Below are 144,179 nucleotides of genomic sequence, written 5' to 3'. Positions count from 1 at the left end.
AGGGTCTGCACTGCGTCCTGCTTCCCTTTCACACTCTGCCATTGTATCCCTCACTTTCTTTCTGATTATTTCATTACACTGACAAAGCATGTTACCTGCCATGGCCTGAAATCCAGAAATCTCTCACTGTCTCCTCGCGACACAGCGTTGCTTCCAGAGCCGGACATGACCCTGTCATGCAGTGCGTGTGCCAGGGCGTACACCGCATTGTATACGCTATAGCTGCTCCCAAGGTATTTCCTGTTACAATGCATGTGTGCGAATGGTGTCGTATTAGTGCTGCAAGATCTTCGGATGCTCTTGGGGCATCGGCTGTCACATAGAACTTTCCACCACCCATCAGGCTTCATATCACGTGGAAACAAGGTAAAATTCACCTCACGGATAAATTTAGAAAAGCTTGGAATATTCTTTTTTGCCACTATGAATGCCAGGATGTTGTTACCTTTGTCCCAGGTTTCGTTCAGCGCCTGGAGGTTTATGAAATAGGAGTTGTAAATGTCCAGTTCAGCTGTGGTGATCCAGACCCTGCCAGGTACAATAACATTGTTTATGATCGTATATATGCTCCTTCCATATTCTGTAGGACAGTAGAGAATGAACACTTTAGTCACCAGCATGCGCCTGATCATTTTACCCATCTGCTCTTGGGTTATGGGCTTGTTATGACTGAAGGTTTCTGTGACTGCGACGCAGCCTCCATTCTGCTCAATCCCTTCTTTTAGGATCTGGACTGCCCTCGTGCTGCTTTCATCATCAGATGCCATGATACTAACCCAGGTCCAGTCCAAATGTTTCAGTAGCTTGAGTATCCCAGCGCAGAGGGACAAATCGCTGGCAACAGTGCGGTAGAAATAAGGGAACTTAACAGCGTCACTCATAAGAAGATTCTGGGAGGCGTAGCTGATCTGTTGAAATAAACGTATTGAATTCCTCACATTTTATGTCATTGTGAGATTACATTTTCATTCACATATTGCTTATTCAAAACATAATTATACCTGGAAAAGTAAAAGACGGAAAATGGAAGATAAAGCCAACTTGCACGCAGCGGCAGGGCAGCTATGCTGAGCTCTGAGTGAGAGGTAGCATCGTACACCAGTGTGGAATAGCCACTCAGGTTAGGTGAGGGAGGTGCATGCAAAGACAATGTGCTTTCTTTCATTTCTCAGTTTATTTCCTCATTCATTTTGTTTGTTTGATATCTTTTTATTTGTATTAATTTCCTTTCATTTCTCATGTAGAGACCCCAGGTCTCCACTATCCAGTTGGTCCCTAGCTTAAGGATTTTAGGAAGGGAGAGTAGTTTGGAGACCATCCTGCAGGCACCTTCACAGAGCTTTGCCTGGATTAGTCAGCAGGATGTGTATGAGGAGCAGTGGTGTTTGCTGTAGGTTTGGATTTGGTGTTGAGCTGCTGCAGTTTTGGAGTTCTCCCTGGTTTGGGGTCCCAGGGCCTGATGCAGGGGAAGTGGCTTCTGTTTCTGCATTTTGCAGTGCTGAGTTGGAGAAGTAGTATGGTGGCTGATCTCTATTTTAGGTTTCACAGCCTGACTCAAGGGAAGAGACTCTGCCCTGTGCCAGTACCCACAATATGGAAGGGATTGTGCTGGAGGAGGGAAGGAGATTTTGAGAGAAGTTTTGAGAAGAGCTGTTTTGTTTCTCGCTAGGTTTTGTTTTTTGGGATCCTGTGCCTGCCTAAGGAGGATTTTTTCCCCTATCTTGGGAGGTCAGGAAGGTGCTTCCATCACCCAACTAAGAATGGACAGCAGTGACCTGACTGAGTACTGACAGGAAAGAAGAAAGAAGCATTTTTGCATTGCTTTGTTCTTGTTATTTTGGATTTCTGGCATCAGTACCGTAAAGAGAGTACCTGGAAAGCTATGACTACAAATGCTCATAGTTTGGGAAATAAAATCCCAGATATGCAGGCCCTAATGACAGAGGCAGAACTGGACATCGTTGCTATCACAGAGACATGGTTCACAGAATCTCATGATTGGGATACGGTAATACCAGGCTATAACTTGTTAAGGAAGGACAGAGTGGATAGAAAAGGGGGAGGTGTGGCTCTTTATGTCAGAAATAATATCCAAGCATCTGAGCTGCAAGGAAGTTGGGGCAAGAAAGAAGCACTATGGGTCGACCTAAAAACAGATGATGGAGCATCCATTTATATTGGAGTGGTTTACAGGCCTCCAAACCAAAAGGAAGAGCTGGACAGAGATCTGGTTGAAGACATCCATAAGATAGGTAAGAAAGGGGAAGTGGTGATCGTTGGTGACTTTAATATGCCAGATGTAGACTGGAAAATCCCATCTGCAGAATCTAAAAACAGAAGAGCAATAGTGGATGCCATGCAAGTATCTTTGTTCAAACAAATGGTATTGGAACCCACAAGAGAAAGAACTATTCTCGACTTAGTGCTCAATAATGGAGGTATCGTCTCTGATGTCAAGGTGGGCGCCCACCTCAGCACCAGTGATCATCAAACGGTATGGTTTAATATCACTAAAAGAATATGGAAAAGAAGCACAAAGACCAGAGTTTTACAGTTCAAAAACACAGACTTTGAGGAAATGGGGAAGTACCTAGAGGAAGAACTAAATGGATGGGAAAATGAGAGAGATGTGGATCAGCAGTGGACCAATCTAAAAGGAGCAATCGCCAAGGCAACTGCTCTATATGTTAGAAATGTAAAGAAAAGCAAAAGAAAAATGAAACCTATCTGGTTCTCAAAGGAGGTGGCTGACAAAATTAAAGCTAAAAGAACTGCATACAAGAAATACAAAAGATCCCAAAGGGAGGAGCACAAAGAAGAATATCTGATTCAACTGAGGGAGACTAAGAAATTAATCAAGTTGGCAAAAAGTCAAGCGGAAGAGAGGATTGCCAAGGAGATAAAATATGGTGACAAAACATTTTTCAGATACATCAGCGAAAAGAGAAAAGTCCAAAGTGGTATAGTGAAATTGAAAGGTGGAAATGATCAATGTGTGGAGAGAGACGAAGAAATGGCAGAAATATTAAACAAATACTTCAGCTCTGTGTTCACTAAAGAAGACCCTGGAGAAGGACCATCTCTACACAACAAGAAACTGGAGGGAAGCGGAACAGAGGAAAATCCATTTACAGTAGATAATGTATGGGAAGAGCTAAAGAATCTGAAAGTGGACAAAGCCATGGGGCCTGATGGGATTCATCCAAGGATACTGAGGGAGCTCAGGGATGTGCTGGCGGGACCGCTGTGCGACCTGTTCAATAGATCCCTGGAAACAGGAGTGGTGCTGAGTGATTGGAGAAGAGCGGTGGTGGTCCCGCTTCACAAGAGTGGGAACAGAGAGGAGGCTGGTAACTACAGACCGGTTAGCCTCACTTCGGTGGTGGGAAAAGTAATGGAGTCACTGTTGAAAGAGAGAATAGTGAACTATCTACAGTCGGGAGAATTGACGGACCAGAGGCAGCATGGATTCACCAGAGGAAGATCCTGTCAGACAAATCTGATTGACTTTTTTGACTGGGTAACCAAGGAATTGGATCAAGGAGGAGCGCTCGATATCATATACTTGGATTTCAGCAAAGCTTTTGATACGGTTCCACACAGGAGACTGATGAATAAAACGAGAAGCTTAGGAGTGAGTGCCGAGGTGGTGACCTGGATTGCAAATTGGTTAACGGACAGAAGACAATGTGTGATGGTAAATGGAACCTTCTCTGAAGAGAGAGCGGTTTTAAGTGGTGTACCGCAAGGATCGGTCCTGGGACCGGTCCTGTTCAATATCTTTGTGAGCGACATTGTGGACGGGATAGAAGGTAAGGTTTGTCTTTTTGTGGATGACACTAAGATCTGCAACAGAGTGGACACGCCGGAAGGAGTGGAGAGAATGAGACGAGATCTAAGGAAACTGGAAGAGTGGTCGAAGATATGGCAGCTGAGATTCAATGCCAAGAAGTGCAAAGTCATGCATATGGGGAGTGGAAATCCGAATGAACTGTATTTGATGGGGGGGGAAAGGCTGTTGTGCACGGAGCAGGAGAGGGACCTTGGGGTGATAGTGTCTAATGATCTGAAGTAGGCGAAACAATGTGACAAGGCGATAGCTAAAGCCAGAAGAATGCTGGGCTGCATAGAGAGAGGAATATCGAGTAAGAAAAGGGAAGTGATTATTCCCTTGTACAGGTCCTTGGTGAGGCCTCACCTGGAGTACTGTGTTCAGTTCTGGAGACCGTATCTTCAAAAAGACAAAGACAAGATGGAGGCGATACAGAGAAGGGCGACCAAGAAGGTGGAGGATCTTCATCGGATGACATACGAGGAGAGATTGAAGAATCTAAATATGTACACCCTGGAGGAAAGGAGGAGCAGGGGTGATATGATTCAGACTTTCAGATACTTGAAAAACTTTAATGATCCAAAGACAACGACAAACCTTTCCAGTCGGAAAAAAATCAGCAGAACCAGAGGTCACGAGCTGAGGCTCCAAGGAGGAAGACTAAGAACCAATGTCAGGAAGTATTTCTTCACGGAAAGGGTGGTGGATGCCTGGAATGCCCTTCCGGAGGAAGTGGTGAAGTCTAAAACTGTGAAAGACTTCAAAGGGGCGTGGGATAAACACTGTGGATCCATCAAGTCTAGTGGGCGTAAATATAGAGGAGGCGGTAAAACACTGCATGGAGCTGCAGTAGCCACAGAGGCTATCACGGAGCGGGATGCCAGTGGCCAGTAGTTGGTGTTCCACCTTCAGGCAGCAAAAACACTGCACGGAGCGGCAGTAGCCACAGAGGCATTCACGGAGCGGGATGCCAGTGGCCAGTAGTTGGTGTTCCACCTTCAGGCAGCAAAACACTGCACGGAGCGGCAGTAGCCACAGAGGCATTCACGGAGCGGGATGCCAGTGGCCAGTGGTTTGTGTTCCACCTTCACGGAGCGGAAGGATGGAGGGCTGCCATCTCCAAAAAAAAACCCAAACAAACAAACAAAACAGAGGTGGGTAAGAGTATGGGGCAGGGGTGTGGCCGCTTGTTGCGGCGGTTGCTACCCCTGATTGAGCTGGATGTTCACTGGGATGCGGATACGGCGCTGCTCTCTGCATTGGTGGAGGGGTGGAAGGGTATTGGGGCCGGAGGGTGCTGGAAGCCAATAGTGACGGGTGGAAGGGAGAAAAAAGGGGGGGGGGCAGGGGGGGAAGATTAAAAAAAAAATGGATAAACTGCGTAGCTTGCTGGGCAGACTGGATGGGCCGTTTGGTCTTCTTCTGCCGTCATTTCTATGTTTCTATGTTTCTATAAGTTCCTGCCCACTGAGAATGAAAGAGATCATTTTGAATTCTGTTCACATTTCAGGACTTTCTACCCCGAAAAGAGACAGGAGATCCCAGCCCCATTAGGAGTCCCTTCTCCCTCGACCAGGAGTGCTGGGTCTTTCCTGCTAATTGCAGAGGTACCGAAATTCTCCGGTGCCTGGGGATCAATGCATTTGTGCACCTCCTCCCCCCGCACCCCCATCCTCTTGTAGTAATGCTTAAGGTCACAGAAGTCAGTGGCGTCTCTAGACAGAATTGGGGGGAGGGCAACGGGGATCAAGGTAAGTATGAAGGGGGGCAAGCCAAAGTGACATTTCCACACATGACACCCACCTCCGCTGCGTAGTCCCTGCCTTTAAATTGGCTATAAGAAAAGAGACAATAAGGAAACGTTGTCAGGGCCTGCTGCACAATTTAAAAAACACTGTCCAGTTTCAAACTTCTAATAAAACTGCTATTATAATTATTTCATTGCCTCATTCAACCAATTCTACATGGACATGAGGGTGAAGTCTGGAATCTATGCAGGAAGGGACAGACTCTAAATGTAAATCCTGCACCTCCAGTTCTGTAACATCGGGCACAATCACAGAAATTCCCCCAGCAATGAAGCATGACTGCTTCCCCACTATACATGCATTCTCCCTTATTCTTCGGAAGCCCATTTGATCCGCAAATCTATTTTGAAGAATTGGCATGTTTTACAGATGCATTGTATTTTTCAGTCACCTCCACGAATCTTACTTTCTCGAGCCACCAATTTGAGAAACATCTTGGTTCATTCTGATTTTTCAGGTTCTTCCTCTGCAGATGAAATGATTGTGGGATCGCATCAGCCCTGCAATAATTGTTCAGTATGTTCAGTCTCTATGTCTGTCACAAGTACGATCATCTTAAGTGCGGGTTATGAGACCTACCTGAAATACATTACTTCTTGTATATCGACAATGGTAATCTACATGATTAGATGCCCTTGTGATCTCTTATACATTGGAAAGACCACGCGTCTTTTAAAGACCCATATGATTGAACATCGATCTAATATTAAACATGCTCAGGTGGACGAACCTTTAGTGTCACATTGTATACAGTTTGGGCATCGGTTTGAAGACCTTTCTTTTTGTGCCATTGATCATATACCAGAACATTGGCGAAGGGGCAACCGGGAACTCCTGCTGTTAAAATCTGAACAACGTGGATTTATAGACTAAAAACTATCATCCCGAATGGGCTCAACACTGAGTTGGACTTACATGTATTTTTGGGATAATTGTTTTTTCTTTTTGGTTGACGGTTTTATGGATCGCCTTTTCTTTTCTCTTCTTTTTTCAAAATGTCATTCTTGATAACAGCGCTAAGGAAGCTGGTTCATCATATATGATTTGCATTTCAGTGACATCAAAGATTTACACCATTTGAGACTTGGGTATTTAATGAGACGCGGACGTCGGCTTCGTTTCCTCTGTTCCTGTGAAGAGACGGTTGAGACGCCGAGTCCATTTTGAGATGGTAGCCTTGGTAGTGAGATAAGTACTTTTTTGCTTTCACTATTAACTATTACTACATTGAAAGTATGTTTTTGATATCATTTTTAGGCAAAGACTCTTTTGATAATGATTTTCGCATGCCCCTGATGAAGCATTATTGTGAAACACTGGCCATGTAGGCAGGTTTTATAGTATATGCTGCGCATCCCACTCGCACCCAACCCGCTCCCGGGTCCGCTTACCCTTCCTCCACGCCAGCCAATCCCGGGTCGGCCTCCCTCGCATCTGCCGCCAGCTCCACTTGGCCATGGTGCTCCACGGCGGCATTCCCTGACGCTTCACCTCCCAGCTCCAGCCAGGCAGGGCTCAGTGTCCTCCGTGGCGTCGGCCCCGTTCCTAGGCATGCGTGTGCAGACTGACCTGGCTCTTAAAGGGCCAAGGACGGGTCCCAGCTCCGCGGCGCACCCAGATTGATCCCTGTACAAAGGGAAGTGCCTCACATCACTTCCTTGCCTTGGCAATCAGGTCGATTACCTAATCATAGTAAGTTTGCCTTCCTGCGTTCCTGTGTCCTTGCTCCTGTGTCTTGTTCCAGCCTCTTGTTCTAGTGTTTCATTCCAGCCTCCTGTTCCAGCGACCTCCTGTTCCAGTATCCTCCCGTTCCTTCGACTCCCCAGGTAGTACCATTCGGACTGTCTTCTCGGTATTGACCTCTGCTTGTTCCTTGACTACGTTTGATCGCCGCCTGGATTTGTCCTTTGCCTGTTTCTTTGATCATGTCTGACTGCCGCCTGGAACTGACCTCTGCCTGTCCACTGACCACATCTGCATGCTGCCTGGAACCGACCTCTGCCTGACTACTGACTACGTCTGAATGCCGACTGGAACTTGACCTTTGCCTGATCTGACTGTCCATGGACTGAGCACTGGTACTGACCCCTGCTTTGGCTGACTAAGCTATCCTTGACTCTGCCCTTGATCCTCGCTTTACATTCAGAGACTCTGTTCTGGCCTTCTCTGGCTCCCGGACTATTGAACCTGAACATCGACCGCACACCCTTGTTCATAGTGGGCACACACTTGAACTTTATCTCTCGGAGATCCTGCAAGGCCACCTAAGATCAGGCGGCCTGGGTAATCAAGGGCTCAACCTGAGGGAACCCCAGGTTGCTACTGGTGAAGCTTCAGCTAGCCTCTGTCTCCTCCTGCGCGCCGCTTCTTGGTGGCAGGCGCTCTCTGGGTCTGACCAGGGAGCCTTCCAATCCTGCACCAGGCCAAGGGTCCACCTCCCAGCACAACAGTATACATCAAAAGAGACTGCTGTTCACATATACTCTGTAGATCGGGGATAAAGATATAGGGGCAGATTTTAAAAGCCCCTACGCACGTAAATCCAGCTGGATTTATGAGTGCAGGGGGGTTATGTGCGCCAAGCCTATTTTGCATAGGCCCGGCGATGCGCGCATGTCCAGGGGCTTGAAAAAAGGGGTGGGGGCATGGACAGAGGCCTTCATACGGCCGCTAGGCCAGGGGATCACGCGCCGGCACGAGCAACATATGCCTGCCCGAAGGCAGGCACAACTTATAAAATAAAGGTTGGGGGGGAGGTTTAGGTAGGGCTGGGGGGCGGGCTACGGAGGGGAAGGGAGGGGAAGGTGGGGAGGGAACGGAGAAAGCCATAGGGGCTCCCCTAGGGCTCAGCGTGCGCAAGGTGCACTCTTGTGCACCCCCTTGCACGCGCCGACCCCTGATTTTATAAAATACACGCGGCTGCGCACGCATGCTATAAAATCGGGCATAGATTTGTGTGCGCCGGGTTGCGCGCACAAATCTAGGCCCATGCTTAGGTATTAAAATCCAGCCCATAGTTTTTACAAAAATGAACAAAAAGACAAAAAAGAGATAATACATCGTTTACATACAGATTTTTTTGGATGAGATTAAAAAAATAATTTTTGTGAAGGTGAATGATTAGAAGACCGGTTGGTTTCTAATGAAACTTACAATATTGTTGACACCTTCACCTATGCTTTTGCAAAAATAGACTGTGTGGTTCCCATGTTTTTGCTACAGTTTACTAGAGTGGGTAACTGTTTGGACTCTCCTTGAATTTCAAGCTGTGTATCGGTAATTGAAATCTCCCATTATTACTACACTCTGTTGCGTCCGGTCTCAGACGGCTTCAACCTTTGTGCCTCACCTTTTACTCCGCTCTCCCCGACAGCCTTGGGAAGATGGCTACCACCGCGTCTGCTTGCCGCTCTCTCCGGCGTCCCCGGAATGGCTATGGCGTAGCTTCACGCCATGTTTCTCCTAAGGCCCTCCTAGGGTGCGCACGCGCATGCCACCCACGTCTTTATCCACGTCATGGAGGGAACCTCGGGGGCAACCCCCTTGAGTGATGTCACGCCATCCAGGTATTTAGCCTGCCCATGACTGCTAGCTATTAGAGATAGCAAAGACCAGTAAGACTTCGATCGTGATCGGTCTGAGCTACTCTGCCGCTGGAAGCACTCTGCCTTTCGGGGTAATTCTCTACCAATACAGCTACCAACACTGTGAGTAATCTAACTTTCTCAGTCTGTCTCATCTACAGCTGTGCTCCGCTGGGAACCTGCATCTATATCTCACGATACCATCTCAGCGAGACGGGTCTCCTCTGCCGAGGGCCTCTGGACAGCTACCTCCGGATTACCTCATTACTACCACCTCTGGTAGTATACAATAGCTGTACAATAAAAGAAAAATCTCTGTATTTGTGCATCCTAAGTCTAGCCCAGTACTGTGGCTCCTCACAGGGCTCCTCCCCGTGGGCATGGTCATCCCCACAGTACCCAAGAATCCACTCAAACACCTCAAAACCATAACAGATTGCTAACTCTATGGATTCGGCTCAGCTCACTGTATTGCAGGCCATCCCAGGCCTGGCCCAGTGAATCTCCGAACAGCAGAACACGCTGGAAAACTTGACTGCTGCATTCAATCATCTACACGCACATATGAACTCACCGATCACCACAGGTAAAGAAGTTACACCGCCAGAAGTGACGGTCAAGACAATTGAACCTCTATCTGCTCCAACTCACTTCTCACTTCTCAGGGGAAGTTTGGAGATGTAGAGGATTTATCAACCAATGTTGCATGCACTTTTCCCTGCAACGTAATCATTTTCCTACAGCCTATGCCAAGACCACCTACATCTTGTCTTATTTGGACGGAAGAGCGTTGGCTTGGGAGCTTCGCTGTGGGAGTTTCACTGTGGGAGCGCGATGACCCTATCCTGCATGATCTGAAGCAAAGTAACAAACCTTTATCAGACTTCGCCATAGAATTCAAGACACTGGCGTCAGAATTACATTGGGACCCTAAATGCCTGAGGACCCTCTTCTTTGAAGGACTGAACTCCTATTTGAAAGACGAGCTGGCAGCTCGCGAGATGCCGGAGACCTTGGCTGAACTGTTGAAGTTGGCAACAAGGATTGATCACCAACTTCGTGACAAAGTTCAAGAGACCAAGACTCCCAGAAGACCCCTTCAGGCTGAAACTCGAGTTAAGTCAACTCCCAGGCCTGCTCCTTTGGGCCCAGTTGCTGGCAAAGAAGAACCAATGCAATTAGGCTGCAGTCACCTGACTTCAAAAGAGAGGAGAACATGAAAGAGGTTGGGACTATGCATGTATTGTGGACAAGCTGGTCATGCTGTACAAACACGCCCTATATATCCGGGAAACTGGCAGACCTAAGTCCTGTGGGAGGACTCTTCTTAGGTCTAACTGCACCCTCTCCTCCACTCTCTCTTCCTGTATCCATAATCTGCAGATCTTTAGAATACCAGACTCTCGCCCTTGTGGACTCTGGGGCAGGAGGCAACTTTATCTTGAAGCGACTAGTGGAACACTTGCGGATCCCCACCACTACCATGAAGTCTCTACTACTCTTATCTTCAATTCATAGGGAGCCCTTACCGGGCAAAGTAACCTTGCTCACCGAACCAGTGCAACTACGGACCGGTGCTCTCCATACAGAGACTATTTCCTTCTTTGTGCTAGAGAAGGCCAGGCACCCTTTAGTACTGGGCTACCGTGGCTGCAGCAGCATATGCCTCAATTCAACTGGGCCACTCTGGAACTTTCACGTTGGGGTCCAGATTGCCATGGTAAATGTCTGATGGAGGTCTCTCCAATACCCTGCATGCCAACTACCCCTTGATGCCTGGGTTTCCGCCTCAGTATGCATCTTTTCAAGATGTGTTTTCCAAGGAAGCTGCATACGTACTACCTCCACACAGATCCTACGACTGTGCCAACAGCCTAAAACTGAACCACCCAGAGGAAGGGTCTATCCTCTCTCCGTAACAGAAAATAAAGCTATGTCTGAGTACATACAGGAGAATCTTCAGAAAGGCTTCATAAGACCCTCCAAGTCTCCTGCCGGTGCAGGCTTTTTCTTTGTGGGAAAGAAGGACGGAACATTGCGTCCATGCATTGACTACAGAGGTCTAAACGAGATCACTGTGAAATACTGCTATCCAATCAGTCATCTCAGAGCTATTCGATAGACTACAGGGAGCCAAGATATTCTCCAAGCTTGATCTCAAAGGAGCCTATAACCTAGTTCGCATCCACTCTGGTGATGAATGGAAGACAGCATTCAATACCCGAGATGGGCACTTTGAATATCTAATGATGCCCTTCGGCCTGTGCAACGCATGTGCAAAACATGATGAACGACATTCTGCGTGATCTACTCTACAAATGTGTCGATGTTACTTAGACGACATCTTGATATTTTCCCAGGACATGAACACCCATCTGGAAGATGTCAAAAGAGTGTGCAAAGACTCCGCGAGAACCGCTTATATGTCAAGCTGTCTAAATGCGAATTCCACAAAGAATCTGTGCCTTTCTTAGGGTACATTGTTTCAAATAAAGGTTTCCAGATGGATACACAGAAGCTGGAGAGCATTCAAAAATCCCTAAGAGCCTTTAGACCCACAGGTCTAAAGGCTCTTAGATGATTTCTGGGATTCACCAATTACTACAGAACATTCATCAAGAATTACTCCTCTCTAACTGTTCCGCTAACAGCAATGACTAAAACGGGTGCCAACATTGCCAATTTGTCTACGGAAGCTGTGACAGCATTTCAGAAATGCCTTCTCCAGTAAGACATGCCTCCGACATCCATATCCGATCCAGCCCTTTATCGTAGAGGTCGATGCCTCAGACGTGGGCGTAGGGGCCGTACTAAGCCAGTCCAGTGATTCTAAGATCTTGCTTCCATGTTCCTTTTTCTCCCGACGCTTCTCGCCAGCGGAGAAGAACTACGGCATTGGGGATAAAGAACTACTGGTGATAAAGATGAAGTTCGAAGAGTGGAGCCCCTGGCTTGAAGGTGCACAACATCAGATCACTGTTTTCACTGATCACAAAAATCTGGAGTACTTCCGTCATGCTCAGCGCCTAAACCATAGGCAGGCGAGATGGTCCCTTTTCTTCAACAGATTTGACTTTGTGCTGAAGTATTGCCCTGGAGATAAGAATGTCAGAACAGATGCCCTATCTCACTCATTCCTCTCTGAGGATGTACCTGATGAACCTCAGCATATCATTGACCCGAAAAGAGTTAACTTTTCTGCTACACATCCGGTACCTGTGGGCAAGACCATTCTACCCAGGAAACTCTGCAAAAAGCTGTTAGCATGGGCTCATGATTCTAAACTGGCTGGACACCCTGGTCAATGCAGAACTCTGGCTAAACTTCAGAAGTAATACTGGTGGCCCACTATGAGGGAAGGTCCAAGAAAACAAAGAGGTAGGCGATCTATGATACCGTCAGGTGAACACAAAAGGAATAGATGCCGTTATCTTTTCCAAATACTTTATTGATGCAGAGACGTTCCAGATAAATTGCCCGACTCTGGCCGAGTTTCGCGGCCTTCTAGCCGCTGCCTCAGGGTTTACAAATAAACAATCAGTATTGAGCAAATAAATATCTCACAATAGATATATTATTAAGATCTTATAAATATTAAAAAGAAATTTATATAAATCAATAAACATCTTTTTTAAACATTATAAAGATCTAAATTTAAAATCAGACTAATGAATTTCAATAAAAAAGTTAAAATAAATAAATACACATAGAAATAAATACATAAATAAATAACAGTGACGTTAGACAATAACCTTTAGACAATACTTTACCTCCAAAATTCAAATCATTAATAATGTTTGATCCACTCAAATCAGATAATGTGCCAACGATGATAAAACAACTAGAAGAGAAATAACCACCATTGCAATATCTGTCAGTTTCACAAAAAACTTAATATATTTCAAACAACAACTTACCACATATGCATATCTGAAAATATGATATTCAAATAAACCAGCACACCAAATAGTAAAACTATTGTAAAAAATTAATTAATTATATAAAAAACTGTCATACAAAAATCTATTATATAAAAATTATTATATAAAAATACAATAAAAATTCAGCTAGAGAGTGTTTCTAACATCAGAGGATGTTCTGACTAAAAACAGAATATATAACAGCGAACTGCTAATGATGTATAAGATACTCACTTAATGATAAGCTACCGCTAAAAATAAAAAACGTAATATGCTATTAATTATAATAGAGGCTAACTATCAATGATACAAAAATGTGTCTAAGCTCAATTTTGCATATGAACCACAATCTTCGCTATTTGACTAGTATAAACCGCGCTTTGGTAGCCATTTTCAAATGCTAATTTTGGCGCCAAAAATTCTTAACATTCTTGACAAACCAAAGCTAAGTAAGTTCTCAATTATATGGAAAAAACTGTATAAATAGTATGAATTTGAATTTAAAATAGCAAAGGAATAGTTAAAATCGATATATTATCATTGATAGTTAGCCTCTATTATAATTAATAGCATATTACGTTTTTTATTTTTAGCGGTAGCTTATCATTAAGTGAGTATCTTATACATCATTAGCAGTTCGCTGTTATATATTCTGTTTTTAGTCAGAACATCCTCTGATGTTAGAAACACTCTCTAGCTGAATTTTTATTGTATTTTTATATAATAATTTTTATATAATAGATTTTTGTATGACAGTTTTTTATATAATTAATTAATTTTTTACAATAGTTTTACTATTTGGTGTGCTGGTTTATTTGAATATCATATTTTCAGATATGCATATGTGGTAAGTTGTTGTTTGAAATATATTAAGTTTTTTGTGAAACTGACAGATATTGCAATGGTGGTTATTTCTCTTCTAGTTGTTTTATCATCGTTGGCACATTATCTGATTTGAGTGGATCAAACATTATTAATGATTTGAATTTTGGAGGTAAAGTATTGTCTAAAGGTTATTGTCTAACGTCACTGTTATTTATTTATGTATTTATTTCTATGTGTATTTATTTATTTTAACTTTTTTATTGAAATTCATTAGTCTGATTTTAAATTTAGATCTTTATAATGTTTAAAAAAGATGTTTATTGATTTATATAAATTTCTTTTTAATATTTATAAGATCTTAATAATATATCTATTGTGAGATATTTATTTGCTCAATACTGATTGTTTATTTGTAGCCCCTGAGGCAGCGGCTAGAAGGCCGCGAAACTCGGCCAGAGTCGGGCAATTTATCTGGAACGTCTCTGCATCAATAAAGTATTTGGAAAAGATAACGGCATCTATTCCTTTTGTGTTCACCACTATGAGGGAAGACACCTTCTCCTATGTTGCTTCTTGTTCCAATTGTGCCAGACAGAAAACGCCACCTGGACGTCCTTGGGGCCTGCTTCATCCCTTACCAGTACCAGACGAGCCCTGGACTCACATTGCTACAGACTTTGTGGTGGATTTACCACTCTCGGGAGGTAACAATACCATCTGGGTAACAGTGGACCAGTGGCTCTCCCTGGCTTGCCCTCAGCCATGGAGCTTGCAAAACTTTTCATCACCAACATCTTTCGCCTACACGGCATGCCAAAGCACATCTTCTCTGACAGAGAAGCTCAATTTACAGCAAAGTTCTGGAACGCGTTGTGCAAGAAGTTTGATTTCTCTCTCGACTTCACCTCTGCATACCACCCTTAGTCGAACGGGCAAACTGAGAGAATGAATATGACACTCAAGCAGTTCATTCGTGCCTACGTTGGATCACATCAAAATGACTGGGCTGAACTGTTGCCCTGGGCTGAATTCCCCATCAACTCTCATCCAGCAACTTCAACTGACTCAACACCTTTTGAAGTGGTCTTTGTACCACCTTTACCACTTCCACTTTACCACTTCCACTTTCAGTGTCGTCCCTGGCAGCTCAATCTACTACCAAAGATATCTTACAACTTTGGACTAAGACTAAAGAGATGCTCCAGAAAGTAGGACTAAGAGCAAAGAAAGACTATGATGCCCACCACTGCAAGGCTCCTGAATTCCAGCCTGGTGACAAAGTTTGGCTGTCTACTAAACATCTAAGACTCAAGCTACCATCAGCTAGTTTTGCTCCTCGCTTTGTCGGACCTTTTTCCATTCTCCGATGACTGGGTACTCTTATGTACACTCTGAAACTTCCACCAGCGATGAAGATTAATAATGCGTTCCATGTCTCACTACTGAAACCGCTAGTCCTTAGCGAGTTTTCTAACAAGATACCGGAACCTACACCTTCTGATGCAGAAGAAGACATCGAATACAAGGTAGACGCTATCCTTGATGTGAGAAAGAAAGGCAGAGTATGGGAATACCTCCTGTCATGGGAGGGTTTTGGACCTGAAGAAAATTCTTGGGAACCTTTGGCTAATATCATGGATAAAGAGATGCTTCAGCAATACCACAGAATGCATCCTCAGAAACCAAGACCAGGTAGGAGGTCTGGAGGCGGCCCTTTGAAGGGGGGTACTGTTGCGTTCGTTGGTCTCAGATGGCTTCGACCTTTGTGCCTCACCTTTTTCTCTGCTCTCCCCGACAGCCTTGGGAAGATGGCTACCGCCGCTTCTGTTTGCCGCTCTCTCTGGCGTCCCCGGAATGGTTATGGCGTAGCCTCATGCCATGTTTCTCCTAAGGGCCTCCTAGGGTGCGCACATGCACACCACCCACGTCTTTATCCACGTCATGGTGGGAACCTCGGAGGCATCCCTCTCGAGTGATGTCACACCATCTGGGTATTTAGCCTGCCCACGATTGCTAGCTAATTGAGTTAGCAAAGACCAGTAAGACTTTGATCATGATTGGTCTGAGCTACTCTGCTGTAGAGATGTGAATCGTGTCCTCGATCGTCTTAACGATCGATTTCGGCTGGGAGGGGGAGGGAATCGTATTGTTGCCGTTTGGGTGTGTAAAGTATCGTGAAAATCGTTAAAATCGTGAACCGGCACACTAAAACCCCCTAAAACCCACCCCCGACCCTTAAAATTAAATCCCCCACCCTCCCGAACCCCCCCCCAAATGCCTTAAATTACCTGGGGGTCTAGCAGCACACTAAAACCCCCTAAATCCCACCCCGACCCTTTAAATTAAATCCCCCACCCCAAATGCCTTAAATTACCTGGGGGTCCATAGCCTTAAATTACCTCCGTAGCGGCGGTCCGTAGCTAAATCGGGGGAAGGGGGAGAGCAGGAAAAGTGGCACACTAAATCCTGTGGTCTTCAGCCGGCGCCATTTTGCAAAATGGCCGCCGCAAAATGGCGGCGGCCATAGACCAAAACGATTCGACGCAGGAGGTCGTTCTGGACCCCCGCTGGACTTTTGGCAAGTCTTGTGGGGGTCAGGAGGCCCCCCCAAGCTGGCCAAAAGTTCCTGGGGTTCCAGCGGGCGTCCGGGAGCGATTTCCTGCCGCGAATCGTTTTCCGTACGGAAAATGGCGCCGGCAGGAAATGGTGAGCGACGACCCTCTGGCACCTGACCTAGGACTCCTTACAGACCTCCATTTCCAAGGGCCCTCCTAAGTCCCAGCGGTCTGGGTCCCTACGGGCTCCTCCCGGGGGGACCACAGGCTTCCAGGGTGAAGCTCCAGTCTGCCCTTGCACCGACTCTCTGACCTCTCAAAGGTCCACCTAAGCCCCAGCGGTCTGGGTCCCTACGGGCTCCTCCTGGGGGGACCACAGACTTCCAGTGGTGAAGACACAGCGCCTCATCTCGTCTCTTCATCGCCTCCGTGCCCACCTTCAGCTCCAGTGCCAAGGGTCAGCTGGTCCTGCCTCCTGTTCTGCCTCGCCACCCGACGAGAGAACCTACGGAGCCTCCGAAAGGTATACTATCCTCCCATCGGCCACGAGTCCACAAGTCTGAGCATAACATCAGGCATTGATACTGTCAAGTTTAGATTACTGTAATGCTCTATATTTGGGACTCCCCAATTCCACCATTCAACCACTACAACTTATCCAAAATTCAACAGCCTATATCCTATACAACTTAACCTGTAGAGATCATATATCACCAATTTTACAGCAACTTCATTGGCTTCTGATATCTTACCGCATTTCTTACAAACATCTATCAATAATTGATGGTTTATTATACAATGCAAATTCCTTATGGCTTTGTTCTCTAGTTAGGATATATAAGCCTTCAAGACAATTACGTTCCATGGATAAGTGCATTTTAGAAGTACCTTCGGTAAAAAATGCAAGACTGGACATGACTCAAGAAAGGGCCTTTTCAGTTGCAGTCCCTCATCTCTGGAACTCTATACCAGAAAATATTAGATTAATTCAAAATACAGGAGAATTAAAAAAACACTTAAAAACATATCTATTTAAGTGTGCTTACAACCCCAGCTAAATGAATTAACTCTGTTTACATAACCCCAATTAATATCTTATATTAATTGTCAATACCGCTTTTGTTTTTATCGATAACCATATGTCAACTTCTGATCGTAAATATTCTACTACAATACTGATGTTAAATTTGTCTTATACTATATTCTTGTTACAATTTTAATAGTTGTTAGAATTTTATTAATTTTATCATTTTTATATAGAACTAGCTGTACCCGGCCACGCATTGCTGTGGCTCAGTCTGGTTAAATGGAAAAGAAAGAAAAGAGAAAGCGCACGTTTCTAATATGTTTAGTTTCACAATGCTTGTGGGTATATAATATTTTTTGTTGTTCCATTGTCTGCGCAGATATAGAGATTGTCTGGTTTGCCGACTCTAGAACACACAACATATAATTGTCCATGTGAGAAGCAATCCGTGTCTAGATGTAAACCGCATAATTCTAGAAATGAAAAAGAATGAAAAAAGAAAAAAAATAAACTATACTCAGTAAATGAACGGTATGGTAAACGACACAGCTCAATTCCAGTGCAATGTCACACGAAATAATTAAATCAAAATAAAAATAAATCGAAATCTATGAAAATTCAATTTAACAATGCAATCGGAAACATTGAAATGAAATCGTAAAATATTTAGTACAAGCCGTTAAGCCCGTTAAAACGGGCGAGATTTTTGTCCCCTCTCCTCCTACATATTTTCTCTGCTCCATTCCTCCCCACCCCCCCAGCACCACGAAGGGCCAGAGGCGGCGGCGGTGGTAGGAGCTGCAGTGGTGGCCGAGGGGGATCTCGCGAGGCGTAATGGTCCTGCCATCCCAGCTCCCCCCCTTCCCCCGTGGTGGAGGGATAGGCTCAGACCCCTTTCACTCTATCCTTACAGGCCCCAACTCCTTTGTTCTCCCATTCCCCTCTACACTCAACCCCTTCCACTCTAAGTGGAGAGCTGGGGGGGGGGGGTAGAGACTCTCTCTCTCATACAGCCCCCTACATAGACTTCCTCTCTCTCTCTCTCTTGCACATACACTCTCCCTCTATCCCTCACACACGCACACCCAAACCCTGTCACACACATACACAATCCCTCACGTAGTCTCCCTCTCTCTCTGGCACTCACACTCGCCTTCAGCGCACATTAACACACTTCTCTCTCACACAGTTAAAACGGGTGATATGTTTTGTCCCCTCTCCACCTAAGTCTTTGCTCTGCACTCGCAAGAGCTTGCAAAGTTCCCATGCCTGTTGTGTCTGGGAGAGTGAGGAAAACACTCCGTACCCCCCCTCGCAAAGGGCAGGTGGCAGGCACTGCAACAGATTTGGGACACGTTGCCTAGCTTACTTTGCTCTTTCTGGGAGACCTGTGCCTTTAAGAAATCTGATTGGGGGCTTGAGAGGGAGGAGGGAGCAGGGCTCTGGATTTCACTTTCATGATGGTGTTTTGCTGGGAGTGGGGGTGGAGCGATGCCCATGTAAACTCTTCCCATGGTGGCTGAGACCCACGGGTGGCTTGACAGCACTGCCTTTCCCCTCTCCCCCCCCCCCCCCCCGCAGTTGCAAGATATTCACTTGGCTTCTCTTTATCTGTGGGATTCAGGGGGGGGGGGGGGAGGAGGGCCAGCTGTTCTCTGTTCAGCTCTTTGCGCTTTGGCTCCTGCAGGCTGCAGCTGCTTGTGATCTCTTCACAGCCACTTTCTACTGCATTTGCTCTGCTCTGGCCATCCCAACTGCCTCCCCGCCTTCCCTGGCGGTGGACGGACTGGCTCGGCGACTCTTCTACCCTCTCCTCCTCCTGTGTGTAACTGTCTGGCAGTCCCTACTCCCTCCCCCCTTCCCCAGCGGCGGAGGAACAGGCTGAGCTGTTTCTCGGAGCGGCGACTCGTCTGCCCTTTCCTCCTCCCCTCTGTGACACCCAGCACGTAGCGCAGAGCTCTATGGTCCGCACATGCACGGTAGAGCTGCTCTCTACTGCACATTTGCGGTCCGTCGGTCAGAGCCCATTTATATTATAGATAGCCACCGCCATTAGCAACGGTAACATGGAATAGACTTAGTTTTGGGGTACTTGCCAGGTTCTTATGGCCTGGATTGGCCACTGTTGGAAACAGGATGCTGGGCTTGATGGACCCTTGGTCTGACCCAGTATAGCATATTCTTATGTTCTTATGTTCTTATAGCGTGTGTTGCTTTTACGTCCAACAGATGGTGCTGTTTTTCCAAAAAAGCATGTTTTTACCTGACACAGGTGTGATATCTATATAATATAGGTATATAAAAACTCGAGCGTATTCGAATGCAACGTTGTGTCAAAATTTCAAAGCAATCGGTGAAGAACTTTCGGAGATTTAAGATTTTGAACAAACGAACATTTACATTTTTATTTATATAGAAGATGTACACCATTTGAAATTTTTAATTATGTATGTTTTATTGTAAACCACCTAGACAGCCAGATCCTGACCATTTCGCGGTATATAAAAACTTTTAAAATAAATAAAAATAAATAAATACATTATTGGATCTTCGCTGTTGGGATGCCCTAACTGTAATGTGTCATTAATATCCTTCAAGGATACATTCCTCCGAACCATGCACTGTTGAGTGGCTATCAGCTTTCCCCCTTGTTCTAGTTTAAAAGCTCCTCTATCTCCTTTTTAAAAGTTAGTGCAAGCAGCCTAAGGTGGAGTCCATCCTTTAGGAAAAGTCTCCCCCTTTCCTACAAAACTGAATTCCTCTTCCCTGCACCATCGTCTCATCCACGCATTGAGACTCTGGAGCTCTGCCTGCCTCTGGGGACTTGCACGTGGAACAGGGAACATTTCAGAGAATGTCACCCTGGAGGTTTTGGATTTCAGCTTTCTACCTAAAATCCTAAATTTTCCTTCCAGAACATCTCTCCCACATTTTCCTACATCGTTGGTACCCACATGTACCAGCCCACATGTACCAGCACTGTCTATAATCCTATCTAGTGATGCATGAAGTCTGCTAGCTTCGCACCAGGCAAGCAAGTTACCTTTGACTTCTCTTTCCTTTGACTGTTTATGCTTCCTTTTCTGCATCCTCTGGTGTATGTTCTCTCAGACTTTGTGATGGTCCACCAAACTCTTCCTTTCTTAGTCTTATTGGTTGACCTAAAGGCTTTCTCATGGTTGTCAACTCCATTCTTCCTACTACTCCAACATATGGATCCTGCCTATTCAAGCTGCTATAGTTTCATGAAGCCTCCTGCTTCATCACAGTTTGTAAAATTTTGTGGCCCAAAGAAAATTCCAGTGGGGATGTGGCAGAGCCCATTCCACTGTAGCCAGAAATGAGGTCCAGCAGGTCTGTGTCAGAATCTATCTCACTGTGGCCAATGAGAGGTAAAGGATCTGAGTTTATGTGTGTGTGAGAGATAGGGGTAGATTTTTTTTAAAAGCACGTTCGCATACTTTTGTTTGCGCACCAGGCACAAACAAAAGTACGCTGGATTTTATAAGATACGCTCGTAGCCGCGCGTATCTTCTAAAATCCTGGATCGGCGTGCGCAAGGCTGCCGATTTTGGGCAGCCGGCGTGCGCCGAGCCGCGCAGCCTGTCTCCGTTCCCTCCGAGGCCGCTCCGAAATCGGAGCGGCCTCGGAGGGAACTTTCTTTCGCCCTCCCCATACCTTCCCCCTCCCTTCCCCTACCTAACCAACCCCCCAGCCCTATCTAAACCCCCCCCTACCTTTATCCACGGATTTACACCTCCCGGAGGGAGACGTAAATCCACGCGTGCCAGCGGGCTGCTGGCGCGCCAAGACTCGACCCAGGGGCGGTTCCGGAGGGCACGGCCACGCCCCCGAAATGCCCCGGGCCGAAACCACGCCCCCGGTCCCGCCCCGAAACGCTGCACCCCACCCCGAAACGCCGCGTCATTGGGTCCCGCCCCCGACACACCCCCTTCCAAAGACCCCGGGACCTACGCCCGTCCCGGGGCTCTGCGCGCGCCGGCGGCCTATGGAAAATAGGCGCGCAAGGCCCTGCTCGCGTAAATCCGCCAGGATTTACGCGAGCAGGGCTTTTAAAATTCGCCCGATAGAGAGTGAGAGCCGATGTGCATGTGTGAGTATTGTGTGAAAGCCTGCAGGTGTGTATGAGAACATGTGTTTGTGTGTGTATGTGCAAGTATGTGTGGAATTATGGGTATGTATTGAAAGATGGAATGTATGTGTGTTTGTGTGTGTGTGTGTGTGTGTGTGTGTGTGTGTGAGCGTGAGGGCCTATGTGAGAGCGTATATACATATATACTGCATGTGTGTCTGAGAGAGAGCATGTGTGCATGACTGTGTATGTGAGAGATGCAGGGTGTATGTGTGTGAGTGAAAGAGACAGCATGCATGTTTTTATGTGTGAGGAAGAGAGAAATATGTCTCTCTCACACACACACACACATACACCATGTATATCTCACATATATACATACAGGCACACAGGCTCACATACACATATACACAAAATGTGTGTGTGAGAAAGAGAGGGCGTGTGTGTATGAGAGAGAGCCTGTATATGTGAGAGAGAGGGAGAATGTATGAGAGCATGGCCATGTTTATGAGGAGGTGTGTGAAAAATGTACATATTGGGTGTTTGGGTGTGTGTATAAGATAGAAGGGGCATGTGAGAATCTGTGTGTGTGCGTGTGCATGCATGTGTGTGCATGTTGAAAGAGACAGCCTGTGTATGTGTGTGCATGTATGAAGGAGAAAGAGCCTGTGTAAGTGAGAGAAAGTGAATATGTGTGAGAGCATGGACATTAATATGAGAAAGACAGTGTGTAAGAGAATAAATGTGTAAGTGTGTATGTTTGTTAGAGAGAGAGAGAGAAGATAAAGAGTTATGACTAACTTCCTCCAGTCCACGACAGTCTTAGGGTGACTGGAAATCAAAAGATCCCAAGTAGGAAAAGCTTGAGATTTTTAAATCCTTATTAGTTTTAATTTTTAGATGTTATTTGATATTTCTGCTGTTTTGAAATTGTTGTGGGTTTTTTTTAGAAATTTATAACGCTGTTTAACTGTGCAATTCTGGAAGATGGATCCCTTGTCTGAGGTGGAGTTGGCGCCTCCTGTGGATGAACCCCCCACAGGTCCCCACTGTCGGAAGGTGAGGCTGGGATGAAGCAGAGACCCCACAGGAGCTTCACCACTACCTGCCCACGTTCCCCTTGGGTTGAGCCCTTGGGTGCTAGGGCCTGCTGGACTTACATAGGGTCTCTGAATGCGGGTAAAGAGCTGGAAAGAATACTCTGATCTGGGACCAGAAGAGGGTGGCTGTCTTCGTAGTTGAGTTCCAGGCGAAAGGTCAGGACAGACAGCAATCTTCATAGTCGAGTTCCAGGCAAAAGGTCAGGGCAGGCGGCGATACTCAGAGTCGGTTCCATGCGGAAAGTCGGGTCAGGTGGCAATCTTCGTAGTCGAGTTCCAGGTGAAGGGTCAGAAGCCAGAAGAGTCAAGGAATGTGAGGAATCCAGGAGCAATCCTCCAAGGAGAAACAGGCAACACGGACCAAGAGCCAAGAAACTAAGGCAAGGTCTGAAGGGCAGACCTTGCCTTAAATGGAGCAAAGCCAGGCGGAGCCGAGGGAGGGACCGCGACAATTTCCTGTCATGGTCCCTTTAAATGTAGAGAAAGGCTATGCGCATGGCTCTAGGGAAGCCCGGCAAGGGAGGAGCCAGCATGGGAAGGGTAGGCAGGCCAGAGACGCGGCTTGGCCCTACGGCAGCCAGAACGGTGAGAGGAACGACGCCGGAGATGGCAGCCCGTCCCAATCAGCACATCTGGAGCAGCAGGCCCACACCGGTAAGTGGCAGGCGCCAGTTGTGGGTGCCCCGCAGCCAGTGGCCATACCAGTACCCCCTTCTTTAGGCCTCCCCCTAGAAGCCTTGGGTTTTCCTGGGTGATCGGTGTGGAATCTCTTCATAAGGTCCTTGTCTAGGATGTTAGTAGCTGGTTCCCAAGGGTTATCTTCTAGCCTGAATCCCTCCCAGGCTAGGAGGTACTCTCACTTGCGGCCTCGCCTCCGGACATCGAGGATCTCATGGACTTGGTATATGGTCTCCTCCTCCACCCTGGGCAGTAGAACTTCAGGGACCTTCCGAGTAGACCAGGTGAGGACTAGAAGTTTCAAAAGAGACACGTGGAAGGAATTATGGATCTTTAGAGTGGTTGGTAGATGAAGTTGATAGGTCACGGGACCTAGTTGCTGAATCACCAGGAAGGGACCAATGTAGCGAGGAGCCAGTCGCATCGATGGGACCCTTAGGCAGATGTGCCTGGTACTAAGCCACACCTTTTCTCCATGACGGAATCGGGGAGCCGGTATTCAGTGCTGATCAGCAAATGTTTTTGATATGCGAGCCACCTTTAGAAGCATCTGCTGAGTGTGGATCCAGAGCCTCTTTAGTTGTATAGCTGTTAATTGAGCTGCCAGCGAAGGGACGGGCAGAGGCATGGGTAAGGGCAGCCTGGGTTGTCATTCAAAAGCAATTTGAAAGGGTGAGGACCCAGTGGAGGTATAGGGGTGCGAGTTGTGGGAGAACTCGGCCCAGGGAAGAAGTGCTGCCCAGTCGTCCTGGCGGGTGTTTACATACAATCATAGAAATTGTTTTAAAGTATGATTAGTTCGTTCCACTTGGCCACTGGCTTAGGGGTGAAATGCGGTGGTAAAATCCAAGGAAATGTGGAAAGTTTTGCAGAGGTTGTGCCAGTATCTGGCTCTGAATTGAGGACTGCGATCGGATGCAATGGCTGTGGTATTCCGTGGAGGTGGAAGCTATGAAGCTTGAACAGTTGGGCCAGATGGGGAGCAGAAGGGAGGGTGGGAAGGGGCATAAAGTGGGCTATTTTTGAAAACTGGTCCACTACTACCCATATCACTGTGTTGTCCGCAGAGGGAGGGAGGTCCACACTGAAATCCGTGAATATGTGTGTCCATGGCTTCATGGGGATCAGAAGAGGTTGTAATAGCCCCCAAGATTTTCCTATTGGGACCTTGTGCTGAGCACAGACTGGGCATGAGTCGACATATGTCCGAATATCCTTGCGCATCTTGGGCCACCAGTAATATTACTGGAGAAGGGTTTGGGTCCGCGCTCGTCCTGGAAGTCCGGCTAGCTGGGAGTCATGTGCCCAGGCTAGGAGTTGTTATGACGCCTCTTTGGGATCATAGTTTTACCAGGCGGGACTGTTAGCGTGGTGGAGAGGACGATACAAACCAGGTCATTGAGGTGCTGGATAGGTTCTTCCGTGTCATCAGCAGAGAATGAACGGGATAAGGCGTCTGCTTTAATGTTTTTACTAGCTGGTCGGTAGCGGAGTTCAAAGTTAAAATGTGTGAAGAAGAGTGCCCAACGGGCTTGGCATGGGTTCAGACGCTGGCCTTGTTGGAGATACACCAAGTTCTTATGGTCTGTATAGACCGAAATACGGTGTTGTGCCCCGTCCAGTCATTGTTGCCATTCCTCGATTGCGAGCTTAATGGCTAGGAGCTCCTTGTCACCGATGGAATAATTGCGCTCTGCCAGAGTGAACTTCTTCGAGAAGAAGGAGCAGGGATGAGAGGTATCCGAGACATCGTTCTGGCTGAGGACAGCTCCTACTCCCTCAGCGGAGGCGTCCACCTCCACTGTAAATGGACGTCTGGAGTCTGGGTGCCGGAGGCAAGGCCTCTGCAGGAAGGACCTCTTGAGAGCCTGGAAGGCGTCTTCAGCCTCAGAAGCAGCAGTCAGTTTGGAGAAGTTCCGAATAAAACTACGAAAGTAGTTAGCGAAACTGAGGAAATGCTGGAGAGCTCGCAATCTACTGGGTTGGGGCCATTCTTGGATACATCTCAGCTTGGTGGGATCCATCTGGAAGCTCTGATTCGAGACGATGTACCCCAGGAAGGGTAAGGACTCTTTTTCAAAAATACACTTCTCTAATTTGGCATAAAGTTGATTCTCTCTCAGACATTGCAGAACTTGGACAACATGCTGTCGATGCGTTGTAGGTCACGGGAAAATATCAGGATATCATTTAAGTAAAACACTATGCATTCATAGAGCAGATCTTAGAATATTTAATTTATTAGGTGTTGGCAGACGGCGGGAGCATTGGTAAGTTCAAACGGCATGACGAGGTACTCATAATGGCCATCCCGGGTGTAAGAACATAAGAACATGCCATACTGGGTCAGACCAAGGGTCCATCAAGCCCAGCATCCTGTTTCCAACAGTGGCCAATCCAGGCCATAAGAAGTACCCAAAAACTATTCCATGCTACTGTTGCTAGTAATAGCAGTGGCTTTTTTCTAAGTCAACTCAATTAATAGCAGGTAATGAACTTCTCCTCCAAGAACTTATCCAATCCTTTTTTAAACACAGCTATACTAACTGCACTAACCACATCCTCTGGCAACAAATTCCAGAGTTTAACTGTGCGTTGAGTGAAAAAGAACTTTCTCCAATTAGTTTTAAATGTGCCGCACGCTAATTTCATGGAATGCCCCCTAGTCTTTCTATTATCCGAAAGAGTAACTAACCGATTCACATCTACCCGTTCTAGACCTCTCATGATTTTAAACACCTCTATCATATCCCCCCTCAGCCGTCTCTTCTCAAAGCTGAAAAGTCCTAACCTCTTTAGTCTTTCCTCATAGGGGAGCTGTTCCATGCCCCTTATCATTCGGTAGCCCTTCTCTGTACCTTCTGTACCAGAATTGTACACAGTATTCAAGGTGCGGTCTCACCATGGAGCGATACAGAGGCATTATGACATTTTCCGTTTTATTCACCATTCCCTTTCTAATAATTCCCAACATTCTGTTTGCTTTTTTGACTGCCGCACCACACTAAACCGATTATTTCAATGTGTTATCCACTATGACGTCTAGATCTCTTTCTTGGGTTGTAGCACCTAATATGGGACCTAACATTGTGTAATTATAGCATGGGTTTGTTTCCCTATATGCATCACCTTGCACTTATCCACATTAAATTTCATCTGCCATTTTGATGCCCAATTTTCCAGTCTCACAAGGTCTTCCTGCAATTTATCACAATCTGCTTGTGATTTAACTACTCTGAATAATTTTGTATCATCTGCAAATTTGATTATCTCACTCGTCGTATTTCTTTCCAGATCATTTATAAATATATTGAAAAATAAGGGTCCCAATACAGATCCCTGAGGCACACCACTGCCCACTCCCTTCCACTGAGAAAATTGTCCATTTAATCCTACTCTCTGTTTCCTGTCTTTTAGCCAGTTTGTAATCCACGAAAGGACATCGCCACCTATCCCATGACTTTTTACTTTTCCTAGAAGCCTCTCATGAGGAACTTTGTCAAACGCCTTCTGAAAATCCAAGTACACTACATCTACCGGTTCACCTTTATCCACATGTTTATTAACTCCTTCAAAAAAGTGAAGCAGATTTGTGAGGCAAGACTTGCCCTGGGTAAAGCCTTGCTGACTTTGTTCCAGTAAACCATGACTTTCTATATGTTCTGTGATTTTGATGTTTAGAACATTTTCCACTATTTTTCCTGGCACTGAAGTCAGACTAACCGGTTTGTAGTTTCCCGGATCACCCCTGGAGCCCTTTTTAAATATTGGGGTTACATTTGCTATCCTCCAGTCTTCAGGTATAATGGATGATTTTAATGATAGGTTACACATTTTTAATATTAGGTCTGAAATTTCATTTTCTAGTTCCTTCAGAACTCTGGGGTGTATACCATCCGGTCCAGGTGATTTACTACTCTTCAGTTTGTCAATCAGGTCTACCACATCTTCTAGGTTCACTTTGATTTGGTTCAGTCCATCTGAATCATTACCCATGAAAACCTTCTCCAGTACTGGTACCTCCCCAACATCCTCTTCAGTAAAACTGAAGCAAAAAAATCATTTAATCTTTCCGCGATGGCCTTATCGTCTCTAAGTGCCCCTTTAACTCCTCGATCATCTATCGGTCCAACTGACTCCCTCACAGGCTTTCTGCTTCGGATATATTTTAAAAAGTTTTTACTGTGAGTTTTTGCCTCTATGGCCAACTTCTTTTCAAATTCTCTCTTAGCCTGTCTTATCAATGTCTTACATTTAATTTGCCAACGTTTATGCATTATCCTATTTTCTTCTGTTGGATCCTTCTTCCAATTTTTGAATGAAGATCTTTTGGCTAAAATAGCTTCTTTCACCTCCCCTTTTAACCATGCCGGTAATCATTTTGCCTTCTTTTCACCTTTCTTAATGTGTGGAATACATCTGGACTGTGCTTCTAGGATGGTATTTTTTTAACAATGACCATGCCTCTTGCACGCTTTTTACTTTTGTAGCTGCTCCTTTCAGTTTTTTTCTAACAATTTTTCTCATTTTCTCAAAGTTTCCTTTTTGAAAGTTTAGCATGAGAGCCGTAGATTTGCTTACTGTTCCCCTTCCAGTCATTAATTCAAATTTGATCATATTATGATCACTATTGCCAAGCGGCCCCACCACCGTTACTTCTCTCACCAAATCCTGTGCTCCACTGAGAATTACATCTAAAATTGCTCCCTCTCTCGTTGGTTCCTGAACCAATTGCTCCATAAAGCTATCATTTATTCCATCCAGGAACGTTATCTCTCTTGCATGTCCCGATGATAGATTTACCCAGTCAATATTGGGGTAATTGAAGTCTGCAAAGTCACTGGTGCAAGTAGAAGAATAAGGTTCCATTCAATAGTATAAGAATCTTTATTAAACCAAAGTTTATAAATCATTCATTTAACACGGCAACTCCATACGGGTAGCAGCAAGAAGAGTAAAAGTCCCCCTCTTCTTGCTGCTACCCGTATGGAGTTGCCGTGTTAAATGAATGATTTATAAACTTTGGTTTAATAAAGATTCTTATACTATTGAATGGAACCTTATTCTTCTACTTGCACCAGTGACTTTGCGGATTTGTTTACGTGCAAGATTGCTTCTGTATATTTCTGGTAATTGAAGTCTCCCATTATTACCGCACTACCAATTTGGTTAGCTTCCCTACTTTCTCTTAGCATTTCACTGTCAGTCTCACCATCTTGACCAGGTGGATGGTAGTATACTCCTATCACTATAGTCTTCCCCGACACACAAGGGATTTCTACCCATAAAGATTCAATTGTGCATTTAGTCTCGTGCAAGATGTTTATCCTGTTGGACTCTATTCCATCCCGGACATAAAGCGCCACACCGCCTCCTGGGTGCTCCTCTCTGTCATTGTGATATAATTTGTACCCCGGTACAGCACTGTCCCATTGGTTGTCCTCCTTCCACCATGTCTTTGAAATGCCAATTAAAAGTCATCATTCACTGTTATACATTCTAATTCTTCTATCTTAGTTCTTAGACTTCTGGCATTAGCATACAAACATTTCAAAGTTTGTTTTTTGTTTGTATTTTCATTCTGCTTTTTAATTGATAGGGATAAGTTAGAATTTTTTAGCTCAGGTGAGTTTTTAGTTATAGGCGCTTGGACTACTTTTCTTATTATTGGAACCTCACTGTCGGAATGCCCTAATTCTAATGCATTATTAGTATCCTTTGAAGATACCTCTCTGTGAACCATGCGCTGCTGAGCGACTGTCGGTTTTCCCCTTTGTTCTAGTTTAAAAGTTGCTCTATCTCCTTTTTAAAGGTTAGCGCCAGCAGTCTGGTTCCACCCTGGTTAAGGTGGAGCCCATCCCTTCGGAAGAGACTCCCCCTTCCCCAAAAGGTTCCCCAGTTCCTAACAAAACTGAATCCCTCTTCCTTGCACCTCATCTCATCCACGCATTGAGACTCCAGAGCTCTGCCTGCCTCTGGTGACCTGCGTGTGGAACAGGGATCATTTCAGAGAATGCTACCCTGGAGGTTCTGGATTTAAGCTTTCTAGCTAACAGCCTAAATTTGGCTTCCAGAACCTCCCTCCCACATTTTCCTATGTCATTGGTGCCCACATGTACCATGACAGTTGGCTCCTCCCCAGCACTGTCTAAAATCCTATCTAGGTGATGTGTGAGGTCCTCCACCTTCGCACCAGGTAGGCATGTTACCAGGCGATCCTTATGCCCACCAGCCACCCAGCTATATACATTCCTAATAATCGAATCACCAACTATGACAGCTGACCTAACCCTTCCCTCCTGGGCAGTAGGCCTTGGGGAGATATCCTCCTCGGTACGAAAGGACAATGCATCACCTGCAGAGCAGGTCCTTGCTACAGGATACTTTCCTGCTGCACCAGGTTGATGTTCTCCAATCATGAGACCTTCTTCCTCCGAGGCAGCACCAGGGCTGCCAGTCTGAAGTTGGGACTTGGCTACTATGTCCCTGAAGGTCTCATCTATATACCTCTCTGTCTGCCTCAGCTCCTCCAGGTCTGCCACTCTAGCTTCCAGAGATCGGACTCATTCTCTGAGAGCTAGAAGCTCTTTGCATTACATGCACATGTACAACTTCTCACCAGCGGGTAAAAAAATCATACATGTGACACTCGATGCAAAAGACTGGGAAGCCCCCCTCTTGCTGCTGGGCTGCTGCCTTCATCTCAATTTTGTTCAGTTCCCAGTTAAGTTTTAGGTTGCTATGGGAGTAGAAATGTATCTAATTAACGTCCTTTAAATGTATGAGTGAATTCACTATATGTCTGGTAGTGGCCTACAAGGAACTGATCAAACTCTCAATAAAGTTTTTGTTGTTGGTTTTTTTTTTTGTGAAAGTGGCACCTGCCTATAAATTAAAGGATGAACTAGGGATGGATGAGCTAGGGTTGGGAAATCCAGTCTAACTTCAGTTAGTCAGCCAGAGTGACTCACTGCTCTCTTGATTAACAAATATTGGTAACTATTCAATCCAAATCACACTACCTCAACACCTTTCCAAGGTGATTAACTGAACTGAACTTTTCAACCTTTTACTTAGGTATACACTGCTCCTAGCTTATTTCTTGCTTCTATATAGAAATGAAATGACGGCAGAAGAAGACCGAACGGCCCATCCAGTCTGCCCAGCAAGCTACGCACTTTTATCTTTTTTTTTTTTTTAATCTTTTTCTTTCACCCACCTGTTACTATTGGCTTCCAGTACCCTCCAGCCCTAATTCCCCTCCACCCCACCACCAATGTAGAGAGCAGCGCCGGAACTGCATCCAAGTGAACATCCAGCTCAATTAGGGGTAGCAACCGCTGCAACAAGCAGGCCACACCCCTGCCCCATACTCTTACCCACCCCTGTTTTTTTTTTGGAGATGGCAGCCCTCCATCCTTCCGCTCCGTGAAGGTGGAACACCAACCACTGGCATCCCGCTCCGTGAATGCCTCTGTGGCTACTGCCGCTCCGTGCAGTGTTTTGCTGCCTCCTTTTTATTCACGTCCTCTAGACTTGATGGACCCACAGTGTTTATCCCACGCCCCTTTGAAGTCCTTCACAGTTTTAGACTTCACCACTTTCTCCGGAAGGGCATTCCAGGCATCCACCACCCTTTCCGTGAAGAAATACTTCCTGACATTGGTTCTTAGTCTTCCTCCCTGGAGCCTCAGCTCGTGACCTCTGGTTCTGCTGATTTTTTTCTGATGGAAAAGGTTTGTCGTAGTCTTTGGATCATTAAAGTTTTTCAAGTATCTGAAAGTCTGAATCATATCACCCCTGCTCCTCCTTTCCTCCAGGCTACTTTTTTTTTTTAATACAAACACTCAGTTCTGCTTACTAGCTGCCTTACAGACTTTTAAAAATAAACACACTAACTACTGCTTACTAGCTGCCTTACTGATGACTATTTAAAAATAGTCTAACTTGTTTATTCGCTGCCTTACTGACAAAAACTTGTTTATTCGCTGCCTTACTGTCAAAAAGTTTTAGTTATCTGTAAACCGATACGATGTGCAAACGGCTATCGGTATATAAAAACCTATAAATAATAATAATAATAATATTAAAAGGACAAACACACTAAATAATATTCCCAAATAGTTAACTTTGCCCCTATACTTTTAAAAAAGACAATGTCCCAAGCAAAAAACTTACTGATTCCTTTCAGCCACCAGCAAGGTGATCCTCTCCTCTCAGTCTTCCATTCGTTGCCCTCTTGTATGCGGATCATGTTGTAGGCCCCTCGAAGGTCCAATTTCGAGAAGACCCTTCACTCCTTGCAGACGGTCAAAGAGCTCGGCTATCAACGGCAATGGGTACTGGTTCTTTGATTTTAATAGCATTTAGACCATGAAAGTTGATGCAAAGGCGCAGGGTCCCGTCTTTCTTGCCGACAAAGAAGAAGACGGCCCTGGCTGGGGACATCAACCATCAGATAAACCCTTTCTGAAGGTTATCCTGAATATACTTGGACATGGCACGAGTCTCCAGAATGGACAGCAGGTAGACCCTCCTGTGAGGCGGGGTGGCTCCTGGAACCAGATTATTAGCACAATCGAAGTCTTGATGTGGGGGTAAGGTGTCTGCGGCCTTCTTGGAGAACACATTGGCGAACTGGTTGTATTGCATCGGCAGGCCCTCCAAGAGAAATGTGCAGAGGTAACTGGAGGAGAGGGGCAACCCCTTAAGAACATAAGAACATAAGAAAATGCCATACTGGGTCAGACCAAGGGTCCATCAAGCCCAGCAGCCTGTTTCCAACAGTGGCAAATCCAGGCCATAAGAACCTGGCAAGTACCCAAAAACTAAGTCTATTCCATGTTACCGTTGCTAATGGCAGTGGCTATTCTCTAAGTGAACTTAATAGCAGGTAATGGACTTCTCCCCCCACCCCTTGAACAAAACACAAACTCCAGTTTGGCTTAAACATTGGGCTGCAGTTTATTAAACAACTTAACCCGAGCCCTTAACCATTTAATACAATAAGTCAACCCCCCCCCCCTCCCACCCACACACCAAACTCCTTCCGCCACCCCCTTTCTTCTTTGTACTTCACTTACCACCTCGTCCCAATGGTAAGCCACGTCTTCACCCCTCTCCCACTTACCCCCCCCCCCCCACGGCTCCAGCGAGGGTAGGTTTGTGGCCAGAGCTTTGGCCTCCCCCTTGCTCATCGGCCATCCTGTGTAGCAGCCCCAAACTACACAAGATCCCCCCCCCCCCAAACAATGTCCTTTATAATCACATACAAAACTTATAACTTTGTTCCCCCACTGCGGCCACTCACATTCTCCTAATTTGTTGTTCAAAACCTTCCTGTAATGTTATGTTAAATAGATCTATGCCCTCATGGGATAAGTGAACTCCATCACTCCTAAACAAACCTTCTAAAATCTCCCAAGACCAATCATGACGTACACAAAAACTGCCTTGCCCCTTCATCCATTTGACAATTTGCCTATTTACTTTCTTCACTCCTCTCTTCCACAAAGGTGTATTATGATCTCTGATCCGCACAATAATGTCAGACCAGCCCACCTTAGTCCGAGGCATGGCATTCATAATGCATGCCAAGTCTTTCCTCATGATTGCCAGCAGCTCCCGGCATGACCAATCCCCTATGTCGTTACCCCTTAAATGAATGATTAACACCCTTGGATAACCGTGCATCCTAACAAGCTTGTACAGAAAGGCTTTGAGCTCGCCCCGTTTCATACCCCCTTTGAAAAACCATTGGACTCTCCATTTCTTGATGTCCAACTCCAAATTGGTTCCATAAGGACGCTTCTCAGCTCTATGATATGCCCATCGAACGAAGGAATGGCCCACAACCCAAGCACATTCCAAGACTCTGACCACCCCTTCCGCTTCTGCAAAAGAAAAGATGACATTACTCCCCTATCCTTCCTCTCCACCATCCCCCCTTTCAATTCCGCACGTAATATCTGATTGCTTTTGACCTCTAACGCCCTATCGATTGAATCTGCTCGCTGGTAAACCCTAACTCCATGGCTGTCATTGCCGCTCCAATCCTAAAGGAATGCGAGGTAAAGCATTCACTCTCCCACCCCAAGCTCCTTACCACTAATTTTAAAACAGAAGAAAATTGAAATATGGTCAACAGCGACCCATTCACATGGACCAAAAACAAACCCCTCCTGTTTGGTCTCACTCGCATGAACTCTTGCATGGTTCGTACTAGGCATACCGCTGCGTCCCTCACCGGGACTAACTCTATCCATTGCCCATTACCCTTCTGATCCATTTTAGACTTGTGAAGACACAAGGAGACCCTTCGTTCATAAACCCATACTCTATGTGCCTGCAATCCCGCATCAGTACTCACTGAAGAGCGGGCTGCCAGCATGCTCACTCTAAAAGCCTCGAAAAAGGCCAGAACAAATGCTTTCCGAAAGAGCAGGACTTCATACTGGGACCCACACACCTTCCTAAATTGCTCCACTATCACTAATAATTCTGCATACTTAATGGGTCGTCTTTTGTCGGCAACCCTTCCCCCATCCTTCCCCCAGCCCCCTAACACCCGTTTAACTAGAAAACTCCCTATCGGATTACCTCACCCTCCCAATTTCTGAAAAAAGGAGAACCCCGCTAACTGAGCGCGCACAGATGCCAAGGAATAACCGTTCCCCTTAGCCCACAATATGAACTGCACCATAACATATTTGTTGACTGGTCCTCCTCTCCAACCTAACTGCATCAAATAACGCAACACTACTCCCCTGCCCGCTGCGTATGCTTTCCACGTGGCCGGTGCCATGGATTTCTGAATTAAGTGCCACGTCTCCGCAATCCCAGCTGCAATAGATGCTCCAGGAATGCCTCTCCCGTTAAGCTCGCCTGCGGAGCCAGCTCCCAAAAGACATCCCACTTGAAACGAGAAAGAGCATCTGCAATCAAATTCTTACAACCTGGCACATGTTTAGCAGTTAAAGTCACATTCATTTGTAAACATTGCAATGCCAGTTCCCGCATTAAACTGGAGACGTATAAACAACTTGCCGACTGTCTATTAATAACTTGGACTACCCCTAAATTGTCGCACCAAAAGACAACTCTCCTATTTTGCAAGCTAGTCCCCCAAATCACCACTGCCACCAATATTGGAAACAATTCTAGAAATGCAATATTCTTCGTAATCCCCTTCCTCTCCCATTCCTCTGGCCACCGCTCAGCACACCACTTCCCTTGAAAATAGACCCCGAAACCAACTGCTCCCGCTGTATCCGAGTACAGCTCTAAATCCACGTTAGACGCTTCCCCATCTGGTATAATACGCACAACGTTAAATGAATCCAGAAAAACCTCCCACACCCCCAATTCCTCCTTCACACAGCGCTTTACTCTGATAAAATGATGCCCAGCTCGAACACCTCTCGTCAAAGCTGACAGCCTCCGAATAAATGCTCTACCCATGGGGATCATCCTAAAGCAAAATTGAGTGACCCGATCAATGACTGCATCTGCTTTAACGTAACCTTTTTTGCTCCTCGAACCAATCTCACCAACTCGCAAAGTTTATCTATTTTATCCATTGGCAGACGCGATATCATTGCTTCTGAATCTAACTCAATACCTAAAAAAGTGATTCTACAAGCTGGCCCTTCTGTTTTGTCTGCCGCTATAGGTACGCCTAACTGCCTACATATTTCCAAAAAACCACTCAGCTGGACATGACACACATTGGAGTGCTTGGGACCCACAAACAAAAAATCATCCAAATAATGCAACATCTCTCTGTGTCCAGTAACCCTCATTATCACCCACTGTAAAAAAGTGCCGAATGCTTCAAAAAAGGCGCAAGAAATTGCACAACCTATGGGCAAACAATGATCTACGTAATATTCTTTTTCAAATACGAAACCCAGTAATGCAAAGCTCTCAGGATGAATCGGCAACAATCGAAATGCAGCTTCAATGTCAGCCTTGGCCAGCCGGGCCCCCTTACCAGCCCTCTTTACCAACGCTAAAGCCTCATCAAAAGATGCATATCTAACCGAACATGCAACTCTTGGAATAAAATCGTTGACCGACTCATCCGGAGGATATGATAAATTCAAAATCAATCTGAACTTTCCCGGGGCTTTCTTTGGTATAAACCGCCAGGGGAGACACATGCATATGCTCGAAAGGTTTTGACTCAAAAGGACCAGCCACTCTTCCGAGCCTAAGTTCTGATTGAATCTTATCTCGAGCCACCTTCGCTTTTTTAGCTACTGACCTAGCATTGCCCAACCTCCCACCGCAACCCGGACCCTCATATGGAATACGAAAACCTGTACTAAAACCAACACTCAAAAAGTTTGCTTTATCAACATCAGGATAACACTGCAACCATTTAAGTAACACTGATAGAACCACTGGCGAATTCGCTTTAGTGCGCAACTGCTCAAGGCTTTCCTCCTTTGGCTGCCCCCATACCCAGCCCTGGAGGGCATTTTGTTGCAGGGTGAACTCCTCCGCATGTCGAGCACGCATGCCTAAATTTGCACTTTGGAAAAAGGCATGTGAGTTTATTATAACGCCAGCAGACGGCTGATCCCCTGCCTGAACCTGTGCCCCCAACCTCCAACATTTTGCTACTCCCTTGCCCTCGAAAGGAACTCCCCTTCCCACTACCTCCTCCTCCACCCGAGGCGGGACCGCTTCCCAGACCTCCTAGTCCTACCTGATTCCCTTCTTTCTCTGTCTTCTGAGTCATCTGAGTTAACCATAGGTGTATATCCTGAGAGCCCCAGGACATAAACCTATTGCCTGCCATCTTGTCCCTGAATTTCTCATCGTATTTGAGCGAAGCCCAACCCGAATAATCTTTGAAAGCTCCTAATATGTTGTCTGTGTAGGACAACAATGCGCCATACTGGGAGGGATCAAAATGCCCCACCACACTGGCCGACCGCAAAAATCCCCTCATCCAATTAATCATATTTTTAGAAATTTTTGGGCCCATCCCCTTTCTTTTTCCCTTCTTCTTTGCCTTCTTGCTATCCTCCCCGTCTCCCTTCTAATAATTTGAAAATGTCTACGTATTTCCATTTACGAATTCTCCTCACTAATCGCTTGGGGACCTCTTCCCACAGCTCCATTAAAGAAGCTAACGCAGGGTGCCCCATGTCCTGCCTGGGTCCTTCATCCAACACTGATCTCCTAATCGGTCCCAGCTCGCTGGAGCTGGATGAGGATGATGAACTAGTTGAGGAACTCATACTGGGGCTTCTATGTTTCCTTTTCATGGGCCTGTCCTTTACAGACTCTTCTCTGCCTTGATTATCTGTCCCTGCTCCTGCTGCACTGCTCTCCGACACCTCCGCAGTCTGCCCCTCACTCTCCCGTCTGCTGACTCCGGGCCCCTCAGGTCTTACAGGAACCGCTTTCTCTCTCCACGCCTCCTGCCGCGAAGTACCTGGGAATACCTCCTCCGCCGAACCTGGAAAAGAGAAAACATTCCTGTCCCCTCCCCCCCTATACCCCGTGTTCCTCATCCCCACCCCTATATCTTTGCCCCTATTGTCGATAAAGGCATCGCTTTGCCATCCCCTCTGCCACGAATCACCTCTAGAGTGCTCAGGGTTTCTCTGAAAAACCTTTCCACCCCGCTCAAATACGACTTCCCGCACTCTCCCTCCAAACCATTCCCTGCTCCCCTGAAGCTCCCTATCACATTCTGCACCTCCCCTACCCAACCTGGCCTCTACAAAATGCCCCAAAATATCCGCAATGAACTCCGCCTGTGACCTGCAGCCATGAACATCCATCTCCTTTACCCTCCCTTTGCTGCTGCCTACCCCATAACCCCTACGTCCCCTGCTGAAAGATCCCTGTCCCCTGGAGCTACCTTGAACCGTTCTGCCTCTCAGATCCCTGCTCCTTCTATCCCCCCATAAACTACTGCCGCTCCTCTGTAAACCTGCTGCAGGAACAGGACTAATGAGTGAGGCACCGCGCCCCCTCCTCTTCCTGCTGCCCTCCTTGGCCAGCGGCGCTCCTCCACCATTGCCTCACATAACCCTTTCCTTTCCCTTCTTTCCCCTCATCTTGCCTCTACTCCTCCCCTCACCCACATTGAGCTGCATAACCGGAGGTAGGCCAACCGCAGCCGAACCCTCCGGAGGGATAAAAGCAGGAAACACCTCCGGGAACGTAACCGCCGAAGAAACACCCCTCCCCCACTCTGCCCCTAACCTGGGGGAACCTTCATCCGGGAAATCGCCAAGGGATGCATTGAAGGATAATTCCTCCACAGGCTGCGCCATAGGAAAGCCATGAATGGGGAAGGCCCTTCCTCCCTGCGACGTACTATCGGCCACCTCCTCCGACTCCGGGCCGCTCTCACCCGAGTCGAAGGGTCCCCCCGGACTGGCGGCCGCTGGGAAGGAAAAACAGGAGGGAGGCGGGTCAAGGACCGGGGGCAGAGCCGGCCAGAAAGCACGAGGTGCAAGTCTAATAAAACCTTCGGAGCCCTCCATGAAAGACCTACCCGGCAAATCAGGGACCCTGTGGCCCGCAGGCGCTTCAGACTCCGCACAAGTGCCGCCTATCGCCTCCTCCGCCGGCCCCCGAGTTCCCCTATCCCTGCTCCTCTTCATGATGTTCTCCCTGCCTACCAAAGGTAAAAACCCCGCAAATCCCTGCTTTTTGCCCGCGTTAACCTGGTAACGGCGCAAAAAGCAAGCACTGCCCTTTGCCTCGCTGCTCAAAGCTAACTGAGGCACCTGAGAAAAGGCACCAAGGATCGTAGTAACCAATAGCGAGGCAGCAATTCAAACTGCTGCCGTTGCCATGGGTTACCTCCCCCTCCCCCACCGCTCCTTATCAGCTCCCTGCTTGCTCCTTGTTATATTCCGCAGCGCGGGACAAGCCCGCACTGCTTCTCCTTAACATAAGAACATAAGAACATGCCATACTGGATCAGGGGTCCATCAAGCCCAGCATCCTGTTTCCAACAGTGGCCAATCCAGGTCATAGGAACCTGGCAAGTACCCAAAAACTAAGTCTATTCCATGTAACCATTGCTAATGGCAGCGGCTATTCTCTAAGTGAACTTAATAGCAGGTAATGGACTTCTCCTCCAAGAACTTATCCAATCCTTTTTTAAACCCAGCTACACTAACTGCGCTAACCACATCCCCTGGCAACAAATTCCAGAGTTTAATTGTGCGTTGAGTGAAAAAGAACTTTCTCCAATTAGTTTTAAATGTGCCCCATGCTAACTTCATGGAGTGCCCCCTCGTCTTTCTATTATGACGGCAACGTTTAAACCGGTGCATAGGCGCACATGTGTGAGCGTTCATTGGCCCGCACCCAGGGTCGCGGCTATTTTATAACATACTTGCATACATACACGCATATTATAAAACAGCCTGGCTGTGCGCTCAAGTTCACCCAATTTTAAGTGGGTGTGTGCCTGTGCAGACAAAAGCTCCTTCTACCACTTGTGGGGAAATTTTAAATGGGACGCGCAGTGACGCATTTCCCACTTTTACCAGTTAGTTCCTAGTTCACTCAGTTAAGAGATAAGTCCTCCAATTCCCCCTGGTTTGATAGTCTACACACTCCCCAGTTACCCCAGACCCTTTAAACTAGAGATCTGAATCGTGTGCCAGATCGTCTTAACGATCAGATTTGGCTGGGGGGGGGGAAATCTGATCGTTAAGATATGTGAATTGGAATCGTTTCCGATTCCAATTCACATCGCTAATTATTTTTTTAGGGAGGCCCGTGCCGCTAAAAAAAAAAACAACCCACCCAACCCTTTAAATCAACCCCACCCTCCCGACCCACCCAAAACCTTTTAAAATTACCTGGTGGTCCAGGGGGGCCTCGGGGAGAGGAGAGATCCAGGGGGGCCTCGGGGAGAGATTTCCCGTTCCCAGGCATCAGCTGTTCTAAAAAAAATGGCGCCAATCCCCCTTTGCCCTTACCATGTGACAGGGTATCCGTGCCATTGGCCGGCCCCTGTCACATGGTAGGAGCACTGGATGGCCGGCGCCATCTTTAAAGATGGCGCCGGCCATCTTTACTCATCAGCCCCTATGGCACCGGCTATCCAGTGCTCCTACCATGTGGCAGGGGCCGGCCAATGGCACGGATACCCTGTCACATGGTAAGGGCAAAGGGGCATCGGCGCCATTTTTTTTTAGAACAGCTGATGCCTGGGAACGGGAAATCTCTCCCCGAGGCCCCCCTGGACCACCAGGTAATTTTAAAAGATTTTGGGGGGGGTCGGGTAGGTTGTTTTTTTTTAGCGGCGCGGGCCTCCCTAAAAAAAAGGGTCGGGAGGGTGGGGGAGGCTAAGGGGGGTCGATTTAAAGGGTCGGGTGGGTTTTCTTTTTTTATCGGGCCATCGGGTAATTTAACATTTTGGGGGGATTCGGGAGGGTGGGGGAGGGTAAGGAATTGGTTTTAAAGGGTTGGGATGGGTTTAGGGGTTGTTTTGGTGTGCCGGTTTTCCCGCCCTCCCCCAAATAATTCCCGTGCCCTATTTAACGATACAATACAAATGCCCCTGACGATAAATCGGGGGCATTTGTATTGTATCGTGCACTCTAACGATTTAGGACGATTTTAAAATTGTCTGACGATAATTTTAATCGTTCAAAAACGATTCACATCCCTACTTTAAACCCATCCGAAATGCCTCATTGTTTTTTTTTTTACACGTCATCCATAGCAGAAGTAAGGTTACGGGGCAGGGGGGCCTTGGTGTGCACCGGATTGTGCAAATATTTATATCCAAATTTCTGGTTAAAGTCCCAAATCATCCATGCACCACTCACGTCCCACCCAGATCATGCCCACACCCCAACCATTTCTGAGAATTTCCGAGATGTGTGCACAGCGGCATTTATGTGCGTATCCGGACAGCTTTTAAAATCCACTCAATGTGCATGTGCCCGATATCGTCGCGCTCCCCCTAATTTCGGTGCACGTCAGGCTTTTAACATTCACCTTTATAAAGGCACATTCATGATTTAACCCTAGGACCTTTTGAAAAAATCATTCTGTCAGCTTCAGCATACTTGTTAAGCAGGGGATGGTTCTTTTGTTCTTGCTTTAACTTTAAGTGTAATATTTCTGCATGGAGGTAACCTACATGGAATAGCAGTTACTTCCCTAAGCAGCTGGGCAGACTGGATGGACCATTCGGATCTGTCTGAGCATGGGATCTTCTTAGTGTTTGGGTAATTGCCAGGTTCTTGTGGCCTGGTTTGGCCTCTGTTGGAAGCAGGATGCTGGGCTTGATGGACCCTCGGTCTGACCCAGTATGGCAGCTTCTTATCATTTATAGGTTACTACAATGGCAACAACACAAAATAAACAAAATGAAACACATTCGATGTTGATTGTGCTCTTCCATTTCATCGCCAATAAAATAAAAGAATGCAAAACAATTAGACAGCATTTTTCATTTTCTTTTCAAATGACTGCTCCTCCCCATCCTCTGTTCCTTTTAGCTGCAGATATTCAAACATGATGAATTTTCTCTGACTTTCAGGCCGATGCAATAAAACGCGCGATTTTGTATTCAAATTAGGACCCGCGCCCTAGCACCTCCTTATTAGCGGAAGTGGCGGCTGTCCGTGTGTCGGACAACCGATGCTCAATTTTGCCTGTGGCCATTTTCAAACCCGCCGACTGGAAGGCAGATTTTTTTGTATTTTTGGTGCTTTCAAGTTAATAATAGCACGTCTAAAACACATGGCCAAACGGGGGCTAAACGGTGTGCTCGGCCGTTCTGTATCGCCTATTTGGAAGCTAAACAGCAAGAGATGTTTAGGGAAGAGGTTTAACTTTCTTTACAGACTCCCAAGTGAGGACATCGGGAGTTGAGGACACAATTCCCGCTTCTCCAGCAGCATTTCTGTTTCTGTCATCTCCAGTTTAGGGGCAGTAAGGCTTTCTTTATTTGTTCAGCTGGTACATAAAATTGGAAGTTGCTGAAGCTGCCTCCTCTGTCAGTAAAGACCGAGTTAAGCTCTCTGTTTAATCTGTGCATAGGAAACGGGAAGCAGAGAGAGAAGGGAGGAAATGAGCCCGCGATCTGTAGCCATCAGTTTCCAGGTCTGTAACCCAACTACAATTAGGAGACGTTCTAGGGTCAATAATTTTCCTAAATGGCTGGGACTCCATGGACAAAATGTAAGATTGCAACGCTCCTAAAGAGATTCCCCCCTTCTTCAAACAGTCTCACACCTACCCTGACCATTCCCTCTTCCCTCTTCCCCCTCCCAACCCCCCAACCCCCTTCCCCCTCCCAACCCTTAATGCCTACTCTTAACTTCACCTCCACCATAGAAACTCAACCCTCAATGCCCACCCTTGACTTCACCTCCACCATAGAAATCCAAACCATTTTCAAAAAACTCAAACCCTCTTACCACCCTGAAGACCTTATACCCTCCAAAGCACTTCTAACCATACCCAATACAATAGCTAAAGCCGTAGCAGATATTATCAACTGCTCGATTGCACACGGATCTGTTCCAGATGCACTCAAACACGCAGTGGTCAAACCCCTCCTTAAGAAACCTTCGCTCGACCCCAAAGACCCTGCTAACTTCCGCCCAATATCCAACCTCCCCTTCATTGCCAAGCTTTTGGAAAGAGTGGATAACTTCCAACTCATGAACTATCTAGAAGACCACCAGATCCTCCACCCAGCACAATTTGGTTTTAGGAAACACTTCAACACTGAATCCCTTCTGCTCTCCCTTTCCGACCACCTCCTCAGAGGCATGGGTCAAGGCCATAGCTACCTCCTTGCCCTCCTCGACATTTCATCAGCCTTCGACACTATCAGCCACCACCATCTAATAACTCGCCTGGAACTCATTGGCATCTTAGACCTAGCCCTTTCCTGGTTTAAATCCTTCCTCTCAAACAGAAAGTTCTCAGTCAAAATCGGGAACTCCACATCCACACCACAACCCCTCCAACAGGGAGTCCCCCAAGGCTCATCTCTCTCATCCACCCTTTTCAATATTTACATCACCCCCCTCTGCCAACTCCTCTCTGATCTCCATCTCAAGTTCTACCTCTACGCTGATGATGTTCAGATCATCATCCCCATCCAGAACTCCATCTCTGACGCACTAGAACATTGGGAGAAATGCCTTACCGCCATCAACTCCCTGCTCACAAACCTACACCTCGCCCTCAACATGAACAAAACTGAACTTCTACTCATCTCACCTCACGCTGCCCCTGCACCTCCGCCATCTGGTACCTCCAAACTCCACCTCCTCTCAACACAACCAGCCATGAGAGACCTTGGAGTTCTCCTTGACCACCAACTAAGCATGAAGAACTACATAAACTCCATTCTCAAAGCCTGTTTTTTCAAACTCAACGTACTTAAAAAACTCAGACCCCTTCTTCACACCCAAGACTTTCGTACAGTCATACAGGCCACCATATCATCCAAATTAGACTACTGTAATGCTCTTCTTCTAGGACTCCCTTACTCTTCCATCAAACCTTTACAAATGTTACAACATGCCACAGAGAGACTCATTGTAAACTCTCGTAAATACGACCACATCACCCCTATACTCAGAGACCTACATTGGCTCCCCATAGCCTCTCGTATTATCTACAAAACACTCACCATAATGCATAAAGCAATTTACACCCACAACTCCAACTGGCTAGACCTACCCTTCACAACCACCCAGTCCAATCGACTGACTAGAACGACCAATAAAGGCACCCTAGTTGTGCCCTCCCTTAAAGCAGCCCATCTCACCTCTACACGTGACCGTGCTCTTTCCATAGCAGGTCCCACTCACTGGAACACACTGCCGCCTGACCTACGCCTTGAACCATGTATGAACAACTTCAAAAAGAAATTGAAAACATGGTTGTTCAAACATGCCTACCCAGAATAAAAACTCACACCTCCTCCAATAAAAAAAAAATAGACCACATTGCGTCTGTTCCATCTTCCTCATACTGAGGAACCATATGTTGTTATCCTCTCTCCTCGTTCACACCGAGGAACCATGTTAATGTTAATGTTACTGTTATTTCTCGTCTATCCTATTTAATTATTTACCCTCCTCCCAGTTTCTAATTCCCTGTTAAAATGTAACTTCCATACTTTACCAGTTTTGATGTAAACCGGCATGATGTCCACAACTAATGCCGGTATATAAAAATGTTTAAATAAATAAAAATAAATTAGGAGGAAGATCCCTTTCCAGATCTGTCCAATGTTTCTCTTTATTTTCCATTTACTCCATGCAGAAGACTGCCAGGACCTCATTTTAAAGTGCGGGAATGCAAATCATCATTGTGCTGTGATATGTGACAAAGTACTCCCTGCCGCCCTAGGCCTGTCCCCTCTCCATATAAACCTCGTGATGCTTTTATTTAGTTCTTTAGAAAAATCTTCAGGTTTTTCATGGGAATTAATCCTAAAAATAAAGTTAATCCTGGGTGAGATGTTCATTGTAATTGTTGCTGTTCCACCCAGCAAAAAGATAAGTAAAGGGAGTCATATTCTGAGATCCAGTGTAATCTTGGAGAGCAGAAGGTGCTAATTACAGGAGAATAAGTTATTCAGTTTATTAGGGATATATTCTCGCACATATTTTCACCACAGGAAAAGACAGTGCTCTTCACATTTTGCCCTACTTACATCAGTCAAATTCTTCTTTAACTAAACTGAATCTGATAACTGTGATGGAATATTAATATATTTTTACTTTATTAGTTCATTATTAAAATGTATTTGTAATTGGCCTCTTATACCATTTAAGTACCTGACCACATTTTCAGTTACAGTGCATCCCATGTATCTGATTGTGATTGTAAAACTGTATTTCTATCAGTACGTTTTATTTTGATTTATAAAAATTACTAATGGTTAATGTATGCTCTGACAAACGTGAGACTTGTGCATCCTCCCCCTGGACCAAGATCTCTACCTCTCCTTGAGAAATCTTGCCTTGTGGCTGTTACCCTGCCCACCTTCTGCTTACTCCACCACACATCAGTAACATGGGAGCCCTCAGCAAGGTTTAGAAAACTTAGGTGTGCCACAGTGCCAGGGTTTTACTGACTCTTTCAGGGTCACATTTTATCATTGCCTTTCTGTGCACATCTGGACTTACTACCCTTCTTTTATTCCATGCACTGTGTCACGTTTCAGTGATTGTGCACAGCAAGTTGGATTCATTTCCATGGAGGATGACGTTCAGGAGGGGAGGATTATGCAGCAGGTTGTAAAGTTAAATTGAGAAGAACATCCCCTGACCTGTGGGAAGTGGTACGTCCTCAGCACATTGGACAGTTGACTTGATTCCTCAGCAGGAATGCCTTCAATTATTGCAGCCAGGGTGCCAGATGTTCGGCAGCTATAGTTAAGGACCCAGAACCTCCTTCCTGAAAATATTTTCACGGCAGCTATAAGCATATAAGCCAGAAAGTTGTAAGAATCGACAATGTAGAACCCCAGTGTGAGGTTGGGGAGAAGCTCTGAGTTCTTGTTAATCTCCTCCACTGCAAAAACCAAGGCCAGGAAGTTGTAGTAATTTTTTAAGAGTAATCTGTAAGGATATTAAGGGGATAATATTCAATGGTGTGCGTAAGTCAGCACATACACACACAAGTGGGTACATTTAAAGTTAAAGCTGAATTTTGCAAATGGTATGGTGGAGAATATAGAATTTCTCAAATATCCCATATCTCCACCCAGAAACCATGCAAATCAGAGTTCAAGGTAATGCATAAAGGGAAAAATAGCCCATGTTATAGTTCCAGAATATTAGGTTCCTTATTAGGAGCTACCACCAAAAAAAGAGATCTAGGTGTCATAGTGGATAACACATTGCAATCGTCAGCTCAGTGTGCTGTGGCAGTCATAAAAGCAAACAGAATGTTGGGAATTATTAGAAAGGGAATGGTAAATAAAACGGAATATGTCATAATGCCTCTGTATCGCTGTTATTGTTGGTAGGGTTTTGGGTGGACCCTTGGACCTCTGGCAGATGACCACACCCACAGGGGAAGGTCTCGTGAGGGACCACAGGTCATGCTAGCTCAGGACACACACACACAAGATAGTTCTTTTATTAGACTGAATTGGTGAGTCACCAGAGGTGGCAGTAGTGAGCTGGAATGTAGCCCGGCAGAGCTAGAAGTCCCTCAAGCTGGAACAGCAGTCCCGCTATGGCTGTGATGTAGTGGAAGAAACTGAGAACGTGAATACAACTATATGCAGGGTTCAGGAATAGAGCCTCGTTGATACAGTACTCACGCAGCGGTGCCACAGTATGGAGCACAGGAGCTGGAGTAAGGCAGGGCCTCGAGGAGCGAGTACCTGGTTCCAGGGAACAGTTCTGAGAGGGTAGATGGCAACTCACTGATGATAAAGGCAGCGGTGTCTTTCAGGCAGAAGGGTAGTGCAGGTAGCGAATCCAGGAATGTGGGCCCTCAACGAGCGAGTACCGGTTCCAGACAGCGACCTAAAATGAAATAGAGGGAGAGGCTCCCGAGGAGCGGGTACCTCGATAGGGTAAGTCCAGAATGGAGGCATAGTAGCTAGGTACGGAGAGCGAATCCCATCTGTATGGAAACCTTTGCTAACTCAACGGCTAGCAATCGCGTAGGCTATTTGTATCCGGGATGCATGACATCATCACAGGGAGACGCCCCTGAGGTTCGCGCCACTGAAGGTACTTGAAGGTAGAGAGCATGGCGGGAGGCAGCGCCCAACCCAGTCCGGGGACGCCAGAGAGGATGGCAGGCAGACGCCGCAGCAGCCGAACATCCATCAACCGCGGGAGGAGTCGCCAAAGAGGTAAGGAGGGTGGAGTGAAGACGTTGGGCAGCGACAGTCATAAGAGTACCCCACTTCAAAGGGCGGTCTCCTCTTCGGGTACCAGCATTTATCAAGGATGTTAGCCTGAGGCTCCCAAGAGTTTTCTTCGGGGCCGAAACCTTTCCAGGAAAGAAGGTATTCAAGTGTTTTGCCTCGTCTTTGGACATCAAGAATCTCTTCAACCTTGAATTCTAGGTCATCTTCTGCGGTGATAACAGGTGGTTCCTGAGTCTTGGAAGAGAATTCACTGAGAATGAGTGGTTTTAAGAGTGAAACGTGAAAAGTATTGTGGATATTGAGTCCAGGTGGTAGCTTCAGAGTCCAGGTGGCAGCTTCAGACGTTGGAGGATTGGAAATGGTCCAACGTAGCGAGGAGCGAACCGAGTGGAGGGTAGCTTCAGTCTGAGGTGTTTGGTAGATAACCAGACTTTATCTCCAGGTTTGAAGACTGGCGCTTTGAGAATGGTGAGCGTCATAGTACTTCTTAGCGCGGTCACTCACTTTGTTTAGCATGTCTTTTGTCTGAGTCCACAGGTTATGGATTTCATCAGCAGTAGCTAGACCTGCTGGAGACGTCACTGAGAGCTTCAGTGGAAGTGGCGGTGTTGGAGAACGTCCATATACCACTTCAAAAGGTGTTGATCCAGTTGATGTTGCTGGATGAGAGTTGATGGCGAATACAGCCCATGGTAACAGTTCGGCCCAGTTATTCAGATGGGAACTGATATAGGCAAGAATGAACTGCTTTAAGGTTCTATTCATCTGTTCTGTTTGGCCATTCAATTGCGGATGATAGGCTGAAGTGTAGTCTAGAGAGATGTCGAATAACTTGCACAAGAATTGAGATCCTCGATCAGAGGCTATGTGACTAGGTAGGCCGTGAAGGCGAAATATGTGTGAAATGAGCTTCGCAAGCTCCAAGGCTGAAGGTAAGCCAGGCAGCGCGACAAAGTGGGCCATCTTGCTGAAGCGATCAACTGTTACCTAGATGGTATTCATTCCTCCGGAAGGGGGTAAATCGACTACAAAATCAGTAGCGATGTGTGACCAGGGCTGTTCCGGAACTGGCAGTGGTTGCATCAAACCCCACGGAAGGCCAGAAGCAGGTTTGTTCTTGGCACAGTTGGTACAGGATGCCACATAGGAATAGATATCCTGCTTGATTATAGATAACCAATATAACTTCTAGATCTTGAGCAGAGCTCGGCGTTGACCAGGATGGCCATCCAGCTTGGAATCGTGTGCCCAAAAGAGCACTTTCTTCCTGAGGTGTTTTGGTATGATGGTTTTACCAGCGGGCACAGAATGAGTAGTTGCCAAGATGACTTTCTTTGGATCAATTATGTGCTGAGGTTCTTCAGGCACATCCTCCGAGAGAAAGGAGCGTGACAAGGCATCAGCTCTGGTATTTCTGTCTCCGGGGCGATACTTGAGCACAAAGTCGAAACGACTAAAAAACAAGGACCATCTGACTTGTCTGTGGTTAAGATGTTATGCGTGGCGGAGGTACTCTTGATTTTTGTGATCCATGAAAACGGTTATTTGATGTTGAGCGCCTTCGAGCCAAGGCCACCATTCCTCGAATGCAAGCTTTATTGCCAAGAGTTCTTTATCACCAATCCCATAGTTCTCAGCTGGGGAGAATCGTCATGAGAAGAAGGAACAGGGACGTAAAGCTTTAGAGTCTCCAGTCTGGCTCAATACGGTCCCTACACGGACATCTGAAGCATCAACTTCAACGATAAAGGGCTTATTGGGGTCAGGATGCCACAAGCATGGTTCCATGGAAAAGGCAGACTTCAGTTTCTCAAATGCGGAAATGGCCTCCGCAGACCATTTTGAAGCATTGGCATCCTTGCGGGTCATTGCGGTCAAGGGTACTGTTAAAGAAGAGTAGTCTTTTATGAAGCTTCTATAATAGTTGGTAAACCCCAGAAACCATCTTAGGGCTTTCAGGCTGGTAGGTTGGGACCAATTCTTGATACTCTTGAGTTTGTGAGGGTCCATCTGGAAGCCATCTTTAGACACAATGTAGCCAAGGAAAGGCACTGAGTCTTTGTGAAATTCACACTTGGAGAGTTTGGCGTAGAGCCGATTTTCACGGAGTCGGCGGAGTACCTGTTTGACATCTTCAAAGTGAGTGGGCAGATCCTGGGAAAAGATCAGGATATCATCCGGTATACCACGATACTCTTGTACAACAAATCCCGCAAGATGTCGTTCATCATGTTCTGGAATATGGCGGGTGCGTTGCACAGGCCGAAGGGCATCACTAAGTACTCAAAGTGGCCGTCTCGCGTGTTGAAGGCTGTTTTACATTCGTCGCCACTACGAATGTGAACAAGATTGTTGGCCCCCTTCAGGTCGAGTTTTGAAAATATTTTGCCCCCTTGAAGCCGGTCAAACAGCTCCAAGATTAAAGGTAAGGGGTAACAGTCTTTAATAGTGATCTTGTTAAGACCTCGGTAATCGATACACGGACACAGGGTACCGTCCTTCTTCCCCACAAAGAAGAAGCCTGCACCGGCTGGAGACTTCGATGGTCTAATAAAGCCCTTCTGTAAATGCTCCTCAATGTATTCGGACATCACCTTGTTCTCAATTGCTGAGACAGGATAGACACGTCCTTTAGGAGGTTCAGTATTGGGTTTCAGTCTTATGGCACAGTCATAGGACCTATGCGGAGGAAGAATGTCAGCAGCTTCTTTGGAGAACACATCACTAAAGGATGCGTATTGGGGCGGCAGTCTCGGCATCACTGGAGTTGTAGGCATGCAGGTGACAGGAAGTAATTCCTTAAGGAACTCCCCATGACACTCTGGACCACCAGCGGGAGAGTTCCAAGGATGCCCAGTCAAATTGGGGTTGGTGTGACTGCAACCAGGGTAACCTCTGGATGATAGGATGCATGGCCTTCTCTAGGACAAAGAAGGGAATAGACTCCATATGGAGAGCTCCGGTGCAGAGTCACTGGTATAGTTTGGCAAATCACATCGCCCAGTAAGGGCTCTCCATGGATGGAGGATAGTAGTAGTGGAACTTTCAACTCGAAGAGGGGAATCCTCAAATGTTCCACGAGGCGTTGAAGAATAAAATTGCCTCCTGCCCCTGAATCCACCAGACCAAAACCATACAAAGTGACATATATTTTCTTTATTACATAGAAAAAATATTACAACAATCTTTAAATATTTAACATATTACCCACAAAAATATGTATCTAAAAATTCTCCCTCCATTCATACATCATACACACCCTTTCATACTCCTACTATCTTCATAAAAACAACTTCCTTTCTTACAATATATTATGAATATGAAATACAATTTGTTAAATAAGCAGAGAAAATCCCATTTATCATGAATTATCACTCATTTAGACAACAACAAATTTCTCAATTCTTCTGTTATTCTTTCTTATTTTCTTGTTCTCTCAACATGTTTCGCCAACAGGCTTCCTCAGGAGATATATAAACGAATCTCCTACTGCTCATCTGTTCATGCTCATCACATATTTCTGAAAGGAGCTTATCTGTACGTCCTCAAAAAGATTTCTCTTAGACGTACATATCAGTATACCTTTCCATTCATGCTGCTCTACGTCTTTTCAACAAGTATTTGCCCAGACGCTTGGATTTAAACACCGCTTCCACCTTTCCTTTATAAGTTACCATATCTTATAAATCTTAGCACACTGTCACCTTCGTAGCATTCAAAAGGACACCAACATGAAGTGAAACAAAGGAATCCACCAGAGCAAGAGTTTGAACCGTAGACGGTCTGCAGATCAAGGAGACTGGGAGAGAGAGCGGAGGAGAGGGTGTAGTAAGGCCTAAGAACAGTCCTCCTGCAGGACTTAGGCCCGTCTGTTTCCCGGACGAATTGGGCATGTAGGGACCTCGTGGTCAGCCTGACCACAGTACATGCATAGACCATGTCTATGCATGTACTGGAACCATCCGCGGTGCAGGTTTAGCATTAGACTCTTTCAGACCAGGTTTTCTGATAGACCGGAGCTCTTTCACCTTATCACAAAGCCAGTGATAGATCCGAGTGGCCAGAGCCACTAGTTCATCCAGCGAGTCAGGTGCTCACGAGCAGCCAGCTCTCTTTCAGGCGAGCATCCAGGCCTCTGAAGAAGAGGGTCTTCAGGCATTTGGGGTCCCAGCGGAGTTCTGTAGGAAGAGTCCTGAACTCTATCGCAAAATCAGCCAGTGGTTGGTTGCCTTGCTTCAGGTCCACCAAAGCAGAACCGGCAACGGTAGTTCAAGCAGGATCATTGAAGACGGATTTAAACAAAATCAGAAATCCATCTATGTCCTGCAAAATAGGATCCTTGCATTCCCACAGTGTAGACACCCAAGACAAGGCCCTTCCATCAAGATAAGATAGAATGTAAGTAGTCTTGGGAAAAGCTGTAGGGAACTGAGCAAAAAACTGAAAGGAGCAGCTACAAAAGTAAAAAATGTCCAAGAGGCGTGGTCATTGTTAAAAAATACCATTCTAGAAGCACAGTCCAGATGTATTCCACACATTAAGAAAGGTGGAAAGAAGGCAAAACGATTACCGGCATGGTTAAAAGGGGAGGTGAAAGAAGCTAATGTAGCCAAAAGATCTTCATTCAAAAATTGGAAGAAGGATCCAACAGAAGAAAATAGGATAAAGCATAAACGTTGGCAAGTTAAATGTAAGACATTGATAAGACAGGCTAAGAGAGAATTTGAAAAGAAGTTGGCTGTAGAGGCAAAAACTCACAGTAAAAACTTTTTAAAATATATCCAAAGCAGAAAGCCTGTGAGAAAGTCAGTTGGACCATTAGATGATCGAGGGGTTAAAGGGGCACTTAGAGAAGATAAGGCCATCGCGAAACGATCAAAATACTTCAACCCACATAATGTGGTTTCAGAAAAAACTTAAGCACGGAAACATTACTCCTTTCACTTAATGACACTGTTCTTCGAGGATTCGGCAAAGGACAAAGTTACATTTTAATACTCCTGGATTTGTCAGCCGCCTTTGACACAGTCAACCATGCTATTTTACTCAACAGACTTTCTGAAATAAGACTGTCAGGCACCATTCTAAAATGGTTCACCTCATATTTATCCCAAAGAAGTGTTCAAGTAATATTCAACAACAATCTATCAAATAAAGTGAACCTAAATACAGGAGTCCCACAAGGATTTGCACTGTCAGCAACACTTTTTAACATATATATCCTACCTATTTGTCACACACTGAATAGTCTGGGTTTGACCCATTTCCTTTACACTGATGACATCCAAATATTAGTCCCAATTCAAAATATGCTAGAAGAAACCTACAAGAAAATAACCTCTTATCTCTCAAAAATCAAGCAATGTCTCTCCAACTTAAAACTCATAATCAACATCAATAAAACTGAATTAATCATCCTTGACAAAAAAATCAACGATTCACCCAGACAATCATTCAAAACAGAAAACCCAGAAACAATAATCTCTCCTGTTGACCATGCCAGAAACCTCGGAATTACAATTGACAAAGAATTATCCTACAAAACCCATATAATGAATAAAATCAAAGAAGGTTATCACAAATTATTGACACTCAGACATCTCAAACCCTTCCTCACCCAAATGACTTTAGAACAGTTCTGCAACTACTATTTGCAAACCTGGACTACTGAAATGCCCTACTCCTCGGGGCATACGTCCACTACAAATACTCCAGAATGCAGCCACCAGGATTCTTTCAGGAACCAAGAGACAAGAGCACATTACACCTACTCTCATATCCTTGCACTGGCTCCCAATTAAATACAGAATAGAATACAAAGTTTTATCAATCCTCCACAAATTAATTACAGGACAACAAAACCATTGGCTAACTGAACACATTGAACTACATGCTCCAAAAAGGAACCTTCGTTCAATGAATAAAGGCCTCCTCAAAATTCCTCATGCAAAAATCACGCACCTAGTAACAACCCGAGAGAGAGCTATATCCATCGCTAGCTCATCTCTATGGAACTCCTTACCCCTAAATCTAAGAACTCAAGTTGACACCAAAACTTTCAAAAAAGAATTAAAAACCTGGCTTTTTACCAGAGCTTTTTCAGATGATCTTAACTACCAATACCAACAAACTCCCAACCAGACAACTCGAAAGAAAACAGAGACACCACCACTAATAAAACCACCAACTCTACAACAGACATCTAAGAACTTTTCCATATATAATCTAACCCCCCTATTACCCCCCCAATGCTACCCAACTTTATCTTTAAATTGTATTTGTTAAAATAATGTTACTCTCATAATGTAAACCGTTATGATGGCAAAACCGAATATACGTTATACAAAACATGTTAAAATAAATAAAATAAATAAATAGAAGGACTAGGGGGCATTCCATGAAGTTAACAAGTAACACATTTAAGGCTAATTGGAGAAAATTCTTTTTCACTCAACGCATATTAAAGCTCTGGAATTTGTTGCCAGAGGATGTGGTTAGTGCAGTTAGTGTAGCTGGGTTCAAAAAAGGTTTGGATAAATTCTTGGAGGAGAAGTCAATTAACGGCTATTAATCAAAGTTACTTAGGGAATAGTCACTGCTATTAATTGCATCAGTAATCATCAACCAACCTCTTTCCCTTAGTGTAAATATTCTCCAACACCCATTTTTCAAGGGAAACCCTTGCTCGGTGGTTTTCTGCGGTGGCTACATTTCAGGACAACCACTTTGTAATTGTCCCTCTTTGTAGCCCCGTATTTTACTCTTTATTATTCACTCTTTATGTCCATTTTCTCTTTTTTGTTCATTTTTATTATTTCACTTCTCCCTGGCTGCTTATCCGACCCAAACAACAGTTTTTTCTTTTATCATGTACTTATCTAGGCTGCCGCCCTTACTGCTCCTTATGGGTTCAGATCTGCCTGCCAGACATTGGCCATGTTTTGGCAAGACGTTCCCTGCTTCAGGGACTGCGGGAGAAAATTCTGCTGTGTCCATACAGGGTCCACAGTTATTGAGCCGTTTCTTAAACGAATGAAATCAAATTAAATAAAATGCAACTGCCTAAAACTTTTAAAAGTATATTTTGTACCATCTTTCAATCTTTTAGTACTTACTGTTGATGTTTATGCTATTTTCTTAAAGTGAGCGACGCCTTCATCTTCTGTTCCGGTGTCTCTCTCTACTCTGCATGCTTTTAAATCTACCGCGGGCAAATCACTGCTTGTTCTCCTCAGACCGAGGCTGCTGGCTGTCTCCGGTGCATCCAATTCTTTTTGATTAATGTTTTCTCCAAATCTCTTAATTTTTCTACTATCTACCTCCTATCTTTATGTTCCCGTTTCCTGCATGCCCTCTATACATAGCCCGAATTTTTGGATTTATCTATTTTATTCGGTGCTGACTCAGGAGCGTGAATTATTATAATTAAAATCATTTGTGGACCTGGGTGAGACCCGTTCTTCCCTCGGTCCCCTCCTACTCCAGGGGGACAAGCAGCTCCTGGCTCTCAGAGAACGAGTCTGATCTCTGGCGGCTAGAGTGGAAGACCTGGACGAGCTGAGGCAGACAGAGAGGTATATAGATGAACCTTCAGGGACATAGTAGCCAAGTCCCAACTTCAGACTGGCAACCCTGGTGCTGCCTTGGAGGAAGAATTTCTCATGATTGGAGAGCATCAACCTGGTGCAGCAGGAAAGGATCCTGTAGCAAGGACCTGTTCTCCAGGTGATGCATTGTCCTATCGCACCGAGGATATTTCCCCAAGGCCTACTGCCCAGGAGGGAAGGGTTAGGTTGGCCGACACAATTGGTGATTCGATTATTAGGAATGTAGACAGCTGGGTTGCTGGTGGGCGTGAGGATCGCCTGGTAACATGCCTACCTGGTGTGAAGGTGGTGGACCTCATGCGTCACCTAGATAGGATTTTAGACAGTGCTGGGGAGCAGCCGGCTGTCGTGGTACATGTGGGAACCTACGACATAGGAAAATTTGGGAGGGAGGTTCTGGAAGCCAAATTTAGGCTCTTAGGTAGAAAGCTTAAATCCAGAACCTCCAAGGTAGAATTATCTGAAATGCTCCCTGTTCCACGTGCAGGTCCCCAGAGGCAGGCAGAGCTCTGGAGTCTCAATGTGTGGATGAAACGATGGTGCAAGGAAGAGGGATTCAATTTTGTTAGGAACTGGGGAACCCTTTGGGGAAGGGGGAGTCTCTTCCGTAGGGATGGGCTCCACCTTAACCAGGGTGGAACCAGACTGCTTGCACTAACCTATAAAAAGAAGATAGAGAAGCTTTTAAACCAAAACAAAGGGGAAAGCTTACAGTTGCTCAGCAGCGCATGGTTCGGAGGGAGGTATCTTCAAAGGATACGAATAATGCATTAGAATTAGGGCATTCCGACAGTGAGGTTCCAATAATAAATGTAGTCCAATTGCCTGTAACTAAAAACTCACCTGAGCTAAAAAAATTCTAACTTATCCATATCAATTAAAAAGCAGAATGAAAATACAAACAAAAAACAAACTTTGAAATGCGTGTATGCTAATGCCAGAAGTCTAAGAAATAAGATGGGATAATTAGAATGTATAGCAGTGAATGATGATTTTTAATTGGCATCTCAAAGACATGGTGGAAGGAGGACAACCAATGGGACAGTGCTACACCGGTTTACAAATGATTTCGCAATGACAGAGAGGAGCACCTGGGAGGCGGTGTAGTGCTTTATGTCTGGGATGGCATAGAGTCCAACAGGATAACCATCCTGCATGAGACTAAATACAAAATTGAATCTTTATGGGTAGAAATCCCTTGTGTGTTGGGGAAGACTATAGTGATAGGAGTATACTAGTGTCCACCTGGTCAAGATGGTGAGACGGACAGTGAAATGCTAAGAGAAATTAGGGAAGCTAACCAAATTGGTAGTGCGGTAATAATGGGAGACTTCAATTACCCCAATATTGACTGGGTAAATGTCTCATCGGTACATGCTAGGGAGATAAAGTTCCTGGATGACAGTTTTATGGAGCAATTGGTATAGGAACTGACAAGAGAGGGAGCAATTTTAGATCTAATTCTCAGTGGAGTACAGGATTTGGTGAGAGAGGTAACGGTGGTGGGGCCGCTTGGTAATAATGATCATAATATGATCAAACTTGAATTAATGACTGGAAGGGGGACAGTAAGCAAATCCATGGCTTTCATGCTAAACTTTCAAAAGGGAAACTTTGATAAAATGAGAAAAATAGTTAGAAAAAACTGAACAGAACAGCTACAAAGGTAAAAAGTGTGCAAGAGGCGTGGTCATTGTTAAAAAATACCATCCTCGAAGCACAGTCCAGATGCATTCCACGCATTAAGAAAGGTGGAAAGAAGGCAAAACAATTACCGGCATGGTTAAAAGCAGGGGGTGAAAGAAGCTATTTTAGTCAAAAGATCTTCATTCAAAAATTGGAAGAAGGATCCAACAGAAGAAAATAGGATAATGCATAAGCGTTTGCAAGTTAAATGTAAGACATTGATTAGACAGGCTAAGAGAGAATTTGAAAAGAAGTTGGCCATAGAGGCAAAAACTCACAGTAAAAATGTTTTTAAATATATCCGAAGCAGAAAGCCTGTGAGGGAGTCAATTGGACCGTTAGATGATTGAGAGGTTAAAGGGGCATTTAGAAAAGATAAGGCCACTGCAGAAAGATTAAATGATTTATTTGCTTCAGTGTTTACTAGGGGTGTGCGTTCGTTTGCAACATATTGGCAATCCACAACGTATAGGGCCATATTCATTGTATTCGTGGGGAAGCAAAACGTATCGCGATTCCCACGAATACAACAAATCTTCACCGAATTATTCGGCCATCTAAAGCAGCGAATTTAAACAAAAACCCCACCTTCCTGACCCCCCCAAGACTTACCAAAACTCCCTGGTGGTCCAGCGGGGGTCCAGGAGCCACCTACTGCACTCACGCCGTTGGCTGCCGGTATTCAAAATGGCACCGATAGCCCCTGTGACATAGTAAGGGCAAAGGCTATCAGTGCCATTTTGATTACTGGCAGCTGACGGCCCGAGTGCAGGAGATCGTTCCCGGACCCCTGCTGGACCACCAGAGACTTTTGGAAAGTCTTGGGAGACCCTCCTGACCCCCACAAGACTGCAGGGGGGGGGGGTCAGGAGGATGGGGGGTTGTAGCTAATTAAATGTTAGCTGGGAAACGAATAAGAATAGAACGCATGAATGGATCGGGGCCCCCCCTTGCCGAATGCAACGTATCTGCCCCCCCACAAATGCAAATACCGAATGTAACGTATGCGGACCCTCTGCACATCCCTAGTGTTTACTGAAGAGGATGTTGGGAGGTACCCATACCGGAGAAGGTTTTCATGGGTAATGATTCAGATGGACTGAACCAAATCACGGTGAACCTAGAAGATGTGGTAGGCCTGACTGACAAACTGAAGAGTAGTAAATCACCTAGACCAGATGGTATACGTCCCAGGGTTCTAAAGGAACTAAAAAATGAAATTTCAGACCTATTAGTAAAAATTTGTAACCTATCATTAAAATCATCCATTGTACCTGAAGACTAGAGGGTAGCTTATGTAACCCCAATATTTAAACAGGGCTCCAGGGGTGATCTGGGAAACTACAGACCAGTTAGCCTGACTTCAGTGCCAGGAAAAATAGTGGAAAGTGTTCTAAATATAAAAATCACAGAACATATAGAAAGACATGGTTTAATGAAACAAAGTCAGCATGACTTTACCCAAGGCAAGTCTTGCCTCACAAATCTGCTTCACGTTTTTGAAGGCATTAATAAACATGTAGTTAAGGGTGAACCGGTAGATGTAGTGTATTTGGATTTTCAGAAGGCATTTGATAAAGTTCCTCATGAGAGGCTTCTAGGAAGAGTAAAAAGTCATGGGATAGGTGGCGATGTCCTTTTGTGGATTACAAACTGGCTAAAAGACAGGGAACAGAGAGTAGGATTAAATGGACAATTTTCTCATTGGAAGGGAGTGGGCAGTGGAGTGCCTCAGGAATCTGTATTGAGACCCGTACTTTTCAATATATTTATAAATGATCTGGAAAGAAATATGACGAGTGAGGTAATCAAATTTGCGGATGATACACAATTGTTCAGAGTAGTTAAATCACAAGCAGATTGTGATAAATTGCAGGAAGACCTTGTAAGACTGGAAAATTGGGCATCAAAATGGCAGATGAAATTTAATGTGGATAAGTGCAAGGTAATGCATATAGGGAAAAGTAACCCATGCTATAGTTACACAATGTTAGATTCCATATTAGGAGCTACCATCCAAGAAAGAGATCTAAGCGTCATAATGGATAACACATTGAAATCATCGATTCAGTGTCCTGTGGCAGTCAAAAAAGCAAACAGAATGTTGGCAATTATTAGAAAGGGAATGGTGAATAAAATGGAAAATGTCATAATGCCTCTATATCGTTCCATGGTGAGACCGCACCTTGAATACTGTATACAATTCTGGTCGCCACATCTCAAGAAATATATAGTTGCGATGGAGAAGGTACAGAAAAGAGTGACCAAAATGATAAGGGGAATGGAACAGCGCCCCTATGAGGAAAGACTAAAGAGGTTAGGACTTTTCAGCTTGGAGAAGAGACGGCTGAGGGGGGATATGATAGAGGTGTTTAAAATCATGAGAGGTCTAGAATGGGTAAATGTGAATCGGTTATTTACTCTTTCGGATAATAGAAAGACTAGGGGACACTCCATGAAGTTAGCATGTGGTACATTTAAAACTAATCGGAGAAAGTTCTTTTTCACTCAACGCACAATTAAACTATGGAATTTGTTGCCAGAGGATGTGATTAGTGCAGTTAGTGTAGCTGTGTTTAAAAAAGCATTTGATAAGTTCTTGGAGGAGAAGTCCATTACCTGCTATTAATTAGGTTGACTTAGAAAATAGTCACTGCTATTACTAGCAACAGTAACATGGAATAGACTTAGTTTTTGGGTACTTGCCAGGTTCTTATGGCCTGGATTGGCCACTGTTGGAAACAGGAAGCTGGGCTTGATGGACGCTTGTCTTGACCCAGTATGGCATTTTCTTCTGTTCTTATGTTCTAATGTTCTTAGGCAGTACAACCAAGGCCTGCCATGTCTTGGAAGGTCTTGCCAGTAGAAAGCCGATCCATAGCTCCAACGCATGTTCCTTGCAAAGGTGGTCTGCATGGACCCAATAGCAGCCTAACAGCTGGTACCCAGAGGCTCAGACACCAGCTGTGACAATGCCATCTAATACATGCATTATCTAATATGAACATAAAACCAGATACCTACACAGAAGAATGACCCCTGGCTATTTGTATGGGGCAGGGAGAGTAGGACATGAACAGCTTGCTGGTGGTAGTGATTCCAACGCACAATAAAGCTCTGGAATTTGTTGCTAGAGGATGTGGTTAGTGCAGTTAGTATAGCTGGGTTCAAAAAAGGTTTGGATAAGTTCTTGGAGGAGAAGTCCATTAACGGTTATTAATCAAGTTTACTTAGGGAATAGCCACTGCTATTAATTGCATCAGTAGCATGGGATCTTCTTAGTGTTTGGATAATTGCCAGGTTCTTGTGGCCTGGTTTGGCCTCTGTTGGAAACAGGATGCTGGGCTTGATGGACCCTTGTTCTGACCCAGCATGGCAATTTCTTATGTTCTTATGTTCAAAAGGAAGATCGTTGTCACAAAGATTTAAAACCCCATCCCTGACACCACCAGCCGACCAATCTGTAGATCCCTGTTGGCGCCAACATCAGCATGCAGCCACACATGCTCCTGGAAGGTCCCAGCATGCAACACAGCTACCTAGTGATTCCTGCCATGATGCCGAGGCCGAGAAAGGATGGGAACCATGATGCTGCATTGAGCCTCTCCTCCCACTCCCCACCACTCCTCACCACTCCCCACCACCACTAACCCATACTGCACAGCAAGGCCTGGAGCTCCCATCATGCCAACAGATTCTTGATGCCCTCCACCCCACCTGGTGAGTAATGTGGCAGCGTATGCCACCCATGGTGAGAGGATCCTAGTCATCCCATTACCAGCAGTGCAAGCCCACTCACTGCAGGTAAAGCCAGTTGGGGCAGCAGCCGCCTATTAACCAGAGCACCAGGACCATTGTTGCCCATCTCTCACCTCTCCATACCCCCCCCCCCACCTCATCCCCGACATATACAGTCAGTCAACAACAAGGAGAAGCACCTTGATTCACATTTGGAAAATATGGCTGCATCTTTATTAACCTTAACTATACCACAACTACAACCCTAAGGTGCTGAGCCTCAACATATGTATCACTTTACCCTCCCACCCTCCCCTCCCCTCCAATAAAGGACCGTAGCAAAGCCAAGCCCATTGCCCGGTCCCACAGAATCACTATCAGGGCCATGTATCCTGAGCCACTGCTTGGCGATCCATCATCGGCCCCATGTTGAGTGATGGAGTTAATCCTGCCCCTAGTCAGAATTTCCAACGCCTGCTATGTCTTGCTAGGCCTTGCTAGTGGAATGCCAAGTTGTAGCTCCATCTCATGCTTCTTGCAAAGGTGGTTCTTTGGAACCAACACCGGCCCAGCAGCATGTTCCCCCTCCCCATGATGCCGAGGGCAAAGTTAATCCTTGCTCGCCAGATCACAAGTGCATGTGTCTGCAGGGAAGGCACAACTCCCAACCTAACCATGGCCAAAATTCTAAAATCCTCCCACCTCCTCCACCTCTTTTATTTTTTTAGAACATAACCAGATTACATGAGTACACTTTCAACACAAATCCAGCATCGCTCTCTGCTTCAACGGCAGGGGAGGACATTTTTGACAATTCACGCATATCCAGCATAGCCCTCTGCTTCAACGGCAGGGGAGGAAATTTTGACAATTCACGCATATCCAGCATAGCCCTCTGCTTCAACGGCAGGGGAGGAAGTTTGACACTTCATGCATATCCAGCATAGCCATCTGCTTCAACGGCAGGGGAACAAGACTGATACTTCACTTTCAATGCATAGCCAGCATGGCTCTCTGCTTCAACGGCAGGGGGGAATGAAGAAAGGTGGATCTATGTTCGGGCAGCAATCAACAGGGACTGAATTACATAGTCTGAATAAACAGATAAGCATGGGTGTAGCTTGCTTATTGCATTGATTAATACTCCTAACTAAATTAAGCTATTTCACTTAGATGCAGGTCCAACACTGCTCTCTATATTAATGGCGGGGGTGGAAGGGAAATAGAATAAAAAAAAGGGATACTAAGAGCCAAGAGAAACAGATAAGTATGTGAGAGAAAAAAAGTGCGAAAGCTTGCAGGGCAGACTGGATGGGCCGTCTGGTCTTCTTCTGCCGTCATTTCTATGTTTCTATGTTATGTAAGTATATAGCTAATAAAGCTTTGAAAGTGAGTATAGAAACAATGTCATACCAACGTTGGACAGGTTAACCCCATCCTCCTCATACAGGTTGGCCCAAGAGACAACCACCTAGTCATAGTGAATGTGAGCCTCCCGCCTGCCAGTAGGAAAACTTCCTTGACTATCTGTGTCTTAACTCTGACCCCTCCTTGTCCGCAACTCTCTATGTGTGAACTTAAAATGGGGAATGATCTCTAACCATATCAAAATAATCCATGGTAGCTACAAAGCAATGAGGGCTAGGTCATAGATTATAGTCTTTAGCAGAATGCGGCATGAGTGGTATCTACCAATGTCGTTGGATTATCACTGTGCTTCAGGAGGTCAACTAACAGCAACAATAGGAAGGGAAACAACTTTGACTAGCACATGCCCGGTTTGCCAAACGACTGTACTCTCCAGTGTTGCGGGTGAGACTGCCACCAACTGAGGGGTTTCTGCCTATGCATGACTTTTTCAGCCCAAGAAACGAATGAGTGACCTAGGAAGCATAACATCTTGGGCCTCTCAAGGACACCTATGATGACTAATAAAGTAATCGCAGGTTAAACGCAAGCGCTTCCCTGGGTGCCATCTTCACGCTATATATAGAAAATGTAGGCCCACAGAAACCTATCTGCCCAGGCACTGCCATGAAATGGAAGGCCTATTGGCAACTTCAATTCTAAAGGAGTGTGTACTGTAAAATTCAGCTTGTAAACTACAAGTGTCTTCCGGAAGACTGCAGTAAAAAGAAAACAGCTGAGGGGGTAAAGATAGTCATTGTCTCGGAAGTGCTAACCACCTGCTGGTTGAGATGCCAGGTAGCCTGCATTTTTAATGGGGTAAGTAGGCAGCTCATGGATGTCAGACAGGACCAACCACTGGCCTTTATTAAGCTTGTCCATCTTGGAACTCTGAATAGCAGAGTACTATATCTGTTGCTGGACACTGACACCGCTGACAAAGGCAAGCCAGTTCTGTTGGATAACCAGCGCGTGGCTGAAACCAACTCCCTCATTATCAGTGCCACAAAAAGGCCAGGCTAAAGGCAAGGCAAAAGAGGAGCACCTTGTAAGTAAAGAAGCTATGCCAGAAATAGCATGCCACAGCTGCGATAATCTGGCCTAGGGATCTCACCTCAGGCCTAGCCCACAAATAGGCTACAAAGTAATTGGCAGGGTTAGGTCATCCTCACAGTTTAACAAAAAAGGCCTGCCCAACCAAATGATATTTAATGCTACCCCAGGACATTCCAGTGCTCTTAGGTGCAAGGATGTATTCTATCATCAAGACCTCTGGAATGGTCCCTCCTCTCCAAACTCTACCAATCAACTCCTTGTATAGGTTCTCCACATTCCAGGGGCTATGGACCATTTCAGCAATTTGAATACTTTACTGTGCCACAGGACCGTAAGTGTGCTGGCACCAGTTGTCTGTCTCTAGGGCCAACTCTTGAAAACAGGACCACTTAAATGAGAAAATGAATCGGCAATCTCATTATGAACTCCCAGAACATGGTGAGATCTAGCTGTGATGTTTAGCTTTAAGCATGTCAGCACAAATTCATGCAGGAGCTCAGCCACAAGTGGGCATTTGGCAGACTTGGAATTTATGGTATCTACTATGGCGAAATTGTCACACTAGAACACCACTCTCTTATTGCTCAATTAGGATTGCCAAACACGGAGAGCTACCACAATGGGATAAAGTTCCAGGAAATTGATCCTCTGCATGACACCCCTCCATACCCAGTCTGATGGCCAAGCACTGGTGCACCAAGAGCCTTGGAAGTACACCCCAAATCCAGTGGACCCAGTGGCATTGGAGAACAACGTGAGGTAAGTGCTAGAAATCGGAGGAGGAAAAAAAATGGTGACCCGTTGAAGTCTTCCAGGAATGCAGATCATACAATGGGGTCCTCACACATTGCATCAGTGGATCTGATATGGTGATGATCCCTCTGCATGCCTTTATTGACAGATTGAGGTGCTAGAGAAACACCCTGCCCATGGGGATGACCTTAGTGACAAATGCTAGGCTGCTGATTAAGGAACACCTTTGCTTCAGATCATGGGAAGCAGCCTGCCAGGACCACTGGCTTCTCTGAAATGAGCCTACATACCATATCCTTGGAGTCCAGCTCTATCCCCAGGAACTTAAGAGTGGTAGAAGGGGTTTGAGATTTGTCAGTGGCCAAGGGGATGCCACATTTGCCTCTTACTGTCTGGAAGAGCCGGAATAGCTTGTCACAGTTGGGTGAACCACCTGGGCCCACAAACAGGAAATCATCTAGGTAGTGGAAAATGGAATCAGCTTCCCCTTGGCGGGCTACCACCCAGTGTAGAAATGAGCTGAACAACTCAAAATAAGCACACAAGATGGAGCAGCCCATTGGTATACACTTGTCAAAGGAGTAGGAACCCATGCGGGTAGATTTTAAAAATTTGCGCGAGCGCGTACTTTTGTTCGCGCACCAGGCGCGAACAAAAGTACGCTGGATTTCAATAGATACGCGCGTAGCCGCACGTATCCATTAAAATCCGGGGTCGGCGTGCGCAAGGTTGCCCAAAATCGGCAGCCTGCGCGCGCCGAGCCGCGCAGCCTGCCTCCGTTCCCTCCGAGGCCGCTCCAAAATCGGAGCGGCCTCGGAGGAAACTTTCTTTCCACCCCCCCCCCGCACCTTCCCCTCCCTTCCCCTACCTAACCCACCCCCCGGCCCTATCTAAACCCCCCCCCCTACCTTTGAGGGCAGATTTACGCCTGCTAAAAGCAGGCGTAAATCTGCGCGCGCCAGCGGGCTGCTTGCGCGCCATCACCCGACCCCGGGGCTGGTCCGGAGGCCTTGACCACGCTCCCGGGCTGGCACCACGCCCCCGGTCCCACCCCGATCTGCCTCCTGACCCCGGACATGCCCCCGGTCTCGCCCCCTCCCCGCCCCTTTTCCGAAGCCCCGGGACTTACACGCGTCCCGGGGCTGTGCACGCGCCGGCAGCCTATGCAAAATAGGCACGCCGGCGCGCGAGGGCCCTGCGCGCGTAAATCCGGCCGGATTTATGCGCACAGGGCATTTAAAATCCGGCCCATGAATTTTAAACCCAGGAGGGAGAAATAATCCGAGTAGACTGGCAACAAGTGAAAGGCGGACTCAATGTCCATCTTAATAATGAGGGAGCTCCTGCCACACTTCTGCAAGATGAGCAAGTGTTATAATTTGACTTGGTTGTGAACCCTGGATCGTGATGATAGTTGACTCTGCCCACAGGGAGGAGCACAATAGGCGTGGCCTTAGCAGGGAAGGACACAGAGAGATGGAGGAGATTGCCCACAGAGTGGGAAGTAAGGCAGAGTCCAGAGTAGTAATAGTCCAGTGTAGAAATCACAGTTGGTGGCCCGTGGAGCGGGGTACACAGGGGAGTCCCTTCTTCAGATGACACATCTTGTAGAACAGATGTGGTAGTGGCCCGCGGTGTGGGGTACGCCAAGAATCTGCTCAGTAGTTGGAAAAGCATTGTAGAAGGGCAGTTGAGCTGGATAAGGCTTGGTACTCACTCTGAAGTGTAGAAGCAGGTCACCTACGGTAAGCACGGTAATAGCCCGGGGTCGGGTTATGTCAGCAAGAAGTGAAGGAAGTGAGAGTACTCACAAGGTTGAGAAGCCGAGTCCTTGTAGCGAGTGGATGGATTTGAGACACAATAGGAAGGCCCTCTGAGGAGTGGATAGCTGGAACGTGACAAGGCTCCCGAGGAGTGGGTACCTAAGGCGTTTAACAGGAACACAGGAACAAGCAGTGAGAAGCGAAGCATCTCCAAGGTAGTGGAGTTCAGCAGGAAGGAAGTCCTTGCTAACTCGTAGGAAGGAAGGTCTGGATAGTTTAAATACACACAGGCAGGTGACGTCATGCGGAGGGGACGCTCCCGAGGTCCCTGCCATGACGTTTATTTGAGGGAGACTGGCACACGCATGCGCGTGCCCTAAGTAATCCCTGATTCAAGAAGGCGAATGGGATCGCCCACACCGTCTCGGGGATGCCAGGGAGGTCGACGTTTGGAGGCAGAGGTCGCTATCTTTGCCTGAATCGCTGGTGCTGGGAAAAAAGAGGTGAGCAGCAAGGGTCGCAGCCATCTGCGACCGACAGGTGCAACAGCAAGTCACTTTCAAAGGAATTGTATGTTACCGAACATTCGACTTAAGGGATGAAGTCTTTAACTGAGGAGCCCTCAGCGTAAGACAGGTTGTGTATCAACCTGAACATCTCTGCTTCCTTTTTTGGCACCACTGAGAGTGGGGAAATGATCATCTGCTAGAAGGAGCATGTGTCATAGGGGACCCTACATGGCCCAGTTGCATTTCCTTGTCCAGCTTATCTCAGATGACCCTGGCAAGAGGTCAGGAAGATCTTGAGTTTGGTGGGTCAAGCTGGTGGGGAGACCACAGTAGGAGATCTAGGAGTCAACTCCAAACCCAGCTAGCAGTGTCACTGAAGCCTGTTTATTGGGGTACAGAGTGAACCAGGCTTGCATGGCTTTCCAACACACCACAGTGGGCACAGTAAAACATCTCCTCATTGCTTGCCCTGGGGGAACCCAGTTTCTTGGGGCATTTGATGAATGGATGAAGGCCGAAGCACTTGGAGTACAAGTGTCTAAATCTGCACTCGGGCTCCCCTTGTCTTGCCCCGTGCTGCCTCCGCCATTACCTGAGAAGCAGTAATCATGGAGAAGCACAGTGCTGGTTTTAGGAACTGTGCCTCTGCTACCCTTGCCCCTATTGTCTGCCTCCTATTGCCCCTGCTCCACAGCAAGAGAGAGAAGCAGGTGGGAATGGTGCATGCTCTTCCAAGTTTAATTTCTTCTGCCTTGAGTCTTCCATTCCTGGCTTTCTGCAGATTAAAAAAATAACATAGGGGTAGGACTCTATCTCACAGCTGCTACTGCCAATGATTGTGCTTCTGGTGGACTGGGTTGTCTCTGCAGGAACATCCATTCCTCTGCCTTCTTCCATTCCATCCACACTGGCATGATAGAATTGGAAATACTGGCTACTGGGGGTTTGAGGTCAAAATATATTTTATCAATGTGTGCTCACCAGTACCATTCTTATAATGACTGATGGTCACATGCATATCAAAGACTGAGTGCACAGCTAGAGATGTGATTCGTTTAAAGCTATTGGTTCGGGCTTCGGATCGGGTGGTCCGCTGAAAATTTCGTTTTCCATGGTTCTTTTTTTTTTTTCAGCAATTTTTGACGAAGTGCATTAGTGTGCAGTAAGGCCTATTAGTGAGCACTAACAACCAGTTAGTGTGCACTATCTCAGCATTAGTGCGCAGTACACCGAACAAGACAGTGCGCACTAGCTAGATGTTAATGCGCATTAAGGCCCTTTAGTACACACTAATAGGTTAGTTAGTGCACCCTAATAGAACTTACAGTGCACTAAGTATGTAGTAGTACGCTGTAACCAATGTTAATGCACACTAACATAAAAATTCTACTTAAAAATTAAAAAGTATCTATTCAGAGGAGTTCGTTAGCTAGAAAAACAGTGCACACTAATTGGTATTACTGCACACTAAGAGATATGCAGTGCGCAGTAACTCCATTAGTGCACACTAACACGAAATACGAATTTTGCCGAAACTTTGGCAAAAAATGCTTTGTTTATTGGGGCTACCGAACCATGATGAATTAGACAATATCATTGACATTGTCTAATTTGTGAAAAATGAATGCACATCCCTAGTGCTTAGCAAGCAGAGTTACTAGCTTAGCAGTGACACAAACTGTCAGCAGGCTGGCTATGCCTATGAAGAGCAAAAAGGAGAAATAACCAAAAAAAGCAACCCCACAAACAAACAAAGCAGAGTAGTATGAGGCAAAACAGAAACAATGTCATATATTTGTATCACACCAATAAAATAAATTAATACATACAAATCTATAAATAAGACTAATCAAAATATGAATAAATAAAATGTTCTTTATTTAAAAAATATACATACTAAAGAGTACCGAAACAATAATCATATTAGAAAGAGCCCGCATGGCCATATTTTATCTAACACTTGCATCAGGAGATAGAGATTAAATCTCTGAAAATAATATAATATATAATAATATTTATTTATTTATTTATTTAGCATTTTTCTATACCGACTTTCCAATAACAGAATTATTGATCAATTCGGTTTACATTCTCAACAATAACAATGACAAGTAAATGTCTTACAATGAACAGGTCGAATTAACTTGGGTTAAGATATATGGGGTTAATAACATAATTAAAAGGTACATATATTGAATTTGTTTGTATTGTCACAGATTGTATGTCAAGCCCCTTATGAAGGCATTAGCCAAAACATGGCCTTGTCAGAATCCTTCTAATATGATTAAAACCTTAAGAAAAGTGAACAAATATGCCAGAAGCATAGGATGTGGGGGATAAAGATCTGAATAAAGAACAGTTAAAGGACTACAAGACAACTTGTCAATAAGTGTAATTATTTTAGTGACAGAATAGAGAAATCTATCAACCGCCCAAAGACATTGTTTGCTATTGTCCCTAAGCTGACATCTAATTAAAGCCAGACAGTCATGATCTTCCTACTTTTAATGAGCTGACAGAGGAATTTGAAGATACAGTTGTGAGCATCAGCTCACAATTTAATGCTGTTTGTAATTTCTCTGATGATGTTTCTTCTGAGAGTGGGAGGGTGGTCAAATATGCAGCTTTTCAGACAAGTTACAATTAAAGAACTTGCCTCAGTAATTGGACATTTTAAATCTTCTTTTTCACCTCTAGACCCCCGCCCATTCAAATTTGTTAGGAGCTGGAAGGGAGAATTGTCCGGGATCTCTCAGTAAACAACAAATGTCTGCGTAGCCAACGGAGAGGTGACTACAAGAAAACAATAAGTTTACAAAATAAGATGCTTCCTGGCTTACACTTGCAGGAAGGATGATACAGCCAAAATAAGTAGTAATTCTGTTTTCCGCTTGCCAGGAAGCTATAGAGGAGACACAAAAGCAGACTGAAATACTGCAGCTGGTTCAAACCCCTATAAAACGCCACCATCAAGGCCACGTTGTACCAGCAAGGGGCCTAATGCAGCTTCAAAACAGGGAAGGTTTACCTGCAAGCAATGAAGACTGGGCTGGGTATTGCCCACCCTCTCATATTGGAGAGGATACCATCATTACAACTTCCCCTAAATCTTCACAGGTAGAAATGACTCTTTCTCCAGCACTTCAGCCTCTCACTGTCAGGGTCAATGCTTTGAGACCCCAACTACCCTTACAAGAATTGTTTGAGGCTCTTAGATCTATTATAAACTCATCCTTGGCCCAAGACCTGATGCACCATCAACTGAGAGATGCTACAAATAGGCCAGTTATAAAGGATAGGTATTTGTCAGTGGGGACTTACCTAACTATAAACCCATGTCTAATCTACCAACTTTGGCTATGTTTATAGAAAAATGGTTTTGCTACAGCCTACCTCATATTTGAAGGAAAATGCAATCAACAATTTGGCTTTATAAAATCACATAGCACAGTGTTTCTTTCACTGTCAGCATGGACAGTTTAAATTGCAAATTAGAGTATTACCAATCTGGTATCTAAGTGCAGACATTTCTTGAGACGTCCTGTGAGAAGGAACATATATCAGAAAGGAATTTGCACGTATTGAACGGTATATAGCAATAAGATGCACGTATGGAACAGTGTATATAGTAATAAGATTCTCAAGACCCGTAGCTCCTGATGAAGCAGTTTTTCTGCGAAACATCGGCCAGTTGTTGAGCCGGGCTGAAGTTAAAGCATTTTGTTATTTTACATGCGAGCTGAGAGTGAACTGTGTATGTTGAAGCAAGTTTAACACACAGTAACTACCGTGAACATATATTCAAAAATCTTTTAAGCAAAAAAAGAAAAAGAAAGATAAAAAAAGACTGTGACTGCAGATGATTAGAAGACCGGGCAGCCTCCGTTTGAAAGTGGGGTGGGCACGCTGTCAGGCTTGATGAGGCGGCAAAATTATTTAATTTCAATTTTTCAAAAATTGTTTTCTAGTATTTGACAAAACTTTGGTGAGTGGCATCTGTGGTTAAATAAGAACTGAGTTGGTATTTCCTTTTTGGATGTTAATTCTTATAAGTGGAAGTCAAGATAAGCTCTGTTTGTGTGTGTGTAAATTTAATGTAAGCAATTGGTTTGCAATCAAGATTGTTCTTGTATATATTTGAAAATTCAATACATAAAAAAATAAAAAGTTGAACGTAGCTTTATCTGCATTCTGCTGAATTCACCTGGCTGCAATCAAACTTACCCTAGTAAAGTGATGCGTCTACAGTTAGAACAGCCCTAGGACATGATCAGGCTTACCTGGATGACTTTATCTGGGACAGCACTGACTATCAGCTCTATCTGGTGAAATGTAAGCCCATCCCCAGACTTCTCCAATGCTGCCTCATTTTTATCTGGGAAATTTTCAGCTGGCTAACTGTCTACTCAGCTAAAAATTGTCCATCGCTAGAGACAGGGAAATCAAAACTTTGGGTATTTCTGGCTAAATCCTGAACTTAGCTGGACAGATACACTGAATATTCCCCTCTAAATGATACGACCCTCTGGTTATCTGGCAGCATATAATGAGCAGTCCATTAATATACATTACCTTTTACATAGATTAAATGTGAGGGTTTTTTTGTATTACAGTAATGAGATATTTGTATGTGTCCTACTAATTAGAAGATAGCATCCAGGAATAAATAAATAAGAGATCAAATAGTCTCTGCCTGCAAGCATGGAAAATTCATTGATTAATGTCCTGGAAAATTATTCAGGACAGAAGTAGTTTAGTGATCTGCAGAAAAGTTTTCCCCATAATCCAAAAACATGTGGATGGAGTATTCATGTACTCTATAGACTCAAGTGGCTGAGGCTCCTCCACATTTAGGGGCAGATTTTTAAAAGTACACGCGCGCGTACTTTTGTTTGCGCACCCGGCGCAAACAAGAGTATGCCGGATTTTAATAGATACGTGCGTAGCCAAGCATATCTTTTAAAATCCGGGGTTGGCGTGTGCAAGGCTGCGCAAAATCGGCAGCCTGAGCGAGCCGAGCCGCGCAGCCTGCCTCCGTTCCCTCCGAAATCGGCGCCCCCCCACCTTCCCTTTCCTTCCCCTAACCTGCCCCCAGCCCTAACTAATTCCCCCCCTACCTTTATTTCAAAAGTTACGCCTGCTCAACATAGGCTGCCGGCGCGCAGAGGGGAGCTTGGGGCAGGTTTTTGGGGGGTACGCGCGTATCTTATGCACGTACCCCTTTGAAAATCTGCCCCTTAATTGTGGACTATCATTTCAGTGGACATTGAGATAGGATGTTTTAAAAGGTTGTTTTTTTAAACACCATTATATTAAGTTATAAAATAGCCTGGCCTCTTGCACAAGTGCACCCAATTTTAAGTGGACACACGCCTGTGCGCGCAAAAGCCAGTTCTACTGTGTAAGTGGAGGAATTTTAAAAGGGACACATGCCGACGCCATTTCTAGCTTTCCCAGTTCATTCCCAGTTTGCCCAGTTAAGAAATAGGTCTTCCAAACCCCCTTGGTTTAATAGCCTTCCTTCCCCCTTGTTAGCCCTGACCCTTAAACCCCACTGATCTGCCTAGATTATTTTATTTTATCATTTCCACGCATTCCATAGCAGAAGTAAAGTTACGAGGCTGGAGATCCCAGTGTGCGTCAGATCACGTAAGTATTTACATACATATTTCAGGTTAAGATCCTGGAGTGCCCATGTCTCGCCCCTTTCTCACAAGTTCCGAGATGTGCGTGCAGTGGTATTTACGTGCGTATCTGGGTGGCATTTAAAATCCACTCGGTGTACGCCAGCCTGACACATATTCACACATCCCTTGATTGATGCGTACATTGGGCTTTTAAAATTCACCTTTATCTGAGTCCCTGGGTGCAGGCTGATGAATGAGCACATGTGGGCCCGTGTGCCGGATTTAAAATATACTCTGATGAAAAAGAGCAGAATGTGTGATGAAAAGAATAAAGATCAATGGCAGGCAGAATTTGGAAAGAGAGTAAATGATTGATTGGTGTTAAGCTCGATTGAGTCTGCACAGGAGTCTGGTGAAACCCCTCCTGTAATACTGCTGGCTCTTCTGGAGACCACATCTACAAAACATGACATGGACAAGGGACCATAAATGAAATTCAAAGGAGGTTCCCTACTATAAGCAGAGATAGAGGTAATGATGGGGGTTCAAGTTTACTCTAAAGAATAGGGAAAGGGTAGATGTAAGGCAAACACTGAAATAGGTTTCTAACTTCAATAAAACACAAGTAGGTAGCATTTTCCATAAAATGAAAGGAGGTGTTATACGAAGCAAAACAGAGAGAGTTCAAGTGAATAGGAGACTGGGAGCGTGTTTTTTCACAGGCAGGTTGGAGGATGCCTGAGGAGGTAGCTGCTAAATCAAACAGGGACTTCAGCATCGTGGGGAGAGAGGAAGAAGAACAGGGGTGCAGGAGAATCAGTGACCGCACAAATGGGCAGACTGGAAGGACCAAGTAGTCCCTGACTACTGACCTCTTCTGTGTTTCTTTATTTCAGAGACTATGGATTTGCTAAGAAGATCTGAAAAAATAATAAAACATTACCAACCTAAAAATCCTTATTCCATGTTTATTCCCAGCTCCATATTCAGTGGAGAGCTGAGAGGTAAAGTTACCCAAATAACCTTTCACAGATACTCAGCAGCAGTTAGCAGGATAGGGAGCCACTGAATAGCCCCACCTGAGGTACCCAGGGAAAGCTGACAGAGTAACAGGACAATCATCTACCTGAGCAGATTTACCTGGCTAAGTTTTCACTCTGCCCCAAAATGCCCCCCATGCAGGTTAAGAAAAGATTTATCTGCTTGGCAGGGTGGGAAATATGAAACTAAAAACGTTTCCCCATAATCTCTTTTAAATATTGACCTCTAAGAATTCACCTGGTGCATTTCCCCATCTCTTTACCTTCTCAGTAAATGTCTTTTAATAGCAAGTGACTTCTTTGCAGCCTCTGGGGACAATGAACCCTCAGATTTTTTATTAAAGCAATAATATCAAAATAATAGTGGCAGGAAAATGCTATATTGTTAGAAGAGCCCCACCTCCCATCTACACCTAAAGATCCCGTCAGTTACATCTACAATTCATGCCAGTGTCCACCTAAAATAAAACGTAAAAGCAAGTCTCAGAGAGGAGAGAAGCAATGATGCTACTTACTTGTGCTTTACTTCCCAACTGGGAACTCTTGTGAAGGATACATCTATAGAAACTATGTCAAATATGAACATATTTGTGAGTCCCCCAATTAGGAAATCACCAGCCCTGTGGTGTCCTTGAAAGTATTCGTTATTGATGGCAGGCACTTTTAGACACTGGCGCTTAGCAGTCTTGCACAGGACATTATAAAGCAGCAATAAAATCAGAAGCCGATGAGCTCCCATCCTTACAGCCGTGAAACAGCTTATCCTGGGGTAATGCCTGCCCTTCCTGCACACAATTCATGGGAATGCTGAGGGCAGTTTTATGGGATGTGTTGATCACGTCCAATTGTATTTGTGAATGATGGGCACAACAAAAAAATATATATTTATATATACTGAAATTCACCCGTGGACGTCTTCCTAGACACAAAGGAGATTGAAGAAAGACAGCAACACCGCTGATGAGGTGAAGCCTCTATTTGTAGCTGAGATCCAACATCTGAGAGGACCCCATGTGCTCCTTATGGGGACCTGCTGCATACAGGCTGAGCCTCAAGGGATAGCTGCTTCTCGTCCGTGCACTTAATATTAAATATAGGTTGTTTTAAGATATAAGGGTACAAAAGTCAAGCTTTCAATAACAGAGAGACAAATATTAATTTGACTGTAATGCTTGGTGAGAGGATTAATAACACTAATCAGCCACATTGTGCATTTGGTCTAGAGGGCAGTGAACTTCTGAGATCAGAATCTACGAGAAATCTGATTCCTTGCAGGACACAGGCAAGGTCACTGTGCATAAGACAATACCTTCAGCCTTAGTACAAGAATTATCAGGCTTTTCCCCATTCTCCAAAAGTGGGAATACCCAGGGCCGGTGCGTCCATTAGGCAAACTTTGGCGGTCACCTAGGGCACCGAGCCGTAGAGGACGCCGAAGAGCAGCCACGTGGTGCCGCAAGCAGGGCCTATCCCGCTCACGGCAAAGAGAAATAGAGACTGTGTGCTTCTCTGGCTTCTCAGAAGCACACAGTCAGCGCCGAAACAGGTATGGGGGGGGCGCAACTGGGGAGGGGCGCCCAATACCCTTGCACCGGCGCTGGGTAACTGCAGAACAGGACTAACGTGTTCTGTAACTGGACCTGACGTGATCTGCGAGCCGCTGCAGTCTGTAGAAACCGTAGGGCTATAAGAGAGGATTTTTCAGACCTGCATATAGGGAGATGCAGAATCAATGGGAGTTATAATAAATGCTTGAATAACAATGTGAAAGTCTTTATCCCTGAAAACTGCATTTGCTGACCCCTTTAACCGGATTCTTTAAGTCACTCAAATGCACTCGCCCTTGCCTCTCGCTGCCCTTGTGAACTGCTCTGCCCGATCCTCTGCCTCCCACAAATATTCTCCCTTAAATTCCAATGCAATTTTTCAGTCTGCAAACACCTCCTAGCCTGCATCATTGCTGAACATGTAAGAAATGTGGCCTTGAAGTATTTAGAAATGGCAGACATTTAGTGAGCTGCAAATTTATCATGTAATTCCTGGTCTTTGTTGCCTGTCAGCCTAGACATTCTGAGAATAATTTCATAACAGCCTGCATGGCAGTTAAGACTGTGCTTATACTGCAGATGCAGAAAATGCCAAGCATTTTCAGAGGGCAATTTCAACAGTGTGAGAATGTGAGCAGCTATGCGCGCCGGTGCGCCAGCTGTCCATTGCTCCTACCATGTGACAGGGGCTGACCAATGGCACCGGTAGCCCCTGTGACATCGTAAGGGCAAAGGGCCATCGGCGCCATTTTGATTCGTAGCAGGCCCGACGGCCCAGAGGGAGAGATCACTCACGGGACCCCACTGGACCACCAGGACTTTTAGTAAGTCTTGGGGAGTGATTGGGATGGTAGGGGAGGGTTGTAAGAAAGTAAAATTGAAGGGTTGGGGTGGTTTTTTTTCCGATCAGGGTTTTTTTTTAATTCGTTTTTCCGGTTTCGGGTTTGGGTTCCAGCTTCATTTTTGGTGAAAAACAATCCGTGGGAAAACAAGTTTTCCCACGAAGCACCCGAACTGAAACCCGATCCAAGCCAGAAAAACGAAGCTCATCTCTAACAGCTAATGCAAAAAAGGGTCGAACACGAAGTTTTAGTAAAGGAACACAACTGAGCCATGAAAGGATTTGTATCCCTCTTGACCTATAAGGAACATAAGAACATAAGAAAATGCCATACTGGGTCAGACCAAGGGTCCATCAAGCCCAGCATCCTGTTTCCAACAGTGGCCATGGCCAATCCAGGCCATAAGAACCTGGCAAGTACCCAAAATCTAAGTCTATTCCATGTTACCATTGCTAATGGCAGTGGCTATTCTCTAAGTGAACTTAATAGCAGGTAATGGACTTCTCCAATCCTTTTTTAAACACAGCTATACTAACTGCACTAACCACATCCTCTGGAAACAAATTCCAGAGTTTAATTGTGCGTTGAGTAAAAAAGAACTTTCTCCGATTAGTTTTAAATGTGCCCCATGCTAACTTCATGGAGTGCCCCCTAGTCTTTCTACTATCCAAAAGAGTAAATAACCGATTCACATCTACCCGTTCTAGACCTCTCATGATTTTAAACACCTCTATCATATCCCCCCTCAGTCGTCTCTTCTCCAAGCTGAAAAGTCCTAACCTCTTTAGTCTTTCCTCATAGGGGAGCTGTTCCATTCCCCTTATCATTTTGGTAGCCCTTCTCTGTACCTTCTCCATCGCAATTATATCTTTTTTGAGATGCGGCGACCAGAATTGTACACAGTATTCAAGGTGCGGTCTCACCATGGAGCGATACAGAGGCATTATGACATTTTCCGTTTTATTCACCATTCCCTTTCTAATAATTCCCAACATTCTGTTTGCTTTTTTCACTGCCGCAGCACACTGAACCGACGAGGATGAGGAGATTCAGAATCTACATGACCTTCTGCAACAAGAGAAGGGGGAAAAGGCCCCCCTCTTCAGCTCTTTCTGCCTGTCAAGACCACAGGAATGCCAAAATTGGCCTTACCCCATCTGGCGCCCTGTCTGTTGGTCGAAGCAACTCTGAACTGTTGATTCCTCCGTGTTCAGTGGGACCTCAGTCCGCGAAAGTGCATGAGCTAGGGGGCAAAACTAATCACTGGATTACGGAACTTGCGGTTTCTAACCAGGAGGATCATTGGAGCCTTGAAGATGTGGATAGTTGGTGCCCCGGCCACTCAGACCCTCAGGAGGGGGGCTTAGAGGAGGGGGTACAATTATGTTGGCCAGCCACAGAGCCCGCGACCGGACTTCCACACCCAGCGTCATGCCACCATGGCAGGGGCGGGCCCTGGCTCCCCGGTGATGGGAGGGGTACCCCTGGTGCAGCTCTCCTCTTTGTGGTCCTGCTTTCCACCAGCATGTCTCAGAGCGTGGCGGAGATGCCGCTGCCGTCTGCTGCTCGCGTCTTGCCCCCCTAGGCGCATGCGCGTGCCTGTCTAGTTTATTTAGAGGGCCCATGGCAGGCAAGGGCTGCCGGCCCTTCCTGATGATGTCATCGGACTGGGATTATTTAGGGCAGGCTCTGGCAGTCAGAGCCTGCACTGGAACAGGTTTCCACGCTTTCTAGTTGTGCACTTCATTGCTACTCCTGTTCCAGTGCCCGCTCCTGTTCTGCTTCAATTCCAGTTCCTTGTCCACTACACATTCCAGCTCCAGTTCTTGTTCCTGCTTACCTTCTGATGGACCTCCTTGGCTTTAACCCTCTGCTCGGACCTGACCTTGCCTCTAGCCACCTGCCTTGAGTCTCTGCTTGGACCTGACCCTGTCTCTGCTGCCACCTGGCACTCTGCCTCTGGACATATTCTCCGGGATCAACCACGTAGAGGCCTGCCTAAGTCCAGCTGACCCTGGTACCCAAGGGGGGATGAGGGCTGGTATTGGCAAAGCTCCAGTCAGCCTTCGCTTCCCGCTTGGCCTCGCCTCTTGACAGTGGAGACCCATGGGGGCTTCTCCCATGGGTGGCGTCAATGCCACCTTGGGCCAAGGGTCCACTCCCACAACATCTACTAGCTGAGGATCCTGAAAGGAATTTAACCATTGTGTGCCCCTCAAAATGTGTCCCCAAGCTACTTTCTTTCATTACATTGCCTCCCAGCAGAAACAGGTTTCTTTTTTTGCCTTTTTTAATAGTATCTGGGGATTTGTGTCTATATTGGATGCCATTTTTTATATCTGATACGACAGCAGGTCCCATGTCTGGAACATCATCATTTTCCAATGCAGAAAAGGCAATTTTGTCCACTGATTTTTGTTGTTATAACATGCAAATTCCAGTAAAATTAAATAAAAACTGAAAACAAATGTCCTTACATATAGTGGGGGAGACTCTTAAGAAAATAAGAACATAAGAAATTGCCATACTGGGTCAGACCAAGGGTCCATCAAGCCCAGCATCCTGTTTCCAACAGTGGCCAATCCAGGCCATAAGAACCTGGCAAGTACCCAAAAACTAAGTCTATTTCATCTTACCGTTGCTAGTAATAGCAGTGGTTATTATCTAAGTCAACTTAATTAATAGCAGGTAATAGACGTCTCCTCCAAGAACTTATCCAATCCTTTTTTAAACACAGCTACACTAACTGCACTAACCACATCCTCTGGCAACAAATTCTAATTGTTCTTAGGCTCTTTTAATTATAGCTACAGAAATTTTCTTTAAGTTCAGTCAATTCTTTTTTTTTTTCCATTGCAGAGATCTGCAGTCATATGGCGTAAGGTCTAATTTTCCAGAAGGTCTGCCTCAAGGCTAAGGCACTACAATTGTTACATTGAATAAGAGTCACCATGTTAAATCTTATTGATATAGAACACCTGCATTATGATGTATTTTCAAACACCATGTCTGCTATTCAAAATAAACTTGAAGAACCTTGTTTGTATGCCCTAAGGCTATACTCTATTTGAAAAGCAAGGTCCGAAGAAGGAAGAATTTAAGGGCCTGATTTGCAAAAGCATTTGCCATTGAATTGTCCATAGGTTTTATCCATGTTAAGTAAACTTAATGAGGGTAAATGGCTTTTGAAAATTTCTGTGATATTATGTTACATTTACATGCTTAATTCCTTTCAAAATTCACCTATATGTGTCAGGGGCCATATAAATAAAAACTAGCTTGTTTCGGTGCTACCAAAATCTCTTTCCAGCAGTGCCAATATAAAAAGAGCCTCAAGATATCCCTAAAACCTATTCAATACATAAGCAGCTACAAACTTTCAAATGCACCTATTTAAAATCTGAGCAGGGAAAGCAGAAGAAATTTTCAAAACTCTAGGCAAACATCAATTATTTAGCAGTATTTTCATTTAGGCCAGCAATATAGGACAATTTTAAAGGTAAACAGATGCTGTGACATTTTGAAATATATTTCCAGGAAAGAGATTAGCAGCAATTTAGAAAAGGTAAGCAGAAATTGAGAACATTTTAAATATATAGGGGGTAATTTTCAAAGGAGTTACACATGTAAATGTGACATACTATCGTAGCAATTTTCAAAAGCTATTTACTCGAGTAAAGTGCACTTACTTGAGTAAATCCTATGGACAATTCAATGGCATATCTTGTAGCAATTTTGAAAAGCCCACTTACTTGAGTAAAGTGTATTTACTCGAGCAAAAACCAGTTTTGCTCGAGTAAATGCTTTTTAAAATCAGGCCCATAGCCAGGAAAGCAGAGCTCAACTGTTGGTAGTTAGGGCCTTCTGTGAAACACACAGCTCCAATAACATGGTACATGATACATAACACGTGGACATAATGGGGTAGATTTTAAAAAGCATTTACTCGAGCAAAACTGGTTTTTGCTCGAGTAAATACTCTTTACTCAAGTAAGTGGGCTTTTCAAAATTGCTACAATATATGCCATTGAATTGTCCATAGGATTTACTCAAGTAAGTGCACTTTACTCGAGTAAATAGCTTTTGAAAATTGCTACGATAGTATGTCACATTTACATGCGTAACTCCTTTGAAAATGACCCCCAATATAAGTACGATTCACACAACAGAACATGTTAAATATATAATAATGATAGAAAACCTAATCCATAAACATAGTGTAAATATATAACATCTGCACTGTTTTTTTATTTATCCTTCCTCAAAGTTCCTCATAATGTCAGTACCAGGTTATGATATGCACTTGGAGCCTAATAGCTTGCTTATTTCTAACCATATAATTTATGGATTCTGGTTTCTTAATTTTTTTATTATTTCCGGCTTTCCTTGTTTTTTTTGTAATAATTTTAGTTAGGTTTTTTGTAAATGAGTTAGGGATTATATTTACACGATGTATTTTTTTTCAAATCTTCATTATATTTCTATTTAATTTTTTAATTTTGTTTATTTTATTAATTTTTATTATTTTTACCTTGTTATAAATTGAACTTGTAAACCGTTTTGGTCGGATATTCTCCGTGAAAATCGGTATATAAAAGTTTTTAAATAAATAAATAAATAAATAAATTTACATATAGATATTCATGATTTAATGAGACACAGCCACCATGGATTTACCCAAGGGAAGTGTTGCCTCACAAATCTACTACATTGTTTTGAAGGGGTGAATAAGCATGTGGATAAAGGTGAACTGGTACATGTGGTTGTTGTGGGTTCTTTCAGGGTCTGCTCGTATTTTTTATTTGCCCTGTGATCTGTATTACTGAACTAACTAAGAGAAATGACAAGACTATGGGCTGGATTTTAAAAGCTCAATGCATGTAAATCCAGTGGATTTATGTGCCTAGAGGGGGTTATGCATGCCGGGCCTATTTTATAAAGGCCCAGTGATGCATATAAAGCACCGGGATGCATCTAAGTCCCGGGGCTTTAAAAAAGGGGCGGTCCAGGGGCTGGGTGGGGCAGGGCCAGAAACCTCCAGCACAGCGGCAGTTTGCCGCTGTGTTGGAGGATTGCGTGCTGGCAGGCTGCTGGCGCACGCAACTTGCACCTTCCCAGAGGCAGACGCAAAAGGTAAGATAGAGGTCGGGGGGGTTTAGAATAGGGCTAGGGGCTGGAAAGATTAGGGGAAGGGGTGGGTAGGTTAGATTAGGGGGAAGGGAATGTTGTATATTATTATGGTTATTATTATGGTTATTATTTGGTTCCTCTCTTCTCTCTCTCTGCTGCCCTATTTTTCCTGCTTTCCTTGCCCCCTCCCCCCTCTCCTCCCTCTTCTCGTCTGCTCCCCTTCCCCCTCCGCGTTTTTTTGTATTTTCAGCCTTCTAAGTTCTTTGTAAACCGGCCTGATGTGCTCCACGAATGTCGGTATATTTTAAAAGTGTTAAATAAATAAAATAAATAAATAAATAAAATGGGGGAAGGCCGCGGGCTCGGCATGCAAGATGCACTAGTGTGCACCCCCTTGTACGTGTGCATGTTATAAAAGCGGGCATCCATGTGTGCGCGCCGGGTAGCATGTGCACATATGTGCCTGCGTGTACTTTTGAAAATCTACCCCTATATCTTTTTGTAAAATGAAGAAAAGCTATATTTTCTGTATAATATATGTACAGAACAGGTGCTTATGAGAACACCTAAGACAAATAACAAAACAAAATATATACAATATATCAGCACAATAAGCAAAAGTAATTACCCCAATTAATGGGGTATAATTATGTATAAAAGCCTAGCAGAAGCTGTCACCTTTTCCTGAAAGGGTGTCTCTTTGCCCCCAGATGGGTGAATCAGCCAAATGTGTTCTTGTTTTGGAGTCCAGTCGGCACTGGAGACTCCTAACCTTGGTTCTCGACAGGGAATCTGCCTGGGATATGATGGACTGGGGTTTTAATGCCTCGTGGGATAGGACGTGTGTGGTCTGGATCTCTTTGTGTAACTTTTCTTGATATATTGCCAACCTACTTATAAGGAAACTTTACTGCGTATATCTCAGGACAACTTATAAATGGTAAAATTCTTTAATTTTGTGCATATTCCTCTTTATCATATATGTTGCTATGTGACTACTATCTAAAATATTCTTTAAATTTATCATAATCTATAATCAAAATAATATCTAGAATAATATCTACATTAATATAAGTGAAGCAATCATATAATAATTCAGGCAGGAACACTACTAGTAAATCACTAAAAAAGGACCTATAAATACAGTATGCAATTCTATAATATATATTTTTCAGTAAAAAGTTTTACTGAAATGAATCTGGGTGTATGCCAGATGTCTCAGCATAGCACTAGTAAAACTTGGACACAAAACATTTTAACTCTTTATCTCTTGGTTCACTGTAAACAAGTACCGGTAGTGTTCTTATACTTTTAAGTCAAGTTTCCATTTTGTGCCCAGCATCTGTGTGTGAACTTGGAGCTTGGAGAAAGGGAGGGCAGTGTATAGGCAGTAAAATGTGCCAAGCAGCTTCTAACAAAAGGAGAGAAGGGAGGGGAAAAAGAGGAGGGGGGGCTACTGTAACCGTCTCTTTCTGTCAGTAAGGAGGCCCAGACAACTGATCCGTAAAGATAGACTTTTATTGCCAGCAAGATGCAGCTAAGACAAAGGCTTAGTACAACTGCATGCCCCTCCCCTTCAGGAGCAGACTCTTATGCACTTTACAGTTCTTATCTTTTACACATGCGTTCTAAGCACTGCTGAGCGAGCATATTCCGGCTGAAGGGGCTACTGACCCCCTCCCTAGACACCCTGGAACTTTCGTGAAACTTCTCCCATGTTCTGCAGGAGAGGCTGCTGGGACTTGCAGTTCTGGAAAGGAATTCGCGAGTCTGCAGTAATACAGCCCGTCACATAATACATCCATTGTTCTATTCTAGGTTACAGTAGTGAAAGCTTATCAGAGAATAAGAACAGCGAAGCCAAAAAAATGAAAATGTGCAATGTGCTGACAGAGAGTTTCTCAATGTCCTAATTACAACTGTATTGCAGACTGTAAGTAAACCCGTCATGAAGCAGGGAATTCTGGTACATGAAGTCCTTTGTCAGGTTGAAGCGTTCAGACTCCTTCATTTCCCCCTTTGATACTTATCATTCTCTATGAAAAGTATCACACCATCACAACGCAACTGTGGAGCTGAAAGAAACAGAAACAAGAAAAATTAGCAATTTGAGTTCTCAGGGGGCCCTAATTTCCCAAACAGTCCGATGGTTTCTTCACGGGTTTGAGACGGATGGGCCCTAATGGCTCCACCCCCCTTTGTAGCCCAAACTTGTCATGTATGGGAAGATGGCCCAGGATAAAACATGAGGATGGTTAAACAGGTTCTATAGGCTCAGAGGAATACATGTACAGTAACAGGAGCTGCGTGGCTGTTTTGCGTTCAGCAATGTCCTTCATCACCCGACGAAGGCGGTTTGAGCAAGAAAGGAATAATTCAGGGTCCTAAAAGACAAAACAGAATTAAACTGGCTGGGATAACAAACAAGCTCTTAAATCCATCGATCATGGAAAACCAACCACGGAATCCATTGGTCCAGTCCCATGCACTATTCCACTGCTGGACAGGGACGTGTGCCATCTTGACCATGCGATCAGTGATGTCTTGGATAACCTTGCTTTGGTCATCTACCTGTAAACAACAATTGGAGAGGTTAAATGTTCCACAAACCCTCCTTCCTGGGCCAGAGGGTAATCTAAAACCAATCTATTCTGGTACACTGCAGTCATAATTTTGGTATTTTCTTTTGCCCAGAGTTTAAGAGCGAGAGCAGTCGTTGGTGATGAGCTCCAGGACTGCCTGAAGCTTGATTGTTCAGTTGTTTTCCCTCTATAATGCTCCATGCACTTGAATTGTAAGAAAGGCATATTTAGAGTCTGTATAGATATTTACAGTTTTCCTTCTGCCAACTGCAGAGCTTGAGTTGTCCTGTATTTGAAGTTCAGGTGTTTCACACAGTAAGGCTTAATACTTGACGAGACGTGAATTAGTCATCCATTTTGGTCCATGGGTCTCTGGTAGTCCTTGAATAGTAAGAGGAGTTGTTACTTGTAAAGTCTGTCCAAATGTTAGCTTAACAGCTTCGGGTATCAGTAAGCATGCAGCAGCAATGCTTTGAAGGCAACCAGGCCATCCTTTTGCAACATTGTCCATTCCTTTTGACAGATATGCAACAGGTCGTTCCCATGAGCCTAAGGTTTGAGTCAATACCCCAATGGCCATACCTTTTTTCTCATCGAAGAATAGATGGAATGGTTTCATTACATCTGGCAACCCTAGAGCAGGGGGTGAGATCAAGGCTTCTTTCAGTTGATGCAGATTTGCTAGTTCATGTCCTTCCCACTGGAAGGGATGAGATTCCGATTCTTTTCCTCGTAACTTGTCGTACAGGGGTTGGGCAATAACTGCATAGTTAGCAATCCACAGCCTACAATATCCAGCAGCTCCAAGGAACGCTCGGAGCTCCTTTTTGCAAGTGGGTACAGGTTGACCTCGTATTGAACTGGTACGGGATATTCCAAGACAGCGGGTACCTTCCCGTATTTGGAAACCCAAGTATTCTACTTCCAATTCACATATTTGCGCCTTCTTTTTACTTGCACGGTATCCTTTTGAGTACAACGTCTTTAGCAGGTGGAGAGTGGCTACTGCACATTCGTGATACGTTTCACGAAACAACAGAAGGTCATCCACATACTGTATTACTGGCCCATACATGACTTGGTACATCTTCAAGTCTTTTGCCAGTTGCTCCCCGAACATCGTGGGTGAGTGCTTAAACCCTTGAGGTAAGCGAGTCCATGTGTACTGCTGCTTGATTCCAGTTCGTGCATTTTCCCATGTGAAGGCAAAGATCTTCTGGCATTCTTCTGCTACTGGAACGGAGAAGAAAGCATCTTTGAGGTCAATGACACTGTACCACTTGGAGGTAGGGGAAACTTGAGCCAAGATTGAGTATGGATTGGGTACGAGGGCTACTAGATCTGCTACTTGATTGTTCACTTTCCATAAATCTTGTACAGGTCGGTAGTCAGAGGAACCGGGTTTCTTTACGGGCAGCAGAGGGGTGTTCCAAGCAGATCGGATTCGTCGGAGAATGCCCAAATCGTACAGTCTCTGCAGATGTATCTGGATTCCTTGCCTGGCCATATATGGAATGGGGTATTGAGGTTGATTGATCACCTGTGCATTCTGTTTCATCTCTGTTTCATATGGGGGTAGCGTCGATAGCTATTCCTCCCGGGTTCTGTTCGGGCCATACTTGGGGTACACTATCCATCAGTTGTCTTCGTTTTTCGTTGAGGGGGGTGTTGTTTTCATATCGATGTTCGATGGTTCGTTCGACTATGGGAAGATGTAGTCTCCATTCTTCTTGGAGGGGATAGATGAGTATCACTGGATGGTCCCCGAAGGAGGCTTTAACTTCCCCTGTTGGTTGAAATCTCAATGTGGTCTGAGGCTTACACAGCAGGTCCCATCCGATAAGGGATACCATGGTCCCGCCTACTTGTATAGTTCATTCTTTCTGCAGAGGGGCAGTGAGTACCTGACCTGAGGCACCCACTATAGAAACAGTCTCTTTCGTCGGGGGGCCAATTGGTGCAGTCATGACAGATCGTTGGCCTCTGAGTCCAACAGGCCCCTGATTTTGTTGTGTTACCTCGTGGATCTCCACCAGCGGGTCAGTGGGGATTCTTCCCTCCCGATCTCTTCAGGCTGTATGCTCCTTGTCGCCTCCCCCGCCATCTGCCAGTGGGGGTTGTCCAATCTCCTTCCTCCTCGGCCCCTTTGTGTCGGTGCAGGTCCATTTTTGTCGTTAGTATTCACTGCAGGGCTCCCGTATTTCTTTTGCCATTCTTCACAGTCTCTCTTCCAATGGCCTTCATTTTTGCAGTACGCACACTGATTCTTTCCCAAAGGGGGGGTCTTGTTCCCCCTCCTCTTCGCGGTCTGCCATTGTCTTGGCTCCTTCCCGTCCCGAGTGTCCTCGAGAGCGGCGGCTAACAGTCACTTTCTCCTTCATATGTCTACTTGCTTCTCTCTTTTCTCTTCCACTTCTCTATTTCCACATACCTGGTCTGCTATAGCTTTTAACTGGCTGAGGCTCATGCCCTCAAAGCTTTCGGCCTTCTGCAGGTTCTTTCGGATGTCGGGTCTATTATTAAGTTCCTGGTTGCAGGGACGGGCCCTTTTCTTCTCTTCCTGATCCCTGTTCCCATACATCTCAAAATACGATGAAAAGATCACAGTCCATCTGGAAATTGAATAGGTGACCTGCGTCTGGAGGCAAATCAGTTCTGACGAGGCTGAGAAGCTGCAAAACATTGCTTCCTTCATACTTGTAAGTTTGGCATTGGGTTAATTCAATAAAGTCAACCTGGATCTGCAGGCAAGGATCCAGGGGGGGCGCTTTAGGTGTGCAGGAGTGATGATCAAACCCTTGGAAGCCTTGTACCAATTACATTGCAAACACTAAGAACATATGGTAATAGCCAGAGCCCAGCCCCCACCAGTGGTAAAAGAACATAATTGCAATATATATATATATATGTGTGTGTGTGTGGGCTACTACTTTATCATTTGGGCCGACTCATATTTGCTAGCCAGAGCCCACAACTTCCAATAATCCTTATCTTGCGCCTGCCACTGAATCAAAATTTTTAATATTAAGTCTTTGTTTTCTCTGTGTTTTTTCGTTTTGTTTTTTTTTTTTTTTACAAACGGCATCCTGTAATTCCCACAGTCAGCGCTGCACATGCTTGGCTGTCTTATCTTGCCAGTTCCTTAAAACAGGGAGTAGCTCTGCATATTTAACTACTGCTAGCCAAAGAAGCAACAAGAAAAACTTTAACAAAGAACCCATTCTTAATCATTTCTCTAAATTTCCCAGAGACAGCTTCAAAATAAACTGCGTCAGCAAAAGAGAGTTCATACTTTATCATGCGTTCCAATGTAACTTTTAAATAACAGATAATATATAGGAGACAAGTAAGAACAATAATTAACATGGTATTAGAGAATAGAAAGATAAGCATAGGGAGGACACTGGGATAGAAGATATGAGAAAACTAAAAACTTCTGATTAAAAACGCCAGCATTGAAACGCACAGCCATTTTGAATGCCTACGCACTACGTACTGACACGCAGTGGGACGCACCACCATTCCACTTTGTACTGTAACAATTAATTTGCTGCTATAAAATGTCTTAAAAATAGCCCGCATCATAAGGCACTAAATGATTTGTAAGGGACCCTTGGTTCTGGTATTTCTTTGCAAGTAGCAATCCTTTGTCAGATTACAGACAGTTTTAGCAAGGACCTTGGAGAATAAATTTAATCAGCAGAAACTCGGAGCTACAATCTTCCTTTCTTTTAATTAACATACCACAATTCTATCTTTATTCACATACGCACACCATCAACTAACTTTCAATAATGTTCTGTTAAAACAAACGAAACAATTTTTCTTTCTCTTTGTCTTCATTCACCCAGGCTAGCCCAATGTCCTTTTTTTTTTTTTTTTCTCTTCTCTCTCTGGCTCAATCCCCTCCTCTCTCCTGTAATTATCTCTGCCGTTAACCCTTAACTGCCATCAAGTTCTAAACTTCAACACCAGTAAATGCATTCTCAGTAATCAAATCAGTATTTTAACTTAATACTGTAAATTAATTTGTTGTATAGTAGTCTTGTGCAGCATCTGTAACCCAAAACTCTCTTCTTATTAGGGTTTAAAACAATTAAAAAATCCCTGGTACATGTGCTTGCAATTCACAGATAGCAGTTACATACATTACAATCCTTAATTAATAATTTGAAAACCCAAACGTACCAGAGAAATGTTATAGGGGTTAAACTGTCCCGCTGAGAAGCAGTCTCTGCCCAGCCAAATTAGTTAATCAGGCTCCCAGCAGCAGCTAACTGCCGCTGTTCAGCACACATATACAGATAAATAATTCACAATCACTTTTAATAAGTTTTCCTTAAGTAAAAATAGTCTGCATCACCAGAGTAGATCAAAAGAAATAATGCATTTGATCACAAAAAGAAATTTGTCTAACCGATCTACCACAGTAGAATTTTTTTTTTTTTTTACAGGTACCTTACAGACAGACAGACACTGGGGACTTCCGGTTCCCCATTTTGCGTACTTGAGTTACCATTACGAGGGCGGCTCCCTCTACTAGCTTCTTTGCCCACGACGGAGGATTTTCAATAACTGCAATCCAAGCGGTTATGTACGGTATATCCTCAGGGCAACCCGGATTCCCTTCTTGTATAACTATATTCTGGACCCTTGTGGCCGTTTGGAAATTGAAAGTTCCTGCCGGAGGCCAATTTACACACAAACTGGGCCACCTATGGGTACATTGTTGAATCATTCCGGGTTTAGTACATTTATGTCTATCGAACACTTCGCTATAGTGCTCCGTCATGATTTTTAATGGAGTAGAACCGCCCCCTCCCATTAGGATAGAATCACAGACAAAGGAGGGAAGGGAAGACGGATAGGTAAGGGGTCCGTATCCGTCAGACACAAAGGGTCACAATCGCCCCGACTAGGACGCGGTCAGCCCGGCCTAGAACTGCGAGGCCATTCACTCTCTTTCACACAACAAGAAACCTATTCCCACTAGCATATGCTTTACTTATTACTTGTACATGCGCGTGGTCTTCAGAACGTAATTCCTACTAGCACACTGCGTGGGGTGTGATCAAGGCCCCCTCGGTCCGCCAGGGATAGACCGGGCTATTTTCCTTATCTATTCTTCACTTGTTCCCTTGTTTCCATGATACTTGCCTGCAGGGTTCTTCCGATCGTCATGAAAGCCTTCTTCCCGGATCATCAACCCAGAGATCTCGGCAGGATTTCTGTGGAACGATCCCCTCAGAAACCTGATCGCTGAACTCAGCGGTGGCCACTCACCAGGTGTGTCTGGGGGACTGCTCCGCCACCAAACTACCGGACCTTCTGGAGAGCTAAAATAGCGTCCCCGGTACCTCCTGGCTGGCTCGCCAAATGTAACCGTCTCTTTCTGTCAGTAAGGAGGCCCAGACAACTGATCCGTAAAGATAGACTTTTATTGCCAGCAAGATGCAGCTAAGACAAAGGCTTAGTACAACTGCATGCCCCTCCCCTTCAGGAGCAGACTATTATGCACTTTACAGTTCTTATCTTTTACACATGCGTTCTAAGCACTGCTGAGCGAGCATATTCCGGCTGAAGGGGCTACTGACCCCCTCCCTAGACACCCTGGAACTTTCGTGAAACTTCTCCCATGTTCTGCAGGAGAGGCTGCTGGGACTTGCAGTTCTGGAAAGGAATTCGCGAGTCTGCAGTAATACAGCCCGTCACATAATACATCCATTGTTCTATTCTAGGTTACAGCAGTGAAAGCTTATCAGAGAATAAGAACAGCGAAGCCAAAAAAATGAAAATGTGCAATGTGCTGACAGAGAGTTTCTCAATGTCCTAATTACAACTGTATTGCAGACTGTAAGTAAACCCGTCATGAAGCAGGGAATTCTGGTACATGAAGTCCTTTGTCAGGTTGAAGCGTTCAGACTCCTTCACTACTATAGCCCACAAGCTTGTGTGTTATTTTTTCCTATGGAGTACTCCCTACTAGCTATATGCCTGCCTGGTGTACAGCAATGGAGTCTAATGAAGGCCAGAGGAGACTGCAAAGCACAAAGAATTTCTCAGTGACACAAACTACATACAAACAAATCATAACCATATAACAGCATTTTTCTCTCAAAAAGACAGAAAAGTGTCACACTAATACATTCGGTCCTCCAAAATGTAAGAGGAAAAGGAAAAAAAAAAGTTTCTCAGTTTCTTTGTAATCTCTCTTATTAATATCTCTCCTTCTCTCTCTGTGGCTGTCTCCAGCCATTTCCCAAGCAGTTCTACATTTCTTAACTTGGTCTGCAATGTACAAAATAACTTCACTTAAGAAGGAAAGCAAAGTCCCTTTGCTCTATTGCTCACTCTATGTAATTGGTCACATGACCCATATCAATAAAATCTAAACCCCATTTACGCTCAAGTATACCTGGATTTTACTTGACCCAGAAAGCTGGCCAATTTAAAACCATAGCAACCATCCATTGCAATCTTCATGTTGGTAGTTGTATGTGGTTAGCCTATTCTGACTTCAAGGGACACCTGGCTCATCAAGCTATATATAGGCCACCTTTCCGGCATGTGTTCAAAATCAGGCCTACTGCTCTAAACATGGCTTGTTTATCAAAAGCTCCACATGTGCAGTCATTTGGGTGTCTCTCCACCTGTGATGAAGTATGGTCATCTGTCCTTGCTCATCAGCACCTCCCACTGGAAGTGCATATTCTGATAATCATATTTTTAGGTATCTGAAACAGTTAAACTCAGGTGTGAAAAATATTTCCCCCTCACCCACCAGTGGTGTAAGTAGTGAAAAACAAAAATCAAACCCTATTTCAAAAATATATCATAGTTCTCTTTAAAAAGAAAAAGTACTATCTAGTACTATCTAGAACACCACAACATTCTAAACCCAGCTCAACATGGTTTCAGAAAACTCCTCAACACAGAGACACTCCTTCTATCCCTCAACGACTCCATTCTCAGAGACTTGGACAAGAGAACATCCTACCTCCTGATACTCCTTGACATTTCCGCCGCATTCGATACTATCAACCACAACACCCTGCTAACCAGACTAAAAGAAATTGGTCTATGTGACACCACCCTTAAATGGTTTGACTCATATCTCTCTGGCAGATCCTACTAAGTAAGAATAGAATCATCTCAATCCAAACAAATCTCCGTACCACACGGTGTACCCCAAGGATCATCCCTCTCCTCCACCCTTTTCAACATCTACATGCTCCCCTCTGCAACCTACTTTCCAAAAAAGGCCTTACCTACTACATATACGCAGATGACGTACAGATTCTTCTCCCCCTCAAATCATCCCTCAAAAACACCTGGGACACCCACCTGTCAGATATAACTCAACTCCTTGCTCAGCTGTCACTCTCCCTCAACCATAAAAAAACTGAAATCCTACATATCACCAACAACGCCACCCGCAATCTCAAACATCAAAGCACAACAACCTTCCCGAACCATCAACTAACCCTTTGTTGCAGTCTGAGAGCTGCGGTCCTGGTGTGAACCCTTGAGCCGAACTACCCCGAAGGCAGAATAGTTCGGGAGGCGGAGCCACAGGCAAAGGTCTTCACCCGGGAACCAGGAAACCCCCAGGAGGAGCCCGTAGGGTCCTGGAACCTTGGGACTTAGGTGCACAGTAACAGTCTTATAGAGAAAGGCCTGGGCAAGGGGTAAAGCACAGAGTCCAGAAAACAGGGAGCTGGGAGGCCAGCTAGAGTCTTAGCCTGTAGAATGGAAACAGTCTGAGAACAGGCCAAGGTCTGTAGTAATCTGTGGAGTGGAACAGCGGGTTAACAGGAGCACAGTCTGTAACGTAATGGATACTGTAACCAGCTGGAAACAAGACTGAAGTCTGTAGAGTGCAGCAGGGCCGAAGCAGGTGATGAGTAGACACGGAGGCGAGCAAGGCTGGAGTCTGTAGCGTGCAGCAGGGCTGAAGCAGATGGTGAGCAGAACCGGAGGCGAACCCCAGTCCGGCCGGGCTGCCCGAAGAAGCAGTCTCAGGAACAGGCAGGGTCGGAGGCAGGCAGCAGTCAGGAGCAGAGTCAGGCACAGGCTGAAGTCAATGGCAGGCGGCAGGCAGAAGCGGAGTCAGGAACAAGCAGAGGTCAGTGGCTGGCGGCAGGCAGAAGCGGAGTCAGGAACAAGCAGAGGTCAGTAGGGATGTGAATCGTCCGATATATTTTAAATCGTCAAAAATCATTAGAGCCGCGATACAATAACAATTCCCCCGATTTATCGTCAAAAAATCGTAAATCGGGGGAAGGGGGAGGGCGGGAAAACCGGCACACTAAAAAAACCCTAAAACCCACCCCGACCCTTTAAAATAAATCCCCCACCCTCCCGAACCCCCCCAAAATGCCTTAAATTACCTGGAGTCCAGAGGAAGGGTCCCGCTGTGATCTTCCACTCTCGGACCTCCGGTGCTTGCAGAAATGGCGCCGGTGCTACCTTTGGTTTTTCCGTACGGAAAAACGATTCGCGGCAGGAGATCGCTCCCGGACCCCCGCTGGACCTCCAGGGACTTTTGGCCAGCTTGGGGGGGCTTCCTGACCCCCACAAGACTTGCCAAAAGTCCAGCGGGGGTCCGGAACGACCTCCTGCAGTCGAATCGTGTTGTCTACGGCCGGCGCCATTTTGCGCAAAATGGCGGCGCAAAATGGCGGCCATTTTCCGTACGGAAAAACGATTCGCGGCCTTTTGCGCAAAATGGCGTTGGCCGTAGACAACACGATTCGACTGCAGGAGGTCGTTCCGGACCCCCGCTGGACTTTTGGCAAGTCTTGTGGGGGTCAGGAGGCCCCCCCAAGCTGGCCAAAAGTCCCTGGGGGTCCAGCGGGGGTCCGGGAGCGATCTCCTGCCGCGAATCGTTTTTCCGTACGGAAAAACCAAAGGTAGCGCCGGCGCCATTTCTACAAGCACCGGAGGTCCGAGAGTGGAAGATCACAGCAGGACCCTTCCTCTGGACCCCAGGTAATTTAAGGCATTTTGGGGGGGTTCGGGAGGGTGGGGGATTTATTTTAAAGGGTCGAGGTGGGTTTTAGGGTTGTTTTAGTGTGCCGGTTTTCCCGCCCTCCCCCCCACTGGACCCCAGGTAATTTAAGGCATTTTGGGGGGGTTCGGAAGGGTGGGGGATTTATTTTAAAGGGTCGGGGTGGGTTTTAGGGATGTTTTAGTGTGCCGGTTTTCGATTTTCATGATATTTTAAAAACCCAAACGGCGACGATCCGATTCCCTCCCCCTCCCAGCCGAAATCGATCGTTAAGACGATCGATCACACGATTCACATCTCTAGAGGTCAGTGGCTGGCGGCAGGCAGAAGCGGAGTCAGGAACAAGCAGAGGTCAGTGGCTGGCGGCAGGCAGAAGCGGAGTCAGGAACAAACAGAGGTCAATGGCTGGCGGCATATAGAAAGACATGGTTTAATGGAACACAGTCAACATAGATTTACCCAAGGGAAGTCTTGCCTAACAAATCTGCATCATTTTTTTGAAGGGGTTAATAAACATGTGGATAAATGTGAACCGGTAGATATAGTGTATTTGTATTTTCAGAAGGCGTTTGACAAAGTTCCTCATGAGAGGCTTCTAAGAAAACTAAAAAGTCATGGGATAGGAGATGATGTCCTTTAGTGGATTACAAACTGGTTAAAAGACAGGAAACAGAGAGCATGATTAATAGGGATGTGAATCAGTTTTTGACGATTTAAAAAATCGTCCGATATATTTTAAATCGTCAAAAATCGTTAGAGACTCGATACAATAGGAATTCCCCCGATTTATCATCAAAAATCGTAAATCGGGGGAGGGGGGAGGGGAAGGGGAAGGCGGGAAAACCGGCACACTAAAACAACCCTAAAACCTACCCCGACCCTTTAAAATAAATCCCCCACCCTGCTTTAAATTACCTGGGGTCCAGTGGGGAGGTCCCGGTGTGATCTTCCACTCTCTGGCCACGGCTGCGTTAATAGAAATGGCGCCGGCGCTACCTTTGCCCTGTCAAGTTGAACATAAACGCGTTAGATTTAATTTCTCATCTGATGAGAATTCTAGCGGTTCAGACGAGGCAGAGAGCTCCGCTCCGGCATCAAAATCACAAGCACAGCCGGATTTTTTACCATCTCGCGGCAAAGCACCCACGCGACCCAAAGGACGTTCACGTCAAGACAATACCGCAGAAGCTCCGCCACAGTCAGGGATCAACACCAGAACAAGACACAAATGACATCAGCTGTTGTTAATTTATCCTCTACTGCATTATCTGTTGAACAAATATCTGTACTCGATCACGGTTTATCATTCGTGCCCACTACTAAACACTCTCCATTTGAGGCTCGTATCATGTTTCATCGTTTTATACGCAAATTGAATTTAAAACTGTTTTTTTTTCTCAAATTGAAAATCAGAGCGTACAAGACATGTCGATTGTTCATCCACGTTCAACTTTGAATCCACCAGGAGCCATTGATTCTCACGTGAAGACCTTCGAACAATTGGTGTTACGTGACATGATCAGTTATGAGAACCAAGAACACCGTTGGCAACACAATCTTTCAGCTCCGTTGAGATCAGCCCTACAGTCGCTTGTTCAAAACTCAGATTTAATTATTAAGCCAGCAGACAAAGGGGAAGGGTAGTCTTACAGGATAAAATAGTTTATGACCGTGTCATGTATCAATATTTAAACAATCCCAAATATTACAAACAGTTGATGATTGATCCTACTCCTGCATTATCAAAATTATTACAGGGTATTGTTGACCGGTCTACATGCTTCACTGAGAAGGAGAAAATATTTTTGATCATTGAACATCCTCGGCTTCCTGTAATATACTCCCTCCCAAAAATCCACAAAGATCTCAAGAATCCGCCTATACGTCCGATTGTTTCTCTCAACGATTCGGTATTGGAAGCTCCGGCGATACTGTTGGATAAACTTTTACAACCTTATGCTACATCAACAGCTTCATACATCAAAGATACCATTCATCTATTACAAAAATTGCAAAATATATCTTTGAACGACCATACACAATACATATTGGTAACCATGGACATTAGTGCATTATACACTAACATTCCCCAATTGCAAGCTTTCCAAGTTATTCAACAATGTTTGACACACAGGTTATCTTATCAAAGAATTCCCAATTCAGTTATTTTGCAGCTTTTGGAGGTTGTGTTATACAACAATTACTTCATGTACAACGATCAATTGTTTGCTCAAATACATGGCATTCCAATGGGCTCTCCTTTAGCTCCTACCACAGCTAATATATATGTGTCTCATTTTGAAAATACTATCGTTTATGTGTCCGAATGGTGGCGAGAGATCTTCATTTGGGTGCGGTACATTGATGATATACTGTTTGTATGGAAAACTACTGAAGATAAATTGACATCTTTTTTTGAGTGGATTAACTTGCAGGACCCCAATCTTCAGTTTACTAAACAACAGTCATTCCATCAAGTTCCATTTTTAGATGTATTGGTGAGTTTAAATAATGGACAACTTAGTACTACCGTGTACCGGAAACCTACTGATAAAAATAATCTCTTAAAATTTCATAGTCATCATCCACCTTCGTTTAACTGTGGCTTATCTGTCAGCCAATTCTTTAGAATTAAACGAATTTGTTCTGACCACAGCCAATTTGAAATACAATCTCAAATTCTGCGTGAAAGATTTTTAGAACGGGGCTACCCAAAGTCTGTTGTCAAACGGGCATACAAACGGGCTAAATATTCGGACAGATTGTCGCTGTTAACTTACAAACCCATCAAACAAGATCCTGCACTTGTCTGTGTACTTAATCAATCAGTTGCTACATCTGTCATAGCATCTTCAATTCGCCAACATTGGCCTGTTTTAGCCTTACACGAGGCTTTTAAAGATCTTCCGCTAATCGTTACAACACGGGGCCTTAATATACGTGATAAGTTGATTCATGCGGTTACTCATGGGCGTAGTGACAAACCCAGTGGGAGTCACAATCAGTGCGGCCATTGTGCTCATTGTCAGAACAGCATGGATGGAGAAATATGGATCGAACCTTTGACAGGATACAAAGTTGTTCGAAAATCACACACTACATGAGATTCAGATCACGTTGTTTATGCTATCATGTGTATCTGTCCTAAGGTATACATTGGTAGAACTATTAGAAAAATCAGAATTCGCTTGAATGAGCACCAATCCAAACTAAACACAGAGACTTTGACAGCTCCTATTATTTCACACTGTGTCCAGCAAAGCCACGCTTTCACAGACTTAAAATGGACGATTTTGGATCAAGTGTTGCCATCTCCCTGAGGGGGTGATCGCATCAGACTCTTAAATAAGCGGGAGGCCTTTTGGATCTTTACATTGAAATCACAAGCCCCGTCAGGTTTGAACGAATTATTGGACTGGAACTCCATATTATAACTCGTCATTAAATCATTGAACGAGCACCGAATTGATAGTGTTTCTTTTGATTGGTTGTCCAGACGTATACGTCATGACCTCAGAGCTTGCTTGGGATTGGTTACGTAGCTATTCCACTACCAAGTTCAAAAACGGCGCACCCGGTAATCTTCAGCGTTGTCAGACCCGGATAGAGTCAACGGACTCACGTTTGAGACCTAGTAGGCAACGGCTCAACATTCACAAACAAGACATCCAAGGAGGACGATATCCCTGATGAAAGGTCCTTGAATGGACCTGAAACGTGGCTACGTCGGTCACCCATTAAGACCAGCAGATAAGTCGGGATGTTGAATGAGCTTAACCATTAAGCCTTTTGAAATAACTTCTTATGCCTAGCGAGGTTGTTTTATAAGCGCTTTAAATATTCATCTATACCCCTTTGTTGGGATCATTACAATTTTGCCGGGACATTTACACCTTAATTCATTATTGCTAGAGTGATTTTATTCACCATATCAACAAGATATTTTTATATACAAAAAATACATTGAAAAATTTGTCACTTGGTGTCATCACATGTTTATGCACAATACTGGATGGAGGAGGTCCGTTTATGATAACTACAATCATATTACCCCTACGGGGATTTATGACAATTATATATGAAACGTTCCTCTCTTTCCAAAAACATTTTTTGATAAACATATTAGTTAACAATTGTTCAAATGACTTTACTCATTTTGACATCTGGAATTCATATCTTCAAAAAGGTGACACTCAATACTGAAGAACTGGATGAAATCACCGATTGAATGAATGTATATGTTGAAGAGGATTGGGGACTGCACTGAACCCTGAGTTACTCCACAGATGAGGTCTTCAGGTGAGCAGTGGCAGAGGCAGAACTGATTTTTTGGGTGGGTCTAAGCTTAACATGGCTGGGCCATAGGCATACAGGTCTGAGCCCTACTAGTTATAGTCTTATCGATAAATAATTCTTTACAGGTAGATTTTAAAAGCATTGCTCATGCAAAAACAGCCCCATATATGCATACGTGGGCCAAGTGCAAGCAACGCAAATTTTAGGAAGCCGGGAAGTACGCACATCAAGCATAAGGAGGCAGAAAAGGGGAGGGGCATGGGCGTTCCAGGAAGGGGCCAAGACTTATACCTGTAACCCCGAATTTTGCAAAGGGAACAAACACCGAGAGAGAGAGAGAGAAACAGAGATTCTGACACTCTATATCTCCCACTGTAAGGGGCGGGGGCGGTGTTACATTGGTCTGCCTAGGACGCAGACCCTTGTAACACTGACCCCCCCCTCAAAACCCACCCTAGGTTGAAAGTGTCCCTCTTACAGTGGGAGATATACAGTGTCAGATTGTGTGTGTCTTTCTTTCTCTCTCTCTCTCTCACTTGTGTGATTACGCACGGCAGGAATATTGTAAATGATACGCATGTATTCAGTGTATCTTTGCTTACGTGCCCTATCTGCACGTTTATGGGTGCATGCGCGGTCCTTTAATAATTTACCTGTTAGCATGCACCCTGCAATGGGTTTCTAAGCAGTCTGCAACAGCCATCATGTTTCATGACTGACCCTTGAAATTATTGTAAAATGGTAATTGCTTGTATATTTTATACTTGTATTCTGCAGTTTAATAAATCACTGTAAATTCACCTAGCACATATTGTTATAGGCAAAAAAATGAATATTGTAATGAATCAAATAAATAATTTAATTCAGTCACTTAACATTTAAAATGATTATGAATCTGTATTAATATATTTATATTTATTACAGTTTATAAATACACAATAATATCATGTAAAAAGCAAACAAAGAACACATAACACACATCAGATCCAATCAATCATGCAATACAACAAATCTCAATGTACTGTTTCATGAATCCTCATTCCAGAAAGGCAAAGATGATCATTACTACAATAAAATAACATAATCATAACTATAGGTGCTGAAAACAGCCCAATATGAAAAAAAAAACAATTGATGAAAAAGCAGCAACACCAATACACCAGGTCCTACAGCATTAATACATGACCTACAGGGGTAACAGATCAAACCAGACTGCTACAAATCCCTACAGAGAAACAACACGCTAGCAGAAATACTGCACCTCAGTCACATACAGGCAGAACACAGACCAACTTTTATCTGATTCAGAAATAAGGGACAACAAATTATAAACAGAAACATGCAGACAAAACCGAAATAGAAAGCCTGAGAAACTAGACTCCGAACAGAGGAACTCTAAAGAAAGAGAAAAATACAAAAATATAAGACATGCACGTTCCCAAAGATGGCATGGTCCAATTGCTAAAAACAACAACAACAAAAAAATAAGGGGTAGATTTTAAAAGGTTGCGCGCGGGCGTACATGTGCCCGCGCTACCCGGCGCGCACACATGTACGCCCGATTTTATAACATGCGTGCGCAGGCGTGCGCATGTTATAAAATCCGGGGTCGGCATGTGCAAGGGGGTGCATGATTGTGCACCTTGCGTGCGCCGAGCCAACTCGGAGCCGCGCTGCCTTCCCCCGTTCCCTACCCCACCACCCCACCTTCCCTTCCCTTCCCCTACCTCCCCCGCCCTTTTCCCCCTATATTTTTCATTTTTTTTCTTGTTTCCAAACTTACTTCAGCCCTGGGGCTGAAGTAAGTTGCGCGCACCAGCCAAGTGCCGATGTGCGATCCGAAGCACAGCGGCAAATGTCCGCTGTGCCTGGAGCCTCTGGCGACGCCCAGGCCCGACCCCGGACCATCCACACCCCACCCCCTCCCCACCCCTTTTGCAAGCCTCGGGGCTTTACATGTCCCAGGGCTTTACGCGAGTCGCCGGGACTTTTAAAAATCCAGCCCTATATATATATATAAAACCGTTATTGTCTGATCTTTTCATTTTCTCTAATCAGTTTTCTCTTTTTTTCACTTTTCCTTTGTCAGTCTTTTCCAAATTCGTTTTTCAGGGTCTCTTTCTCTCTCCCCCTATCTTCTTCCCTTCCTCCATCACCGACAGACTAATGCATTGTTTTGCAGACTCCCTCCCACACACAAGCTCTCACTCTCATATGCTGTCTCCCCCCACACACAAGCTCTTACTCTCACATGGTCTCCCACAAACACACACACACACACACACACACACAAGATCTCAGTCTCACATGTTCTCCCTGCCACAAACACACAAACTCTAACTTGCTGTCCCTGCCACACACACAATATCTCACTCTCACATGCTCTCCCCCCACACAAAAGCATTCGCTCTCACATGCTTTCTTCCAAACACAGGATCCCACTCTCTCTCTCTCTCTCATGCACTCCCAGGATCTCACTCTCTCTCACACAAACACGCACCCTTATCCCATTCTCAGATACACCTACATCCAGGTTCCTATTTTCACACACACAGGCACCCAGGCTCCCACTCTTTCACACACACACACACACACACCTAGGTTCTCAATCTCTCTCTCTCTCACACACACAGGCTCCCATTCTCACACATATACACAAACACTCATGCTACCACTCTCTCACAAACATACACATATTCAGGCTCCCACTCTCACACGCACCCAGGCTCCAAGTCTCTCTCTCAAACACATAGATGCCCTCACTCACACATATATACAGGGCCTCTTCCTCAGCCACAGCCAGGCCACTTCTTCTGCCACTGTAGAGATGGGATACCATGGCAGCCTTGCCTCTGTTGGTCCTCTCCTTTGGGTGCTATGGAGATGGTGTAATACCCCTTACCTCCAGACACACCTGACATAGGGCTGGATTTATTAAGGCTTTTATCCCATTCTGTGTCTATGGAAAAAATGCTTAGTAAATGACCCCCATAGCTTTCTGCAACTTATTCAATCCTAGGGCCTGGAAGGAACCTCCTGCACTTCCTGAAACCCTTTATAGGCCATGCAGCCAGCAATTTTGGAGGACACTGACTGATGATGTCATCATTTCTCTAGTATAAAAGGAAGCTCAGTACTATCACTCAGCTCCTCAGCCACAGGTCTCTTGCTGTGCTCCTGCCTGTAGTACTAGTTGCTTCTTGTTCCTGTCTTGCTTTGTTCCAGTGTTTCTGCCTTGCCGTGTTCCAGGCCTCCTGCCCTGTTCCTGCCTTTTTGTGTGCCAGCCTTCCTGTCTAGTTCTGTCTTTCTGCCTTGTCTTTGTCTATATGGTCTTCGGCTCCTTGGCTTTGATCTTCTCTTGCTGACAGAGTGAACATTGACCTTGTCGTGCTGGGTGCCTGCCATGACTCTGCCTAGACTTCACCTACACATTTCCCTTCTGCCTGCTTTAACTTCAGACCGGACACTGACCTGGCCTTGCCTGTCCCCTGCTATGACTCTGCCTGGACTTCAACTATAATTTTGCCTGCAGCCTGCCATGACCTCACCTCAGGCTCTGACCACTTTTGTTCTCATCGACCTACAGTCTACCAAGTGGGACAGTCACCTCATGGAACATCCTCCTCACATCAGCCCAAGGGTCCACTCCATGCAACATTACAGATTGCTGAGGCCATGTACTCATATGAAGTTTTGCTCTGAATTTCCTATGGGGCCTCTCCCATAGGAAATTCAGAGCAGCATACAAACCAGGCCTAGATGATACAAAAACTGCAGAACTTCTACGAGGCTGGATCACTTGCAGACCCAGGTCACACCTGCCTCTTTCACCAGCTACTTCGGAGCCTGCACCTCCACCTATGGGCTTTCTTCTTCTACTCTTGCCACCGTTGTATGATGGAAACCCAAAAGCCTGCAAGATTTTTTACAACTCACAGACAAAAGTGTTGCGGTCCCGGTTGCGGCACTCGTGACTGGGGCCTTACCTTGTGGCTCCTGGCATCGGGTCCAGTCTCGCTGGAGGGCTTCGCCGGGTTCCAGGCCTGTTCAGCGGAGTCCCCGCGGGGGCAACACCATCGGGACGCCCAAGCCAGCCGCCCTCCTCCTAGGCGCTCGCACGCGCGCAAAGAGGCCGAAGATATAGGCCCTTTCCCGCCACTCAATGCTCCACCCACTCCTGTGACATCAGACGCCAGCGGGAATGTAAGGTCGGCGCCTGCCTCTATCAGACGCCTCGCAACGAGGTTACCTTGCGGTTCCTAGTTGCTGTGTGCCTCGGAGTTCGCTAACTTCTCGCTTGTAGCCTGCTTCCGTTCCAGCCTGGTTCCTGCTACTGTGTCCTGCTTCAGTTCCAGCCTGGTTCCTGCTTCTGTGTCTTGCTTCAGTTCCAGTCTGGTTCCTGCTTCTGTGTCTTGCTTCAGTTCCAGCCTGGTTCCTGCTTCTGTGTCTTGCTTCAGTTCCAGCCAGGTTCCTGCCTCAGTACCCTGCTTCACTCCCAGCCTGGTTCCTGCTTCCGTGCCTTGCCTCAGTTCCAGCCAAGATACCTGCTTGATCCTGGTTCACCTTCACAGTGTCCTCACTCACCTAAGTCCCAGCGGCCAGGCTCCTACGGACTCCTCCCGGGGGAGTCTCAGCTTCCAGGGTGAAGACATCACCACCAATCTCCTAAGTCCCAGAGGCCGGGCTCCTCCCGGGGGAGTCTCGGCTTCCAGGGTGAAGACACCTCTTCTGTTCTCCTAACCCTAATCCCTCGACTCCCACAGGCTCCTCCTAGGGAGTACGGGCTCCCTGTGTGAAGGCCAGCTCCTTCACCCGGCCTGGTGTCCACCTCCCGGCCTGCTCCCTCTCATACGGAGACAATAGTCCTCCTTACCCTAGTCTCCGGCAGGCCGGCCCAAGGGTCCACTAAACAGTTAAATCATAACAGATTGCAAGGCCATGGACTCGGAGGATATGCCGGGCCTTCAGGCCATTCCTGGAATGGCCCAATGAATGCAACAACAACAGCATTGCCTTGATGTGCTAGCAGCTACTGTGGAGCAACTAGCTGCCCGCCTAGATACAATGCCCACAGACCCTCCGCCTGATGCACCACTGGCTCAAGAGGGAAACTCTAGCGCTGTTACTCAGCTGCCCGCACCATCACGCTACGCTGGGGGAGCGAAAACCTGTCGAGGATTTTTGAACCAATGCTTCATACGGTTCTCCCTGCTTCCTCAGCAGTTCCCTACCGATGCGGTCAAGGTAGCTTACATCCTGTTCTTGCTAGATGGGAAGGCACTAGTTTGGGCCTCCTCGCTCTGGGAACATAATGACTCCTCTCTCGAGGATTTGCCACGGTTCATCTCCAACTTCAAACAAGCCTTTGATGAGCTGGCTAGACTAGCCACCGCCACAACTGATTTGCTGCACTTGCGCCAGGGAGTACGCTCCTTGGCTAGATTATGCCATGGATTTTCGCACGCTCGCCCAAGAAGTGGGATGGCTGGACGACAACCTCAGAGCCATCTTCCTGGAGGGCCTGGCCGGGCGTATCAACGACGAGATAGCTGCCCGTGACCTCCCGGAGGACCTTAATGGTCTTATAGAAATGGCGGGCCGCATCGACCGTCGCCTCCAGCAGAGGGCCAGAGAGTTACGGCCGGTCAGACGCACTCCTTCATTGGCTCCTGCGTCCTCTAAGCCATTGTCCTTTCCCAAGACTGTGCGTCCAGAGACCACTTCCAGTGAACCTATGCAGTTGGGGCGTGCCCCACTTTCCGCTGAGGAGAGACAATGTCGCCGCACACTGGGCCTTTCCCTCTATTGCGGTCAGAAAGGCCATTTCCTGGCGTGCTGCCAGGAGCGTTCGGAAAACGCCAGAACCTAGGAGGTCATGAGGAGCTCCTCCTAGGTTGTGCTTCAGCTCTTCAATGTACGGTACCTTTTACCCTGGAGTACCAGGGAGGGTCCCTGGAAACCCTCGCCTTCCTGGATTCCGGAGCGGGAGGTAACTTCATTCTGAAGGATCTGGTACACAAGTTGCAGATCCCCACACAGTGTCGGGAGACACCTCTGCGGATTACCTCCATCCAGGGAACCCTCCTTCCAGGCCGCATCACAGCTTCCACGGCACCCATCACCGTACGCACCAGGGCGATCTCTGCCTTTCCTGGGCTACATAGTCTCTGCCTCCGGATTCCATATGGACCCAGAGAAGGTAGCCACCATCAGAAACTGGCCTCGGCCGAAAGGCTTAAAGGTGTTACAACGCTTCCTTGGCTTTGCAAACTTTTATAGACATTTCATCCTGAACTATTCACATACTGTGGCTCCGCTCACCGCCCTTACCCGGAAGGGAGCCAATGCGGTAGACTGGCCTGACTCCGCCTGTCAAGCCTTTGAAACCCTCAAGGAGGCTTTCCTACAGGATACCTGCCTCCACCACCCTGACCCTCTCCGACCATTCGTGGTGGAGGTGGACGCATCCATGGTCGCGGTTGGGGCCGTGCTCAGCCAGTACTATGACTCTGGACAACTACTACCATGTCCTAAGTCCCAGCGGCCGGGCTCCTACGGGCTCCTCCCGGGGGAGTCTCGGCTTCCAGGGTGAAGACACCTCTTCTGTTCTCCTAGCCCTAATCCCTCGACTCCCACAGGCTCCTCCTGGGGAGTACGGGCTCCCTGTGTGAAGGCCAGCTCCTTCACCCGGCCTGGTGTCCACCTCCCGGCCTACTCCCTCTCATACGGAGACAATAGTCCTCCTTACCCTAGTCTCCAGCAGGCCGGCCCAAGGGTCTACTAAACAGTTAAATCACAACACAAAAGTACATTACTGTACTTTTATACCTTCAATCCTAAATCGTTAAAAGATAATATACCAATTGACCAATTTCTAAGATTGCACAGATTATGTACTAAAATTGGGCTGTTTGAAAACTCAATAATTATCCTCACACTTTGCAGAATGGGGTTATCCTCAATCCTGTATTAATCATGTTTCTAAAAGAGCCAACTATACTAATTGTGAGAATCTTTTACTACGATCAGACAAGTCTCCAGTTAGTTACTTGATTTATATGCACTATACTGTATTAACAATATTCACATAAGATCAAAACAATCATCAGAAATCATTGACACATATTACAAACTGAAGAGATCTTCAAAGAATTTCCCATTATTACTTCCAAAAAGAACCGCTATTTGAGACAGTTATTGACTTCCTCTGTGGTGCCTGCTCAATCTAATACATTGTGATTATGTGGCCAATTCATATGTGGGGAGTGTTCTATATGCTCCCACGTCATGTGTCTTCATACTTTTTGAGCATCCGTCTTTGTCAAAACAATATGTTCTTCCCAAACATTTTACATACAAATCTACACAAGTCATTTACACAATAATATGCCCTTGTAATCTGATCAAATCTGCAGTGTTTTTAGCTACATAATTTGATAGATTTTAATTCTAATTTTGCAAAAAACAAGCCTTTGTAGTGAATAAAAATATTATTTTGATATTACATTGTGTGATAAAATTTGACATTATGCATGTGTTTATTACAACTTAAAGTTGTTTAAATAGAAGAGGGTCCTTATAATATTATAGTATTTTATTGGTTTAGGTACTTTTATTTGTATACTTCAAGAATCATTTACTTATTTGACAGATTATATCATAGCAAAAGGCAGAGACAGAATTAGTGAAGCTCCCATAACTAGTACCTAACTCCTTCATTATTACTGCTTCTCTGGTGATGGAGGCAGTATTTTCAAAAACTGATTCAGAAGAAGAATTATTTCATGGATACCCTGAATCACAGGATATTAAACAGCTAGTGGCTAAAGAACATTTGGTGGTGTCTAGTCAATAGCAATCTTAGCATCAGAGAAGATCAACGCCAACCCTGAACAGCCATTTCCTTCACCTAATGAAGCCATATGGAAAAGACATCAAGCCTCCTCTAGGGATGTCCTCAGACTTCTCACTGCTTAGGGCTTCTACCAATTGGTTGTGTCCTTTGAAGTCTTAAGGTGTCATTGCCCCTCTGGGTGACTATTTTGCCACTCTTAATGATGTGTTGGGGTCTTTATGCCTCTTTTTCAATTGTTTTCAGCCTCTATCACTGTCTTGTGGGTTTTCTGCCTCATGGAGGAACAAGAAACAGAGAGTAGGATTAAATGGACAATTTTCTCATTGGAGGGGGGTGGGCAGTGGATTGCCTCAGAGATCTGTACTGGGACCCATGCTTTTCAATATGTTTATATTAATCATTCTTAGTTTTTTGTTAGGTACTTTCTATTGTTCCTTTCAGGTCTCAGCAGAATAATATAGCATTTGGGGATAAATATACAGCCCAACAGTCCAGAACTAGAGGCCAGGATAGCAAATATCTCCACCACCACCATGTACTTGCCCCTGGTACTCAGGTACGTTGGGATGAAGGACACCCAAACACTGCAGAACAACCAGCATGCTGAAGGTGATGTACTTGGCCTCATTGAAACTGTCAGGGAGATTTCTTGCTAGAAAAGCTATGAAGAAGCTGACACCAGCCAGAAGTCCCAGATAACCCAGAACACAGTAAAAAGCAATTATTGATCCTTCATTACATTCAATTAGTATTTTTCCAGTTTCTGATTGCATGTTAAGATATGAGAAAGGAGGAGCAGCGCACATCCACACAAGACACAAAAAGACTTGAGGAAGGGAACAGGAAAGGACAATAGAGTTTGAGACCCTGGAACCCATCCATTTCCGGAGCTTGCTTCCGGGCTTGGTGGCTTGGAAGGCCATGACCACAGTGATGGTTTTTGCCAGAATGGAGGAGAGAGAGATGGAGAAAGTGATCCCAAAGACAGTCTGTCGGAGAATGCAGGTTATATCCTCGGGACGGCCGATGAATATCAAAGAACAGAGGAAGCAGAGCATGAGGGAAACAAGGAGAATGTAGCTGAGTTCCCGGTTGTTGGCTTGCACTATGGGAGTATCTTTGTAATTAATGAAGATTCCCAGAATGACAGCAGTGATGAGAAAAAAAGCAAATGCTGATTAGACTCAAGGCTGACCCAAAGGTTCTTCATAGGAGAGAAACGTATCACTTTCGGGATGCAGGCATCTCTCTTCTGATTGGACCATTTGTCCTCTGGGCACTTTGTACAGGCATCCATATCTGAGAAGAGAGAATATTTCCTCAGTATCTTACAGACAGCTTCAATTTCAGGCCATGAATAAACACATTTATTAATATTTAGGGATTTTTTGATTCTTTAGCTTAGGATATTACAGAATTTGCAGTGCTGTAGTATTTTGGAAGCAATTATTAAAAGATTAGTCACATTTAATGCTGGAAAAAGGACGTTTTCACTTGACTTGCCTGATATTTTAGCCAAAATGTCGTGCATATTTCCTCTCAAGAGAATACTTATTGAATGTAGTGAGTGGTCATTTTGGGGTGTTTTGTATCATGAATATTTGTTTTTTATAGTATTGGTGCTATGGTTTTATCATATCAACATTTCCACACAATGGGAGTAATTTTCAAAGGAGTTACGTGCATAAATGTAACTACTATTGTAGCAATTTTCAAAAGCTCACTTACTCGAGTAAAGTGCATTTAGAAACATAGAAACATAGAAATGACGGCAGAAGAAGACCAAATGGCCCATCCAGTCTGCCCAGCAAGCTTCCCTCATTTCTTCTCTCATACTTATCTGTTTCTCTTAGCTCTTGGTTCTAATTCCTTCCACCCCCCGCCATTAATGTAGAGAGTGGTGATGGAGCTGCATCCAAGTGAAATATCTAGCTTGATTAGTTAGAGGTAGTAGGGGTAGTAACCGCCGCAATAAGCAGCTACACCCATGCTTATTTGTTTTTACCCAGATTATGTTATACAGCCCTTATTGGTTGTTTATCTTCTCCCCTGCCGTTGAAGCAGGGAGCTATGCTGGATATGCATGAGGTATCAGTTTTTTTCTTCTCCCCCTGCCATTGAAGCAGAGAGCTATGCTGGATATGCGTGAGGTATCAGTTTTTTTCTTCTCCCCTGCCGTTGAAGCAGAGAGCTATGCTGGATATGCATCGAAAGTGAAGTATCAGGCACATTTGGTTTGGTTTACATGCGTAAAACCCAGTTTTACGCATGTAAATGCTTTTTAAAATCAGACCCAATGTATTTATGTATTTGGGACCTTCATAACACCCCCGATAATTAAAAAAAACCACATGCAGACAAAACTGAAATAGACTGAGAAACTAGACTCTGAACAGAGGAACTCTAAAGAAAGAGAAAAATACAAAAATATAAGAAATGCATGTTCCCAAAGATGGCATGGTCCAAGCGCTAAAAACTAAAAAAAAAAACAAAACCCATATATACATATATATATATTTATGTATGTATTTTCTCTTTATAGTCTGATCTTTCATTTCTCTAATCAGTTCTCTTTCTTGTCACTTTCCCCTTGTCAGCCTTTTCCTAATTCTTTTTTCAGGGTCCTCTTTCTCTCTCCTCCTATCTTCTTCCCTTTCTCCCTCACAGATAGACTGATGCTTTATCTCGCAGACTCCCTCACACACACAGGCTCTCACTCTCACATCCTCTCCCCCCCCCCCCCCACAAGCTCTCATGCTCACAAGCTCTCGCAAACACATAAGCTCTCTCTCTCACACACACACACACAAGCTCTCATTCTCACATGCTCTCCCACATGCACACATACACAAGCTCTCACTCTCATCTACTCTTTCAAACACACTCACAAGCTCTCAGTCTCACATGCTCTCCAAACATACACACACAACACAAGATCTCTGTCTCACATGTTTTCCCTGCCACACACACAGGCTCTCACTGTCACTTGATGTCCCCGCCACACATACAATCTCTCACTCTCACAAGCTCTCCCCCCACACAAAAGCATTCACTCTCACATGCTTTCCCCCCAACACAGGTTCCCACTCTCTCTCACTTACACTCCCAGGATTCTACTCTCTCTCACACAAACACACACACACCAAGGATCCCCTTCTCAGATACACCTACATCCAGGCTGTTGTGAACCTGCCTGCGACTAGCGCGGGCAGTCCCCCTACCGTTCGCAGCCAGTCAGGCCGCTGACGTGTTCCAGCATGGCAGTCCACTGCCGCCACTGTCCTCCACGGTCCGGAGGCAGCGGCAGTCTTCTGCACTGCGCGGCAGGGCTGTGCTCCGCTGGGAGCCTTCTCTTGCGGCCGATGCCACTGCTGCTTCTCCTGCTCCCTGGTGAGTCTCTTTGCGGCTGGAGCCGCTCCAGGGGTCCTCAGCCAGCAGGGAAGCCGACCCTGCCAGTGCCTGCAGCCTGCCTGCTTTCCTTTCTCCTTCTTCGTGGCTGGGAGCCGCTCTCTCAGGCCCTCCACGTGGCGGGACGCCACCAGCGTGTTAGCCTTCTTTCCCAAGCTCTCCTTAACATAGAAACATAGAAACATAGAAATGACGGCAGAAGAAGACCAAATGGCCCATCCAGTCTGCCCAGCAAGCTTCACACACTTTTTTCTCTCATACTTATCTGTTTCTCTTAGCTCTTGGTTCTATTTCCTTTCCACCCCCACCATTAATGTAGAAAGCAGTGATGGAGCTGCATCCAAGTGAATATCTAGCTAAGTTAGGGGTAGTAGGGGTAGTAACCGCCGCAATAAGCAAGCTACACCCATGCTTATTTGTTTTACTCAGACTATGTTATACAGCCCGTATTGGTTGTTTATCTTCTCCCCTGCCGTTGAAGCAGGGAGCTATGCTGGATATGCTTGAAGTATCAGTTTATTCTTCTCCCATGCTGTTGAAGCAGAGAGCCATGCTGGATATGCATCGAAAGTGAAGTATCAGGCACATTTGGTTTGGGGTAGTAACCGCCGTAACAAGCCAGCTACTCCCCGCTTTGTGAGTGTGAACCCTTTTTTCTTCTCCGCTGCCGTTGAAGCAGGGAGCTATGCTGGATATGCTTGAAGTATCAGTTTTTTCTTCTCCCCTGCCGTTGAAGCAGAGAACTATGCTGTATATGCATAGAATTGAAGTAACAGGCTATTTGGTTGGGGGTAGTAACCGCCGTAACAAGCCAGCTACTCCCCCCTTTGTGGAGTGCAGATCCTTTATTCCACATTTCCGCTTGCTGTTGAAGCTAGAACGATGTTGGAGTCACAGTAAGCATGTGTACGTTTATTGAATAAGGGTATTGTCTCCAGGCAGTAGCCATCATTCTGGTGAGTCACCCACTCTTCATTGGCGGCCTCTTGACTTTATGGATCCACAGTGTTTATCCCACGCCCCTTTGAAGTCCTTCACAGTTCTGGTCTTCACCACATCCTCCGGAAGGGCATTCCAGGCATCCACCACCCTCTCCGTGAAGAAATACTTCCTAACATTGGTTCTGAATCTTCCTCCCTGGAGCTTCAAGTCGTGACCCCTGGTTCTGCTGATTTTTTTCCTACGGAAAAGGTTTGTCGTTGTCTTTGGATCATTAAACTTTTCAAGTATCTGAAAGTCGGTATCATATCGCCTCTGCTCCTCCTTTCCTCCAGGGGTGTACATATTTAGATTCTTCAATCTCTCCTCGTACGTCATCCGATGAAGATCCTCCACTTCCTGGTCGCCCTTCTCTGTACCGCTTCCATCTTGTCTTTGTCTTTTGTAGATACGGTCTCCAGAACTGAACACAGTACTCCAGGTGAGGCCTCACCAAGGACCTGTACAAGGGAATAATCACTTCCCTTTTCTTACTCGATATTCCTCTCTCTATGCAGCCCAGCATTCTTCTGGCTTTTGCTATAGCCTTGTCGCATTGTTTCGCAGACTTCATATCATTAGACACTATCACCCCAAGGTCCTCTCCTGCTCCGTGCACATCAGCCTTCCCCCCCATCGAATACAGTTCATTCGGGTTTCCACTCCCCATATGCATGACTTTGCACTTCTTGGCATTGAATCTCAGCTGCCATATCTTCGACCACTCTTCCAGTTTCCTTAGATCCCGTCTCATTCTCTCCACTCCTTCCGGCGTGTCCACTCTGTTGCAGATCTTAGTGTCATCCGCGAAAAGACAAACCTTGCCTTCTATCCCGTCCACAATGTCCGCTCACAAAGATATTGAACAGGACCGGTCCCAACACCGATCCTTGCGGTACACCACTTAAAACCGCTCTCTCTTCAGAGAAGGTTCCATTTACCATCACACATTGTCTTCTGTCCGTCAACCAATTTGCAATCCAGGTCACCACCCTCGGCACTCACTCCCAAGCTTCTCGTTTTTATTCACCAGTCTCCTGTGCGGAACCGTGTCAAAAGCTTTGCTGAATCCAAGTATATGATATCGAGCGCTCTTCCTCGATCCAATTCCTTGGTTACCCAGTCAAAAAAGTCAATCAGATTTGTCTGACAGGATCTTCCCCTGGTGAATCCATGTTGCCTCTGGTCCATCAATTCTCCGGACTGTAGATAGTTCACTATTCTCTCTTTCAGCAGTGACTCCATTACTTTTCCCACCACCGAAGTGAGGCTGACCGGTCTGTAGTTGCCAGCCTCCTCCCTGTTCCCACTCTTGTGAAGCGGGACCCACCACCGCTCTTCTCCAATCACTCGGCACCACTCCCGTTTCTAGGGATCTATTGAACAGGTCACACAGCGGAGCCGCCAGAACATCTCTGAGCTCCCTCAATATCCTTGGATGAATCCCATCAGGCCCCATGGCTTTGTCCACTTTCAGGTTCTTTAGCTCTTCCCACACATTTTCTACTGTAAAAGGATTTTCATCTATTCACTTCCCCCCCCAGTTTTTTGTTGTGTAGAGATGGTCCTTCTCCAGGGTCTTCTTTAGTGAACACAGAGCTGAAGTATTCGTTTAATATTTCTGCCATTTCTTCGTCTCCCTCCACACATTGATCATTACCACCTTTCAATTTCACTATACCACTTTGGATCTTTCTCTTTCGCTGATGTATCTGAAAAATGTTTTGTCTCCATTTTTTTATCTCCTTGGGCAATCCCTCTCTTCTCGCTTGACTTTTTGCCAACTTGATTAATTTCTTTGTCTCCCTCAGTTGAATCAGATATTCTTCTTTGTGTTCATTCCTCCTTTGGGATCTTTTATATGTCTTGAATGCTGTTCTTTTAAGCTTTAATTTTGTCAGCCACCTCCTTTGAGACCCAGATAGGTTTCAATTTTTCTTTTGCTTTTCTTTTACATTTCTAACGTATAAGAGCAGTTGCCTTGTGATTGCTCCTTTTAGATTGGCCACTGCTGATCCACATCTCTCTCGTTCTCCCATCCTTTAAGTTCTTCCTCCAGGTACTTCCCCATTTCCTCAAAGTCTGGTGTTTTTTGAACTGTAAAACTTGGGTCTTTGTGGTTCTTTCCCTATTCTTTTAGTGATATTAAACCATACCGTTTGATGATCACTGCTGCTGAGGTGGGCACCCACCTGGACATCTGAGACATTATCTGCATTAGTGAGCACTAAGTCGAGTATAGCTCCTGTCTCTGGTGGGTTCCAACACCATTTGTTTGAACAAAGATACTTGCATGGCATCCACTATCGCTCTACTATTTTTAGTTTCTGCAGATGGGATTTTCCAGTCTACATCTGGCATATTAAAGTCACCCACGATCACCACTTCTCCCTTCTTACCTATCTTATGGATGTCTTCAACCAGGTCTCTGTCCAGCTCTTTCCTTTGGTTTGGAGGCCTGTAAACCACTCCAATATAAATGGATGCTCCGTCATCTTTTTTTAGGTCGAGCCATAGAGCTTCTTCTTACCCCAACTTCCTTGTAGCTCAGATGCTTGGATGTTGTTTTCTGACATAAAGAGCCACACCTCCCCCTTTTTCTATCCTCTCTGTCCTTCCTTAACAAGTTATAGCCTGGTATTGTTGTATCCCAATCATGAGATTCTGTGAACCATGTCTCTGTGATAGCAACAATGTCCAATTGTGCCTCAGCCATTAGGGCCTGCAGATCTGGGATTTTATTTCCCAAACTATGAGCATTTTGTGGTCATAGCCTTCCAGGTGGGTGCATTTGTGGTCATTTGTGGTCATAGCCTTCCAGGTGGGAGCAGGTGGGAGCATTTGTGGTCCAGCCTTAGATGTGGGTGCGCACCTCTGCTCATATTTTAAAGGACCAGTGGGCGGGAAAAGTGATGTCATCGACCACTCCTGCTTCAGCCCTATAAAATGGGCCCCTTGCCAGTCCATCATTGCCTTCGCAAGGAGTTAGTCGCTCCTGGATGTTCCTGCCTTCACTCCAGGAGTCTTCGCTGATCCATCGCTTCATCAAGGTCCTGTGTTCCTTGTTCTTCATTGGAGCTCCATGTCCTGTCTGATGTCTGTGATCCAGTCCAGATTGTCCGTCTTCTGTTCCTGATGGTCCATGGTCAGTCTTGATGTCTTGTTTTCCAGTTTCCTGATGTTCTGTGATCCAGTCCTGATGTTCTGTGACCCACTTTTGATGTTCCTGATGTCCGTGATCCAGTCCTGATGTTCCATGATCCAGCCTTGATGTCCTGAAACCCTTGGTTCCTCGTCGCCACCCCTTCCTGTCATACCATGTCGTAGTCCGCGACCAGCCCCACAGGCGAGCTGTGTAGGGCGCCTTGTCTCACAAGGCCTGCCTTCTCGCCTGCAAGCACAAGCCTCTGGAGGGTCATCCTTGCTTGAAGCCTAGTCCCATCTAGGTCCGGTCTCCTGAATCTTGTCTCAGCCCTCGGACCTCCTTGTGCCTGCTCTGTCCATGTTTCAGACTCTGTTTGATCCTGTGCAGCTCCAGCATGGTCTGCGACCAGCCACTGTCGGCTGTGTAGGGTGCGCCCCGGTGAAGGCCTCTACAGTTCCAGGGACATGTTCCTCTCTCTTGCTCCACTATCTCGTCTGGAGTCTGCCCCGCATCCAGCATGGTCCCGTGACCAGTCCTGTAGTTGGGCTGTGTAGGGCGCGCTGCATCGCAGCCTCAACCTAGTACTTGACTTTGATCCTGAACTTGCACCTGAATCCTCGTCTGCAGTACCTTGCTCCTGAATCCTAGTCTGAGTCTTCGTCAAGTATCCACGTCTTCACCGGAGTCTTCGTCTGAGCCTTCCATGTTCCAAGGCCTTTGCCTGTCCCTGGCCTCCGTCCGGCCTTGCCGCTTCTTGCCGTTACCCAGTGGCAGGTCCGAAAGGGCTTGGAATGGTCGGAGGACTGTTCAAAGACCACCGTTGCGTTGTTGGTCTTCCCGAAGCGTGCAGGTCTGGTGGAGGGTCAGTGCCTTCAGTCTTCCTAGTCTTCAGTCCAGCCTTGCTCCTGTTCAGCCATGCTCGGGCATGCCTCGCCTGCCTCGGCACCTCTTCGGAGTTTCCTCTGGGGTCGAGCCGTGGTCCAAGAACACACAATCCCCTAGAAAGTGGAACCGCTCTCCTAGCCCTTCCTAACACAGGCTCCCACTCTCTCACCTCTCTCAATTACACATGCACATCCAGGCTTCCACTCTCACATGCACCTTACACACACAGGCTCCCACTCACACAAACACACATACATTCATGCTTCCACTCTCACATGCACCCAGGCTCCAGTTCTCTCACACAAACACACAGATGCCTTCACTCACATATATATACAGGGCCTCTTCCTCAGCCACAGCCAGCCGACTTCTGTCACTGTGGAGATGGGATCCCATGCCTCTGCTGGTCCTCTACGTTTGGTGCCACGGAAATGGTGTAATACACCTTACTTCAAAACACACCCACAGGTAAGACCCAGCAACACAATGCTGGTCTCAAGAGTAGCCCTCCAGCCACTCTGTAGCCCTTCCGGACCCCGCTGGATGGAACTGAGAAACTTGGAAGACTCAGAAAAGGACTCAAGGAACTTGGAAGACTCAGACGAGGATTCGGGATTCAGGCACTAGTACAGGGTGAGTACTGCACCGCAGCATGCCCTATACAGCCACCCATGACTGGTCGTAGACCACACTGGAAGCGAGGTAGACTCCAGACGAGAAGGTGAAGACTTGGAACTGGAAATATGATGAAGATTCAGGAGAGGCCTGCACCGAGATGTGCCCTACACACAGCCACCTGGGCTGGTCATGGACCACGCTGAAGTGGAGCAGGCTCTGCTTGAGTCTGGGGTATGGATGGAAGCAGGAACATGGAACTCCGAAGACCGGGAACAGGATTCAATGATTCAAGACTCAGGATTCAAGGATTCAGAACTCAAATTCAGGAAGAGTCATAGGCATTAAAAGCAAGGGCCTTCCGGAGACTTGCGCTGCAGACATGAAGACAGGCCTTGTGCCATGAAGTGCCCTACACAGCCGTCCAATGGGCTGGTCACGGATCATGACGGTCACATGCCAGGAAAAGTGGACAGAACTACAAAAATGCAAATCCTGAGACATGAAAGGAGTGGGAAACAAAGCTCAAAGAGACCTCATATAAAAAATGCCAAAAGGCTAAGCGATTATTTATTTATTTATTTAATATACCGACATTCAATCAAGATATCACATCGGTTTCCAGGTAACTAAGAGAATAGGGCGAGATCTGCTCTATGTTACATTATAACATGATAACAAGTATAACATGGTAACAATTAATAACAGAAATACATGGAACAATAAAATTATAGCATATAACATATGTACATTATGACTTGTTGATAAAAATTATTTAGGTATCAGGTTGAATGGAGGGAGGTAAGGGAAGGGTGGGAGGGGGGGGGAGGGGGGAGTGTCATGGGAGGGAGGAAAGGAGGGAGAGATGCCTGCGTAGGGGGTGTGGTGTGATGCGTTCGGGCAGGTTAAGGTCAGGTGGGAAGGCTTTTAAAAACAGCCATGTTTTTGAGGTGTTTTTTTAAAGACTTGCAATGAGGGTTCATTTCTGAGATGGGTGGGGAGGGAGTTCCATAGGGTAGGGCCCCTATTGTTATGGCTCGTTTGCGGGTTGCGTTGAGGTGTGCAGTTTTGAGATTGGGACGGATAGAAGGCCAGTGTTGGTGGACCTGAGAATTCTTTGTGTGGGGTATGGATGTATTGCGTTGTTTAGCCAGTTCATTTTGTTGTTGTTTATTTTTTGTACATGAGGGTGAGGGTTTTATATTGGATACTTTGTGTGATGGGCAGCCAGTGGAGTTTCTTTGAGAGTGGGTGTGATGTGGGAGGATTTTTTGTGTTAGTGATGATTCTGGCGGCGGCATTTTGTAGAACTTGGAGGGGTTTGATGTGGATTTCTGGTAGGCCAAGGAGAAGGGAGTTGCAGTAGTCGAGTTTTGAGAAAATAATTGATTGAAGGACTGTTCGGAAATCGTGCGCTTGGAGAAGGGGTTTGAGTTTTTTCAGTGTTTGAAGCTTGAAGAATCCATCCTTAATTGTATTGGAGATGTGTCGTTTAAGTTGAGTTGGCTGTCGATTGTTATGCCTAGGTTTTCTTGTTGGATGGTGTGAGTGAGATTCGTGAGATGTTTGGTAACCCCCGGGTTTGTTTGAGCTTCCTAGGTTGTTTAAGGGGGTGCACTTGAGGGGAGAAGAGGGACGGTCATCGTGGATGTGCTTATGGTAGCATTAAGATGTTCTAATCATTGGTCTCTGTGGGCTATGTGTAAAGGGCGCTTCACCATGAGGCTGCCCAGTATGCACTTTAAGTCTGTAAAGTACTTGAGATACGGATCGCTTGAATATTAAAGCTTGAATCCGACGATGTACTTATCTTGTGAAGTAATGTCCATAGACTAGCCTTAGGATGATAGAAGAGTGGTAACACCGACATAATCCCGACACTGAGTGTTTTGGAGCAGACCTCCTTCTTCAGGGGGTCGGGTGCCACTGAGACCGGCTCTGTCGTGATCCGGAGGGTGAATTGCTTGCTAGAAAAGAATAAGTACAAACAAATATGTGCAAAAATGGTCCACTAAAATTTAAATATTGGCGTGAAAGTGCAGAGGAACACTTACTAGTGCAGAAGTAAATTATTTATGCGGTGATGCCGATTGTGTCCAAATGTAGCTCTAAAATTAGAACAATTTAAAATGTGTAATAATTGAGCACAAGGATAAGTTTTATGTTGAAAAGGAGAATAATAATACCTAGTTCCCACAAGATACTGACTTGTGCGATGCTGGTCTGTAGTCATTCGCTAGCCGTGAGACATCTGTCGGCGGCGAATGACAAAGAAGAACGCTGACCTTTAAAGAGGAAAGAAGCCCGCCAATTTGGGGGATGTGTCCTTAAATGGGTATATACGTCACTATTGGGCACCATCTTGAGCAAACCACTTGTCCAAAAAAGGAAACTGACGTCAACGGGTGCCATATTGGATGTTTCTCTGTTCGGGAGAACCCAAGACTGTCATAATAATGGGCATATACGTCATAACCAATCGCCATCTTAGAAGGAGAACACAATGCATTGATGTAAATTTGATATGAATTTAATAAGGAAAGAGAACATTGACACGCAGGTACGTCGCTGGGAGGCTTAAATGAGAGTGTACCATTCTATTTTTTCATTTAAACCTAGTGGTTCACAGATCGTAGACGATGAAATCCATTGTTGTTACCCTTAAATTCAAGGCTTAGAACATCTTAATGCTACCATAAGCTTATAATCGCTTAGCCTTTTGGCATTTTTTTATATGAGGTCTCTTTGAGCTTTGTTTTCCCACTCCTTTCATGTCTCAGGATTTGCATTTTTGTAGTTCTTGCTACTGACTTCCTGATTTTTGTGGATTCCTTAATTCTTGTATTGATAGGAAAAGTGGACAAGCTGGAAACCTGGAAGCAGGACGAAGAGCCGTAAATGGGAACATCAGGACCAGGACTGGAACATCAGGAACAGAGAACAGGTGCCAAAGGAGCTCTGACAAAGAACAGGAACATCCATGGAGACCAGGAATATCTAGGAACATCCAATGAAAGAAGACCAAGAACATCAGGAACATCCAACAAAGAGCCATCTAAACACAAGGAGACCATGGAGGACCTTGACTGGAGAGAGACCACAGGCAAACTGTGAAGATCCGATGCAAAGGCCCCGAGGAGTGGAATCAGAGCCCTTTTATAGAACTGGTGAAGGAGCAGGCTGATGACATCATCCGATGGGCCACGGGGCTTTTCCCACCGCTGGCCCTTTAAAAGAAGAGCAGAAGCGCGCGCGCGCGCACCTATGCAGGACTCAGAACAGGCAGAGAGGTAGCAGAGTTGGAGGCGTTCCTGCTGTGAAGTGAAGCGCAGCGGTGGTGGCATCAGGGCTGTGAAGAGAGGACCGATGGCAGCGGCTTCCTGGCCGCGTGGAGATGAGAAAAGCGGCTTCCCCTACCGCAAAGCTGACACCCGGCATTGGCGGCAGCTGGGACGTGAAGAGAGGCATCAGTCGAGCACTGGCCTGAACGGCAACAGCGCAGGCAGCTCAAGAGAGGTGAGGGGCTGCTCGCGGAAAGGGCCCCGCAAGCGGCAACCATAACAGTATCTATTATAAATGAGGCAGCCTAGACAAAAATTATTTAAGGAACGAACCCTAAAAAATTTTAACCAGCAACCAAATCTTATTTGTAATAAGAGGCAAATCAACAAAAATTAAACCCATGTTAAATATCAACTAAAAATTGAGCCGTTATACCTTAATGTTTTAATCTAATGGCAAGCTACATGGCATGGCTAATCAAAAATACCTCTACCGTGAATATATCAAAGAAATGCCAAAGTGCTTGATCAAAAGGGATGTTAATATTCTATATAAATAAAAATGTTAAATAGTTTGTACAAAATCACTAATTCTCAGCAACCACTTAACCGATTGCGTTCAATTTGGACACAAGTTTCACCTCACATACAGCAAGGATCTTCTACAACTTACATTACATATATGTCACACACCGGGGGCTGGTAAAAAAAGTTTTAAAATTTGGTTCCACAAAACAGCGACATCTGGTGGTCGTAAGCGGAATCTCTTACACCTTGCACAAATGCTCACCCCCACACACACGTGACAATGGTTTGGGATTCACACAGCCCTCCAACCAGACACAAATCCACCCTCCTCACACACCCCCCGCACACATGCCAATTGTACTTATTTCAAACACTCCCTCCAAAAACACACAAAAGCCAATAAATACCACGGCATGCTACAACCCGGGAGGGCCACTCACATAACACGTTTGCAATTCCCACAACCCTACGAAATCACACACAAACACCCTCCTCACACCCCCCCACACACATGACACACCCTCCGAACGCACAGAAAACTGCAGAATAATTCGGTCTGCTTTAGCGGGGGGGATCATCACTGCTCCGGTACACATCGCATACACTACAGCCGTCGGCTGCCAGCAAATCAAAATGGCGCCGACGGCTCTTCCCTTACTAGGACACTCGGGAACGCCAATAGCAGCAGTAGCCCATTGACATAGTAAGGGTGAGGGCCCGTCGACCCCATTTTCTGAACTGGCAACCGGCGCACCTTTGCCCTTACTATCTGAGCGAGATGACCGCTCGCATTGCTCATCTCGAGGGCCCAGCACCAATACTTCCATGGCCGGAACGAACGCCCTCTCACTACTAACCATTTTTGAAAGGTATCGTCGGGCTGCAGGGAGGGGGCGTGGGGATGTTTCTTGCGTCCATGTTCGGGGGGGGAAGGAGGCCAGGAGGCAGTTCCGAGATTCTGCAACTCTTGTGGGTTAATCTATTTCGCCGGCCTGGGGGGGGGGGGGGGGGGGGAGGGGGGGGGGGGGAGGATTATATAAACACAACGTTTAGGTGGGGAATACTTTGGGTTGCAAAGGGGGAGGGCACACACAAACACATACACAAAATGTGCACCATCTCCGAAAGGTAACAAAACAGCCCTCACCAGCTGGGGAGTCACTGAGGTGACAGTGAGGGGAGGAAGAATGATGTGGAAGGTAACTGTCAGGGGAGGAAGACTGAGGGGAGAGGTGAGTGTGAGGGGGCAGAGTTTGGAGTGGGGATAGGGAATGGAAGCGGGGTGGAGTGAACAGAGGGGGGAAAGAGGAATGCGTGACTGAGCTAAATGAGCACGGGGAAGGGGGAGGGAGGGAAAAGAATCTGACTCAGCCACTGCAACGCGTGGCAGGGGTCCGCTAGTTATCTAAAAAAACATTAAATTAATAAGAAGTGGCGATTGGCTCCTATCATAAAATATAGAGACACCATACCGGCTCAGAAACTGGAGCAGTGTCACACGAAGAATACATGGACAGTCTAAATACAAAACAGTATAAATAATAAAAGATAAAAATGCTAATCAACAGTGAAATAAAAATTTACTTTGCGTATAAAAAAAAAGCAGTCTTACATAATATTGAACACGGACCATTAGTACGATTGCTGAATAACGTGAAACTGTAGGTTAAACTATGCAATTCCAAGTAAATGGCAAAACAACTTCCTGAACATGTAAATATCTTTTAATATAAAACAAGCCGTTAAGCCCGTTAAAACGGGCTACATCCCTCTGTCTCTCACCTCCCCCTCATTCTCTCTCCCCTCACTCTTCACCACCCCCTCCCTCACCCACTCCTCCCCACCCTCCCTCCTCTCACTCATCCCTCCTCCCACAGTCTCACACATCACTCCCCCGCCCCCCTCACTCACCCTCCACTCCCGCTCTCCCTCCCCCCCCCTCTCTCCCCTCAGTCCCACTCCCGCCCCCCTCAGTCCCACCACTCCCTCTCACGCAGGCCCCCCTCCCTCTCACTCAGCCCCCCCCAGTCCTCCCCTTCACTCAATCCCTCCCTCCCACTCAGTCCCCCCCTCACTCAATCCTCCCCTCCCACTCAGCCCTCCCTCTCACTCAGTCACTCCCCCCCCCTCGCCCGCTCACCACTCATCCCGCCACTCTCCCTCAGTCCCACTCCCTCCCCAGCCACTCCCTCCCTCTCACTCAGTCCCCCCTCCCCTCCCCCCCCCAGTCCCTCCCCTCACTCAATCCCTCCCCCACTCAGTCCCCCCTCTCACTCTCTCACTCCGTCTCTCCCTCCCACTCAGTCCGTCCCTCCCTCACTCTCTCTTCTCCCTCCCTCGGTACTGGCCGCTACCGCCGCCCGCTACCGCCGCCGCCGTCGCTACCGCCGTCCGCTACCGCCGCCGCCGCCGCTCGCTACCGCCGCAGCTGCCCGCTGCCGGTACCGCCGCCGCCGCTGCCACTAGACGCCGCCATTTTTTTCTTAGCGTCAGACCGACGTGCTCGCCCGCACATGCGCGGTAGAGCTGGTCTCTACTGCGCATTTGCGGCACGTCGGTCAAGCTTCGTTTATAGGTATTGATATAACAATATAATATATTTCTTTATTAAAATAAAATATCATAACATGAACATGTATTCATCTGCATAATCTTTGGCAGATGCTGATCCTGGGAGATGAAGCAGGGCAGGCTAATCCTGAAGAGGTCCCTGCTGACCTGTAGGGGAAGCATTACCTGGTTTGCTAATGCAGGGAGTAGTGCTGGTGTTTGATGGGCACTGCAGGTTCTAAAGTACTTGATGAAGTCTCTGCAGACCCCTATAGATGAATATATGGGGCATGCAGACATTTTTGGAAGTTAGGCTCCCTGTGAATAAAGTATGCAGAATTTTCTAAAGGAACATTCTGAAGAAAAACAGTACTTTACTGAAAGAAGACTTATTATCTGCGAATGTCAGGACCCAATCAAATTAGAATTAGAATTTTCCCATAGCACAAGCACATCTGCAGTTTGAAGGCAGCTAAGCCATAATACTACAAACTTTCTGCACAAGGAAAATAGAAAAAAAACCAAGAATATTTGGATCTGAACATTTTTTTCCTCACTCTTCAAATAAGAGAGACAGCCAGGCCTGCCTGGGAAATAACTGGCTGTAACCCCATGGAAATGTATTCATCTGCATAATCTTTGGCAGCTTCATAATTTCAAAGCGCCATGGAGATAGGTAATGCCACATGATCAGATGATATCACCCACCGGTTTGGATGGAGATCTCTCCCTCTGGACAGGGGATGCATCCATAGCAGCAGACGGGTTCTCCTCTCTTGTGTAATTTGCTGAAGCCAGGAGGGCAGCTGTCGGTGCATTTGGCACGTAGAGGTAACTAAACATTGAGAAAATAAAATCTGGATGACGTGACATAACACTGGGCTGTCACTTTTTAAATGCACTGTTACTCTTTGGTCTAGATAGGAGCCATTTCACATAAGTTAGTTTTATATTATCAACCAACATATCCTGTTATATTTGTGGAGAGCTAGGAGCACTTTTTTGTTTTATAAAAAACAAACTTTTATTAAAATCTGGAATCAGACAATCTGGTTGATCTGGCAATATCTTAGGCAATGTTTCTAGCTAATATACAGGTTACACTTAAAATTAATAAATTGAATCAGCAGTAAGAGAATATACCTTTGATCTTTCCATTACATTTAAATATTTTCTCTGGTGCTAAGAGTCAGTTTTTAAAAACAGCACCTTTGATGCTTTTGTAGCCTACTGTTATCTTTTAGAGTTTACTTTTAGGTTTTCTTTCTAAAAATGAATTAATAAAGCCTCATTTCCATGTCCTGTCCATTTGTCTCTAATCTGTTTCTTCTACTGCTTTGGGATCCGCCACATGGGGGCGCTGCGGTGTGAAATCACCAGATGGCAACCAAAGCCCTTGAGCAAAGAGAGCACAAGGCAGGCCTGGCCAGCTCAGGATAGCAGCCTTATTGGGCACTATAGTGAGGGAAAGAAGATGCTGTAGCTGCAGTATCTCACACTTTCCTCGGCAAAATGGGGCCTGCTGGCCTGGGAGAACACCCAGATGGTGGCACCATGCCGAGAAGGAAAAGACCATGGCGCCAGCACGCCTCATGTGATGGATCACAAAGATCCACATTCACAGCCCAGCACAGGACAACAGAATGTGTAGGGGTTGTGTTGGGCCATGCAGGATGGGAGACAGAGTCCTGTTCCTCACTGCTAGGCAGAGCATGGTTAACGTGTGGTGGATCTCCAATGTTATGCAGGACAGCATACAGGGAGGCAGAAGGCTGCACACAGAGATTCAGGATCACAGTGGATGCACCAATAAGAGGGGGCTGAGAGACAGAGATATCAGGTGGGGTGGAGGAGAGAGGAGGCATTCTGCTGTCATTCCTGATAAAGGTCTAGTTAAGAACACTGAACTCACTCCATCTCTCTGATGCCGACACAATATAGTGTGCTCAGTGTAGCGCACAGCTTGACATGCGGTTGGACGCACTAAAATAACTCTTGATGTAATAATGGGATTAGCGTGCCCAAACTAGCGCTTAGCTCATAGCACTTATCATATGTAAATGCCATGTAGATGAGGCTATTAGCTATCACTCCCTATGCTATCAATTACTGTACACCCGATGCTCAAGTTTTAACTCGGAGCTGGCGTTACATCTTGACGCAACCCAAGCCTCCACAAAAAAGCAGAAAATACTGCTTTTCTGACTACAGAAGGCTGCATAATGTCTTGCTGCGGTCAGGTTAGGAAAATGGATGCTCGTAAATTGAGCGTTCATTTTCCTAAACTGCACACAGCCACATCTCCTGTTCACCTGAGGACAAGGAGGTGCTAGGGATTCACAATTGATCCCTAGCATGTCCTTTATTGCACGGCTCCTCATTTATTGAATCACATGCCCAGGAAAGGTGGAAGAGAAAGCATCAGGAAAACGGGCTCTCAATACCTGCACCTGTTTTCTACGTGCTCGTATTGCATCGGCCCCTCTATCTGTGACCTACTACACCTAGTATCAGGAGAGAAATGCCAAACAGTAGGGATGTGCAGAAGGTACGGATTCATCCGTATTGTATGTATTTGTCGGGGGCCAAATACATTGCATTCGTTCAATGGCGGCCCCGATCCATTGATACGTATTATTTGTGTTCCAGTTCCCATTAAAGTCAATGGGGGAAGTATTTGCAGCCTATTTTTGGCTGCAGAATTGGGGTTTTCTTATCAATTTTGATGAACCTTCTGGGGAGCAATCATCAGAACAAGAAAAGAGCTCCAAGTTACTTAGACTGTGGCAAAGTGGCACCAAAGTGGCATGAATAGCCTAAGGTACTTTAAAGGGGCAAAGGGGTACCAGGAGTGGCAAGAGTGCTTTAACAGAGGTGCAAAGCAGCAGCAAGAGTGTCAAAAACACACCACAGCTTCAAAAGAGAGCACCGATAACAGATGCATGAACCCTCGAAGGCAGCACGACAGGCAAAACGGCAAGACAAGTGGCATCAACATCCTACAGCACAATGAAAGGGGAACATAGCAAGCAGAAAGACCAGCACCAACACACTGAGGAACCATAATAGTGGCAAGAACACCACAAGGAGTTGAGTGAGTCATCTGGTGTATGGCAGCAAGGCAGAGTGGCAGAGGGGTAGATACAGGCTGGCTACACCCGGGGAGAGTTCCCTTTCCTTAGCACAGGAAAGGGCTCCCTAGAATGGGTTCACTCCTAGAGTGGGATGTTTCCGTTGGCGTCTAGTGAGCTCTCGCTGGTTTTTTAAAATCTGGTGGAGTTAGCAGATGTACAAACAAGAATTTTCAAGGCCGAGGCGGAGGAGGTTTCCATGTAAACAGCGGTTCAACATGGGTCAGAGGGTAGATACAGGCTGGCTACACCCAGGGAGAGTTCCCTTTCCTTTGAGCAGGAAAGGGCTCCCCGGAATGGGTTGGCCCCTAGAGTGGAGCAAGAGCCTTCAAAGCGTGGCGACGTGGAGCAGGGTGCCATGTGAACAGCAGTTCAACATGGATCAACAGGTGCTAAGAGATAGGCTGGCAGCGGCTACACCGGGGAGAGTTCTCTTTCCTTTGAGTGGGAAAGGGTTTCCGTGGAATGGTTTGGCGCCCAGAGTGGAGCACGAGCCTTCAAAGTGTGGAGACGTGGAGGAGGTCTCACTGTGAACAGCTGTTCAACATGGGTCAACAGGTACTAAGAAATAGGCTGCTACACCCGGGGAGAGTTCCCTTTCCTTTCAGCAGGAAAGGGCTCCCCATAATGGGTTGCCCCCTAGAGTGGAGCACGAGCCTTCAAAGCATGGTGATGTGGAGCAGGGTCTCACTGTGAGCATGGTCTCACTGTGTTTGCCACAGTCTAAGTATCTTGGAGCTCTTTTCTCGTTCTGAACATGGGTCAACAGGTGCTAAGAGATAGGCTGCTACATCCAGGGAGAGTTCCCTTTCATTTGAGTAGTAAAGGGTCCCTGGAATGGGTTGGCCCCTAGAGTTTATAATGGTACAAATTGTTAGGATTTAAGTATTTGCAAACAGATCATGACTTCATAAGCAAGACGGAGGAAGTTTTCTTCTCTGCCCTGAAACTAAAGAAAATTGTTTGTTTTATTTAAGGATCCATGCTGTGAAGGATTACTAGTTTGAATTGCCAAAGACTGAGGTTTCCCTTTGCAACAAGGGTTCAGCCATTAGGACTGGACATAAGGCCTGGATGAACAGGCACAGTATTCGAGGACAGAGGTCAAATTCTTGTAGGAACATAAGGCCTGGACGGACAGGCACAGCAATTGAGGACAGAGGTCAAACCCTTGTAGGGATATAAGGCCTGGACGTACAGGCACAGCAATCGAGGACAGAGGTCAACCCATGTAGGGACATAAGGCCTGGATGGACAGGCACAGCATTCGAGGACAGAGTTCAAACCCTTGTAGGGACATAAGGCCTGGACGGACAGGTACAACAATCGAGGACAGAGGTCAAACCCTTGTAGGGATATAAGGCCTGGACGTACAGACACAGCAATTGAGGACAGAGTTCAAGCCCATGTAGGGACATAAGGCCTGGACGGACAGGCACAGCAATCGAGGACAGAGTTCAAACCCTTGTAGAGACATAAGGCCTAGACGGACAGGCACAGCAATCGAGGACAGAGGTCAAACCCTTATAGGGACATAATGCCTGGACGGACAGGCACAGCAATCGAGGATAGAGGTCAAGCCCACATAGGGACATAAGGCCTGGATGGACAGGCACAGCATTAGAGGATTTCCTTTGTGCAGGTATGTTGTGGTTTGACCTGTCACTTCTTCCTGTACTGGTTCACTGCCAGAAGAAAATGGCATCTTTTCATTTCTGAAAGATAATTCAACAGAGGATGCTTTTAGAGCAATGCCATTTGTAAAGAAGAACTGAGCTGGAGATTATTTTTAAATACCCAGAAGCTATTAACTGTACTTATGCACTTCAGCTGATGACAAAGGAACATGAAGAACTCTCAGAAATAAGAAAACTGCTACTCAAGTCCAAATCTACAATATCAACCTATGTTGACTTTGTGGTTTACACAGTGCCTCTAAACAATGGGAACACAGAGGATGAACTAGAGTGCAACTACCATCAGTTTTCGATAGTACTAGAAACATTACTGTTGGCAAGGTCATGAAAAATATTGAACATATGAAATATGCAAGCTCCAAACATGTTAAATCAGCTTTTTATATTTTTACATATATTTATTTATTTATTTATTTGTGAGCTTTTCTTTACTGACATTCACAAAACACATCATGCCGGTTTACAATGAACTGAAAAGGAGGAAAGTTACAATAAAACAAGGGGAGGGGGAGATGGGGCAGGCAAGAAAAGGGAGGAGGGATGGGAAAGGGGAAGAAAAGGTGAAGAATAAAGGAAGGAGATTGAAAGCAATAAAAAACAGTACAATAGGAACTGCGTACAAGGAACTGTATACAAAGGGAACTATATACATCTTATATATCACTATATATGTCTATAAAATCTTATCAGTCAAGGATGCTATCAGCAGTATAATTAATTAGGCGGTTGAAAGGCGGCTAATGAGAAAGGTTGGACACATTCCAAATGTGGACGGACAGGCACAGCGTTAGAGGTCAGGCCCTTGTAGGGACGTACGGCCTGGACAGTGGACGGACAGGCACAGCGTTTCAGGTCAGGCCCTTGTTGGGATGTATGGCCTGGACAGTGGATGGACAGGCACAGCGTTTCAGGTCAGGCCCTTGTAGGGACGTACGGCCTGGACAGTGGACGGACAGGCACAGCATTTCAGGTCAGGCCTTTGTAGGGATGTACGGCCTGCACAGTGGACGGACAGGCACAGCGTTAGAGGTCAGGTACATGTGCTGCAGTGCTTATATTATCTGGAGCATAGGAGGCAGTTGGAGCTGCTGCAAGGCTTTCAATTGCTTTTATTCATCTTACCATTCACAGGGAAAATTTGGAAACCCAAGCAAAGGCAAGCTTACTTTCAAAAACACTAGCATTTCCATCAAGTCTGGTGCAAGCGTTGAGCAGTGAGGGCTCATGATATCCCCTGTCATTGAAAAGACAAGTTCACTGGGCACACTGGTTGGTGGATATGACAGATATCGCTGAGCCACTTTGGCTAGTTGTTGCCAGACAGTGGACTTGTGTGCCCAATATGCCAGCGGATCTGTCTGCATGTTCTCTGTGGACTCTGAGAGATACCGTGTCACTGACAGCTGTGCTGGTGTCGCCTTTGCTTGGGTAGGCTGAGAGACACTCATGCCAGCTGCTTTCTCTCTAGCCCGTAGCACAAAAGATGAATGTTTATGGGCAACATGCCTTTGGCGTTCTGAAGGAGGAGGAGGAGGAGGTACTAGCTGTCGCTGACAGAGTGCTGCTCCTACTTGGGCTAGCACAACTCTCTGAAGTGCCCGCTGTTTCCTCCTATGCTTCACGCCTAATCTGTCTCTGCCTATGGTGCTCCTTTTGCTAACAGCAGGTCCTTCACCAATAGGAGACAATCGTACTGTAGGGCGAGTTTCCCTTTCACACGGGGATCACAGACTGTGGCGAGAATGTATGTGTTCTCTCCTGTTAAAGGCCTTAATCTCTCTTCCACCTGCTGCTGCAAAACATCCAGACAATGCAGCACCTCAATTGTCATTCCCTCTTGATATCGAGGCAATGAAGACATATCAGGCAGGATTCATGGCAGGCAGGAAAAGGGAAGGACCACACCCGTGGGTCCCCTATTTATTGTACATACATTCAAAAGCAGACGATGTGTCATCACATCATTGGCTCCTCTCCCCATATCATACAGACGTGTCACTACACTATTGGCTTGGCTCAGGGGGTGTGTACGGATCATTTCATTGGCTGCTGAATCCTATACCTCCTGTCTTTGTCCTGCCTCTGACTAGGGGCAACTAGCCCTTCTTTCAGGCAATCAGGGTTAATTATCAGGTATCCTCTCCTAGGCAGAGAGGCTTAAGCACAAGTGTTGCTTCATTTAATGCAAAGGTCAGGGAGAAGGGAAGTTAGTGTTAAACCTTGACATGGCCTGCTGGCAAGCTCATAATTCCCACACTTCCTGCTTAAAGGCCTCCAAATTTTCATCCAGGAAATTAACTATACGGATGATGTCAGCCAAGGTGGCACTTCTGGAACTCAGCTCCTTCGTGACATCCTTGAAGGGCTGCAGGATTTTTACCAGCTGACTCATGACTAACCAATCATGATGCCCTAGGGGATTCTGCATACCTATGTCCATTGAACCAGAAAGTTCATGAAGGGGAGTCTGCAGCTCAACTAACCTCTGCAGCATCCTAAAGTGGAATTACACGGGTGGCAATGTCTTGAATGAGACGCTTGTGAGGCATCTCCAAATCAGTCTGCTTTTGTCGGAGAACCTGCCCCGCCTTGACACTTCTGTGGAAATGCGCTGCTATGTTCCTGCACTTGTGTATTAAGTCCTGCAGGTATCCATTCTCTTAGTGCTTGGACTCCAACCCCAGAGCTGACTTCACTACCAGGTGCAGAGTGTGTGCAAAACATCGGATGTTCTTAAAGTGCCCTTCGGTTATTGCCTTAACCATGTTTGCACCATTGTCTGTGACAAAGAACCCTGCCTGTGTATTCCTGTCTCGCTGGTGTAGTTGTCAGCCCTCCAGCATCTGTCTGATGCATGCTAGAATATTGGCTGTGGTATGTGCCTGGTCCGTCAGGTGGGTGTGCAGTAAAGCCCACCTCCACCCTGATACTTGTTCAGTAATAGAGCTATTGCCTGCCCCTGCCTCAGCCAGGTCCCACAGTGTGCTGTCAGGGAGAGGTAAGAGTATGCAGCATTCATGGAGGTCCAGATATCGCAGGTGAAATGCACACTCCCCTCTGCCTTAGCTAGCAGCGCTTGGATGTGACTGCGAACTGCTTGTACAGGCTGGGGATGACCTTTCTGCTAAATATGGTTCTGGAGGGGACTTTGTAATTTGGAACTACGACCTTCAGAAAATGCTTGAAACCCACATTCTCCACTATCTGCAAGGGCTGGTCATCAAGGGCAATCATTTCACCAATGCTCCTGGTTACAACTTTTGAGGCTGCCTGCCTCCTAACCCGGGATAGCGTTACCACACTCCATCCCATTTCCTCTATGGTGGGTTGTCGCTTCTGCCACAGACCACCTCCCGGCCTCCCCAGCGTCACCGACCACTGAGTGAGAGTGCGATTGGCTGCATTGCAAAACTTCTTATCGCTGATACTTTGCATTCTGGTCTCCTTGTCAACCTGTCCGACCCACTCTGACCGGGCTGTGAGGTCACTGATGACTCACAGGAAAGGGCTGGTTTTTGGCTATGGATACACCCAAAGGGCGCTCCGATTTCAAATGGCGGCTAAGAAAAGCGCGTGCCTCCAAACGTATGGAACAGATGATATGTTATATTCGTGGGGAATCGCAAAACGTTTCGTGACCCCACGAATACTACGAATATGGACATATACGTTGTGGATTGCCAATACGTTGCAAACGAATGCACACCCCTACCAAACAGGTGTAATGTTGCTGCTCGTGGTTGGGCTCGCGAGCAGCCTCTCACCTCGCTGCCTGTGCCATGCCGATTGGACCGGCACCCAACCGCTTTCCCGTCATTCTCTGGGCCCGACTCCGGTTCTGCTGACCTTCACGGCTGTGAGTTGCTGCTGTTGGCCACTTCCATGCGGCCTGGATTCCCCGATGCCGCTGTCCATCTTCGTGGCCCCTTTGTTGCCGCTGTTTCTGCCTCCACACAGCAGGGGAAGCCACTGCTAACTGTATCATCTCGCGGCAGGAGTGCCGCCACCGTTGCCTCCATCTATGCAGCAAGGACGCTGACTTCCTTCACTCCTTGGGCCCTGCATAGGCATGGGTGCCTCTTCTCTGCATTTAAAGGGCCAGCGGCGGGAAAAGCCCCCCGGCCCCACGGATGAGCTCATCACTCCGTGCCTCATCCAGCCTTATAAAAGGGCTCAGCTTGTTCTCCTTGGGGCCTTCGCATGAATCCTAACGGTGGTCTGTGCTTCCTTCACCATGCAAGGTTCTCCGTGGTCTTCGCTTGTCTTGATGTCTCTTCGTTTGTTGTTAGATGTTCCTGATGTACCTGGTCTCCTTCGTCTGATGTTCCTGGTCTTGTTCCTCATCAGAGCTCCTTCGTCGCCTGTTCCGTGTCCAGGTACTCTGTGTTCCTGATATTCCTGATGTTCCATGTTCTGGTGTTCCATGTGCCTGATGTTCCAGTCCTGGTCCTGATGTCCTCATCTCCGGCTCTTCGTACTGCTTCCAAGTTTCCTACTTGTCCACCTTTCCTGGCGTGCCACCATCGTGGTCCATGACCAGCTCATGGGGGGCTGTATAGGGTGCTTCGTGGCACAAAGCTTGTCTTCAAAACACAGACTTTGATGAAATGGGAAAGTACCTGGAGGAAGAACTAGAAGGCTGGGAGAACAAGAGAGATGTGGAACAACAGTGGACCAAACTAAAAGGAGCAATTACCAAGGCAACTAATCTTTATGTTAGAAAAGTAAAGAAAAGAAAAAGAAAAATGAAACCTATCTGGTTCTAAAAGGAGGTGGCTGACAAAATAAAGGCTAAAAGAACAGCGGTCAAGAAATATAAAGGATCCCAAAGGGAGGAGCACAAAGAAGAATATCTGGTAGAACTGAGAAAGACAACATAGAAACATAGAAATGACGATAGAAGAAGACCAAATGGCCCATCAAGTCTGCCCAGCAAGCTATGCACTTTATCCATTTTTTTTCCCTTTTTCTCTCTCCCGACCTGTTACTATTGGCTTCCAGTACCCTCCAGCCCTAATTCCCCTCCACCCAATTTAGAGAGCAGCTTTGAATCTGCATCCAAGTGACATCCAGCTCAATTGGGGGTAGCAACCGCTGCAACAAGCAGGCCACCCCCTTGCCCCATACTCTTACCCACCCCTGTTTTTATTTTTTGTTTTGTTTTTTTTTTTTGGAAATAGCAGCCCTCCATCCTTCCGCTCCGTGAAGGTGGAACACCAACTACTGGCCACTGGCATCCCGCTCCGTGAACGCCTCTGTGGCTACTGCCGCTCCGTGCAGTGTTTGAATGCCGCTGTGGCTACTGCCGCTCCGTGCAGTGTTTGAATGTCTCCACTTTATTCACGCCCTCTAGACTTGATGGATCCACAGTGTTTATCCCATGCCCCTTTGAAGTCGTTCACAGTTTTAGACTTCACCACTTCCTCCGGAAGGGCATTCCAGGCATCCACCACCCTTTCCGTGAAGAAATACTTCCTGACATTGGTTCTTAGTCTTCCTCCCTGGAGCCTCAGCTCGTGACCTCTGGTTCTGCTGATTTTTTTCTGATGGAAAAGGTTTGTCGATGACTTTGGATCATTAAAGTAATCAAGGCGGCAAAGAAAGTAATCAAGGCAGCAAAATGTCAAGCGGAAGAAAGGATTGCCAAAGAGGTAAAGAGAGGTGACAAAACATTTTTCAGATACATCAGAAAAAGGAGAAAAGTTCAAAGTGGTATAGTGAAATTGAAAGGTGAAAAGGATCAATGTGTGGAGAGAGATGAAGAAATGGAAGAAATATTAAACGAATACTTCAGTTTGGTGTTCACTAAAGAAGACCCTGGAGAAGGACCGTCGCTAGTTAACAAGAAACTGGAGAGGAGTGGAGTAGATGTAACTCCATTTACAGAAGAGAATGTATGGGAAGAGCTGGGTAAACTGAAAGTGGACAAAGCCATGGGGCCTGATGAGGTTCATCCCAGGATACTAAGGGAGCTCAGAGATGTGCTGGCGGGTCCGCTGTGTGACCTGTTCAATAGATCCCTAGAAATGGGAGTGGTGCCGAGTGATTGGAGAAGAACGGTGGTGGTCTCGCTTCACAAAAATGGGAGCAGAGAGGAGGCAGGTAACTACAGACTGGTTAGCCTCACCTCAGTGTAGGGAAAAGTAATGGAGTCACTGCTGAAAGAAAGAATAGTGAACTATCTACAGTCGGGAGAATTGCTGGACAGAGGCAGCATGGATTCACCAGGGGAAGATCCTGTCAGACAAATCTGATTGACATTTTTGACTGGGTGTCAAGGGAATTGGATCGAGCAAGAGTGCTCGATGACATCTACTTGGATTTCAGCAATGCTTTTGATACAGTCCCGCACAGGAGGCTGGTGAATAAAATGAGAAGCTTAGGAGTGAGTGCCTAGGTGGTGGCCTGGATTGCAAACTGGTTGACGGACAGAAGACAATGTGTGATGATAAATGGAACTTACTCTAGAGAGAGCGGTGTTAAGCGGAGTACCGCAAGGATTGGTGTTGGGACCAGTGCTGTTCAATATCTTTGTGAGCGACATTGTGGATGGGATAGAAGGTAAGGTTGTCTTTTTGCGGATGACATTAAGATCTGCAACAGAGTGGACACGCCGGAAGGAGTGGAGAGAATGAGACGGGATTTAAGGAAGCTGGAAGAGTGGTCAAAGTTATGGCAGCTGAGATTCAATGCCAAGAAGTTCAGGGTCATGCATATGGGGTGTGGAAATCCGAAAGAACTGTTTTCGATGGGGGGTGAAGGGCTGATTTGCACGGAGCAGGAGAGAGACTTTGCGGTGATAATGTCTAATGATCTGAAGTCGGCGAAACAATGTGACAAGGCGATAGCTAAAGCCAGAAGAATGCTGGGCTGCATAGAGAGAGGAATATTGAGTAAGAAAAGGGAAATGATTATCCCCTTTTACAGGGCCTTGGTGAGGCCTCACCTGGAGTACTGTGCTCAGTTCTGGAGACCATATCTCCGAAGGGACAGAGACAGGATGGAAGCGGTCCAGAGAAGGGCGACCAAAAAGGTGGATGGTCTTCATCAAATGACTTATGAAGAGAGATTGAAAAATCTAAATATGTACACCCTGGAGGAAAGGAGGAGCAGAGGTGATATGATACAGACTTTTAGATACTTGAAAGGTTTTAATGATCCAAAGACAACGACAAACCTTTTCCGTTGCAAAAAAATCAGTAGAACCAGGGGTCACGATTTGAAGCTCCAGGGAGGAAGACTCAGAACCAATGTCAGGAAGTATTTCTTCCCGGAGAGGATGGTGGATGCCTGGAATGCCCTTCTGGAGGAAGTGGTGAAGACCAAAACTTTGAAGGATTTCAAAGGGGCATGGGATAAACACTGTAGATCCATAAAGTCTAGAGCATGTGAATGAAGAGAAGAGGCATGGGATTGGCTTGCGGGAATGACAGCTACTACCTGGAGATTAATACCCTTATTCAATAAACATACTCACAGTTAATGCAACTCCAACATTGCTCTATGCTTCAACTGCAAGAGGAAATAAGGAAAAAAGGATTTGCATTCACAAATTGTTGCGTCCGTCGATCTTCGACTGCTTTGCCCCGCTTGTTGCCCCCCTATCTTATATAACCTACTTCTCATTAAAGCTGGCGATGAATGGAAGACGGCCTTCAACACTCGAGACGGCCACTGCGAGTAGTTAGTGATGCCGTTCGGCCTGTGTAATGCTCCAGTCGTCTTTCAAAACTTAATGAATGACATCTTCTGAGACCTTCTCTATAAGTGTGTTGGGATCTACTTAGATGACATCTTAATCTTCTTACAGGACATCACCACTCACCAAGAAGATGTCAAGAAGGTATTACAGAGGCTTCGTGAGAACCATCTCTATGCCAAGCTATCTAAATGTGAATTTCATAAGGAATCAGTACCGTTCCTAGGTTACATTGTCTCTAAAGAAGGTTTCCAAATGGACCCACAGAGAGTATTAAGAAATGGGCACAACCCACTGAGTTAATGGCTCTCAGGTGCTTCTTAGGTTTCACCAACTATTACAGAACCTCCTCTCTCACAGTACCACTGACTGCCATGACAAGAAAATTGTGCCAAGGTGGCTAATTGGTCTCCTGAAGCGATTGCTGCATTCCAAAAGCTGAAGGATGCCTTTTCCACCAAGCCATGCCTTCGACATCCAGACCCCTCAAAACCTTTCATCGTGGAGGTTGATGCCTCAGACCTTGGCGTAGGGGCAGTACTAAGCCAGGCTGGTGATTCTAAGGTCCCACATCCTTACTCGTTTTTCTCCCATCGCTTTTCTCTTGCCGAGAGAAATTACGGAGTTGGAGACAAGGAACTTCTGGCTATAAAGCTGGCATTCGAAGAATGGTACCCTTGGCTTGAGGGAGCGCAACATGAAGTAATGGTCTTCACAGACCATAAGAACTTGGAGTATCTCTGCCACGCACAATGCCTGAACCATAGACTAGCAAGATGGTTGCTGTTTTTCAACATATTCAACTTCGTGCTCAAGTATTGTCCAGCAGACAAGAATATCAGAGCTGATGCTCTTTCACGCTCCTTCCTCTCCGAGGATGTACCCGAAGAGCCGCAACACATCACTGACCCCGAGAAGGTCATATTGGCAGTTACCCATTTGGTGCCTGCAGGAAAGACAATCATACCCAGGAAAAAGCTATTGGCTTGGGCCCACGACTCCAAACTCTCAGGACACCCTGGGCAACGAAGGACGTTGTCTAAACTGCAAACCTTTTATTGGTGTCCCACCATGAAAGAGGACATGTTCACTTACGTCACTTCCTGCGCAAACTGCGCTAAACAGAAGATGCCATTGGGACATCCATGGGGTCTCCTCCAACCCTTGCCAGTCCCTGAAGAACCATGGACACATATTGCCACTGACTTTGTGGTAGATTTACCATCATCAGGAAGGAACAACACCATTTGGGTAACCGTTGACAGGTTCTTGAAGATGGCACATTTTGTGGCTCTCCCAGGCTTACCCACCGCCATGGAGCTCGCCCAATTATTCATCACGCACATCTTCCGTCTGCATGGCTTGCCTAAGCACATAGTCTCCGATCACGGAGTACAGTTCACAGCTAACTTCTGGAAGGCATTATGCAAAAAGTTTGATATAGCTCTCGACTTTACATCGGCATATCACCCTCAGTCCAACGGCCAAACAGAAAGGATGAACAGGACACTCAAACAGTTCATTCGTGTCGACGTGAACACCCGACAGAATGATTGAAGCGAACTGTTGCCTTGGGCAGAATTTGTCATAAACTCTCATCCAACAACTTCCACTGGATCAACACCATTCGAAGTGGTCTACAGACTACTATCACTACCACCACTGCCACTTCCGTTATCAGTGTCGCCCAAGCAGCACAAACAACTGCTTCTGATATCCATCAACTCTGGACTCAGACTAAAGAGATGCTTAAGAAAGCAGGAATACAAGCCAAGAAAGGTTACGATGCTCATCATCACAAGGCTCCAGACTTCAAACCTGGTGACAAGGTCTGGCTTTCAACAAAACATTTAAGACTCAAACTTCCTTCAGCTCGATTCACTCCTCGCTACGTTGGACCATTTCCCATTCTCCGACGACTGGGCAACCTCACCTACAGTTTGAAGCTACCAGCTACTCTAAAGATCCACAATGCATTCCACGTCTCACTATTGAAACCAGTGATACTCAGTGAATTTTCCAACAAGATACCAGACTCTACTCCAGTAGATGCAGAAGAAGACATCGAATACAAAGTTGATGCAGTTCTCAATGTAAGAAGATGAGGCAGCGTATGGGAATACCTCCTGTCATGGGATGGTTATGGCCAGAAGACAAATCTTGGATTCCAATGTCCAATATCTTGGATAAGAAGATGCTACAGGATTTCCATCATTTACATCCGCAAAAACCTAGACCTGGTAGGTCATTGCGTGGACGCCCTTTGAAGGGGGTCTTCGACGGCTTCGCCCCGCTTGTTGCACCCCTATCTCGGCTCCTCCCGCTTACCTGGGCAAGATGGCTACCACAGCGTCGTCAAGCTGACCTCTCTGATGATCCCAGAACGGCTATAGTGCAGCCGTAAGCCATTTCTCCTTCCAGGTACCTGCTAGGGGGTGAGCGCTTGTGCAACCCACGTCTAAGTACGCTCAGTGGCGCGAACCTCAAGGGCGTTCCCTCAGCTGACATCACGCCCATCTGGGTATATCTGCTTCTTAAGATTGCTAGCTCATTGAGGTGGCAAAGGCTCGAATTGTTGTGGACTCGGGGTAGTGGACCCTTGGGCCGGCCTGCAGGAGACTTGGGAAGGACTTCACTGGTCTTGACTGAACAGGCCGGGAGGCAGACGTCTGGCGGGCAGGTAGAAGCGGTTTCACCCTGGAAGCTGGTACTCCCCCGGGAGAAGCCCTTGGGAGTCCAGCCGCTGGGACTTAGGAGTTTCACCCTGGAAGTCAGAGCCCCCCCGGGAGGAGCCCGTAGGGGCCCGACCGCTGGGACTTAGGCGAGGCGGTCGATGGAGAGGAAGCAGGCGAGTATCAGGCTTGGCTGAGGCAGGCAGGGGACCGGCTAGGGCTGTAGACAGGTTGGAACCCGGTTTGGGCTGTAGGCAGGCAGGAACCCGGTTTGGGCTGTAGGCAGGCAGGAGCCCAGTTCGGGCTGTAGGCAGGCAGGAGCCCGGTTCAGGTTGTAGGCAGGCAGGAGCCCAGCTTGGGCTGTAGGCAGGCAGGGGCCCAGCTTGGGCTGTAGGCAGGCAGGGGCCCGGCTTGGGCTGTAGGCAGGCAGGGGCCCGGCTTGGGCTGGCTGGCAGGAACCCGGCTTGGGCTAGCGGGCAGGAACCCGGCTTGGGCTGGCTGGCTGGAACCCGGCTTGGGCTGGCTGGCTGGAAACCGGCTTGAGCTGGCTGGCTGGAACCTGGCTGGAGCTGGCTGGCTGGAACCCGGCTGGAGCTGGCAAGCAGGCAGGAACCGGCAGGCAGGCAGGCAGGAGTAGCTAAGATGCTGGCAGACTCCGGAGCTCGAGGCAACGGGGGATCAAAGGAACCCTGTTGCAAGGCCCTGATCGGGTGTCTGTGGTGGCCCTAAGTAGTAGAGATGTGAATCGTGTGATCGATCGTCTTAACGATCGATTTCGGCTGGGGGGGGGGAGGGAATCGGATCGTCGCGGTTTTGTTTTTTTAAATATCGTGTAAATCGTAAATCGGGGGAGGGCGGGAAAACCTGCACACTAAAACATCCCTAAAACCCACCCCGACCCTTTAAAATAAATCCCCACCCTCCCGAACCCCCCCAAAATGTCTTAAATTACCTGGGGTCCAGTGGGGGGGTCCCGTTGTGATCCTCCACTCTCGGGCCACGGGTGCGTTGATGGAAATGGCGCCGGCGCTACCTTTGCCCTGTCATATGACAGGGCAAAGGTAGCGCCGGCGCCATTTTGGTTCCTGTCCCCCGACGTCACGAGCGTAGGAGATCGCTCCCGGACCCCTGCTGGACCCCCAGGGACTTTTGGCCAGCTTGGGGGGGCCTCCTGACCCCCACAAGACTTGCCAAAAGTCCAGCGGGGGTCTGGGAACGACCTCCTGCACTCGAATCGTGTTGCCGTACTGCAAAATGGCGCCGGCCATATGGCCGGCGCCATTTTGCAGTACGGCAATATGGCCATATGGGCGGCGCCATTTATGGCACCATACGGCCGGCGCCATTTTCATTACGGCAACACGATTCGAATGCAGGAGGTCGTTCCCGGAACTCCGCTGGACTTTTGGCAAGTCTTGTGGGGGTCAGGAGGCCCCCCCAAGCTGGCCAAAAGTCCCTGGGGGTCCAGCGGGGGTCCGGGAGCGATCTCCTACGCTCGTGACGTCGGGGGACAGGAACCAAAATGGCGCCGGCGCTACCTTTGCCCTGTCATATGACAGGGCAAAGGTAGCGCCGGCGCAATTTCCATCAACGCACCCGTGGCCCGAGAGTGGAAGATCACAACGGAACCCCCCCACTGGACCCCAGGTAATTTAAGACATTTTGGGGGGGTTCGGGAGGGGGGGGATTTATTTTAAAGGGTCGGGGTGGGTTTTAGGGATGTTTTAGTGTGCCGGTTTTCCCGCGCTCCCCCTTCCCCTCCCCCTTCCCCCGATTTACGATTTTTGACGATAAATCGGGGGAATTCCTATTAAATATCGCCTCTAACGATTTTTGATGATTTAAAATATATCGGACGATATTTTAAATCGTCAAAAAACGATTCACATCCCTTCTAAGTAGGCCGCGGCGTCTGACGTCTGACTCGTGGTGGAGCCACCCTCCGGCGGGAAACTGTTTAGAAAAGCGCGCGCGCGCCTAGAGGTAGGCCAGCAATGGCGTCTCCCCTGCGGGGAAGCCCAGACCCCGACTCTGCTTCGTTCCCAGACGGCGGGAAACCTCGAGGTAAGGACCGGGACGTGAGCTTCACGGACCGGACCGCAACAGTACCCCCTCCTCTACACCCCCTCTTAGCAGGCCCGGGTTTACCTGGATGTTCCTGATGAAACATTTTGAGCAGATCCTTATCCAGGATGTTGCGGGCTGGCTCCCAGGTATTTCTTCGGGGCCGCAGTTCTCCCAGGAGATCAGATACTCCCATCGACGCTGATTAAACCGGACATCTAGGATCTCTCAGACTTGGTAAGTTATTTCTCCTTGCACCGAGGGATCTGATGGGTCGGGCGCCTTTGAGTGGTACCTGGAGAGGACAAGAGGCTTCAAGAGGGAAACATGAAAAACGTTATGAATACGCATGGAGGGGGGCAGGCATAGCCGGTAGGAGACGGCTCCGATGCGCTCGGCCACTTGGAAGGGTCCACAGAACCGCGAGGCAAGTCTGCGAGACGGGGCCCAGAACTGCAGGTTCTTGGTACTCAACCATACCCGATCCCCAGGCAAGAAGACAGGAGCTGGCTGGCGATGTTTATTAGCCCACCGTCGAGTAGCAAGGGCGACTTTCTTCAAATTCTTCTGGGTTGAGGTCCATAAGGAGTGCAGCTGGCGGGCAGAGAGTTGTACGGCGGGCACAGAGCTAGGATCCGGAGAGGGCAGAGGAGGCCGGAGTTGCCTCCCATAAACTAGCAGGAAAGGGGAGCTTCCCGTGGCAGAGTGGACGTGGTTGTTATAGGAGAATTCTGCCCACGGGAGCAGCTCGGCCCAGTTATCCTGTTTCTCATTCACGAAAGAACGTAAGAAAGTCTTGAGCGTGCGATTCGTGTGTTCCGTCTGCCCGTTGCTTTGAGGGTGAAATGCGGTGGACTGGCTAAGCTGAACGCGGAAGTGTTTACATAAGGCTCTCCAGTAGCGGGCGGTAAATTGCGGGCCTCGATCCGATACGATATCTTGAGGGAGGCCATGGAGCCTAAATATGTGTTGGGTGAAAAGCTTGGCAAGTTCCGGGGCAGATGGCAGGGCTGGCAGGGGAATAAAATGAGCCATTTTAGAAAAACGGTCGACGGTGACCCATATGACCGAGTTTCCCTTAGACGTAGGAAGATCTGTGATGAAATCGGTGGAGATGTGCGTCCACGGCTCCACCGGGATGGGCAATGGCTGGAGGAGCCCTCGGGGTTTACCCCCCAGTGGCTTCTGCAGTGCGCAAACAGGACAGGAGTCAAAAAAAGGCACACATCCCTTCTGGCCGTCGGCCACCAGTAGAATCGGTGACAAGGTCTAGGGTGGCAGCTCGGCCAGCATGACCTCCGGTGAGGGACTCATGGGCCCAAGACAAGATTGCCCGACGGGACCTCCGAGGGACCACAGTCTTGGGTTCGGGATGGCGGCGTCGTGGAAGCTAAGCTGCCCTTCCGGGGATCCAGGATCCATCGGAAAGCTCCCAAGGATTCTTCAGGTTCTGAAGGCTGAGACAGGACCTCAACTCGAGCGTTCTGGGCTGGGCTGTCGACTATGCACTCCGACATAGTGCAGTTTCCAGGCAAAGACAGGGGGCACGCAAGTCTCCGGCTGGGGGTAGTGCCTGGTCGAGGGTCCCTGGGGCGGTGGTGCGCTGACCTGTCTGCTTTGGTCTTGAAGGAGGCTTCCATGACTTCCTCACAAATGGCGGGCATAGCTGCAGCAGCATGCGAAGGCTGACGAACAGGTGGCCTAGGAAGCTTCATGCAGTGTTTAATACAGAAGGGACTCCAGTCGGTGATCTGCATAGTAGACCACTGGATGGTAGGCGAGTGTCGTCGAAGCCAGGGTAGTCCGAACATCAGGGGTGGATAGCCTTTTCCAGTACTAAGAAGGCTATCTCCTCCACATGGATCGCCCCTGTGCGAGACCGTCAGCGGAACTGTGGAGGTCAGAATTCGTCCCGTGAGACGAGTACCTTGGATGGAGGTGATCTGTAAAGGAACCTCTCATTCCACGGTTGGAATCCCCAGCTGGGTAACTAGTTGTTCCTGGATTATATTGCCCTCTGCCCCTGAATCCAGGAAGGCTGAAGTCTCCAAAGTCCTTCCTGGGTATTCCAGGACGACGGGCAAGGTACAATGGGGAGCAGTAGTATAACCTAGGAGGAGCTCCCTCCGACCTCCTAGGCCTTGGCGTTTCCCTCCCACTCTTGTCAATGTGCCAAAAAGTGAACCTTTTGGCCACAGTACAGACATAAGCCTAGAGAGCGTCAACGCTGTCTCTCCTCCTTGGAGAGCGGGGCCCGGCCCAATTGCATGGGCTCAGAAGCAGGGACTTCAGGGCAAGAAACCCTCTGTGGCGGAGGTAGCCGAGATGAAGCACGGGGTGGGCTAGATCTCCTCTGGGGGATTCCTGTGCCTTTTGCTGCAAACGTCGGTCGACCCAGGCGGCCATCTCTATCAGGGCGTTGAGGTCTTCGGGGATCTCTCAGGCTGCGATCTCATCCTTAATTCGTCCAGAAGGACCTTCCAGAAAGATTGCCCGGAGACTACCATCCTGCCACCCCACCTCTAGGGCAAGGGTCCTAAATTCCATGGCATACTCGGCCAAGGGATGCGTCCCTTGACGCAGCTGCAGGAGGTCAGAGGTGGCAGTCCCGGCGGGCTGGTTCGTCGAATGGCTGCTTAAAGATGAGAATGAACCGCTGTAGGTCATTTAGTGCGGGATCATTATTCTCCCACAGAGGAGAGGCCCAAACCAGGGCCCTCCCATCAAGTAGAGACAGGATGTATGCGACCTTGACTGAATCGGCCGGGAACTGTTGGGGCAGGAGTGAGAAGCGGATAAAACATTGATCCAGGGACTGTGGGGCGTCTGCCGAGTCCATGGCCTTGCAATCTGTTGTGGACTCGAGTTAGTGGACCCTTGGGCCGGCCTGCAGGAGACTTGGGAAGGACTTCACTGGTCTCGACTGAACAGGCCGGGAGGCAGACGTCTGGCAGGCAGGTAGAAGCGGTTTCACCCTGGAAGCTGGTACTCCCCCGGGAGAAGCCCTTGGGAGTCCAGCCGCTGGGACATAGGAGATTCACCCTGGAAGTTGGAGCCCCCCCGGGAGGAGCCCGTAGGGGTCCGACCGCGTGGGACTTAGGCGAGGCAGTCGATGGAGAGGAAGCAGGCGAGTATAAGGCTTGGCTGAGGCAGGCAGGGGTCTGGCTAGGGCTGTAGGCAGGTTGGAACCCGGTTTGGGCTGTAGGTAGGCAGGGGCCCGGTTTGGGCTGTAGGCAGGCAGGATCCCGGCTTGGGCTGGCTAGCAGAAACCCAGCTTGGACTGGCTGGCAGGAACCCGGATTGGGCTGGCTGGCAGAAACCCGGCTTGAGCTGGCTGGCAGGAACCCGGCTTGGGCTTACAGGCAGGAACCCGGCTTGGGCTGGCTGGCAGGAACCCGGCTTGAGCTGGCTGGCAGGAACCCGGCTGGAGCTGACAAGCAGGCAGGAACCGGCAGGCAGGCAGGCAGGAACGGAGTAGCCAAGATGCTGGTAGACTCCGGAGCTCGAGGCAACAGGGGACCGAAGGAACCCTGTTGCAAGGCCCTGATCGGGTGTCCGCGGTGGCCCTAAGTAGGCCACGGCATCTGATGTCAGACTCGGGGCAGAGCCACCCTCCGGCGGGAAGCTGTCTAGAAAAGGCGGGGCATCCGCGCGCGCGCGCCTAGAGGCAGGCCAGCAATGGCGTCTCCCCTGCGGGCATGCCGAGACCCCGACTCTGCTTCGTTCCCAGCCGGCGGGAAACCTCGAGGTAAGGACCGGGACGTGAGCTTCACGGACCGGACCGCAACACGAATAGTCTGACTGTTCCTGTCTGCGCTACTCTGCCGCTTCCCTGCTGCCTGTGGGAAGCTCTCCTTCTGCCCTTCGGGGTTTGACTACTAACCTGGGTACCCGCTCCTCGGGGGCCCTCTGTTCTATTTTCAGGTGCCATTCTGGGATCAGGTACTCGCTTCTCGAGGGCCTGCTCTCCCTGCCTCAGTGCCTGTACCATATACGACTATCTGGTGGAATCGCATCCATAACAGCTAACACCGAGTGAGTACACTAACATCTCATCTGTCTCATCCACAGTAGCTCCTGCTGCGGAACCTCCTGACATCATCGGAGGAAGGGCTCCCTCTGCTGAGGTCCTTGGGACTACTAATCATCACTGCCACCTGGTGGCTACTTCTAGCTGTATAAATAAAGATTATTCCGGTGTTTGTGTACAGAGTCTAGCCCAGTGCTGTGGCTCCTCACGGGGCCCCTCCCCATGGGTGTGGTCATCTCCACAGCACCCAAGGATTCACTAAAACACAGGTAATAACAACACAAATAAGCGAGGGAGTAGCTTGCTTGTTGAGGCGGTTACTACCCCAAACCAAATAAGTCTGATACTTCACTTGCAATGCATATCCAGCATAGCTCTCTGCTTCAGCGGCAGGGAGAATGAAGATAAGAGGATTTATATTCAGACAACAACCAACAAGTCTGAATTACATAGTTTGGGTAAACAAATAAGCATGGGTGTAGCTTGCTTGTTATGGCGGTTACTACCCCTAACCAATTAAGCTAGATACTTCACTTAGATACAGCTCCAGCACTGCTCTCTACATCAATGGTGGGGGTGGAAGGTAAATAGAACCAAAAAGTTACTAATAAGGGCAAGAGTAACAGATAAGTATGAGAAAAAAAAATAAGTGTGAAAGCTTGCTGGGCAGACTGGATGGGCCTCTTGGTCTTCTTCTGCCGTCATTTCTATGTTTCTATGTTTCACGTCTGCAGCACAAGTCTCTGGAAGGCCCTTGTTTTTAATGCTGAGGTCTGTTCCTGAATCCGAGTTCCGAAGTCTTGAATCCTGAGTCTTGAATCCTGTTCCCGGTCTTCGGAGTACCTTGTTCCTGCTTCCGTCCATGCCATAGACTCTAGCCAGAACCTGCTCTGCTTCAGTGTGGTCTGCGACCAGCCACGGGTGGCTGTGTAAGGCGCGCTTCAGTGCAGGCCTCTCCTGAATCTTCAACTTGTTTCAGGTTCCAAGTTTTCACTTTCTCGCCTGGAGTCTGCTTCGCATTCGTACTCACCCTGTACTAGTGCCTGAATCCTGAAACCTTGTCTGAGTCTTCCAAGTATCCTGAAACCTTGTCCGAGTCTTCCAAGTTCATTGACTCTTCATCTGAGTCTTCCAAGTTTCTTGAATCCTTTTCTGAGTCTTCCAAGTTCCTGAGTTCCATGTCTCATCTTGTTCCTGCCCTCAGCCTCCATCTGGCCTCACGCAATCGTTCCCAAGCGGCAGGACCGGAAGGGCTACCGAGTGACCGGAGGGCTACTCTTGAGACCAGCATTGCATTGCTGGGTCTCACTGGTGCGTGCAAGTCCAGTGGAGGTCTGAGCCTGCCTTGCTCCAGTTCCTCGATGTTCCACGTCTTGATCCTGGTCCAACCTTCCTCTAGCCCGTGCCTAAACACTCTCACCTCCCATGATGTGTGTCTTGGGGCTCTTCCCTGAACTGCGCCGTGCCCAAGGGCTCACAATCCCTCTTGAGAAAGCGACCACACCTCCGCACTCGCAACAGGATAACCAGGTATTATACAGTTTACCATTGGGTGATTAGAGCACTTGAAAATTATAAATGGAAATTTTCTCAGATTTGTTATCACCTTTCATTTTGTGAGTCCCCCCCCCCCCCCCCCCATATTCTGATTATATTAACGCGCACTCACTGCTCATGTACTCTTAGTGGGAATATGCTTTCTGTACTTTGGTTAATGGTATCAGGTGTAGAAAGAACTCAGTCTAAACATTGCATTTTGTGCACTGAGTGTAGGAAATGATGTTAACCAGTGGTAGATGAGAATGAGATGGAAGCCTCTGAGCATCGGTCCACAGACAGCCTGCAGGATGAGGGAATGAGCCCTGCATGGCAGGTTCCTTTGAACATATTACCTGCATTATTCTTCCCATCCAGATTTAGAAATTCTGTTTCTCTGTCATTTTATCAAGCACCAGCATTTGGGGCAGTGTTTCTATGTTGCTATTGGATCTCTGAGGGAGAGATGGGAATTGTAGGGCTGGATAAATTGGACAGAAGGCAGACCAGATGGACCATACATTCTTCTTCTGTCATCAGGTTTCTACATTTCTAATCACAAGGAAACAGTTCCTTCCATCATGTTCTAATGCCACTTAAATCTAACCTGGAGTAACTCGCCATCCCATGCAATCGCCTTCTCATCGATGGTGAAATCTCTCCCATGAGGAGCATAAGGGTTATAACTCCCAACAACCTCAATCATTTGTGTCCCATTGCGTAGACCGGCCATATTTATTATATAGTATCCAATGGGGAGGTCTCCATTTTCATCAAAAAATATCTCATCACCCAGACTGTTCTTAAAGCGGACGTTCTTCAGATAACGATGAAGCTAAAAAAAAAAGGAGGGCGATGTTCAGTAGTTCCCCTAACAGCAGTGCTACATTCATAGCATAAAGCATACATCATGTAAATCTGATTTTAGTACTCTGTAAGGAAGGTGGACCCTTGAGCCGATACGAGGTTGTTGCCAACACCAAGGGGAGGTCCCTAGTGGTCCTCATCATTGGGAGGCAGTTCCAGGAGAGAAAAACCAACAGGACCTTCACCTATACCAGCCCACGGTCCCCGCGGGTTGAACCTTTGGATGCTGGGGCTGGCAGAACTTAGGCAATGGTCTCTCAGATGGCAGTCACAAAACAAGTCAGATGTACCAAGGATCGAGGCAGGCAGCAGGCTGCACAAAGTGGATACCAGGCCGAGGTCTGGGCAGACAGCAAACAAGCAGAGATGTAGGACCAGGCTGAAGATCAGGGAAGGCATCAGATGAGCAGAAACCAGGAGACAAGCAGGGTTGGAGCCAGAAGATCAATCCAAGGAAGTAGGAACAAAGTGGAGCTGGACGGAGGCATGAGCTGGAACAGGACTAGGGCTGGAGCAGTAGCAGGAGCAGGATCCAAGCAGGAGCCAGGAGAAGCAGAGGAACACGGGATCAGGATGCAGACAATGCACACTCACCAGGAGCTGGACTTGTTGCCAAGGCGAGGAGGAAGTGGCAAGGCAGGGTATTTATACCTGCCTTGCCTCATGTCATCATCCTGGGCCACAGGGAACTTTCCCGCCATTTGCCCTTTAAATCTAGCCCAGGCACTCACATGCCTAGGGGGCTCAGGGATCACACCAGTGTCAGGAGCGATGCGAGCAGGCTGCAACAGCAGCGAATTGCGCTGGGACACAGCAGCAGTGGGTGACGCTGGAGTGGGCTTCCTGCCCTCACAGGTGAGGGGACCAGGGCCCAACTCCCCGATGGCCAGGGTGCCTAGCAGTACCCCTACTACTAGGCCCCCTCCTTGAAGGTCCGGGTTTTACTGGATGGGAGGCATGGAAGGGTCAGAGCAAGTTCTTATTTAGTATATTGACGGTCAGCTCCCAGATGTTTTTATCGGGGCTGAAGCCCTCCCAAGCAATCAGATATTCCCATCATCTGTGACGGCATCTCACGTCTAAGATCTCCTTCACTTGGTATATTTGCTCCTCCTCTGCTGCCAGCTGCTAAGGTGCTGGGGGTCTCCACTGAGGCCAAGACAGTACCAGCGGTTTGAGAAGAGACACATGGAATGAGTTATGTATCTTCAGGGATAATAAGAACATAAGAAATTGCCATGCTGGATCAGACCAAGGGTCCATCAAGCCCAGCATCCTGTTTCCAAAAGAGGCCACACCAGGCCACAAGAACCTGGCAAGTACCCAAACACTAAGAAGATCCCATGCTACTGATGCAATTAATAGCAGTGGCTATTCCCTAAGTAAATTTGATGAGAGTCTTAGAGGGTGGTCACTGGACCAAGGCACTGGGTGATAGTAAAAGGGCCAATGTATTGTGGAGCTAATCACATTGAGGGTACCCGCAGGTAGATGTGGCGAGTACTTAGCCACACTCGGTCCCCGGGGTTGAAGAGAAACGCCGGTCTCATGTGCTTGTCGGCCATTCTATTAGCCTCGTTTTCTGATTCACGGAGGTTATTTTGAGTGTGAGTCTAGAGAGCCAGCAGCTGCTGGGCAGAGTTGAGCTGCTGGAGAAGGAACTGAAAGTGGGGTAGAGAGCGGTGGCATTGGTTGCCTCCCATAGAGGAGATGGTCGCAGAATGAGTGTGGGATTTGAAGGAGAACTCTACCCAGGGGAGAAGAGTGGACCAGTCATCCTGCCTGTCATTTACAAAGGAGCGGAGGAACCTTCAGGGTGCGGTTAATGCGCTCTGCTTGACCATTGCCCTAAGGATGGTAGGCAGTGGTGAAATCAAGGTGAATCCCAAACTTCTTGCAGAGCACACGCCAGTAGTTCACTGTGAATTGAACTCCATGATCGGAGGCAATGTGTTTTTGGAGTCCATGGAGATGGAATACATGCTGGACGAAGGGTCTGGTGAACTCTGGAGCCGAGGGGAGCTTAGGAAGTGGAGTGAAATGGATGATCTTTGAAAAACTGTCAACCGTTACCCAGATGACGTGGTGGCCGACTGAAGGGGGTAGAGTTATTTATTTATTTTATTTATAAATTTTTTATATACCGTGGCACGTTGGGAACATCACCTTGGTTTACAGATAACCCAATGCAGCAACAGGCTTTACATTTTGCACAGGGAATGACAGTAAGCTGATTAATCAAGAGGGGTGTGGGTGACTACTGGTGGATAAAGGAGACCTCATATACAAAATTATACAGAATATACAAAATATCCAAAGAGAGCAATAAAGCCATATGAGGAAGATTGTTTAAAGAGTG

The 144,179-nt window shown here is 46.4% G+C and overlaps 1 pseudogene; it reads right to left on the bottom strand.

The window, feature by feature from the left end:
- Window positions 1-25,044: 25,044 nt before the first annotated feature.
- LOC115080273 lies at window positions 25,045-135,583 on the bottom strand (annotated as a pseudogene).
- Between the last annotated feature and the right edge of the window lie 8,596 nt (window positions 135,584-144,179).

The sequence above is a fragment of the Rhinatrema bivittatum genome, chromosome 19 (assembly GCF_901001135.1).
Source record: "Rhinatrema bivittatum chromosome 19, aRhiBiv1.1, whole genome shotgun sequence".
NCBI classification, from domain to species: domain Eukaryota; kingdom Metazoa; phylum Chordata; class Amphibia; order Gymnophiona; family Rhinatrematidae; genus Rhinatrema; species Rhinatrema bivittatum.
This window is presented reverse-complemented; position numbering and strand designations above follow the sequence as displayed.